The sequence below is a fragment of the Mobula hypostoma genome, chromosome 9, assembly GCF_963921235.1.
Source record: "Mobula hypostoma chromosome 9, sMobHyp1.1, whole genome shotgun sequence".
NCBI classification, from domain to species: domain Eukaryota; kingdom Metazoa; phylum Chordata; class Chondrichthyes; order Myliobatiformes; family Myliobatidae; genus Mobula; species Mobula hypostoma.
The window spans coordinates 62,791,039-62,928,606 of NC_086105.1; the positions used below are offsets into that span (position 1 = coordinate 62,791,039).

Here is a 137,568-nt window from a genome sequence, read left to right on the forward strand (position 1 = left end):
ACAATAGGATGGACAACAACCAATGTGCAAAAGACAACAATCTGCAAATACAAAATGAGAGAAAAAACAAAATAATAATAATAAAATAAACAATAAATATAGAGAAAATGAGTTGTAGAGTCCTTGAAAGTGAGTCTATAGGTTGTGGGAACAGTTCATTGTTGGGATGAGTGAAGTTATCCCTTCTGTCTCAAGAGCCTGATGCTTGCGGGGTAATAACTGTTCCTGAGCCTGGCTAACCTGGTTGTGTGGATCCTGAGGCACCTGTTCCTTCTTCCTGTTGGCAACAGCAAGAAGAGAGCATGATCTGGATGGTGGGGATCCTTGATGGAAGCTGCTTTCCTGCGAAAGTCTTTCATGTAGATGTACTCATTGGTGGGGAGGGCTTTACCCATAATGGGCTGGGCCATATTCACTACTTTTTGTAGGAGGTTCCATTCTTGGGGATTGGTGTTTCCATACCAGGCCCTATACAACCAGTCAGGATGCTCCCTGCCGCATGTATATAGAAGTTTGTTAAAGTTTTAGATGACATGCCAAATCTTCACAAACCTTTAAAACTTCACAATTTTCTAAAGGATTCTCTGAATTATGGGCTGTTCTCAGGGGTACATCCCAAGGCATCCATTGTCCAAGGTCATCGACTTGGTGAAAGTCTGCCCAAAACTTGAGTAACACACACAAAATGCTGGAGGAACTTATTTACAGAGCAGCACCTATGGAAGGGAATAAGCAGTAAACATTTCAGGCTGAGATACTTCATCAGGACTGGTAAGGACAGGGACAGAAGCCAGAATAAGAAGGTGGGGGAAGGAAGGAAGAAGGGGAGATGATAGGTAAAATCTCCTTGCACCCGCCTATCTTCCACCTCACCTATCATCTGCCACCCCCTTCTCCCACCTTCTTATTCTGGCTTAAGACCATAAGGTATACGGGCAGAAATATGCCATTCAGCCCAACAAGTCTGCTCTACCATTCAATTGTGGCCGATTTATTATCCATCTCGGCCCCATTCTCCTGCCTTCTCCCTGTAATCTTTGCCACTCTTACTAATCAAGAACCTATCAGCCTCTGCATAAGTATACCCAATGACCAAGCCTCCACAGCCATCTGCATTAAACAAGCAGCACACCAACTTCTCCTTTCCTTTGGAAAACAGAATAACTAAGCAACAATTGCGAATAAAATAGGAAAAAAATCTGAGGCAGCTTTTGTTATCTTTTGAAGGTGAGAAGGAATAGTACTGATAAACAGATACTTACGGACACAAGGAATACGTTAATCAAATCTTTCCTTAGGAAGTAATGGTTTTTCTAGTCCTCTGAAATAGAGCTTCAGAACTTCTGCAACTGAGTTAATATCATGGTTGACCTGTCCATCTGCCAAAGGATTCTCACTTCATTCAAATGAGCCCTGTGCCTGCTTCCTTTCCAGTCCTGATAAAGAGTCCCAGCCCAAAAATGCCAACTGTTTATTCCTCTTCATACATGCTGTCTGACCTGCTGTGTTCCTCCAGCATTTTGTGAATGTTTTTCAAGATTTTCAGCATCTGCAGAGTCTCTTGCATTTGCCCAAAACTTGTTGTTCTTCCAGCCCAGCAAGATGACCATAAGGGACTGCTGCCGACTGGCTCATTCCAGGCTGCAGGACTACTTGCCAAAGGACACACTGAAGCTTGGTACAGCTAACAGGTCTCTGTGGAGAAGGACTGTAGTCTGAGTTCCTTCCACTAACGCACGTGGAGGTGCTGAGTCTGGTGGGGCGAAAATGAAAAGGTGCATCGATCCAGGGGACCACAAAGGTGGCAATAGTGCATTTTTTAAAAAGTAAGTTAACACAATGAAAATAATGACTATGAATGTAAATGTTTTGCATTATTGCTTTTGCATATAAATTTTATCATGAATAACGTTGACTGTTTATTCCTCTCCAGAGATGTAGCCTGACCTGCTGAGTTCCTCCATCATTTTGTATGTGTTACTTTGGATTTCCAGCATCTGCAAAATCAGCATCTACAGAATTTGGAGAGAGAGGTTGCAGCCAGCAACTTAGGGCTGGAGGAGTTGGCAAAGATGTTACAACAATGTCATGTTCATGTAGCATGTAAATCTCATGTATGCACCATTTTAGTCAAAGTCAAAGTAAATTTATTATCAAAGTCACCATATACTACCTTGAGATTAATTTTCTTGTGGGCATTTATAGTAAAATTTAAAAAATACAATAAGATTTATAAAAAAATTATCTATAAACAATTACTGGCAAACAGTCAAAGTGCAAAAGAAGATAAATTGTGTGATAAGTAAATAATACTGAGAACATATTGTAGAGTCCTTGAAAATGAGTCCATAGCCTGTGGAATCAGCTTAGAGTTGAGATGAGTGAAGTTATCCACAATGGTTCAGGAGCCTGATGGTTGAAGGGTAATAACTTCCTGAACTTGGTGGCAAGGGACCTAAGGCTCCTGTACTTCCTTCCTGATGGCAGCAGCGATAAGAGAGCATGGCCTGGGTAGTGGGGGTCCTTGATGATGGATGCTGCTTTCTTGTAGCAGTGCTCCCTATAGATTTGTTCAATGGTGATGACCGCTTTGTTTGGGATGGACTGGGCTGTGCCCACCACCCTTAGTGTCTCAAGATTATTGGGGGAGGTTCTTATTTAAGCAATCCCCTCCATACCCCCACCTACACTAATTCTTGTGGAGAAAAAAAATTATGCCAATTCACAGTAGGATAGAACACAGAAAATAGGAGCAGAAATAAGCCATTCTGTCCCTGGAGCTAACTTCACCATTCAACAAGATCATGCCTGATCTTGAACTTCACTGTCTGGTCCCCATATTCTTTGGTTTCCCCTGCAGTCTTACCATCGATCTATCTCACCCCTGAATACATTCAGCACTGAGGCTCAGCAGTGGTCTGTGGGTGGGAGAATCATAAGGTTTCACAACGCTCCAAGACCCTTAAGTGGCCAGCCTCTCATCCAGAGTCCAAGCCCCCAAGTTCAAGGTAAAGCACCCTGATGAAGTTGCCTGGTAAAGGAGCTAAGTTTTTTATTGGATGGTACCTGGTGAGAGACAGAGAAGTCTTAAGGATCGAATTTCAGAAACTAGGGTCTCATTTTGCATTATATTACATTATGAATGAACAGCCAGGACTTAGGAGCAGCATCTCTACTGTAGATTGAAAACTAGGAGGGCGAGAACGTCAGTCCTTCAGTAATAAATGCACAATCTTCCCTTCATGCATCTGGAACAGGTGGTATGCCACAAGGATGGATGCACCGTCAATGTGGTCATCTTCAATATAAGATAATGAGAGGCAGAGGGATCTTCTGCCAACAGAGGGGTCTTCCTGCTGACCACAACAGAGAAAAGTCATCGTTGGCATCCTCCTCAGCCACCTCGCAATGATCGAGGAGATCTTCCTGATTACAGTGTAGATTCTGTGAGCAACTCATAATGTAATACAGTATGGACATGATCTTCCCTGCCCAATGACTCCCAGAGGAAACAACAAATAACCTGTTGGAAGTAGAAAAACATCTTTTGGAGTGCAGGAATTGTTGATACTTTGGCTTAAAACCTTGCATCATTATGACACAGAAGGGGGCCATTTGGCTAATCAAGTCTATGCTAACACCTGGCAGTGCCATCCCATCACTCCCACTGGACTTTGTCTGTTTGTCTGTACCCCTGCCACACTTCAGATAGAGAAATGCCAGAAGCTATGCTACTATACATGATCTCAAGATACACTCATTGGCAACTGTGTTAACTAAACCTATACTCTGCTCATTAATGCAAATATCTAATCAGGCAATCATGTGGCTGCAACTTAATGCATGAAAGCATACAGACATGGTCAAGAGGTTCATTTGTTGTTCAGAACAAACATCTGGATGGGGAAGAAATGTGATCTAAGTGACTTGGACCTTGGAATGATTGTTGGTGCCAGACAGGGTGGTTTGAGTATCTCGGAAACACCTGGTCTCATGGGATGTTCACGCACAGCAGTCTCTAGAGTTTTCAGAGAATGGTGTGGGAAGCCAAAACATCCAGTGAATGGCAGTTCTGTGAGCCAGACTGGTTTGAGCTGATAGGTGATAGTAACTCAAATAACCATGTGTTACAACAGTGGTGTGCATCTCTGAATGCACAACATGTCGAACCTTACTATGGCAGCAGACGGCCATCTCTTTGGTATAGGAGGTTTAAATCTCATTGGTAGATCAATAGTTCAAAGAGTTGAAATTGAGATGAAGAGCTAAACATTATTTTTAAGGAAAGGATTTCATGGCTATTTTCAATTACTATGAAGACCATAAGACATAGGAACAGAATTAGGCTATTTGGGCTGTTGAGTCTACTCTGTCATTTCACCATGGCTGACTTATTATTCCTCTCAACCCCAATCTTTCTGCCTTCCTCTGGTAACTCTTATCACCCTGACTAATCAAGAACCAATCAACCTTCACTTTAAATATACACAATGACTTGGCCTCCACAGCTGCCCATGGCAATGAATTACTCTGACTTAAGAATTTCCTCCTTATGACTGCTCTAAATGCAGTCTTGTAGTCTGAGACTGTGCCCTCTGGTCCTAGATTTCCCTACTCCAGGAAACATATTATTCATTGGACTTGGACTCTGAATGATTCTGCAGAAATTTCAGCTCCATCACATCCCTATAATTGAACCCAACGTGATCCTGGCCATAACGACGTTACTTGTCAGTGCTAAACTTACACAGGGCGGTGAAAAGTTGAACGGAATGACGTAAGGTTAGAAGCTCCTCCTTTGACGGATTTTTCTATATCCTGATGTAAGACGTTGCGTCCGCCTCACTTGCCATTATTCTGCCCGTAACCTTGTAGCGGGTTGTGAGAAAGCTCTGCGAGGCATAGGGTACATCGCCGGTACGTGGTTCTGGAGGCTGGCACGGAAATCTACAGGTAGCCTTTTAAGGGCAACTTGGGGTCTGTGGGACCGAGTTAACGCGGGTGCAAGTTAGTATAGTTATGTTTATGGTTCGCTGCAGCAAAATCCTAACTGAATCGATCGGTTCCCCCCCCCCCCACCCCAAGAAACTATTTTCAGTGTGGAATTTAGGAGAGAGAAAGACTGGTTAAGTGGCATATCTAGCAATTTTGGGCTCCGGCTAAGTGGCGTGCCAAGCAAGGTTAATAGGCTCGGGTTCACTGGTGCAGGGCGGTAATGTTAAATATCTCGGTCGGTGTGTACTCCAGAGAGGGCTATTGAGGGAAAAACGAGGACTTTCACAGTATTCTCTCTGTGAAATGGGAAACCTGGTCATTGTTCTCTCTTAAGCGTGGCTTCTACCTGTGTAACATGATCCACTATGAGCCTTGATAGCATCTGCCTTAAGGCCAACTCTATTTTTTGTTAAATCATTCAAAGCATTCTTTACTCTAATGAGTAGAACGATATTTTCCCCCTATGAGCCATCGAATGTGCGGTACGTTGCACTGGCGTCGTGGGAATGATTTAAATTTACATATTTTGCATTTTAATTTGCAAAAAAAAAACTCTGAAAGATAAACTGCATGATTTTTTTTCGAATTTAATTTTCTCTCCACCCACTTTTTTCCTCTGGAAAGACGACATTGAACTGGAGAGGGAACTGAACACGGAAAATTCTGCAGATGCTGGAAATCTAAGCAACAACCCTTCCTGCTGAGTTCCGCCAGCATTTTGTGTGTTCATTGAACTGGAGAAGGTGCAAAATAAAAGAGGATCTGACGATGTTACCGGGACCGGAGGGCTTGGATTGTAAAGAAAGCAGAATAGATAGGACTTTCTGTTTCCTTCCCAGATTATAGGATGCTGGGAGATGGCTTCAGACTTTTAAATATTGATGAGCATAGAAAAGATGAATAGGCCTTTCCCCTGGGCAAGAGTCCAAAATTTGAGGGTACAAATTTAAAGAGAAGAGAAAAAGTTAAACAGGAATCTGGAGGCAAGCTTTTTCTTCACAGTGGATAGTAAGTATATGGAACCAGTTGTTAGAGTGGTGGAGCTGGGTACAGTTATAATCTTTTAAAAAATATTTGGTCAGGTACGTAAATAGGAAATGTTTCAGGCAACATGGGACAAGAACAGATAGACAGCTAGGTCAGCAAGGGCCATTTGTGGAATTCATTGCCACAGATATCTGTTTCCCAAGGTTGAAATGTCTAATACCAAAGAACATGCATTGAAGGGTGGGAGGGGGTAGGTTCAAGGGAAGTGTGAGGGATAAGTTATTTTACTCAGAGTGGTGGATGCCGGAAATGCACTGGCTGGTCTGGTGGTAGAGGCTTTTAAGAGATAAGTCACAGGAAGATGGAGGGATATAGACAGGATGGAGGGATATAGACAGGGTGTAGGGAGGAGGGATTAGTGTTTGGGTGTTTTTTGAATTGCTTTTTAGCTGGTTCAGCACAACATTGTGGGCTGAATGGCCTGCTGCTGTGTGCTGTACTCTTCAGGCCTAGTTATGGGGTATATGTAAAGCGGAGGTTGATAGGTTCTTGATTAGTCAAAGGTTATGGGGAGAAGACAGGAGAATGGTCTTGAGAGGGATAATAAATCAGCCATGATGGAATGGTGGAGCAGACTCAATGGGCCGAATGGCCTAATTCTGCTCCTATGCCTTATTGGCTGAAGGGCCTTTTTCTCTGCTGTATAACACTGATTCTACTGATATAAAATGCAGCTCTAAAATGAAGGTAATTTTTCTCAACAGGAGATTGAAGAGAGATTTAACAATGTTCGGTTTGATGATGCGGACGGGGTAGTGTTTCTAATTGTAGGGTTAAGCCCATGTAAAGGATGCTGACATTAAAATAGTCACCAAGAAATCTGATCAGCAGTTTGAAGGGCTAGTTAACCAAAGAGTGCTGAGAATGTGGAAGTTATTCTCATGGGGAGCAGTTGTGGTCAGGAGAGCACTTGAGGATGTTTGACAAGCAAATGAAGGTGAGGGAAAAACTGGTGGGGTTAGAAGATGAGTGGAGCATAAATGGCAAAGTAAAATTTATTATGTATACGTTACCACTTAACCCATTTTCTTGTAGGCATTTACAGAAAAATAAAGGAAGTATATTGGAATTTATGAAAAATTATACATAAAGATACCCAACAAATGTGCAAAAGAAGACAAATTGGGCAAATAAAAAAAATACTGAGAACTTGAATTGTAAAGATTCCTTAAACATGAGTTTGTAGAATCAGTTCAGAGTTGTGGTGAATGAAGTAATCCATGTTGGTTCAGGAGCCTGATGGCTGTAGGGTAATAACTATCCCTAAACCTGATGCTGGGGGATCCAATGATTCTATACCTCCTATCCAATCAGAATGGACTAGTTGGGCTGAATGGTCTTGCCTGGCCTGTATGTCCCATGATGGAAGTGAATGAATTGTCTTTTGTAGTCACAACTGAAGACTTGAACATTTATTCCTACTTGAGTCCGTGGAATATTGAGTTGTGTTTACAATGTGCAGCAGATGTATCAGTGCTCGTTTGCCACCAAATCGCCTATAGATCAAACTACCTTTGTGATGCAAACATAGATAGAATTATATTTGCAGTTATATTTTGTCTTGTGTGCCATGTGTAATTGTATGTATTGTGGGTGCACCATGGTCCAGAGGAATATTGTTTCATTTGGTTGTACATGTACAGTCAGATGACAACGAATTTAAACTTGAACATTTCAGTGTATGCAAAGTTTTTCAATAGTTTTTTCTCCTTGCTACCTGCTCTTTTGGTCTTCTGTAGAAAGACCAGGAGACTTGTTAGTAGTACCCTGGCACAGTAGTGTAGCAGTTAGTGTGACGCATTGCAACAGCGATCAAACAGAAGATCAGGGTTCAATTCCTGCTGCTGTCTGTAAGGAGTTTGTACGTTTTCCTCATGACTGTGTGATATTTCTCCGAATGCTCTGGTTTATTCCCACATCCCAAAGATGTATGGATTAAGGTTAGTAAGTTGTGGGCATGCTATGTTGGCGCCAGAGGCATGGCAATGTTTCTGGGCTGCCCTCAGCACATCCTCAGACTATTGGTCGTTGATGCAAAACAATGTATTTCACGATGTTTTAAAATACATGTGACAAAGCTAATTTTTTAATGTATCTTTTTGAGCAGTTGCTTGAGTTCAAAAATTTATCAAGATACGTATGTCACTATATACAACCCTGAGATTCATTTTCTTGTGGGATACTCTAAATTATTGGTCGCCAACCAGTCGATCTTTGAGACTTTCCCAGTAGATCCTGAAAAAGAAAATAATACACAAATGCATTATGCCTGATAAACCTTTTGATGCTAAAACAAATTTTACCCCTAGAGCGCTTAAGTGAGTCATATGTAGTAACTTATACTTTGAAAAAGGACCACTCGACAACTTCATATCCAAAGGAACAACTTTTTCTGGGAAGGCAAAACCAATGCGGTGGAGGGGCTTGTTCACACATGTGCAGAAAAGACCGGAAGTAAAACCCCACAACCCCGGGAACAACCTCTGTTTACAAACAGCTTTCCATAGCAGGAATATTGCTATATTACCATCATCCTAATTGGTATTAACTTATCTTTATAATGCTCACATTACAACACCTTTAATCTAAGTTTCATTATTTAATTTTATTTCAACATGAAAAATAAATGGATAAAAATTGATTGTTGCACTCAGTATGATGGCTCGGGCTGAATACTTTCTGCTAATTCCCTGAAATTTGGCTCATAACTACAGACAGCTAGTCTGAGACAGTCTGTGAGGTGTCTGTCAGTAAGACAGCTCCTGTACTTAGATTTAATAATTTTCATGTGTGAAAATGCAATTTCACACAGATAAATTGACCCGAAGTAGGCACTGACTTTTAGTGCACATGTGGTGAGATGAGGAAACTTCTCCCTGCTGACAAGCCCCCAGAAGTCACCGTCCCTTGATCTTGCTTTAAGCTCGATGTCATTTGGCAAATCAATTATTTCCATTTCAGTATCACTTGGCACACCAAATACTTGCTGGAATTTGGCTGCTATCTGTTCTATATCGATTGGCAGAAATGAGTTTGAAATAACTGCAGCAATATCTTTCATGACGTTTAACTCCCCAAAACACCGATCGAACTCTATTGCCAGTTTGTCTAGGTAAGCACAGTACTGCTCAGGGCAAAAAGCATTTTTTTTCCTTGATGGCCTATAACAGTTTCTCCAAGTTGGGGAAAGTGTGTCAGCCTCCTGTTCTTTAAATTTGAAATCCAAACACCGAGCTTGGCCTTAAACACATTTACTGCGTTTAGCATGTGGGGCAGGTGTCGGTCTTTTCCCATGAGCTCGCTGTTAAGTGCATTTAATTTAGCTGCTAGATCTGTCAGAAACTCTAAATCCAGTAGCTACGCATCACCTGACAGTTCCTCGTGCTCCTCGTTTCTTTATCTCAGGCAGCAAGTCAACAAACCATTGCAGCACAGCACCCTCACAAACCTCCTGACGGACTGAATATTCGAATGGACAGTTTCCTTTGTTAGACTGAATGTTGAATCTGCCACGTTTTTCAGGTGTTTTGTATTGGTAAACTGTTACTAAGACACTAGTATAAGTTTCAGGGGTATGCAAGCTAATGACACCACTGTTTTTTGTTTCCCAGTTCTTTTACATTTGGGTAATGTTGGAATTTAAAGGGGGAGAAGTGTTGTAATGTGAGCATTATAAAGATAAGTTAATACCAATTAGGATAATGGTAATATAGCAATACTCCCGCTACGGAAAACTGTTTGTAAACAGAGGTTGTTTCTGGGGTTGTGGGGTTTTACTTCTGGTCTTTTCTGCACATGTGTGTTTAAGCCCCTCTGCCACATTGGTTTTGCTGTCCCAGATAAAGTTATTCCTTTGGACATGAAGTTGTTGAGTGGTCCTTTTTCAAAGTAGAAGTTACTAGAAAAGGTATATTGTAATATTCTTAAAGAAAGACAGCTGTGGCCTGTTTGGTATGCTAGTTAGTGTTTTCTTGGTTGAATTAATTTGAAAGTTTGACAAAAGCATTTTATGTAATTCAAATACAATTAGCCCAAATAAAAGGCCTCAAGTTGGAAGTACAATCTGAGCTGTTTTTTCTCTAATCGATTTAGTAGGTCGATCTTGCTTTTCATTAAGGCTGAAGTAGGGGATCTTGGGCCTAAAAAGGTTAGTGACCACTACTCTAAATCTATAGAATAATAACAATACAGAATCTATGAAAGATCACACCAACTTGGGTGTTAAACCACTGTGCCAAAGGCAACAAAGTGTGCAAATACAAAAAGTAATGGTAATAAATGAGCAATAAATATCAAGAATATGAGATGAAGAGTCATTGGAAAGTGAGTCCATTGGTTGTGGGAACATTTTCAATGATGGGACAAGTGAAGTTATCCTATTTGGTTCAAGAGGCTGATGGTTAATAACTGTTCCTGAACCTGGTGGTGTGAGTCCTGAGGCTCCTGTACCTCCTCCCCAATGACAGCAGGGAGAAGAGAGCTTGACCTGAGTGGTTGGGGTCTTTGATGATGGATGCTATATTCCTGAGACAGTGTTTCATGTAAATGAGCTCAGTGGTGAGGAGGGCTTTACCTGTGATGGACTGTGCTGTACCCATTACATTTTGTAGGATTTTCTGTTCGGGGGAAAACCATTGAAAGGAAAACTGAATTTAATGAGATTAATGATTAGCTTTATTTCTTGCATGTACAAAACATGGTGCAACCCTCTCACTGGGCTTGTTTACAAACTTGGTTTGTTAGCTAACTCTGCTCACAGCCTCACGACTCAGCGATGAGAAGGCAACCTTCCATAAGCAACACACATCTAGGGTCAGTATGATTTGGGTTCAAACATAGTGAATGCTGTGTAAATACTGCCCCATGCAGTGTTTCTGTTCACCAGAAAAATAACAGATTGTACACCAGCACAAAATTACAAAGGAAATATACTTATCAATACTTTAGACAAACAGTTATCAAAAAAAAAGAAAAAGAAGAGTCTATTGCAGTTAAACCAGTACAAGTGTGCACATAAACGTTGGAGCTCATTTCTGGATTAGTTGGGTGTATTGCTTTACTCGTGCATTGAACCCACATTCTGCTTGAAAAACACCAGCCACAGTTTGAACTTTCCACAAAGACCATCTCAAATGAATTGGCTAACTCAAGAGTATTGGCACTTCCTCTTTGGAACCATTCGTCTGCAAAAAGCACTTCTTACAACAAGGTCTCTCCTTCAAGCGACATTCTGCAAGCATCTTCCCTTGTGCTTCGCTCTGCAGCCCCTACCAAAAGGCCCCAAACCAGACTACTGCCCTTCAGAAATCTGATCCTGCCCAGCTCTCCCAAATCTTCCATCGCATTCCACTGGGCAGAAAGTTTCAACATGTATCAAGACAACCCCGATTGGCTGAAACAACATTCCATGTTGTCCAACTTGGGCTCCTTTATCTTTAGCTGAAGCCAAAACACTGTCTTACTAACAGGACACACTACATTTACAGAAAACTGCTAAAATAAAAATACCTCGTAGCATAGCAGTAAAAATCTTAGCCTGGGCATTACAATAATGAAATGTTATTTCTGTCAACAACCAACACAGTCTGAGGATGTGCTGGAGACATTCTACAAGTGCCACCATGCTTCTGGCACCAACATAACATGCCCACAACTTCTAAACCTAACTCCGATGCTTTTATAATGTGGTAGGAAACTGGAGATCCCAGAGGAGACCATAAGAAATGAGAGCAGAATTAGGTCATTTGGCTCATCGAGTCTCCATCATTAGATCATGGCTGATTTATTTTCCTTCTCAACTTCATTCTCCTGCCTTCTCCCCATAACCTTTGATGCCCTTACTAATCAAGAACTTCTGCTTTAAATATACGTATCCCCATTATCATGATATTGGTGGTAGGATGGAGATGCATCTCTGCCAAAAGAAGTGTAAGGTGCTCCTTCCCTCCGCTAGCCTGCAGGTCACCCTTGGGCAAGGTGTGGCACCTGCTTAGCCCCCCGATCAGGGTCACGTGAAACAATGGGAGCATGTGGTGCATATCATAAGTCCTTTTTATGTGACCACTGACACCAAGCAGATGATCTCTGAAGAGTATTGATAATGGTGGGGTGGTCACCCATCTTGTAAAGATGTTGCCCAGAAGAAGGCAATGGCAAACTACTTCTGTAGAAAAATCATGGAAAGGCCATGATTGCCTAAGTCATATGACACAGCACATAATGGTGATGATGATGTTATGTTGATAATGGGGAGAACGTCCAAACTCCTTACAGACGGCAGTGGGAATTCAATCCTGATTTCTGACCACTGGCACTATAAAGTATTAACCACAATGCCACCATGCTGCCCAATGCCAAAGTGTCTTTGGAAGGTGAAGTTTGCAGCTTCAAAGACACCACCAGGAGTATGCTGCTGTCCCAGCAACATGTCTGCTGGATTGCCAGCAGATTGCATGTTGCTCCAGATTCCAGTGTCTGTAGTCTATGGTATCTCCATTTTACTGTCTCCCACTGTGGACTAGAATGGCAAAGGTGAAGGAGTGAAGTCCATGGTCTGGTAGGATGAGCACTAGGAGAAGTTGGTTCAAATTGGGTTGTTTTCTTCTAGAATGTTTAGTGTAGGAAGAGATGTAAAACTTGTAGAGCTGGAAAATGTGGTGAACTGATGCCATTGATAATGAAGGGAGATTAAAGATTAGTTTCGCATGTCACACATACATCAAAACACATTGTGACATTTGTCATTTGCGTCATCACCAACACAGTCCAAGGATTCTGTGATGGCAGCTTGCAAATGTCGCCATGCTTCCGGCACCAACATTGCATGCCCTCAACTTACTAACCCTAACCTGCACATCTTTGGAACGTGGAAGGAAACCAGAGCACCCAGAGGAAACCGATAGGGTCACAGGGAGAACACACAAACTCCTTCCAGACGGTGGTGGGAATCGAACCCTGATCGCGGGTGCTGTAAAACATCACACTAACCATTGCACTACCGTGCCACAGTTAGAGGATTGTACATTAGCTGTGGGAAATTGGGTATAGTTTATAATTGTATGCAAAATTATGGAGAGAACACCCAAAACAAGCCCATTATCAGTGGACTACACTTGAAAGAATCTCGAGTTTACCATTGCTGGTATCTTGCTTTTCTTAGGTGGGGTAGAGCCAGAGGAAAATTTAACCAATATTTTATGCCATTTTCTGAAAGTTCTGGATTGTAATTTTGTTCAGATGTGCTGCTTTGACACCTCTTGTATGAATATTATGGTAAGTTGTTGAGTGTTGCACTTACTGAGTGGTGAATTTTGCAATAACTATTGAGAAAGCAGAGTGACTGGGCAGAAACCAATCCCTACAGAGGAACTTGAATGTTTTCAGATGACGCAATGAAGGAGTGTTTTTGACACAAGATTCTGCAGAGGCTGGATACTTTGAGCAACCCACAAAAATTGCTGGAGGAACTGAGCAAATTGGGCAGCATTTATGGAGGAGAATGAACAGTCAACATTTTGGCTGAGAGACCCTTCCTCAGGACTGGAGAGGAAGGAGGCAGAAGCCAGAATAAAAAGTGGAGGAGGGGAAAGGAATGCAAGCTAGCTGGTGAGACCAAATTGGGGGGGGCGGGGGGGAAGGTGGTGTGAGATGCTGGGAGGTGGTAAGCGGAAGAGGTAAAAGGCTAAAGAAATAGGAAAATGATAAGGGATTAAAGAGGAGGAGTTAGGGAACCAGAGAGAAGTGAGGGGCAGGTCAATGGGGTGGAAAGGCAAAGCAGAGGGTGAAAGTCCAGAATGGGGGAGAAACAAAAAGGTGGAGGTCTGGGTTTTGGGAAAACAAGGGGAAGTGGTTGGGGAGAAATCAATATTCATGCCACCGGGTTAGAGGCTATTATTGAGATACAGCATGGAATAGGCCCCTCCAGCTTTTCGAGTCACACCTCCCAGCAGCCCCACAATTTAACACTGGCCTGATCGTGAGGACAATTTACAATAACCAATTAACCTTCTAGCCTTTGGACTGTGGGAGGAAACTGGAGCACCCGGAGGAAACCCACGAGGTCACGGGGAGAACGTACAAACTCCTTATAGGCAGCTGCGGGTATTGAACCCAGATCACCTGTACTGTAAAGTGGTGTGCTAACCACTACACTACCATATAAGGTGTTGCTCCTCCAATTTGTATTTGGTCTCCTACTGGCCGTAAAGGGGGTTGTGCCCTGACATGTCTGTGTGAGAATGGGAAATGGAATTTCCCATTGTGGCAGATGGTGTGATGAAACTCAACAAAGCTATCCGATCTACATCGTGTCTCACTGATGCAAAGAAGAAGGCACCAGATGCAATAGATGATACTGATAGATTCTCAGGTGAAGTGCCCTGAACAGTGGAGGAGGAGGTGTAGAGGCAGGTGTAACACTTAGTATGGTTGCAGAAGTGTCAGGAAGTGATCAGTGGGGAGAGATGAGTAGGCAAGGGAGCTGTGGAGAGAGTGATCGCTGCAGAAAGTTGGGGCTTGTGGGGGAGGGAAAGATGTGCCTGGTGCTAGGATCCCACTGAAGATGGTAGATGTAGCAGAAAATGATGTGTTTGATGCAGAACTGAGGAATCCTTTTTGCTCTTGTGATGAGGTTGAGAAGGTAGATGTGGGAAATGGAGGGCATATGGATGAGGGCAGTTCAAATAGTGGTGGAAGGAAGCTCCCATTATTCAGGAACAAAGAGGACAGGTGAGATGTTCTGGAATGGGAAGTCTCATTCTGGGAAGAGATATGGTGAAGATGGAGGAATGTAGAGGAGAAGTTCCAGAAACAGACCACAGTGTAGAACGACAGTCTGGGCAATGAACATCAGGAAAAGGGCAACCGGCCCCTTAAACCTTCTGCCATTCAGTAAGATCTGGATGGTCCTGTCTTGACCTTTGCCGCTTCCCCACTCTATGCACATTCTCCAAGACTCCCTTGTAATTTCAATGTGTTACATACCTCAAGGAGATCTTGTGACTTTCTTGTGAGAATGATGTAATGGCCTTTTGGAGGTCACCTGATGTAACTTTCCTGCCGATGTGAGGTCACGTGATGACATGTTCACCATGGGTATAAAAGGGGAGACCCCTGGTGACGCAGTTAGTTTTCCAGCTAGAACATTAGTCAGTGTCTCCGTTCCGTTACGTATTTGTTTTATGACGCAGTTTCATTTTTAAAACAGTGTTACGTTCTATTGTAAGGTACAATAGTGCTGGATTGGCAGTTTACCCATTTCTGCCAGATTTGTTAATACCTTTTCAGTAGTATTGGAGAGTGAAGACTTTATCGAAGTACAGGACCTGAAGGATTAAGAGAAGTTGGTATTGTTCGGCAGTTTAACAAAGGATTGACCTTATTGAGTCTTCGTTGAAGAAGTACTGACCTGTATTGAAGATAACTCCTGCCAAAAGGGGAAGGTAGTTCATGCAGGATTTGCTCGCCAGAGGAAAGATCAGTTGTCTTAAGCTGTTTATTTCCTTCATCGTGAATCCTTTTGGACAGAACCAGCAGGAAAGTCACGTCTATGAAGAAATCCTTCTCCAGAGAAGTCTCTCCCAATTGAATGTATATATCTGTTGGACTTTCGAATTTACCATTTTGAGAACTGTATTTGACTTTACCGCTTTAAGAACTGTTTTCGCATTTAACGCTTTAAGAACCAGTACCGAGTGGTGATTTGTTGAATGGCTGCATAGTGGTTAACTTCCAGTTAAGGTTTTTGTTTGTTTTTTTTTATTGTTTATCCGTGTTTAATAAATGTTTGGTTGTTTTTATATAACCTGACTTGATTGATATTCATTGTTGCCAGTTATGTAACAAATGTCTGTCATTCACTATTTCCGGGAATAATGTATGAGGAGTGCTTGGATCCTCCACTCTTCTACGAGTGGAAACATCTCTCCATGTCCACTTTATGCAAGCCTTTCAGTATTCAGTAAGTTCATCTTTCTGATCTCCATCAAATACAGGCCCAGAGACATTAAATGCTCCTTGTGTTAAGCCTTTCCTTCCTGGGATCATTCCGGTAAAGCTCCCTGAACCCTCTACGGAAAATCCCTCCTTGGAAATGGGCCCTAGATAGTTGATCCCTTCAGAAACACTCTCCTCCTAGTTCTTGATGCTCACGATGCATACTTGTGCCATCCACCCTGTCATGACCCTGAATCTTGTGTTTTGATAAAATCACTTTTTGTTCTTCTGCATGCCAATAGCAACAGGTGAATTTCCAGTCCAGGTTTAGTGTTTGAGATCAGCACTTGTTGCTTTGGAAGTGATTTTATTTTGCTGCCCCCATTTCCATTCTTGCCAGACCACTTCTGCAGACTCTCAAAATAAGTGGTTGCCATAATAATGCTGGTCCCAGCGGCCCCAGAAAACATCAAATGCTGAGGAAAAGGGGGAGGTAATGGAGACTGAAAGACCAGTAACCTGAGCACATTTATCAGTAAAATATTTTGGAAAGTGGTAACAGGCCAGAGTTGTTCAGCACAGTGCAGGCCTCTCGGCCCACCACATCTGTGCTGATTCCTTTGTCTGTCGATGCTAATCACATTTGCATGCATTAGGACCATATCCTTCTATGTCTTACCTATATAAATTTAAAACTGTTAGTTTATTGTCACACTGAGGTACAGTGGAAAAATTTTGGATTTGCATGCCATCGAAGCCAATTGACAGTGTGTTGAGGTAATGTTTGGTTGCCTGTTATATCTAATGACAGAAGAAATCTGTGTAAGAGTTTTTAAAGTGAAAAAGCCTTTGCACTGGGGCAGTTGTTACAGGGAATGTGCAGGCAGGCAATAAGATGTATGAATCAGATTTATCACCGTCTTGTATGCTGTTTTACAGCCATAATGAGGTAGATTGTAGATTGTGAGGCCAGGAGTCCATCTTGCCATACCAGAGTGATGATCAATAGTCTTGTAACAGTGGCATAGAAGCTGTCCCTGTGCCTGGTGGTACGAGCTTTCAGGAGTTTGTTTCTTCTGCCAAATGGGAGGGCAGGAGGGGTATAGTGTAGTAATTTTTACTGATTTTTTCCCCCCTTAGCAAAACATTCCAGATATCAGCCTGTTTTATTTTAGAATGCTTCCTCCCTAAATCTATCTTTAACCCTTCTTCCTCTCACATTAAAACTTGTGTCCTCTTGTTTTTGGTACTGCTGCAGTTCTACACGTTCCATAATGCTTGCAGAGACCACCCAGTAACAAGACATTTTTGCCCACAGAACTGCCACTTACTGGATGTTTTTTTTTGTTTTTCGCACCATTCTCTAAGTTCTAGAGACTGTTGTGCGTGAAAATCCCAGAAGATCAGCAGTTTCTGAGATACTCAAAGCACCCTGTCTGGCACCAACAGTCTTTCCATGGTCCAAGTAACTTGAATCACATTTTATCCCCATTCTGATGTTTGATCTGAACAACAGCTGAACCTCTTGACCATGTCTGCATGCTTTTATGGAATTGAGTTGTTGCCACACAATTGGCTGATTAGATATTTGCATGAATGAGCACGTCTACAGGTGTACCCAATAAAATGGGCCATTGAGTGTATGAATCAAGTCTATCACTGTCTTGTATGACATGAAATTTGTTGATTTGCAACCATAACAAGGTAGATTGTGCGGTCAGGAGCCCATCTTGCCATACTAGAGCAATGATCAATATTCTTACAACAGGAGGATAGGATCTATCCTTGAGCCTGGTAGTACCAGCTTTCAGGATTTTGTATCTTCTGTCCGATGAGAGGGGAGGAGGGGATATAGTGTAATAATTGTCACTAATTTCACCCCCTCTGGCAAAGCATTCCAGATATTAATCCATTTGATATTAAAACACTTCCTCTCAAATCAGTCTTTAAGACTCCTTCCTAGTCCCTCTTGTTTTTGATGCCCCTATTGCAGTAAAAAGAATTTGGCACTCTAACTGTAAGACCATGAAGTATAGGGGCAGAATTAGGCCTTTTGGCCCATCAATTCTGCTCTGTCATTTCATCATGGCTGATCCAATTTTCCTCTCAGCCGCATCTGCTACATTCTCCCCATATCCCTTCATGGACTGACCAATCGAGAATCTATCAATCTCTGCCTTAAATATACGTAAAGACTTGGCCTGCCTCCACAGCCACTTGTGCCAATGGATTCCATAGATCCACCACTCTCTGGCTAAAGAAATTCCTTCTCATCTCCGTGCTAAAAACATGCCCCTCTATTCTGAGGCTGTGTCCTCTGGTCTTAGGCTCTCCCGCCATAGGAAACATCCACTTTTTCAAGACCTTTCACCAGTTGATTAGTTTCAATGAGGTCAGCCCCCATTCTTCTGAATTCCAGTGAATACAGACCCGGAACCATCAGACACTCTTCATATGACGTGCTGGTCAAGCCTGGAATCGTTTTCGGAACCTCCTTTGAACCCTCTCCAGTTTCAGCACATCCATTAACGCTCTCGCTAATCAAGAACCTATCAACCTCTGCTTTAAATATACCCAATGCCTTGACTTCCATCCACACTGTTCGTGGCAATGAATTCCATAGATTTACCACCCTCTGGCTAAAGAGGTTCCTCCTCATCTGTACTAACAGACAAAATGCTGGAGGAACTCAGCGGATGAGGCAGAATCTGTGGAAAGAAATGAAGAGTCGATGCTTCAGGCCAAGACCCTTCATCAGGACTATTGGTTTGTGTGTGTGAATTTCCAGCATCTGTAGGTTCTTTTGTGTTTATGATCCTCCTCAACTCTGTTCTAAAGGGACGTCCTTCTAGTCTGAGGCTGTGCCCTCTAGTCCCGGGCACTCTCACTATAGGAAACATCCTCCCCACATCCACTCCATCTAGTCCTTTCAGAATCAGGTTTACTATCATTGGCATATGTCGTGAGATGTTATTTTGAGGTAGCAGTATATTGCAATACATAATTTAAAAAACTCAATTGCAATAAGAGAAAACACTTAAAAATAAATTGAATAAGTAATGCAAAAAAAGGGGGAAAATTGAGGTAATGTACAAGGGTTTATTGTCCATTCAGAAATCTGATGGTGGTGAGGAAAAGCTCTTTCTAAAATGTTGCATGTCTTCAGGCTCCTGGATGGTACCAATAAGAAGAGTGCATGTCCTGGGTGATGAGGGTCCAGAATGACGGATGCTGCCTTTTTGAGGCATCTTTTGAAGGGGAGGCTAGTGCCCATGATGGAGCTGGTTGAGTTTGTAACTTTCTGCAGCTTTTTCCTATCCTGTGCAGTGGCCCCTCCATTACCAGGTGATGCAACCAGTTAGAATGCTCTATACAGTACATCTGTAGAAATTCGTGAGAGTCTTTATTGACAAAAATTTTTCCTCAAACTCCTAATGAAATATAGCTGCTGTTGTGTCTTCTTTGCAATTGCAGCATGATGTTGGACCCTGGATAGATCTTCAGAGATGTTGACACCAGGAATTTGAAGCTGCTCGCCCTTTCCACCGCTGATCCTTCAATGAGGACTAGTGTGTCTTCCCTCCACTTCCCCTTCCTGAAGTCCACAGTGTCAGTAAGACCAAGGATTAAGTGCAAGGTTGTTGCTAGGCATCCCTCAACCAGCTGATCTATCTCACTCTTGTACACCACCTAGTCGCCATCTGAAATTCTGCCAATAGTTATGTCATTGGCAAAGTTTCAGATGTGTCTAGCCACATTGTTGTGGGTGTGGAGAGAGCAGAGCAGTACGCTAAGCACGCATTCTTTAGGTGCACCAGTGTTGATTGTCAGCGAGGAGGAGATGTTATTTCTGATCTGCAGTGACTGTGGTGCCCTGATGAGGAAGTCAAGGGTCCAGTTGCAGAGGGAGGTACAGAGGCCCAGGGTTTGGAGCTTGCTGATTAGAACTGAGGGTATGATTGTGTTGAATACTGAGCTGTAATCAATAAACAGCAGCCAGGTGTACATATTGCTATTGTCCAGGTGATCCAAGGCCAGGTGGAGGGCCGTTGAGATTGCAAATGCTGTAATCCTATTGTGGCAGTAGGCAAATCGCTGCAGGTCCAGGTCCTTGCTTAGGCAGGAGTCGATTTTGGCCATGACCAACCTCTCAAAGCACTTCCTCACAGTAGATGCGAGTGCAACTGGGCGATAGTTGTTGGAGGCAGCTCACCCTGCTCTTGGGTACTGATATGATTGCTTGCCCTTTTGAAGCAAGTGGACATCTCCGACTGCAGCAGTGAGAGATTGAAGATGCCCTTGAACATTCCCGCCAGTTGGTTGGCACAGGTTTTCAGTGCCCTACCAAGCCCTGAAGCCTTGTGAGAATTCACCTTCAAGAAAGATGTTCAGATATCAGCCTTTGATTCAGGTTACAGGGTCACCAGATGCTGCAGAGATTCACACAGGTGTAATTTTATTCTCATTCAAAGCGTGCATAAAAGGTGTTTAGCTCGTCTATAATGTCAGGACAATATTTGTTAGGTTTCAATGAGACCCTCCCTCATTCTTCTACCTCTAGTGAGGCCATCAAAGCCATAGGCAGCTAGGCAAATGTTTTTCCCAGGGTAGAAATGTCAATTAATAGAAGACGGGCATTTGAGGTGGTGGGGTCGGGATTATTTTTTACACAGCAGTGGATGCCTGAAGTGGACTGCCAGGGTTAGTGCTGGAAGCAGCAATGACAGTGCATGAATCTGGAGGGATATGGATAATTGGCAGGTAGAAGATATTTTATTTAACATTGTACCTTGGGCCAAAGGGCCTATCTGGAGAACTGTTCTATGTTATTCTCAAACTGAGCACATAAGAGGCTGTGAGTAATGTATCTGTGTGGATAGATAATTGTTTAAGAATTTTAATTGGGATCCTATAACAGATGGGGTGCCATAAGCAGGCCTTGTTTTGCAAGCAAATTTATAACTTGGTTGATGTGATAAAGACTTTCTAAGTCACTGAGAACAGGTTGGGGTCTTCATATTTGCACTAAACCTGTCAGTTGATCTAATGTTGTCTGTCTGCGTTTGGCTTAACACCAAGATGAAATGGAGTTTCATAAAAAAATACAACACAGTGCAGGCCCTTTGGCCTGTTGTGCCGACCTTTTAACCTACTCCAAGATCAAACTGCCCCTTCCCTCCCCCATAGCCCTCTTTTTTTTATCCATTTCTTGACTGAGCCGTGGATCTTTCGAATGCTCAGTTCTGGTGCGTCGGCTATGTTGAGCCATTAAATATGTTCAAAGCTGAGACTTCTAGTGGAGTGATTGGGAACTGGTGATTCTGTGGTACAGACAGTAATGTGAAGAACGGAAACAGGATCAGCGCAATCGTAGTGATGCAGCAAGCTCAATGGGCTGAATGGCCTACTCTTCTTCTAAACCTACCTCCCTCCCGAAGTCATTCTTCCTCACTTTCAAGGACATTCTATATCTCAAGTTCTCGGTATTATTTGGATAATTTGTCTCTAGCACGTTGCTTGCTTGTCAGTCTGTGTAATTTTTCATAAATTCTATTGTATTTACTTCCTGTAAATGCCTGTAAGAAAATTAATCTCAAGGTAGTACTTGGTACTTTGATAAACTTTAGTTTGACTTTGACGACTCTACATCGCTGGTTCATCTTCAAGCCTCATCACTGCATGGTACGGAAACTGCACTGCGGCCAACAGGAAGGCTCAACGGTGGGTGGTCAAAACTGGCCAAAGCATCGCTGGCCATCAAGGAAAGGCGCCGGAAGAGAGTCAGTAACATCATGAGGGATCCCAACCACTCTGCTCTTTGACTGTTTATAACATCCACTCCAGGACCACCAGACTTAAAAAAAAAAAAAAAAAACCAGATCCTTTCCCTAAGCAGTAAGGCTGATCAACACGTCCACTCACTAACCCTCCCCTCCAGATCCACAACCACCATATTTTACCTGTCTGAGTCACCTTGTGTACTGACACTCCTGTTCCTAGCATCACTTTATGGACATACAGTCAATCTATGTATATAAGCTATCTCATGTATTTATATTTATCGTATTGTGTATCTTTTTTTTGTACTGCATCAGCTCTGGGGTAACAATTGCGCCACGGTCGTGTGGAGGTTAGCATGATGCTGTTGCAGCTCAGGCTGATCTGGAGTCCTGAGTTCATTTCTGGCGCTGTTCTGAAAGGAGTCTCTGTCATCTTCCCTGTGGAATGCATAGGTTTTCTCCGGGTCCTGGTTTCCATGGTCCAAAGACGTACCAAGTAGGTTAATTGGTCGTTGTAAATTGTGCCATGATTAGGTTGGGGTTAATTGGTTTGTCAGGGGTTGCTGAGGCGGTGTGGCTCGAAGGGCCAAGAAGCTCTACTCCGCGCTGTATCGCTAAGTAAAATAAATGTATACCTATGTACCGGAAATGATGTTAAACAATCTTGAATCAACAAGCAGCCATCTCACCCACTTTCTTTCCATTGACTTTAGCAGCCCATTATACAGCAATCTGATAATTTTAGTATCAGCCTCTTTATACTTTTGCTCTATATTCAGGCTCCTAATTTGGCCACACTCTGTCTAGGACAGACTTTGTGCAGGTTGGCATTGATGGGGAGGAAGAAGCCACTTAGAATAAAATTGTGCGTTTTACTTCGTGAAAAGCAAAGGCAATGTTGGTCTTTGGTGTGGAGCTATTAACACTTTAAAGTAATTAAAACTGTAGGTTCTGGGATAGTGCTGCAAGCACTAGTCAATTCAGACAGCATTTTTGACGAGGGGGTGCCACAGTAGGGTCGTGGTTAGTACAGTGTTCAGAGTTCAATCCTGAGAAAGTTTGCATGTTCTTCCCATGAGCACTTGGGTTTCCGCTTGGTGACACAAGCAAGAGAAAATCTGCTGATGCTGGAAATCCGAGCAACACAGACAAAATGCTGGAGGAACTCAGCAGGCCAGACAGCATCTACGGAAAAACAGTCCTGCCGAAGAGGTTTCAGACAGAGACATCGACTGTACATTTTTCCAAAGTTGCTGCCTGGCCTGCTGAGTCCCTGCAACATTTTGTGTGGGTTTCCTCTGGGTGCTCTGGTTTCCTCCCACAGTGTAAAGACATACTGGTCAGCAGATTAATTGGTCATTATAAATTGTCCTGTTATTAGGCTAGGGTCAAATAGGTGGGTTGCCGGCGGTGTGGCTCGTTGGGCTGTTCTGTGCTGTATAATTAAAAATGTTTCTGATTTCAAGATTTTATTATTACCCTGGAGAGACTGATTGGTATTAAGGTTAGCAGTTTCAGAGAGAGGGGAGGTGAGTTGCCGGTTTTATAAAGCCGATGACCTGGATGGAGCATGTGACCGGAAACACTTTGCCTTCTGTCATTTATCACAGTGCTGTAAATACCTGAAGGGAAGTTGTTTACTGATAACAGTACAGCACAGGACTTTCAAGTCTGCACTGAATGGAAACATTTTGGTAATGAGGCTGCAACACCTTGAGCTACACCACTCTTCTGCCAGAGGATGTAGGCATTGATTTCAGAACCAGCCCTGGGTGCTTGGGATTGACGGCGGGTGTGAATCATGCACAATATACAACTTCATTTGCTGGGCTAGATTGCAGAAGGAAGGCCAATTTCATTAAGAGTTGTCACATGTACTGAGGTATAATGGGGGGAAAGACCTTTTTTGTTTGTGTGCTGTCTATGCAAATTATTTCATTACAACAGTGCATTGAGAGTTTATGAAGCACTAGTGAGGCCTCACTTGGAGTATTGTGAGCAGTTTTGGGCCCTGTCTTAGAAAGGATGTGTTGAAACTGGAGAGGGTTCAAAGAGGTGCACGAAAATGATTCCAGGATTAAGTGGCTTGTCGTATAAAGAGTGTTTGATGACTCTGGGCCAGTATTCACTGGAATTCGGAAGAATGAGGGGACACCTATCGAATAGTGAAAGGCCTTGATGGAGAGGATATTTCCTATGGTGGGATAGTCTAGGACCCAGGGGTCACCGCCTCAGAATAGAGGGGCATCCTTTTACATTGAAGATGAGGAAGTTCTTTAGCTAGAGAGTGGTGAATCTGTGGGATCCTTTGCCACAGGCTGCTATGGAAGTTGAGTATTTATGTCTTTTTAAGGCAGAGGTTGATAGATTTTTTCATTGGTCAGGGCATGAAGGGATACGGGGAGAAGGCAGGAGATTGAGGCTGAGAGCAAAATTGGATCTGCCATGATGGAATGGTGGAGAAGACTGGGTCAAGTGGCCTAATTCTGCTCCTATGTCTTATGGTTATGGTTTTATGAAGTGTGACATAAAGTGTTCCAGTTACAGAGAATATGCAGGCACACAATAAGATGCAAGAATCAGATTTATTATCACCGTCTTACATGACATGACATGAAATTTATTTTGTAACCATAACGAGATAGATTGTGAGGTCAAGAGTCCAACTTATCATACTAGGGAGCTCTTTAATAGTCGTATAATATTGAGATCAAAGCTGTCCTCGAGCTTGCTGATGTGTCCTTTCTGGTGTAGCCCCACCCCCCCCCCGGCCACCCTCAGGGTCGCTCGGCTCGCTGTCATCTAGGGAAACAGCCCTCAGTCCCAGCAAACTGGGTAATTCATTTGTGTGGATGCTGTGTGATGTACCCCACCCCGCCCAAATAGCAGACAATACACCAGATATGATTAAATGATTTACAGTTTATAGATATTACTGGAACTATATAATTAATAGAGAATAAATATAAAAGGAAAATAAAAGGCGCCACACTTATCAAAGTTCAATCTCTTCGTGCACAAAACAGTTGGAGCTCAAGGACCTTCCTCTTCACCCTGCGACCCCCTCGGACCACCTCGACCGGCCGCCTGGGACCACCAACGGTGGTCGACCAAACGCTCCACCCTAGTCCATCTCCGTCCCCTCGTCGAACGCCCTCCTCGGGGTCCGACCCCGTTAGCGGACTCACAGCACCTCGTCCATCCTCTGTCTCGCTCTCCCGCTTTCTCCCCCAAAACCCCGCGCATACAGTATCTTCAAATACACCAAAAACATAACAGCTATCCCAATTGGTTAATAACACATTTCTTATCACACTCTAAACCAAAACAAGCTGCTAGCGCAAACTTTCTCAGCAATTAACACAACAAAGCCGCATTCCCCAAATTAACATAATGAAGATGCCATTTTAATTAGCCTCCGCAGTAACGTAAAAGTCGAAACCCCCTTATACTGGCTTTTTTATTTTCCCCTTGATTTAGGGTGCAAGTGTAGCATAGGAATTGTACCTGATTCCAGCTTTTTTATTTGAAGGAGGAGCATGCAACTAATATTATCTTTTTATTAATTTTGTGATTTAACAGAGTTCAGATTTCCCAGCTATTGTTCATGGGTTTGTTCCCATCTTAGTGTTAGACTTGGCCTGGGAGTTACTAGTCAGAAACAATTAGATAGCTTTTCAGAGAGGCTTGATTCTTTGATTCCACAGAAGTAATTCTCTGTGCATATATGGATCAGCCATGGTTGAGTGGTGGATTGAATTCGATGGGCTGAATGGCCTGGTTCTGTTCATATGCCTTAAGATCTTATTGTCAGGGGTGCAGGTATATATAATGAAGTATTTGCAGCCACCCAGGGTAGAAGGCGCTGTGGGAGAGAACAGTGACGAGGCGGGTGCACTGGAACCTGTGGTGGACTGGGGCTAGCCCCCGCAAGCCAGCTCTCCAGTCAGAACAGCTTTCTGGGGTTTGCTTCCCAGAAGCCATACTCAATTGCCTTCGTCTGCAGCGGACCCGGCGCAAGATGAGGGAATGCTGCGATCTTGTTCTTGCAAAATCGTGGCTTCAGGACAGCATGTGTGGGCCTTCAATCTTCAGGCCATGCCAGTCAGGGATTTGTGCTCAATTTATTTTGTAACTGTTGGTACCATTGTAACTCAGTGTGTCGTGTTTTGCGGCTCCAGAGAAACGTTTCAGTCAGCTGTATACACGTGCGTGGTTGAATTAAACTTGAACTTAAGAGGCTCTTAGATGGAATATATGTGGAATCGAGGGATACCAACCATGTGCAGGCAGTAGGGTTTAGTTCAATTAGCCTTTGTGAGTTTAGTTGGTTCAGTACGAAATCGTCGTCCCTGTGCTGTATTCGGCTTAGTGTTCTATGTTCTCCCTGTGTATATTGGAAGACAGTGACTAAGTGAATTTGAGAGGGAAAGTTAATTGGGCCAAATGCAAAATGTATTTTGACGTTATTAATCTTTTTCTACCTTTGAGAATCAGAAGTGAAGTTTTTGTAAATTTAAGTCTCTAATATTAAGACAAGTGGAAGGATATAATATAAACCCATAGTGCGCATGCGCCGGTCGTGCATACAGCCTGTTACAGCCGTTCCGACCAGTATTCTTACTTTTTTCTTCTTACTTTTAACTTGCGTTATTTTTTGTATTTTTTTCTCACGGTAACACGTTGAAGCTGCACCCTCTCTAACATGCTGGTAGAGAGAGTTTTATTTGGGTTTTTAGCGCTGGAAATAGTTACATTCCGACGCGTCTCATTAGCAGGACAGAAGCATGGTCGCATTGTGTATTCAAGGAACCAGCTGCTTGCGCTTATGCCGGCCGGTTTAGTGAGCAGAGCGGCGGACAACCCTGCTGAAATCTGGAGGAAAACACACAGAGGATGCAGAGGGGGATCACAAAGTCGAGGAAAGAGGACCGGATCGAGACAACAGAAACTTATGGAGAAGAGGAGTTCGGTGGGTAATGAAATGGACGAGTTCACAGTGCTAGCCAGGAGTCAGAGAACATTTTGGGAGTGCAGTGTTATGTGTTTTACTGGAACAGGGCTGCACGAGAACATACCCGATCAAATCTTTTCCATGGACGGCTTCCAGACAGTTCAGACTGACCGGAAGTGCACTGAGAGCGGTAAGCGTAAAGGAGTTGGGTGCTTACTGTTCTGGTTAACAACAGATGGTGCAATCCTGGTCATATTATGATCGAGGAACGTGTTTGTAGACCGGATATTGAACTTTTTGCCGTTGGACTCCGGCCATATTCCACTGAGATACAACACTGGGCGTCACGGGAGGTTGTTCCTGCCTGTGGCCATCGAACTTTGCAGCTCCTCCCATGGAGGGTCAGACACCCTGAGTCAATAGGCTGGTCCTGGACTTATTTCCATCTGGCATAGTTTGCATTTTGTTGTTTGATTGTTGTGGTTTTTGTATTGCTATATTTATGCTCTATTCTTGGTTGGTGCGGCTGTAACGAAACCCAGTTTCCCTCAGGATCAATAAAGTATATCTATCTATATAATTGTAGTCACAGAACATGAAAGTATTATCGGCACCCAATTGCCCACCATTGAGAGTATCTACCATAAATGCTGCCTGGGCAGGGCGAAAAGCATTATCAAGGATGCATCTCACTCTAACCATGGACTTTTTACTCTCCTCCCATCCGGTAGGCGCTCCAGGAGCCTCAGGAGCCGCACCAACAGGCACAGGAAGAGCTTCTTCCCTGAGGCTGTGACCTTGCTGAACCTCTCATCACAGCGCTAAGCAGTATTGCACCCATATTGTACTGTCTCAGTACTTTTATATTTGTGTGCTGTAGCATTTACTTTTTATTCAGTTATTTTGTAAATAACACTATTCTTTTGCTCTTCTGGTCAGATGCTAATTGCATTTCATTGGCTTTGTATCTGTACTCGGCACAATGACAGTAAAGTTGAATCTAATCTAATAGTGTAGTGGGTTGCATAGGAAATGCATTGCAGTATTTCTCATTCAATTAAAACTGAAAATTTATATTTGGGAGGGGAGGAAGGACAGTATTTGACTTGGTTGTGATCAGCCCATGACAACAAGAAATGAGGATGTGTTGGTGCATATTTTTCATTTGCCGATGTGGTGAAGTGACTCATAAGAAAGTTTGCATTTCTAAGATGTAGCCTTGCCTCACTGAATGATTTAGAACGGCTTCTTCCCCTCTGCCATCAGATTTCAGAACGCTGCTTCATTATTCCTGTTTCTGCACTTTTGTTTTGTAATTAATAATGTTTATGAATTGCACTACTGCTGCTGAGAAACAACAAATTTAGCAAACGTCAGTGATAATAAATACGATTCAGAATGTGGTCAGAGATTGCACTGGGTGTAGGGAAAGGAAGGAAGGAAGCTCATCATTGTGACCATAATCACTTTAGTGCACTGGTTAGCACGACACTATTACAGCTTGGGATGTTGGAGTTCCAATTCTGACGCTGTCTGTAAGAGTTTGTACGTTCTCCTTGTGAGCACGGGTTTCCTCAGAGTGCTCTGGTTTCTGCCCAAGTTCCAAAGATATGTCGATTAGTAGGTTAATTGGTCACTGTAAATTGTCCTGTGACTAGGCTAGGGGCAAATAGGTGGGGTGCTGGCCGGTGCAGCCTGTTGGGCTTGGGGGGTCTGTTACGGACTGTATCTCTAAGTAAAATAAAACATTTCCCTCTGATTCTGTGAAGTAAGTGGCTTATTGTTTTCCCTCTGGCGTTTGTTTGAAAAGTGATTTGAGCAGGAACTCAATGTGTTCGTCTTTTTGTATCTTCCCTCGCAGGCTTGCTAAGGAGGCAAACTTCACAATCTGCTGGCAATGAATGAAGCCAATGAAACACAGGGGGCCTATGACTATGACCTGATCGTCATTGGAGGAGGCTCTGGGGGACTAGCAGCTTCAAAGGTAAGGCTAGAGGTCAGAGGTTACATCAGGGGTTCCAACCTTTTTAATGCCATGGGAACCTACCATTAACCGAGGGGTCTGTGGAACATATGGAGAGGTTTCTTAGGGGCAGGTATGAGGTCTCAATGCACAGGAATATCTTCCGATTCAGGAGGGCCTACAAGAAAGGAAAGAATCTGCAGGCAAACTTTATAACACAGTATTTTTGCAGTTAAATCCAACAGAAATGCAACGTTTAAGCAAAGTGCTAAGAATTCTTGAGTTGTTATTTATTCTTGCATCAGGCCAGTGTTATTCCTCGTGCCAGAGTACAGAGTCTCACTCCGTCTGAGCACTCTGAACCTCAACAGCATGAATATAAGATTTCTCAAATGCTGCATCATTTTTTCTAGATCCATGATTCTATCAAATGTACATCAAAACACACAGTGAAGTGTGCCATTTGCATTAACAACCAACACAACCCAAGGATGTGCTGGGGGAAGACTGCAATTATCACCACCCATTCAGGTGCCAACATAGCCTGCCCACAGAGCAACCCAAGCAGCTACAACAACCAAGCCCCTTTCCAACCCACCCACTCACTCGTGCACACACACAGACAGGCCTCCAACCACAGGGCAGGCTGACTCCAGGGTCCTTGGGCTCAGACTCTCAGATCTCAGGTCTCCAACCTCCAGCCCCTAGCCCAGACTCTCAGGCATCAGGCACCGGACTTGCAGACATGTCAACCCAGGGTCTTTGGATTTTTGGGCTCCACCTGTCTGCTGACCCAACGTAACCACGAAACGCTCTGACCACCGGCTCCTACCCCAACTCTTTATTTAATGCCCTTAGCCTAACTGCTCCCTCATCCCTATCCCTAAACCCTGACCTGATCCTGCATTGTACCCAAAGAAATCCCTATGAACTTTTTTTTAAAAAAAAAGGCAACTATGTCTGAGCCACAAGCTTGACAGACTTCACAGCTCAGTGCCATCTTGACCTGGAACAATCTCCTGATCCACCTGACTTCCATCACTCTATCTCTTCACCGGCGGTGAAAAAGGCGAATGGCATGCTGGCATTTATAGCGAGAGGATTCGAGTACAGGAGCAGGGAGGTACTACTGCAGTTGTACAAGGCCTTGGTGAGACCACACCTGGAGTATTGTGTGCAGTTTTGGTCCCTTAATCTGAGGAAAGACATCCTTGCCATAGAGGGAGTACAAAGAAAGTTCACCAGATTGATTCCTGGGATGGCAGGACTTTCATATGAAGAAAGACTGGATGAACTAGGCTTGTACTCGTTGGAATTTAGAAGATTGAGGGGGGATCTGATTGAAACGTATAAAATCCTAAAGGGATTGGACAGCCTAGATGCAGGAAGATTGTTCCCAATGTTGGGGAAGTCCAGAACGAGGGGTCACAGTTTGAGGATAAAGGGGAAGCCTTTTAGGACTGAGATTAGGAAAAACTTCTTCACACAGAGAGTGGTGAATCTGTGGAATTCTCTGCCACAGGAAACAGTTGAGGCCAGTTCATTGGCTATATTTAAGAGGGAGTTAGATATGGCCCTTGTGGCTAAAGGGATCAGGGGGTATGGAGGGAAGGCTGGGGCGGGGTTCTGAGTTGGATGATCAGCCATGATCATACTGAATGGCGGTGCAGGCTCGAAGGGCCGAATGGCCTACTCCTGCACCTATTTTCTATGTTTCTATGTTTCACCCTCTCCGTCCTCTCCATCTTCTCTTCACCCACACACTCCTCCCAGTGCTTTTGGGTCAGAGCCATGGGGAGGGTCAGCAGAATGGAGTAATTTCCAAGTTCTTTCCTTGAACAGCTTCATCCATATTCTTCCAAGGCAGGGGCTCCCAAGCTTTTTATGCCATGGACCCTTACTATAAACCAAGGAGTCTGTGGACGCTAGGTTGGGAACCCCTGTTCCATGGTGTTTTTTAAAATGTAGTTTGGCTTTTTGTTGTCAACTTTAATACCCTGTGTAGCTCAGGTTCACATTCTTTTTAAGAAGCATGTGTGACTTTTCGTGTCATGTTAAAAACAGTGGAAGTTGCTTCATTGATTTGTGTTTGAAGAATCAGGTATAGCAACGTTCCAATAATCCAGCACACAGGGAGTTCAGTGTTGCCAGACCAGGAACCCACTTGGGGAAAAACCTAAATCTACTTCAGGCTCTATTTCCCTCAACTTGCACAACTGTTCTGTTTTTCTGGAGTAGCGTACACAAAACACAAAATGCTGGAGGAACTCGGCAGTCAGGCAGCATCTATGGAAAGGAATAAACAGTCGATGTTTCAGGTCCTGAAGAATGGTCTTGGCCTAAAACATTGACTGTTTATTCCTGTAATGTAATGCTGCTGAAGGTACATTTTATATGCTGAGTGTGTTTTTCCAAGGCAATGAACTTGACAATAGCCAATGATGGCAATCTGAGGGCTTTGGTTCCTCTTTCAATGGAGTTTGAAGTGCAAGTTGATCTCAGAGACGAGGGTTCAAGTCATTGAGTCTGTTTTTTTTCCATTGACGCAGAGAGAGTGTTATGTTGTTAAGGGGATAGTGAACTTGGGAATATTGTGCTCCAGTGTGGAGTAGTTTGAGTAGTGAGGGAGCAGAGGTAATTATCGAAACACTGCCTAATTTTTTTTTCTCCCTGGATTATCACTGAAGTCAAGTTGTCTGTCCATGTCATCTTGCTGTGCGTACAAAGATTCCAAGTTTACAAAAGGCATTTTATTAGATACAAACCACTTTGGATATTGAGAACTAATTATATGAAAACACTCCTGTACATTAAAAGTATGGAAAGATTTTTAAAAAGTACTTTTTATACACTGCAACAATTCACTCAGGGAGTACGGGGGAAGCATTTTAGTTCTGGCGTCAGTTTTGCCAGTGAGATTCTGTCTGATAGGTGACCTAACTTCCATATACCTCGCCCCTACACCCACACCTCTTCTCACACCTTTTGCTTAACTTTCTCGATTTAAAACACCCAACTGGCCTCGCATCGATTGCTATTTCATAGTTGTGCTGCACCAGAGTTGGCCCTTCGGCCCAGTGCATCCATGCTAGGCAAGGTGCCACCTGACCTAGTGCCGTTTACCTGCATTTGGCCTGTACCCCTTTGAACCTTTGTCATCCACGTACCTGTCCAATTGTCTTCTGAGTGCTTTGTACTTGAATCCACATCATCCACTTCCTCTGGCAGCTTGTTATGCATAAGCATTGCCCTTGGTATGGGGAAGGGTGGAGGGAAGTGGTCTCTTGGGTCCCTTTTAAATAACCCTCTTGCATTAAACTCATACCATCAAGTTTTGGACTTCTCTACACTGGGGGGAAAAGGCTGCGACCATTCACCTTAACTATGCCCCTCACGATTTTATAAACCTGTTGGGTTTGTGGAAGAGATGTTGGGTACCTACCAGCTTTGTTTAGAAGGTCCTCTTGGTGAAGTCTGGCCCTAGGTTTAAGAGGAATCTTCTAAAAGGGTCTCCAGCCAGCAGACGCTGACTCTGTAGGAGAATTACTGAGAACTTTGAAGGTGAGGTTATTTTTAGTTTCCCACATAAGTCTGGCCTGAAGTTGCATTAGATGCAGTTCCAAAAAAAAATGCTGATTCACTACAAAGCAGCCAGTCATCTGGTAAGGGGAAGAGTTATACAGCATTGAAACAGACTCTCCAGCCCATCTTGTTCTTGCGATCAGTCCCATTTTCCTGCAGTTGGCCCATAACCCTGTAAATCTTTCCTGTTTAAATGTCTTTCAAACATTGAAATTGCACCCTCCTTTGGCATTGGTGCTGTTGTACCTAGCTGACTTGAAATCATCCCCAGATTACAGCAACCACCAGTGAGGAGGGCTTTTCACATTACTTTAGGTTTGATTTAAAGGTTAACTCTATTTGTCATGCGTGTTGAGGTATTCATACATACAGTGAGGTGTGTCACTTGCATCAATGACCAACAACCTACAGACTCACTTCCAAGGTCTCCACAACTCGTGTTCTCAGTATTATTATTTTTTGCATTTGAACAGTTTCAGTCTTTGTGTCTTTTTTTTGTTGATTTTATGTGTTTCTTTGTTCTACTGTGAATGCCTGTAAGAGAATGAATTTCAGAGTGGTATACGGTGACATATGCATACTTTGATAATACATTTACTTCGAACAGTCCAAGGATGTGCTGGACTGTCCCACAAGTGTCGCCATGCCTCCAGCACCAACGTAGCATGCCCACAACTTACTAACCTGGAACTGCACAACTTTGGATTGTGGACGAAACCCATGCAGTGACGGAGAGACCGTACACACTCTCCACCGATAGTGGTGGGAATTGAACCCCGATCTGTCCTAAAACAAAACCACAGCGATATACTGGAGGGTTTGAGACATGGGGAGAGACCAGATGGGCTGCGACTATTATTGTCCCTGGTGTTTAGGATACCTGAAGTTTATGGGAACTTGTGGGGCATAAAATAGCTCTCTTGTGTGAATACAAACCCTTCATTGCCTCAGAGTTTTTGTGAAACTAAAGTCGCAAGTTCATTATTACGAAACAAACATACATTTGGATGACAGGCCGAGAGGGAGGATGGAAGTTATGGGTAAATGATTTTATATTCTTATTTGACTGCAGAATAAACTGCTCACAAGAGTAACAATGATTTGTATACACAACTTTCATTTAGCTCTTTAACTGTAGGACTGAGTGTGTGTGTGATGAAAGGAGCTTGTTTTGCTGTTGTTTTGTTGCTTTGTGTTCTTCTGAGCAAGGTGAGTACAGTATGCTGGTGCCAGATTGGTAACACTTGCGGGCTACCTCAGCACATCCTTGGCTTATGGTGATTGTTAACACAAACAACGCGTTTCACTGTATGTTTCCATACACCTGATTTAAAAATCTGAATCTGTCTTTCTCCCCAGGGTAAGGGAGTCCAGTGCCAGAAAGCGTGTGTTTGCAGAGAAAGGTGGGGAACCTGAGGGGCAATTTTTTTTCCACACAGACTTGTTAACGATCAAACCGAGTGCCAAACGCAACAATATTTGCTTCATGTGTCTGAAAGAGGGATTTCCTTTTGGTATTTAGCAACTTCTCATTGACCTCTCTCTCTCTTTCCTCCCCTCCCCCCCCCCCATTACTTCACAGGAAGCAGCCTCATATGGGAAGAAAGTGCTCGTTTTGGATTACGTCACACCCACACCTCGCGGAACTATATGGGGTAAACTTTTAAAATTTGCCCAATTAAACAGTACATTCCAATTTTTTTAATGTCTGGCTGGTTTTTCCATCTTTCACATTTTACATAAGTTTTGCAGGCCATTTAACTAATTACTTCCCTCCTGTAGGAATTGTTAGATGCTAAAAGATGACAAGTCAGTCTGGTTCTTCTCGAATACTGGAGATCTTGAGCAACACACACAAAATGCTGGAGGAACTCAGCAGGTCAGGCAGCATCTATGGTGGGAATAAACAGTCGAAATTTCAGGCCAAGACCCTTCATCAGATCCTGAAGAAGAGTCTGGACCCGAAATGTCGACTGTGCGTTTCCCTCCGTAGAGGCTGCTTCACCCAAGTTCCTTCAGCCTGACTCTTCCACCATCTTGCCATCGACTGATTAATATCGGTGAACGGTTGATTTATGTATAGTGATTAACTGAATGCAGATCACTTGGTAAGGCAAACCCGGGTCCAAAATTTGCTTCTACCTGCTTCGATTCTTTCCATTTGAATAAATCGATATTGGTGCTTTTGATCTCTCACTGAGAAGCTGGTTCCGTGTATTGGGACTGGAATTTGTTTATTGTTGTCATGCGAACAGAGGTAGAGTGGGAAAAACTTGCCTTGCATACTGTTCATGCAGATCAAATCATTACACTGTGCATTGAGATAAAACAAGGTATAACAATGCAGAATAAAGTGTGACAGTTGTAGAGAACTGATGATAAGAAGGAAGATTAGAACAAGGCACGAGATATTGACAACTTTGTCATTGTCATCTTGTGCAAGACCTGTGTCTGTTTCTCTCCCCACCCCTTTGTCTTTTTCTTTGTTGTTTTTGATCCCTCGATTAACGAGGGGTCCAGCGGAGGTTTATAAGAATGATCGTGAGGATGAAAGGGTTAATGTATGAGGAGCATTTGATGGCTCTGGGCCCGTACCCAGTGGAGTTTAGAACAAGGAGGTGGAGGGGGATCTCATTGAAACCTGCTGAATATTGAAAGGCCTAGATGGAGTGGAAGTGCAGAAGACATTTCCAATTCTGGGAGAGTCGAGGACCACAGGGCACAGTCTCACAATAGAAGGAGGTCCCTTTACAACAGAGATAAGGAGGAATTTCTCTGGCCGGAGGATGCTGAATCTGAAGAACAGGGGTTAGTAAGTGGTGACTCTTGTGGGTTGCAATCCTTGCTGATTTGATTTTATGCAAACAATGCATTTCACTATGTTTTCGATGTACGTGTGACAAATAAAACTAATCTTTCTCTTTATCCTTGAATTTCTTTAGCCAGAGGGTGGTGAATCTGTAGAAATCATTGCCATAGATGTCTGAGAAGCCAAGTTATTGGGTATATTTAAAGCGAAGATTGATAGCTTTTTGATTAGTCTGGGTGTCAAAGGTTACGGAGAGAAGGCAAGAGAATGGGTTTGAGAGAGAGAGAGAGAGAGAAAATAATCAGTTATGATTGAATGGCTGAGCAGATTCAATGAGCTGACTGGCCTAATTCCTTCTAGACTTACGTTGGCATTGGGAAGATGGTCACCAAATGCCATAAAGCCATAGTTATTTATGAGTTCTTATTCCAACCAGAATAATTTGAATTAATTTTGATATTTCCCAGCTTACCTGAGAGTATAGCTTATTTATCTTGTGGGGAGGGGCAGGAAATCTCATTGGCAGTGAAGGTGGTAAATGTGGTAGAAATGCTTGGGGAGATGGGTGGAGTCTCTGGAGGGGGTGTTTAATACATAACCCATTACTATTTCACTCTGATCTCTTTATTGTTACCTGGAATGATTAGGTCTTGGAGGGACGTGTGTCAACGTAGGCTGCATCCCAAAGAAGCTGATGCACCAAGCAGCACTTCTACATCAGAGTCTCGAGGATGCCAGGAAATTTGGCTGGACATTTGAGGAGAAAGGTTTGTGAATTCAATGCAGCGGCACAGTCCTTGCTAGAGTTGTCCATCCAGCTTCATGACCAAGATTACCTCCTTCCACTTCCAGAATATCCCTGCTCTTAAAACCTGAAGTTTAGTTCTGTCTGGACCAACCTCTTGCTGTTGTCCCTCTCGTGTGAACGTGGACATTCAATGCTCTGATGTTATTGTCAGTAATTCATACCAAGTGCAGTTCACCCTTCACCTCTCTCTAGTCTTGGCTGCTAGACAGTAGTGATTTCCAGTCTTGATTTCATTGTGTTTCCCAAAGCCTCTGTGGCTGCCTTCATTTAATGGTAACTCGATGCTCGTCCTTCACAGATCTATGTATCTTGATTCATAGGAATTTCATGTGTCCTATATTGAATTGTTCCCAAGTTTTAAAACTTCCCGAAGTAATCTCTGTTTCATTTGCATGGAAAAGTACAGGCCCTTCAGCCCACAGTATTGTGCTAACTTTTTAACCTACTCCAAGATCAATCTAATCCTTCACTTCTACATAGCCCTCCATTTTTCTTTTATCAGAGTGGCTATCTGAGTCTTTTACATGTCCCTAATGCATCTGTCTCTATCGCCACGACTGGCAGCATGTTCTGTTTTCTTTTAAAGTCTATATCTACCCCTGACCACTCCTATTCTTCAATCAACTTAAAATTATGCCCTTTCATTAGCTGCTTCCACCTCGGGGAAAAATGCTCAATAAATCCATAATAGAATAATAACCATAACAGAATCAAATGAAAGACTGCTTGGGCATTCAACCAGTGTGCAAAAGACAACAAACTATGCAAATACAAAAAGAAGAAATAGTAATAAATAAATAAGCAATAAATATCGAGAACATGAAATGAAGAGTCCTTGAGGGTGAGCCCATATGTTGTGGGAACATTTCAGTGATGGCACAAATGAAGTTATCCCCTGTGGTCAGAAGCCTGATAGTTGAGGGCTAATAACTGTTCCTGAATCTTGTGTGAGTCCTGAGGCTCCTGGACCTCCTCACTGATGACAGCTGCATGAAGAGAGCAAGGCCTGGGTAGTGGGGATCCCTGACAATGGATGCTGCTTTCCTGCATCAAAACTCCATGCAGATGTGTTCAATGGTGGGGGAGGGCTTTACCCATAATGGACTGGGCCATATTTACTACTTTTTGTAGGATTTTCCATTCAAGGGCATTGGTGTTTGCATACCAGGCTGTGTTGCAGCCAGTCAATATACTCCCCACCACACATCTGTTGAAGTTTGTCAAAGTTTTAGATGTCATGCTGAATCTTTGCAAACTCCTAAGGAAGTAGAGGTACTGTTGTGCGTTCTTGGTAATTGCACTTTGAAATGGTAACCCCAAGGATTTAAAGGCATTCTCTACCTCTGATGAGGACTGGTTTATAGACCGCTGGTTTCCTCCTCCTGAAGTCAATAATCAGCTCCTTGATCTTGTTGACATTGAGTAAGAGGTTATTGTTGTGGCACCACTTAGCCAGATTTTCAGTCTCCCTCCTAGATACTGATTGATCACCACCTCTGATGTGGTGACACCAAGCGTGGACTAACCCGAGTTTTATAGAGCTACAGCATTACCTTGTGACTCTTGAACTCAATACCCTGACTAATGAAGGCCATCACACCATACGGCTTCTTAACCACATTATCAACTTGTGTGGTAGGTTTTTAGGGATCTACGGACGCGAACCCCAAAATCCCCCTGTTCCTCCACACTGCTAGAATCCTGCATTAACCCTGTATTCTGCCTTCAAACTCAACTTTCCAAAGTGAACCCTGAGCTGGTATAGAATGGAAGCTTTAGAGATGCTGCAGAGGAGAATTACCAGGAAGCTGCCTGGGTCAGAGGGAATGTCTTATGAGGATTGGCTGAGCGAGCTTTGGAGCAAGGGAGGATGAGAGGTGATTTGATAAGGGCACAGATCGAGTGGGCAGCCAGAGACTCTTTCCCAGGGCAAAAATGGCAAATACGAGGAGGCATAACTTTAAGGTGTTTGGAGGAAAGTATAGGGGAGAGGGAATGTCAGCGGTAAGTTTTTTTACACGTGGGTGCGTGGAACGTGCTGCAGAGGCAGATACACTGGGGACATCTATGAGTCTAAGGTAGGCATATGGATGAAAGAAAAACAGGCTATGTAGTCTGAATGGCCTAATTCTGCTCCTAAGACTTATGGAACAGTTAGATTGCTCTTGGAATATGTTAAAAAGTATTAAAGTAGTTGCCACCTTGTACAGATGAATTTCATGACTAAATAGGATTCCATCTACCAAATAACTTTTCTTTTCTCTGCAGTCCACCATGACTGGGCAACTCTGAGAGAAGCGATTCAGAATTACATAGGCTCTCTAAACTGGGGCTACAGAATTTCCTTGAGGGAGAATGCTGTTACATACGCAAATGCTTATGGAGAATTTGTGGGACCTCACAAGATCAAGGTAATGGCTCCACCAACAAGTTGCATCAGGCACAAAGGAAATTGGCCGGACATTTGGATATGAGCACTGTCTCAAACACATCAACTTTCTCCACATTAGGCATCTCACGTGTGTCATTATCAATGGTTTATTACTGCTTTTAGCATTTCTCAAACGTGGTGAGCTCCATGTTCTTACCTGCTTACGGGATGTGCATGCTTTTAGCAATTTTGGCATGTTGTAGATACTTAGTTGTCCCCTGGATCAGAAGATAGGAGTACAAGCTGGCAGGTAATAGGTGAGGCAAGGTGAGGGGGAAAGTGAGTAATTGGTGGAGGCGGCGGGGTGAATGAAGTGAGAATCTGGGAGGTGACAAGTGGAAAAGATAAAGGGTTGCAGAAAAAGGAATCTGATAGGAGAGGAGGGTGGACCATGAGGAAAAGGGGAAGGTGGAAGGGCACCAGAGGGAGGTGATGGGCAGGTGAGGAGAAGAGGAGGTTTAAGAGGGAAGCCTGAGTGGGATATGAAAAAAAGAGGGAAGGGGAGGAGGCGAAATTATCAGAATATTATCTAGGCTGACACTTGGCAGTGCAGAATGTAGCCTACAATAATAATGATGCCACTTTTCAGTTGAAGTTTTTAATTGAAAGCTTCTCTACCATCCAGTAGAAATTCCAACAATACCAATTTTAAAAGAGCAGGTTGAAAGAACAGTCACTCAACGTCACAATTGAGTTATCTAAGCATTATATTGTTGTTTCCGGGACCTTGCTATGCATGCCATCGCAGTGTAGAAGATGTAACAACTAGTGATTGCATTTCAAACATGGCTCTAGTGGTGAAGTGAATTGGGGTGTCAAAAAAGGTTCTTTGGCAGAATCTCCAGAGTTGAATTAGTCTTCATCAATCATATTCCTCTTTGTTTTCAGGCAAAAGATAAGAAAGGAAAAGAAACATTTTACACTGCTGAGACCTTTATCCTAGCCACGGGCGAGAGACCTCGGTACCTGGGTGCTGAGGGTGATAAGGAATATTGCATCACCAGGTACTCATTAGATTTTATTTTGTTCCGAGTATTGGGAGATTTCTTCTGAGATTGGGAGCCAAGAAGAATGTTTGGGGATTCTCCACATACTTCCAAAAAACCCAGTTCATCTTCAAAATGAGTGTGTGGTGTTGACATAGATTGTTTGGTGTGGGAAGATTGTGGCTGAGCGTGGAAGTAGTCCCCCACTCCAACAAAAGCCTTTGATATCAGAAGGAGCCCAGGATGTATCCCGGGCAAAGCGATTAAAGTAAAACATGGCTAGAAATATTTGAGTCTGCTGGTATCTGTGGAATGGACTGTCTTGTCAGCGTTCACATTGCAGATCAACAGCCTTGCAGGGGCTGGAGAGTAATGAGTGTTTGATGGCTGTAGGCACGTAGTCGCTGGCGGCTAGAAGAACTAGGAGGGATCTCATTGAAACCTAGTGAATGTTGAAAGGCGTTGATGGACTGGATGAGGAGAGAATGTTTCCTTCAGTGGGGAAGTCTAGAACTGAAGATTACAGCCTCATAGTATAAGGACATCCCTTTAGAGCAGATATGAGGAGGAATTTCTTTAGCCAGAGGGTGGTGAGTCTGTGAAATTCTTGCCACATGTAACTCTAGAGGCCAAATCATTGGGTATATTTAAAGAGGAGGTTTATAGGCTCTTGGTTAGTAAGAGCATCAAAGGTAATGGGGAGAAAGCAGGAGAATGGGGTTGAGAGGGATAATAAATCAGGCATGATTGAATATTTGACTCTGGGCCAAATGCTCCTATGTTTTATTGGGGGGAGGAGGGTAGAAGTATTTTGTTTTGCTTCATGGAATTCTGACCTAACCTTGGATCCAGTCGATAACTGGTTTAATTCGCACATGTAGAACACTATTGGGCTGGTGGACATGATTTTAAAGGCCGTACGCTCCCAGACAGATATGGTGCCCATTATCTTCCCATTCTGCCTCTTGAATATTTTGAACAAATGCTTCCAAATCAGCAAAACATTTATGGCCCCAGTTGTCGTCTTAACACTAAGAATGGTTCAGAAATTTGATCCATAATACCATTTCCAAAAATGTGTTGTGACTAAAATCTTTTAAGATTTAGCAAAACTGATCCACTCCATATCATCTTCAAGCCCTTTGCGAGCTGATAGGATCTAATTATTGCAGCTTCCCACTTTTCTGCACTTTGTAGTTACACCATACCTCCCCTTCAAGTCAGGACTGGGAGAGAGAAATGCTTTGCTTCTTAGTGATTGGGGGGGGGTGTCCAATGGGTGGGTGAAAGACAATTCCTCTCCTAGGGTAAAATAAGGGGGTAATTAGGATAAACTTTGTGCAAGTTGTGTAGGGTGATACAGTAGTGTAGTGCTTAGCATGCTGCTGTATGGCTCCAGTAAACTAGAATTGAGTTGAATATCACTGATACAGTACGCTGTGTAAGTCTTAGGCATGTACTATGGCCTGGGTGCACTGTACTGCTGCCACAGAAAACAAATTTCATGACATGTGAGTAATGATGAACCTGATTCTGATATGGGTCTCTATTGTGGACTGAGAGTGGGAGAGGGGAGGGAGCGGGGAAGCACCAGGGAGACATTCTGTAATGATCAATAGATCAAATGACCTTGCATGGTGTCTCTCGGAAACCCCCCACCCCGGCACTCCTTCTCTGCCAACTGTCCCAAACCCCTCCCACTGCGCTCCACCCTTGCCATTCCTAAGATCCTTTGCTCCCGCTGCCAGATTTACAAACTTTCTGTCTGCTCCACGTTGGCAAATGCAGTGCTGTGCAAAAATCTTAGGCTCCCTAGCTATACACGTGCCTAAGACTTTCACCCAGTACTGTACATGTTGTAAAATTTGCTTTGTGGCAGCAGTGTAGTGCAGTAGATTTAAAAAATCTATAAATTACAATAAGAACAATATTTAAAAATTTAATTAAATAATGCAAAATGAGCACAAAAATAGTGAGATAGTGTTTGTGAGTTCATTGTCCATTCGGAAATCTGATGGCAGGGGGGATGAAACTGTTCTTGAGGTGTTGAGTGTGTGTCTTCTGGTTCCCGTACATCCTCCCTGAAGGTGGTAATGAGAAGAAGGAATGTCCTGGGTGATGGGGGCCCCTCATGATGGATGTTGCTTTTTGTCCTCAGTGCTGGAGAGGCCAGTACTCATGATGGAGCTGACCAAGTTCACAACTTTCTGCATCTTTTTCCAATTCTGGATGCTGATGCAGCCAGTTAGAATGCTCTCCACGGTACATCTGTTGAAATTTGCTGAACTCTTTGGTGACATACTAAATCGCCCCAAGCTTGTAACGAAATATAGCTGCTAACGTGCCTTCTTCAGAGTAACAGTTTGCATGGACAAGATGTGCCAAAGGGCCTGTTTGCATGCTGTAGTGATGTATGACAAATCCCATTTGTGACTGCACTTCATATATAGCAGGCGGTAAAGCACTATTATTTTTTTGAGGTTTTTGAAGAATGCTGTTCAAGAGCAAGGCATGTAACCTGAAGTTTAATATTTTCTTCCTGATTGTAGCGATGACCTGTTCTCTTTACCCTACTGTCCTGGAAAGACTCTAGTGGTCGGAGCTTCCTACGTCGCACTGGAGTGTGCGGGGTTTCTCGCGGGACTTGGGCTGGATGTGACGGTGATGGTTCGCTCCATCCTGCTGCGCGGATTTGATCAGCAGATGGCAGATCTGATTGGGGACTACATGGAGTCCCATGAAATCAAATTCATTCGTCAGTTTGTACCATTTAAGGTGAGTATTACTCTGCGGGATGGGTGTATGGGCTTCTAGAGCATCAAGTCATTGTATCTCCATGTTTCAAAAAAGAAATGAGCCCTGTTACCCCAATTCATCCATAGTGACCATGCCACATACTTGATCTAGTCCCAGCAACACTCACAAACACGCTGGAGGAACTCAGCAGGTCGGGCAGCATCCGTGGAAACAATCAGTTAATGTTTCGGGCTGGAACCCTTCGTCAGGACTGTAGAGGGAGGGGGCAGGGGCCCTATAAGGAAGGTGGGGGGAGGGTGGGAAGGAGAAGGCTGGTAGGTTCCAGGTGAAAAATCAGTAAGGGGAAAGATAAAGGGGTGGGGGAGAGAAAGCAGGGAGGTGATAGGCGGGAAAGGAGAAGAAGGAATAGGGGAAAACACAATGGGTAGTAGAAGGAGGCGGAACCATGAGGGAGGTGATAGGGAACTGGGGGAGGGGGTAGAGTGAAATAGGGATAGGGAAGGATGATCTAGTCCCAATTGCCTGGGTCTGGCCATATCCCTTCAACCTTTCCTATTCATGTACCTGTCCTAATGTCTTTTCAATGTTGTAATAGTACCCTCCTTTAGCACTTCCTCTGGCAGCTCATTCCATACACACATCACATCTAGTGGTGCTTGGGGAGAACTTGCCCTGCAGGTCTCCTTTAAATCTTTCTCCTTTCGCCTTGTACCTTCTCGTTTTTGACTCTCCTACCCCGAGTGGCGGCGGGGTGGAGATGCGTTTCCAAAAAAGGTGTAAGGTGCTCCTTCCCTCTGCTAGCCTGCAGGTCACCCTTGGGCAAGGTGTAGCATCTGCTTAAACCGCCCCTCCCCCCCCATCCCGATCAGGGTCATGCAAAGCCATGGGAACAGGTGGTGGATGGTCATCTGAGCAGCTGGTGCATATCTCAAGTCTTGGTTATGTGACCACTGACGCCAGGCAGACAATCTCTGAAGTAGTGTTGATAATAGCTGGGGTCACCCATCTTGTAAAGACACTGCCCAGAAGAAGGCAATGGCAAAACACTTCCGTAGAAAAAATTACTCTGAATAATTATGGTCGCGAGACTACGATCACCTACGTCATACAACAGAGCACATAATGATGATGGTGACCCTGGGAAGAAGACTGCCCATTAACCTTGTGCCTCTCATGGTTTTATATTCATCTATAAAGTGACCTCTCGGCCTCCTCCACTGCAGAGAAAACAGACCCTCCAGTCCTGGTTCTGTGCTCAATACTTCAGGGGTAGGTTTCTGACACAAACGGCCTTTGCAAGTTTTAATGAAGATTAGCCTCGTTTGTCAAGTTTTACATTGAAACATAGAATGGAATGCATCGTTTGCATCAACAACCAACACAGTCAGGGTACATGCTGGGGGCAGCCCGCAAGCATTGTCATACTTCCAGCACCAACATAGCACACCCACAACATACTCACCCTAGCTATATGCGGCTTTGGACTGTGGGAGGAAATGGAAGCACCTGGAGGAAACCCATGCAGTCGGTGGGGGCGGGGGGGGGGGGAGTACAAACTCCTTACAGACAGCAGTGGGAATTGAACCCAGCTCGCTGGAGCTGTGAAGTGATACACTACCTGTTACGCTGCTCTACCTGGACCCATTCCTGTACTGTAGTGTTCAGTGACTCTATAACTTGCGCAGGTTTTGTGCAGGGGGTGGGCAACGGGATACGCAGTAGAGAACTGACTGGCATTCCTTCACCCCAACTGTGTAGGACACCCCGAGGTGCCGGCAACTTGTTCCACACTCGCATCACCCTCTTGAGTGAAGTAGTTGCCCCCCCCCCCCAGATTCTCCTTAAATATTTCACCTTTCACCCTTAACCTGTGACCTCTAGTTCTAGTCTCACCCAACCTGGGGGGAAAACACCTGCATGCATTCACCCTATCTATACCCCTCGTAATTATGTTTATCTCTATAAAGTCTCCCCTCATTCTCCTGCACTCCAGGGAATAAAGTCCCGGGTTGTTCACCCTCTCCCTGTAACCCAGCTCCTCAGGTCCTTCAGCTTGGTGCAGTCTGCTGGAGACTGTACCAGAACCTAACGACCAGCAAAATGACTGCAACTCCTCTTGCGGTATAACAGTATTCGTTGAACTAATACTTCTCTCCTCTGTTTATAGATTGAAGAACTTGAAGCAGGGACACCAGGGAAGTTGAAAGTAACTGCTCGATCTACAGTCAACTCGGAAACCATTGAAGGGGAATATAACACTGTAGGTGACAAAGAGTGTAGACCCAGTCAGACCTGTGCTGGGGGGTGGGGGGGCAGTTTAAGGATATGTGCTTGGCTGTGAGCCTTTTTACCTGTTAAAATGACATGAAAGGAGTTGCTGCTAGAGTGTTAACAGGAATAGACTGTACACCTCGTTTACCTGCTATGTTGTTAAGTCAAAGCAAAATTTATTATCAAGTTATATACACATCTTGAGGTTCATTTTCTTGCAAGCATTTACAAGAAAATAACGAAATGCAGTGGAATTTACAAAGAAAATTATACATAAAGGCTGATTAATGACCAATATGCAAAAGTAGATAAATTGTGCAAATAAATAAAACACTGAGAACACGAAGAGTCCTTGAAAGTGACTCAGTTGGGAGTTTGTAGTGAGTTATCCCTGCTGGTTCAGGAGCCTGATGGCTATAGGATAATGACTTTCCTGAACCCGGTGGTGTGAGGCTCTTGTACCTCCTGCTCAAGGTGAAGAACTTTGCAGACAACAAGTCACTGGAAAATGTTGCTTATTAAGGAACGCTCTGAGAAAGCTTGTTTTGTTTTCACAGGTATTGCTGGCGGTCGGGAGGGACGCCTGCACCAAAAATATCGGCTTGGACAAAGTGGGAGTAAAAGTCAATGAAAAGTAAGCAAATGGTGTCGCTTTACTGCAAGCAGCAAAAAGCCTGTGTGTAAATCAAATGATGCAGCAAATTCTGTTGGGCAGCATCTATAGTGAAGGTGTACTCTGTTGCTTTATCAGCTTAGCTTGTTTTTAATAACCTTACAAACTTGCTTATCTTTTAATTCAGTTCCCCTTTCTACTTTGCCATGTTAATGGTCACATTTACTGGAATATCTTTCTCCAGCACAGCCCCATTCTCAGCCGGCCCACCCAGACAGCTAAAGGAAGGAATGTAGAAATACAAGGTGGCATTCAACCTCTCCTGACCTTTGCTTAGGGTTAAAGCTCCTTTTTACATCTGGGCTCCAAATCCTAAATGCTTGCTATCAGTCTTTCTTGTTCCAATTGACTATCTGATCCACTTCTACAGCTTCTTGGGACAATTCCAGCTTCTGACAGCATGAACATTGATTTCTCTAACTTCTTCTCCCCTCCCCCTTCCACATTCTTGCTCAACTCTTGCCCCTTCATATTAAACCTGATTCTGATTCTTTTCACTTGCCCATCACCACTCTCTGGTGTCCTTCCTTCCTCCTTCCCTTTCTCCCATGGTCCACTCTCCTCTCCTATCAGATTCCTTCTTCAGCTCTTTAGGATCTCCACCTGTCACCTCCCAGCTTCTCACTTCTTCTCCCCACCCCCCCCCATTCCCCACCCTCCCCCCTCACCTGGTCTCACCTGCCAGCTTGTACTCCTTCCTCTTTCCCCCCTCCCACCTTCTTATTCGGGCTTAGCCCTCTTCCTTTCCAGTCTCGATAAAGGGTCTCGGCCTAAAGCATCAACTGTTTATCACCCTCTGTAAATACTGCGTGGCCTGCTGAGTTCCTCCAGCATTTTGTGTGCTGCTTCAGATTTCCAATCTAATCTTTCTTTGCTCCCCCATTCCTATCACCTCAAAGGAAAGTAAAATGTGATAACCTGTAATTTGATGATTAGACTTCCTGTTTACAAGGTAGGAGTATAAGAGGATGTGGATAATGGCACTGGTTTATTATTGTTGCATGCACCAAGATGGTGGGGAGAAACTCTGTGTGTGCCATCCAGTCAGATCATGTCTTGCAGGATGCAGAACATCGGGTTGCTGTTAGAAAGAATGAACAGATAAAGTACAAGGGCTGATTGGCATTGGGAGATCCAGAATTCAACTTCGGCCTGTGATGAGTCTGATCAAGAGTTTGCTCAGAGCTGGGTAGAAATTGTCCTTCAGCTTTGTGATGCACACTCTCGAGCTTCTGCATGATGAAAGAATCACGAGAGTGATTGACTTGGGTGAGCGGGGCCCTTGGATGCCTTCACAATGCAGTGGGGAGTGCAGTCAGAGTTACGGGAGGGGAGGCTGGGGCTATTTTAAAACTGGGAGCAAGAAGAGAGGCTTCCAGTGATCACCAGTGTTCCAAACTGCTTTAAATTCAGTGAAAAGCTTTTGATGCATTGTCACTGATCTAGGAAATGAAGGAGTCAAGTTGTGCTCAGTATGATGAGCAAATGATAAGATAAATATTGATTTTTAATTTTACATTTAAACTCCATGCATTTTGGGTCATTTTATGACCAGCCAAGAAGTATTTCCTTTAGCATACCCATTAAAAAAATTTGTAAACGTGTAACTAAAAGTTCAAAATGAATTTATTATCAAAGTACATATACGTCACCATATACAACCCTGAGATTCATTTTCTTGCAGACATACTCAATAAAACCCATAATACAATGATAACCATAACGGAATCGGTGAGAGACTGTACAGACCTGAGCATTCAACCAGTGTGCAAAAAACAACAAACCGTGCAACTACAAAAAGGAAGGAATAATAATAAATATAGAAACAATAGATATTGAGAACATGGTGACCCTTGAAGAGTCCTCGGACGTGAGTCCGTAGATTGTGGGAGCGTTTCAGTGACGGGGCAAGTGAAGTTATCCCCTTTGGTTTAAGAGCCAGATGGTTGAGGGGTACTAACTGTTCCTGTACCTGGTGGTGTGGGTTCTGAGATTCCTGTACATCCTTCCTGATGGCAGCAGTGAGAAGAGAGCACGACCCTGGGGGGTGGGGGTCCCTGATGATCGATGCTGCTTTCCTCTGTTACAGCGTTTCAGGTAGATGTGCTCAATGGTGGGGAAGGCTTTAGCCATGATTGACTGGGCCATATCCAGTACTTTTTGTAGGATTTTCTGTTCAAGGGCATTGATATTTCCAAACCAGGCTGTGGGGGAGTCAATCACCACACTCTCCACTGTACATCTGTAGACGTTTGTCAAAACTCCCAAGGAGGTAGAAGCACTGCTCTGCTTTCTTCATAATTGCACTTGCATGCTAGGCCCAGGACAGGTTCTCTGAGGTTATAACTCTGAGGAATAATAGCACTGATGAAGTGTCACTGCTGGAGCCCAAGTTGAAGCTTAAAAGCTGCTGCATCTAAGTTACTGGAGTCCTTGTCCTAGCTCAATACAAAGGTCCAAATTTACACAAATCGCAGTCACACTTTCATTCCATCCTGGTGGCCATCCCTTTCAATTCAACGTCCCATTATCTTTTTTAATTTGAAGGAGACTTTCTTCAAGCCAAATGCTTTGCCTAGTGTGAGTGTGTACATTCTTTTGTGGATAAGCAGCATTTAGTGATAATTGCTGTGTGCACATCTTGTGAAGTTTCTCCTCGAGCTGGCCAATTTTGTTATATTCAACAAGATTGTGTTGATGATGCAACAGCTGGGTGGGGCTGTCAAATTCACTAACAAAACCAGTGAGCACTCACTCCACTTGAAGATTTTCATAGCAGTATTGACCTTGCAGTAACTTGTGGAATTTGGCCATTTTGGGCACCTTGTCTAAGAGGGGATGTGCTGGCATTGGGGATTCAGAGGAGGTTCACGAGAATGGAAGTGTTAACATATGAGGAGAGCTTAGCTCTGGGCCTGTACTTGCTTAAGTTTAGAACAATGAGGAGGGATCTTGTTGCAACCAACTGAGTATTGAAAGGACTAAATAGAGGAAACATAGAGAGGATGTGTCCAATAGTGGGGGTGTTTAGGACCAGAGGGTACAGCATCAGATTAGAAGAACAGAGATGAGGAGGAATTTCTTTAGCCAGATGATGGTGAATCTAAGGAATTAATTGAGACTTCCGGTAGAGCTCATGGAGTGAAGTCGTGCTCTTGACTCGCTCCATTACCTCTGAGTTTTTTTTTCCTATGATCGGCTATATTTAACTAACCATTAAGGCATCGACTTTTACAATAATCTGAAACAAATTGGGCTTTTTGATATTCGGATGCTTTTAAGGTCTGCTATGTCCAAGAACGGAAAAAATGGGAAAGACGGCAAACTTCCGGTTAGACGGAAAGGTACCGATCTCCCTCCGACTGAACCACCGTTGACTCTGAAAGCTATATCGGATCTAATTCAAGGGGAAATTTCAACCTCTATAACGGAGCTGATTCGTGCGGAAATTTCAATTAATTTCCAGAAAATTGCGGATTCAATCGATAAAATGCAAACATCTCTCACGGAACATCAGTTAGCTATATCTAATCTTCAAAAATCCACGCAACAAAATGAACTCAAGATGGAGAAAATTGAAGAAACAATTACTTCAATGAAGAAAAAACTGGACGTTCTGACTTTTAAAAACTCTGACTTAGAATCTAGAATGCGACGGCAGAATCTTCGAATGATTGGTGTTTGTGAAGCTGTTGAATCTGACAACCCTATAAAGTTTTTTTTCTCAACTTTTAAAAGATGCATTTCCTACCGTATTTCCTGACCAACCACCGTTATTGGATCGGGCTCACAGAGTTCCACCATATTCGTCTAAGTTAGATAAACCTCGACATGTCATTTTACGTTTTCATTACTTTCAAGACAAGGAGAAACTGCTTCGATTTGTTCGATCTAAAGGTTATATTGATTTTTTGGATCTTCAGTTCCTATTCGTGGAGGACTTCAGCAAACAGATTCGGGATCAACGGGTTCGTTACAGATCTGTGATGTCGGAACTCCACAAGATGGATTTAAAACCAGCGCTGCTTTACCCAGCGCGTTTAAGGATTCGTACACCTGACGGAGCCCTTCGTTTTTATGAATCTCCATCGGATGCCCAGAGTTATCTGGATCAATTTTCACCTTCAACATCTTAATCGTAATTTTTAATTATCTCCGTTTGATCGGAGGTTGTGAATCTGTCGGGTTTAATTTTTGGTTGCTTTATGTGGGCAGAAAACTTTATTTTTGATTAATTAATATGGTTGCCAAACTTTCTTTCTAACTGCGTCATTCCTTTCTTTTTCCTTGGGGATTCTGGGTGGTTATTCCCTCAGCATCATTTTGTGTATTTCCTTTGAGGCCTTAAATTTCGTAGTCTTTAAATGTACTTTTTTCTGTAGGTTTCCCTAACTAGTTTATATTAATAATTTTGTTTCTTTTTTTTTGGTTATCATAGAGTCTGTGGTCTGTTACGGTTTTCTTTATATTTTCTGGCTTTTTCTCTGTTTTATATCGTGTTTGTCTTAACTGTTCTACTTTTTTTATTCTTTTACTGTTTATAACTAGCTGATCTTTTTTATATTTACACTTTTTTTAGTGAGCGTCTATCGGAAGTCATGGGGGTAGTTTTAGTGCTTGCTTCTTTCTGGCAGGTCTGCTTTAGATTTAGCCTTGAGGTCATGGGGTGGGGGTGGTGGGAGGGGCTTCACGTTTTAGTTTTTTTCTTCTTGGGCTATTTACATTACTGAAGCATTGGTTGCGTTCTCCTTCCCGTTATCTCTGGTTTGTTCTGTTCCCTTTCCCGGTTCGTGGGTCAAACCTATTGTCAATCTTCTTTTTTGCGGGTTGACTTTAGGATTTATGGAGTCTATTATTAATTTTGTCTCCTGGAATACTAATGGTCTTAATCATCCTATTAAAAGGAAAAAAGTTTTTAAAGTATTCCGGAGACTTAAAGCACATGTTCTATTTTTACAAGAGACCCATGTGTGGAGGGGGGACAGACTATGTTTTTTTAAATCCTGGAAGGGACAACAGTTTCATTCGAATTCTAACGCTAAGATTCGAGGCGTCTCTATTTTTATAGACTCCTCAGTTACTTTTGTACAACATGATATTATCTCTGATCGGAATGGTAGATTTCTACTGGTTAGTGGTCTACTATTCAATAAAAAGGTAGTTTTGGTTAACGTTTATGCTCCCAATATGGACTGTCTGGAATTTTATAAATTATTATTTAATCGGTTCCTGAATTTGAATGAGTTTTCATTGATCTGGGGCAGAGATCTTAATACTTGCTTATCTCCAGTTTTGGACCGTTCGGCTCCTTTACGGACCTTACCCAATAAATCTGCAACTTTGATTAACTCATTCCTCTCTGATTTTGGCATTTTTTGCATCCTCAGGAAAAAGATTTTTCTTTTTTTTCACATGTTCACCATTCCTATTCAAGAATTGATTATTTTTTTATTGACTCTCGGCTTATCTCTTCAGTGATTAAATGTGATTATGACTCTATAACCATTTCGGATCATGCTCCACTTAAGCTTTCTATTAAAATTCAGGCCAATACACAAAATAATAGACAATGGCGTTTTAATTTGTTGCTGCTTCAGGACTCGGATTTTGTTAACTTTATGAATGAACAGATTGATCTCTTTTTTACAATCAACTACACAGAGGATATTTCTGTGAACATTCTTTGGGATACTTTTAAAGCTTGTATTCGTGGTCAGATTATCTCGTATTCTGCTTTGAGGAAGAAGTTGAAGCAGGAGGAGTTGGTAATTGTGGACAAGATTAAGGAAATTGATAAGAAATATGTTACAGCTCCCTCTGAGGAGTTGTATAAACAAAGAACTGAACTTCAAATGGAACACAGTTTATTACTTTCATCTTCGATTGTAAACCAATTAAAGAAAACAGGAAGTGAATTTTATGTACACAGTGACAAAGTTGGTAAACTGTTGGCTAACCAACTGAAGTCTAATTATACTAAATCTCAAATTAATCAGATTTATAATCAAAATGATCGACTGATATTTGATCATGCGGAGATCGATCAAACCTTCTTTGATTTTTATTCTTCCTTATATCAATCTGAGTCTTTACGAGACTCTAAATATATGAATGACTTTTTAGATAACCTAGATTTCCCTGAGATTTCACAGGATATGTCTTCTATGCTTGATACTCCCATTACTACTGATGAGATTAAGAATGTTATTTCCTCTATGAACCTGGGGAAAGCTCCTGGCCCTGATGGGTTTACCGTGGAATTTTATAAGTTTTTTGCACCTTCATTAATCCCTTGGTTCAGTAGGGTTTTGGAGGCTTCATTAAAATTTGGTAAACTTCCTGAATCCTTTTATAGAGCGTCAATCTCTCTAATATTAAAGAAGGATAAAGATCCTGCTCAATGTGCATCTTATAGACCAATATCTTTATTAAATGTTGATTCTAAATTTTTTTCTAAATTATTAGCAAACAGATTAGAAAAAGTACTCCCTTTTATTATTTCAGAAGACCAAACGGGTTTTATTAAAGGTCGTTTCTCTTTCTATAACATTCACACACTGTTAAATATTGTTTATACCCCCTCACAAAATGTTCCTGAGTGTGTTATCTCTTTAGATGCTGAAAAAGCTTTTGATAGAGTAGAATGGCCGTACTTATTTAAGATGCTTGAAATGTTTAATTTTAGCTCGAAATTTATATCCTGGATTAAACTGTTATATCATTTTCCTATGGCCTCGGTCCGTCCTAACTCTTTAAGCTCACCTTTTTTCCCTCTTTTTCGAGGTACTCAACAAGGTTGTCCTCTTAGTCCTTTATTATTTGATATTGCATTAGAACCTCTTGAAATTGCCGTTCGAGAATCTCCACATATTATTGGGATAACTCGGGGCTTAAAGTCCCATAAAATATCACTCTATGCTGATGACTTAGTTTTATATATTTCTAATCCTCAAAAATCTATCCCTGCTGCTTTAGATTTATTAGCACAATTTAGTCTTTTTTCAGGTTATAAATTAAATGTTAGTAAGAGTGAACTTTTTCCGATTAATAAACAACTTCCCTTGTATCATAACTTTCCATTTAAATTGATCAATAATTATTTCTCATATCTTGGGATTAAAATTACTTGTAAATACAAAGATTTATTTAAGACTAATTTTTTACCTTTAATTGATCATATTACTCAACTTTCATCTAAATGGTTTCCATTATATTTAACTTTGATTGGTCGTATTAATGCAGTTAAGATGTTTATTCTGCCAAAATTTATATATATATTTCAGGCATTACCGATTTTTGTTCCAAAATCTTTTTTTTGATAAAGTTGACTCTAAAATTTCTTCATTTATTTGGCAAAATGAAAACCCGAGATTGGGTAAAATACATTTACAGAAAGCCAAGCGAGATGGAGGTCTAGCGTTACCTAACTTTAGATTCTATTATTGGGCTATTAATATTCGACATATGAAATTCTGGTTACTTGACCGGGATATACTATCTATTCCTAAATGGGTAGTATTGGAATTACAATCTGTTCAGGGTTATACACTTGGCTCTATTTTAGGTTCCTCTCTTCCTTTTGATTTGAAACGCCTCAAACTGGTCTCTAACCCGATCGTTAAATATACCTTACGTATTTGGTTTCAATTCAGAAAATTTTTTGATCTCAACCAATTTGTGCTAGCGATTCCTATTTTAGGTAACATATTTTTTCCTCCCTCTTTCACGGATCGTGCGTTTCAAATTTGGAAGACTAAGGGTATTTCACGGTTTTTGGATTTATTTTTAGATGGTTCCCTTATGTCTTTTGAACAATTATCTAATAAATATAATTTACCAAGAATACATTTTTTTAGATATTTACAAGTTAGAAATTTCCTAAGTACTATACTTTCTTCCTTTCCAATGCTCCCTCCTACATATATTTTAGATTCGATAATTAACCTTAATCCATGTCAGAAAGGTGCAACGGCTATTATTTATAATATTATTATGAAACTTAGGAAAGCTCCATTTGATAAGATTAGGTCAGATTGGGAACAAGAATTGGATTCTATTATTTCCGTGGATGACTGGGGGCAGATTTACAATTAGTCAATACTTCCTCTATCTGTGCTAAACATTCCCTAATTCAATTTAAAGTTGTTTATAGAGCACATATGTCCAAAGATAAATTAGCTCGTTTTTATTCTCATATTAATCCTTTTTGTGATAGATGTCCGGGGCAGATAGCCTCTTTAACTCATATGTTTTGGTCTTGTCCTACTCTGGAAACTTTTTGGAGAGACATTTTTAATATTATCTCAAAGGTATTGAATGTAGATATCGCTCCTCATCCTATTACTGCTATCTTTGGATTACCTAAAATTTCCAGTAATCTTTCCCCTTCAGCCCGTAGAATGATTGCATTTCTTTCTTTAATAGCGAAAAGATGTATCTTACAACATTGGAAAGAGCCTAATGCTCCAACTACCTTTTTTTGGTTTTCCCAGACGATATTATGCTTAAATTTGGAGAAAATTAGAAGTAATCTTTATGATTCCTCACTTAAATTTGAACAGACCTGGAGATCTTTTATTCAATATTTTCATTTAATGTAATTTTTTTTCTCTTTTGTTCCATATTTATATTCCCTTCTTGCCTTTTTTTAAACTGTTTTTAATGGAGGTCGGGATTTGAGGACGTGATTTTAAGTTCTTTAACTCTACCTGTTTCCAAGTTAGCCCATTGCTTTACTTTTAGTTTAGTTGCACAGTGGGTTTTTTTGGGTTTTTTTTTTCCTTTTCTCTATTGATATATATAAAAATTAGTATACTATTATTTTACCATATTATTTTATGTTTAAATTGCACTGTTTGTATCAATTTTTTCTTCTGTATTAATATCTCCTGTAATTTCTAACAGTGTATTAGTGCCTTTATGGTTTACCCTTTGTATACTTATTCAATAAAAAGATTTAAAAAGAAAGGAATTAATTGCCACAGACAGCTGTGGAGGCCAAATTATAGTGTATTTAAAATGGAGGTTGATAGATTTGTGGTTAGTAAGGGTGTCAAAGGTTATGGAGAGAAGGCAGGAGAATGGGGTTGAGAGGGGAAATGAATGATGGAGTGACGGAACAGCCTCGATGCTCCCATGTCATGTGATCTATCTTCAGCTGCGCTTCATAGCCAATGCACTGAGTAGGAGAGGTCACTGCGCTAAGACGTGAGCCACTTACTGTGCAACATGTTTATTGCAAGTATCTTAAGAAGCAATTTTTTTTTTCAGGTCTGGCCGGATTCCTGTCAATGACGTTGAGCAAACAAATGTACCGTACATTTATGCCATTGGTGACATTTTGGATGGGAAGTTGCAGCTTACCCCAGTGGCCATTCAGGCTGGTCGCTTGCTAGCCAAGAGGCTCTATGGAGGATCTACTCTCAAGGTATAAATCTATAGTTTAATTACTAGCTTCCTTCCTTTGGGTGCACGAAAAAAAAAATTTCTGCCCAAAATTCTTCAGTTTAAATAACTTGGGAGTGAATGAGGAATCCATAGGTGCCCTTTTGGGTATGTAACAGCACTGTGAACTGGTTTCCTGCAATGTCTTTAGGGCCTGGTGCACCATCTTGCTGTTATTAGTATTGTGTGGCTCATCTGGCTTGAATCCGAAAGCTGTTAACCACACCGCTAAGAGCATGCTTGTGTCATACCCATCACAAACCTGGGAGCTGCCTGCATGTCTTTCAGTGATTGACTTGATTTGGAAGTAAGGTCAATGATGGACTTTAGATACAATGAAGCCAACTGGACTTTTGGTGACTATGGTATCTAATTCCCTGTTGCTAGTTGACGAGGGAAGGGTTAATTCTACTGAGAAATTTCTACAAAGCTTCCACTGTACACACTTGATTTGCATACACCACATATTTGACACATGCATTTAATATGGTCAAAGTAACAGTGCTTAAATAACTTGGTTGAGATGTTAATCTGATTAAAAGTTTCATTGATAACTGCAAAAATCAGCAAGGAATGCTCTTAAGTCTCTCTGGTTTGTTCGATCAGTATCTCACTGGTGGGATCTTCCTGTGCAGATTGTGGCCAGGTTTAACACATCACTTGAACCGTTCCTCTGTACTTGTGTGTGGTGGGGGGGGGGGGGTGAAAAATGCCGTGAAATGCAAGACCTGGAATCCTAACTGCTCATTTTTGTTTTAAAAGTGATCTTGGCTTTAGTGCTTTTAGCTATTTGGATTGTAGGTTTGGCGTTGTCTCAGGAAATTTACTACATTGTCCTTTTGGGGTTTTCCTTTGAAGCCTGCCTCCTCAGCAAAGCTTTCTTTTAGAAATACTTCACGAGCTGAGTGTCACTTTTAGCGCTATGTACATGTGGTTATTTGAGTTACTGTCGCCTTCCTGTCAGCTTGAACCAGTCAGGCCATTCACCTCTGACCTCTCTCATTAACAAAGCATTTTTGCTCACAGAACTGCCAGTCACAGGATGGTTTTTTTGCACCAATCTCTGTAAACTCTAGAGACTGTTGTGTGTGACAATCCCATGAGGTCTGCACATTCTGAGATACTGAAACCACCCCATAAGGCACCAACAATCATTCCATGGTCAAAGTCACTTAGATCACATTTCTTCCCCCATTCTGATGTCTGGTCTGAACAACAACTGAACCTCTTGACCGTGTGTGCAGTGAATTGCTGTCACGTGATTGGCTGATAGATATTTGCATTAATGTGCGGGTGTACCTAATAAAGTGGTACGTGCAGCTTTTGTTTGTTTAACAGAATTTTGAATTGCACTTAAAACCTAACCTGCGTGTTTTGGAGTTGATGTATTTTATTTTTGATCATCACACCCTACAGTGTGACTACGTGAACGTGCCCACAACTGTCTTCACTCCTCTGGAATATGGAGCCTGCGGCTTTTCAGAAGCAGCAGCTATGGAAAAGTTTGGGGAGGAGAATGTGGAGGTGAGTCAAGGTTGTGAAATTTCAATTAGCTGTGCGTGAGAACTCTTCTCGGGGGATTGTCACGTGGTTGTGGTGGAGGGGCTTGAGACGCTGACAGTAATGCTGTCTGGAGCTCGGCTCCTGGTAGGGTCACCCATGGCGGTAAGGCCAAGGGAGGGGTTCCAGACGGAGTGAGCTAACCAAGACTTTAGTGGTGGAGCTGGCGGAAGTTGACGACACATCACAACAGCAGTGATGGTGAAGAAAGACTGCAGCAGTAAAGTCACCTTGCACTCGTTGCCACCGTGGTGTCGATCTGTCCAGAGCCGTGTGGTGGGTGCCTGTGCATCTCCCTTCTCCTGTTAAAGTCACATACACAGGTGTTCTCTGCTGAGGTGATCTGTCCTAACATCCCCGATGAGGTCCTGTGGTGGCCCACATAGACAACCCCTTAGGAGAACATCATACTCAATTCCAGTGATCACACCACTGTCAGACTCTAATTACTCCGACATTAGTGGGTCATTGGTTAATTTCAGAGGCCAGTTAAGAATTGACATATTTTTGCATCTGGAGGTGCATAAAATGTGATGGGAAAAGATGTTGGATTTATTTCCATGGTACACTGTAGAAATGAATATTTGGTCTTTCGTGTTGGTCTGAATTTCATGGTCGTTATTACTACAACTGATTTTTTTAGTTCTCTGGCTAAGAAAGTAGAATCTATCTAAAACCGAATGCATTGTCTACACACATCCTCAACAGCAGGGTTCAGCTCCTGTGAATTGTTTGTAACTCAGACAGTCAGAGATGTGGCCGTGAACAGTCTTACCACATTGATGAATATACCTCCAGCTCCACAACAACTGACAAATCCATTGATCTGGTCTCCCAAATGCTGGGTTTGTATACCAGTCAGGTATCTGTAAGCTGGGGAGGACCTGCATTACTATGGCAACAAACTAGCCATTGTTATCATTGCAGTTGTTGCTTCTCATGCAGTTCCATCATTGTGATCTTTGTGCATTTTTTAGGTCTATCATAGTTACTTCTGGCCACTGGAATGGACAGTCCCATCAAGAGATAACAACAAGTGTTATGCTAAGATTGTTTGCAACAAACAAGATCAGGTATGTATTTTTGAAATGTTTAAAATTGACTTCCAAACAGCAAATGGTCCTTGATAAACACATATTTCTGCATATGCTGGAAATCCAAATTAACACACACAAAATGCTGGAGAAACTCAGCAGGTCAGGCAGCATCTATGGAAAGGAATAAGGAATCAACATTTCGGGCCAAGATCCTTCATTTAGAAAAAAAAATATTAGTAGACATTTGTCCCAGTGACTGAGAAAGGGGAGAGAGGTGTCAGAAATGGACCAAGTGAATTTAAGGGCAGGGTGGAAGTTGGAGGCAAAGTTGATGAAATTGAGGAGCTCAGCACGGGTGAATGAAGCAGCACCAATGCAGTCAGTAATGTAGCGCAGAAAGAGTTGGGGAACATTAGCAGTGAAGGCTTGGAACATGGACTGTTAGCAGTGAAAGCACAGGTATAACTAGGGCCCATGGCTACACGGTGGGTTTGGAGAGAGCGGCAGGAGCTGAAATAGAAACTGTTCACTGTGAGGACCAGTTCTGCCAGACAGAGGAGGGTGGTGGTGATCTGATTAACTTGGGGTTGTTACCACTGAATTAAGGGTTGTATCACAAAGTGCGTAACCCAGGAAACTCCCAGGTTTTGATTTAAAAAGGGGGGGGCGGCGTGGCAGCGTAGTGGTTAACGTAATGCTTTACAGCGTCAGCGATGGGGGGGAGGGGGGTGTTCAATTCCCACCACTGCCTACAGAGAGTGTGTACATTCTCCTGGGTTTTCTCTGTGAGCTCTATCACCAACCCTGGCAGTGGCTTCCACACACCCACCACCTTCTGTATCTAAAAAGAGGTTCCTTCTGACATCTTCCCGATACTTTCCTTTAAAATTATGCCTTCTTATATTGGTCATTTCCACCCTTGGAATAAGTCTCAGGCTGTCCATTCAATTTCTGCCTCTTATCATTTCATACATCTCTCTCAAGTCACCTCTCGTCCTCATTAAAACTTCAGCTTCTTTAACCTATCCTGATAGGACATGTCCTCTAATCCATGCAGCATCCAGGTAAATCTCCTCTGCACCCTCTCTAATGTTTCCACATCCTTCCTGTAATGAAGTGACCAGAACTGTCATCACTTCTCATCCCCCACTCCAAAGAGAAAAGCCCTAATGTAAATTAATGTAAAAATGCAATATTGTCTCTTTTGGTTTTTGATCATTGCTTTTTTAAATCTTTGGGTTTGGCTGATGTGTGAGAGTGACAGATTGTAATAAAAATCATCGGGGAATTCCTAAATCAACAACATTGACTGCAGGATATATGGTCCACATTGACCTACAGCTGGAAATTGTCTTACATTGTAAAGCCACTGGGTATTGGCCTGAGTAATAGGACTATAGCACAATGTTTTAAATGGTGGAGAGGGAGGTTAACGTTTTGTGGCTCTGTAATGGCTGAAGGTAAGATTGCTATGCAAGTTAAATAAACACCTTTTCTTTTTCAGAAGAGGGTAATTGGTTTCCACGTTCTGGGCCCGAATGCCGGAGAGATCACCCAGGGATTTGGCGCAGCAATGAAATGTGGAATGACTAAGGAGCAGCTGAACAGCACAATAGGGATTCATCCAGTCTGCGCTGAGGTAGCACACGTTAAATGTAATCTTCATGCAGGGGTTTAATGTACTTTTATACAGCCCCATGACCAATAAAGCAACCTGGACTACAGTGTAGTACAGTTAACCAGCGTGGTTAATAGTTAAATGCCCTAAGGCAGTTCACAGGAGGTTTCAAGCAAAAGTTTTTTGCTGAAGAGGTGTGGGTTGTGAAAGGGCCCAAAAATTCAAGTTTATTGTCATTTAACTGTATACAGCTAAATGAAACAATGTTCCTCTGGACCAAGGTGCAAAACACAGTACAGAGAGCATGTAAAGATTTAAAAAAAGATTCTGTAGGTGTACGAGTTGGCGTAAAGTGATGTATACTAGGCCGAAGTCTTAGGCACCCTAGGTTTTTATTTAAATTTTGTTTTACCGTAATAGAGTTGCAGTAATACCTGTGCTACCATGGGGCCCTGTTATTACAACGCAGAACTATTCTAGCAGTGACAATAACTTAATGGGTAGAATTTTCATCTGTCTTGTGTCCAGTGTTTAATAGACAACTGATGATTAATGGAATTATAATGCTCAAAGGATGGGTAAAAGTTGTCCCAAGTTATCCAGCATATCCTTGGGTGTGTTGGCTGTTAACGCAAATGATGCGTTTCACTACATTTTGATCTGAAATAAGGTGGTGGTGGCTAAACCCCATGTTTCTTCAAACAAGATGGACCAAACCCTGAATCAATGCCAGTTTGGAGCGCCGCTCGTCTCTGAGAATAATTTTCCCCACGATGTGTCCTCCCCATATTGTCATCGGCTTTACCATCCACTACATGAGATACAGTTTAGTGGCCTGTGGGAGGCTACCAGAGGAAATTATGAGATCACAGTGAGTAAGCTCAACCCAAGCTGCACCAGATGGTGAGATTGAACCAGGGTTGTTGGAACTGTGAGGTATTAACTGAATCACTGTGTTGCCTGGAATGGGCTGGCTATTATAATTCAAATGACTGCAAAAGGGAGCAGCTTTCTAAATCTGAAGAGTAACACTTGATATCTGCCATCTGAGGTTTGCCATGTGATGGTTACTAACTGGTTTAAACCTGAATATTTATTCCCATCTGAGTAAGCAAATGTGCAGATGCTGTTTTGAGTACATTCTTAATGATTCAGTTAACAAATTTGTATCTTGGCCACTTGAAATTGGATTTGTGCTGTGAAGTAGATCATGGTAGAAATTGTTTCAGCTCAGTATCTATGTTGGATCAATTTATTTAATCCTTTTGTAAGGAGTTTTACTTTGAAGAGCCTTTTTGATGTCTGACCAAAAAGAAACTGAAAAAGCTTTATTTTGCTTTTATCGACTATTTCCTTTTCTGAAGATCAGCTGCAAAAATAACCTATTCAAGCAATGTAGAAAATTCTGGTTGATGGTATCTTGTTAAAGGTTGTGAGATGAAGGGAGGGAGTTGGTGTCATAAAAATTTGAGGGAAACATCTAAAATAAACAACTCACTGGATTCACACAACTTTGCTGGTGCCTGTAAATTTTGCCTTTGTGTGACAATAACAATTTGTAAGTTAACAGCATTACGAGTATTAGTCTTGCTGTATCGGCTTGAATGCGGCTTCTGTTGCAGGTGTAGATGCAAGTTAGATATTTCTTTGCTTTGTATCAATGGCATAGTATTGTAAACTTGGTGATAATGTGGCACATTAGTTAAACAGTCAAGTTTGCATGTACTAGCAGTGTGACCTTGTCATAACCAATGTGTCACAAGACATTATTGCACTTCTGTTTGTCTTTAAGTTCCCCAAAGTAGCATAGACTAAAATGAGTAATCCTGAAACCAGAGTAGTTGGCAAAATTAATTGTAACTGCCTTCCAAATGTCCACGCTCCCGTTCTAGGATATTTGGTATCTACTAACACTTCAGAGAAGCCCAGTACCAAAGTCATCCCCTTCTAAAGAATTAGTTTTAAAATTAACTTTGTGGAGTTTCCAGGATGTAGTTAATCAGAAGCTGTGTAAATATGAGGGAGAAAAGATCAGTCAGTTACCCTGATGGAACTGGTGAAAGAGTGGCAGGATGTCAGGTTCAGATTTATTTATCACATGTACGTTGAAACGTTGCAGCAAAATGCATCCTTTGCATTAACAACCAGTGCAAGCTAAGGATGTGACGGGGTCAGCCTGTAAGGGGTGCCAACGTAGTATGCCCACAATGCTCGGCAAAACAACAGCAAAACATGCCCTGTCCTCCTAAATACCCACCCACCGTCATGCAGACACAGTCCTCCGACCCCAGGACAGGCTGCTTTCAGCTTCCAGTAGATTCTTGTATTCACAGACTTTGAGCTTCCCAGTGGTTGGGTTGAGTGACTTAGCTGTATGTTGGTCTGATCTATAATCTTCATTGGGAGGGCATCTCAAGTTCTTTTTGTTTCCCAATTAAAAATGGGACAGTTTTTTCTATTTTGCTTTATTAATCACTTGCAATATTTTTTGTTTTTTTTCAGGTGTTTACCACACTATCGATCACTAAAGAGTCGGGTGCAAATGCCCAGATGTCAGGCTGCTGAGGTTAAGCCCTGCTGTTGCCACAGTTGTTGTGTCGGTTCACTTCATCCCCAGCTAACACTGTCCAGTCTGAAACCTTCATTTTTGAGACACCGTCCCACGCCAACCCCTCGAAGGACTGGTGTTCACAGCCACCGCTAACACTGAAGGTTCCCTGACAGTGCGAGATGATGTTGATACCGTCAACAGCCAGTGCAATGGCAGGGCTGCTGCTCGCCTCTCGAAGCAAGCTGATGCATTGCAGAGCATCGCCCCGATGCTATCATGAAGTCGCGGCCTGGAACCCGTTTCAAGTGGAAGGCTGCGGCGGAAAACTGCAAGCACGGTTTGGCAACTCTCAGCGATTCTGGGCATGGTCTTCCAATACCATTCCAACACAGACCAAAATTTGAAGCAGGAAAACTCGTGTATTGTATTGTCTGCTGTTTGTGCGTATTCCTTTTTCGAATAATGGGATTTACTTTTTTTTTAAATCATCCTGCACATTTCAAAAATTCATTGAATTTTTGTATGAATATTTTATTATTGGGCATAATATATTTTCTCCAGTTCTGTGTTCAGAATAATGGGAGTGCATTTGGTATTTACCTCAGCTTGATCTAGTGCCAGTTTTATCTTCTCCCCCCTCCCTAATAAACAGTTAATGTGTGAAGCAAAGACGCTGTACTGATTATCACTTACTGCACACTGCAGTCAAGGCTTAATTAATCCCCAGTATTAGAAGTTCATAGATATTAATTTTGTGCACCATTTCCTAATGTTAAAAGGCACTGTCCCTCAAACATTCTTGTGATCACTGTAACCTCTGAAAACCCTGCAGTATCTTTTGCATATCACTCTCCAACGTAGAAAGAGGCCCTAATGTGACCTCCGCTGGCTTCTAGGGCACGTTGGTGATCCCCTTTTGAAGGTAGCCACAGTGCGGGTGAGTCACTCTGGGGTTTGCACCTGCTGGAGTTGGTCCATATCTAAGCTAAAGTTGTGGCAAGTCTACAGTGTCACACTGCCCAGAGTCCAGGGCACAAATGCCTCGTGTGAATGTAGTGTCAGGTCTGATTTAAAAATTCCTGTGTAAATGTAAAGCTGTTTTGTTTCATGGCTGCTTCTGTAACGTCAGCTGTACCTTAGGGTGCTGGCTTTTTAATAAAGTCCCGACAAGGCCGAGCCACTTTGTACCAATGTATCCTTTTGTACTCAGAGCCTGGGAATAGTTTCTTTGCAGAATATCCTGCCTGAAGATTTTTAGGAAAGTTATTTCAATGGAAAGCCTTGTTTGGATAATAAATGTGGTGATACACTGTACCTCACAGATCTTTCTGTTAATGGTTATTACACTTGGTGCTCAAAGCATGACGGTTCCCAATGTGATGTCCAACCTTCCCAGAAGTACACAGATCTTGTAACCCCTGTGGCAGAGTGGGGTTGGAGCACTGTAACATGTGAACCGCCGATGACTACAACTCCCAGAGGCACCATTCAGGAGGTTAAAGGATTATTACTCTTTTTTTTCAAAGACTGGTGACTAATGTACCAGTGACACAATTGTCCATCATGGTTAAGATTTGAACTTCATTGGCATTGGTTCTAAAATGAATGTAATTGACTTTGTAGAAAATTAAAACAGTTTTTGCTTGAAGAATTTGTGTTTGCTTTCATTGTATATCTTAAGTTCTACAAGTAGCACATCAGGAAGCTTCTTGGAATATGTTACAAAACTGAATTGTCCTCTTTTTAGTGTTGAGTTTGTTATCAGAATCGGGTTTATTATTGATATCATGAAAATCATTGTTTTGTGGTAGCAGTACAGTGAAATACATGAAATATACTATAAATTGCAATAAGAAATATATAAGAATTCAGTAAGTAGTGCAAAAATAGTGAGGTAATGTTAATGGGTTCAACGTCCATCCAGAAATCTGAAAGTGGAGGGGAAGAAACAGTTCCTGAAATGTTGACGTGTGTCGTAATGCTCCTGTACTGCCTCTCTGGTAGTAAAGAGAAGAGGACACGTCCTGCGTGATGTGTCCTTTATGATGGACGCCGCCCTTTTCAGGCATCGCCTTTTGAAGGTGTCCTCAGTGCTGGGGAGGCAAATACCTGTGATGGAGCTGGCTGAGTTTTCAGCCTTCCCTGGTCCTGATGATTGGCCCCTCCAAAGCAGATGGTAATGCTCTCCTTGGTAGATCTGTAAATATAATCAGTGATACTCCGGTAACCTGGTATTCTGAACTGTTGGATGTTGCTCATGGTGTTCCAGGTACTGACAAATATTGTGTGTCGTGCAAGTGCCCCGAGGACAGTACTGTGCAAAAGTTTTAGGCACATATACAATGCCTATAACAAGTATTCACCCCCCCCCACCCCCCAGAAGTTTTCCCGCTTTATTGTGTTACAACATTGAATCACAGTGGATTTAATCTGGCTTTTTTTTTTGACACTGATCAATACCTTAATGTCAAAGTGAAAACAGATCTCAATAAAGTGATCCAAATTGATTACAAATGTGAAACACAAAATAATTGATTGCATCGGTATTCACTCCCTTCGAGTCAGTATTTAGTAGACGCACCTTTGGCAGCCTTGAGTCTGTGTGGATAGGTCTCTATCAGCTTTGCACATTTGGACACTGCAATTTTTCCCCATTCTTCTTTACAAAACTGCTCAAGCTCTGTCAGATTGCATGGGGATCGTCAGTGAACATCCCTTTCCAAGTCCAGCCGTACATTCTCAATTGGTTTGAGGTCTGGACTCTGATTTGGTCACTCCAGGACATTAACTTTGTTGTTCTTTAGCCATTTCTGTGAAGCTTTGGCTTTATGCTTGGGGTCATTGTCTTGCTGGAAAACAAATCTTCTCCCAAGTCACAGTTCTCTTGTTACTACATCAGGTTTTCCTCCAGGATTTCCCTGTATTCATTTTACCCTCTGTCTTCACAAAGTTTCCAGGGCCTGCTGCAGTGAAGCATCCCCACAGCATGATGCAGCCACCACTATGCTTCACAATGAGGATGGTGTGTTTGTGATTTGCAGTGTTTGCCTTATTCTAAACATAACGTTTAATCTGATGGCCAACAGGCTCAATTTTGGTTTCGAGTCTAAGCGTGGCTTCATCTTGACAGTAGAGGAGGGCAGGATCTCCCAGTGGCCACACATTTTAATTCCACATCCCATTCCCATTCTGATATGTCTACCCACGGCCTCTTCTGCTGTCAAAGATGAAGCCAGGTTGGAGGAACAACACCTTATATTCTGTCTGGGTAGCCTCCAGCCTGATGGCATGAACATCGACTTCTCTAACTTCCGTTAATGCTCCAACTCCCCCTCGTACTCCATCTGTTATTTATTTATTTATTTATTATTTTTCTCTCTCTTTATTCTCCCTCTGTCCCTCTCACTATACTCCTTGCCCATCCTCTGGGCTTCCCCCCGCCCCCTTTTTTTCTCCCTAGGCCTCCCGTCCCATGATCCTGTCCCTTCTCCAGCCTCGTATCCCTTCTGCCGATCAACTTTCCAGATCTTAGCTCCATCCCTCCCCCTCCTGTCTTCTATCATTTTGGATCTCCCCCTCCCCCTTTCACTTTCAAATCCCTTACTCACTCTTCCTTCAGTTAGTCCTGACGAAGGGTCTCGGCCTGAAACGTCGACTGTACCTCTTCCAAGAGATGCTGCCTGGCCTGCTGCGTTCACCAGCAACTTTTTTTTTGTGTGTTGCTTATATAGATAACTATCCATTTTAGCTACTGAAACAATTTTGAAGAAGGCACACCAGTGGCTATATTTCATTAGGAGTTTGAAGAGATTCGGTCTGTCACCAAAGACTAGCAAATTTCTACAGATGTACCATGGGGTGTCCAGGGAGGGGTAGCACCTCTGGTGAAAGGGCTTGTCTTGTCCAATCTGGGGCAGTTCACTCAACTTTGGTTCCCATCGGACACTCAGCTCTCACTTGCAGCTCCAAGTAACTGTTTTTGTGTGACAGTAGCCACACCCTGGTACACTGCTTCTCCCGGTGGGTAAAATGAGGGGAGGGTAGCTGGTGGGTCCAGTACCCTGGTGAGATAGCATACAAAGCCAACTCCAGTGAGATCCAGTGGGCAGGAAGGCAGTTCTGCAACACTCGTAGAGAATGAAGGGCACAAATTAAGCCATGGCCATCTGCTGCAACCATGGAAGACCCCAGATTTGACACTTGTTTGTACCACTGGACCCGGACTTCTGAGGTCAGGAGAGTGGAACTACCCCAGTGCAGTGGCTTTTCCACTTTCAAATCTCTCCCCCACAGGTTTCCTGTCATCGTTGGGTACAATGGACAATTACCAACATGGAAAACCTTCTGAGTGGTTGTATCACCGTCTGGTGTGGAAGGGCGGGATGGATAAAGCTGCAGAGGGTTGTAAATGCAGCCAGCTCCACCGGGGGCAGTAGTTCCCCACTGTCGAGGACATTTTCGAAAGCTGGTGCCTCAGTAAGGCAGCAGCCATCATAAAGGACGCCCAGCATCCAGGACCTACCCTCTCCGCATCATCAGCCTCAGGAAGGAGGTACAGGAGCCTGAAGACACACACTAAGCATTTTGGGAACAGCTTCTTTTTCTCCACCTTCAGCTTTCTAAATGGACAATGAACCAACATGTGAACACTAATATTTTGCTCCTTTTTTGCGCTATTATTTAATTTAATTTTTAGTATATATTTCTGGTTGTAATTTATGGCATTTTTATGTATTGCACTGTACTGCCACTGCAAACAACAAAACCACTGACTAAAATATTATTCAAACCTGATTCCTGATTCTGAGTTTAAAGCATTTCTAAATAATTGTCATCATTCAGAGGCTGAGTAGAAAATATGCAGATGCAGCCAATATGAATATTTAGCAGCACACATTAATAAACAAGATATCCGCTCTGGAAGCGTGTCTGTGCTGCAAGAATTACTGAGACAAAGTGCCTTAGATTTGAATATTAATGAGTCATGATTGTATGAATAAAATCATATGGCCATGGATACTTAAATTGCTTGCTATATAATTAAATAAACCCTAATTGGGGGGAGAAAGCGTTTTAATTTGATATATGCATTGCATATTTCATTAACTGTTGAAGCTGAACTTATTAAAATATTTTGTGAAATTAACCTGTCTCAGCACTAGAAATAAACAGATATGCAAATATTGTTAGGTAACTGTGCTGAGATGCATCTCATTTATTTATTGTATTTTCTTTCTTTGCATTGAAAATTCAGATTGAAGCTTTGAAAACTGCCATTCTCTGATCAAAACAGTGCCCAGTGTTATTGAGTCTGGCTAAGCAAAGACTGCCAAATTTTCAAGCTACGGAAGAGTCTTGCCCTCTAAATTGGCTGCAGCCTTCCTGATCTTATTACTTCCTGCTCTCTCTCAATGTAAAGTTGTACCAAGCAAGTGAGTATTGTTCAAGTCTGACCACCGGGAGGCAGCACTGCTCTATTCTGACCACCGGGAGGCAGCACTGTTCAATTCTGACCACCGGGAGGCAGCACTGCTCTATTCTGACCACCGTGAGGCAGCACTGTTCAATTCTGACCACCGGGAGGCAGCACTGCTCTATTCTGACCACCGTGAGGCAGCACTGTTCAATTCTGAACACCGGGAGGCAGCACTGTTCAATTCTGACCACCGGGAGGCAGCACTGCTCTATTCTAACCACTGGGAGGAAGCACTGCTCTATTCTGACCACAGTGGGGGCAACACTGCTCAATTCTGACCACCAGGAGGCAGCACTGTTCAATTCTGACCACCAGGAGGCAGCACTGCTCTACACTGACCACTGCAGGGGCAACACTGTTCAATTCTGACCATTGGGAGGCAGCACTGCTCTATTCTGACCACCAGGAGGCAGCACTGCTCTATTCTGACCACTGTGAGGGCAACACTGTTCAATCCTGACCACTGGGAGGCAGCACTGCTCTACTCTGACCACTGGGAGGCAGCACTGCTCTATTCTGACCACCAGGAGGCAGCACTGTTCAATTCTGACCACCAGGAGGCAGGCACTGTTCAATTCTGACCACCAGGAGGCAGCACTGCTCTACTCTGACCACTGTGGGGGCAACACTGTTCAATTCTGACCATTGGGAGGCAGCACTGTTCAATTCTGACCACCAGGAGGCAGTACTGTTCAAGTCTGACCACTGAGGGGCAACACTGTTCAATTCTGACCACTGTGGGGCATCACTGCTCTATTCTGACCACTGTGGGGGCAACACTGTTCAATTCTGACCACCAGGAGGAAACACTGCTCTATTCTGACCACTGTGGAGGCAACACTTCAATTCTGACAATTGGGAGGCAGCACTGCTCTACTCTGACCACTGGGTGGCAACACTATTAAGGTCTGACTACTGGGAGGCTGCACTACTTAATTCAAACCACCGAGGGGCAGCACCGCTCCATTCCCACCACCGTGGGGCAGCACCGCTCCATTCCCACCACCGAGGGGCAGCACCGCTCCATTCCGACCACCGAGGGGCAGCACCGCTCCATTCCCACCACCGTGGGGCAGCACCGCTCCATTCCTACCACCGTGGGGCAGCACCACTCCATTCCCACCACCGAGGGGCAGCACTGCTCCATTCCCACCACCGAGGGGCAGCACCAATCCATTCCTGCCACCGAGGGGCAGCACCGCTCCATTCCCACCACTGTGGGGCAGCAATGCTCCATTCCCACCACTGAGGGGCAGCACTGCTCCATTCCCACCACCAAGGGGCAGCACCAATCCATTCCTGCCACCGAGGGGCAGCACCGCTCCATTCCCACCACCGTGGGGCAGCAATGCTCCATTCCCACCACTGTGAGGCACCGCTCCATTCCAACTGTAGTGAAGCAACACTGCACACAAAATGCTGGAGGAACTCAGCAGGCCAGACAGCACCTATGGAAAAGAGTACAGTTGATGTTTCGGGCTGAAACTCTTTGGCAGGACTGGAGAAGAAAAGCTGAGGAGTAGATTTAAAAGGTGGGGTTAGGGGAGAGAGAAACAACAGGCGATAGGTGTGAAACCGGGAGGAGGAGGAGGGATGAAGTGAAGTAAAGAGCTGGGAAGTCGATTAGTTAAAGAGATACAGGGCTAGAGAGGGGGAGTCGGATAGGAAAGGATAGAAGGCCAAGAAAGAAAAGGGGGAAGGAACACAAGAGGGATGTGATAGGCAGGCAAGGAGATAAGATGAGAAAGGGAAAAGGGGATGGGAAATCGTGTAGGAGAGGCGGGTGGTGTCATTACCGGAAGTTAGAGAAGTCGATGTTCATGCCATCAGGTTGGAGGCTACCCAGACAGAATATAAGGTGTTGTTCCTCCAACCTGAGTGAGGCCTCATCGCGACAGCAGAGGAAATCATGGATCGACATATCGGAATGGGAATGGGAAGTGGAATTTAAATAGTTGGCCACTGGGAGATCCCTCTTCTTCTGGCAGAGAGAGAGCGTAGGTGCTCGGCGAAGCAGTCTCTCAATCTACGTTGATCTCACTGATATACAGGAGGCCACACCGGGAGCACCAAACACAGTAGACGACCCCAACAGACTCACGGGTGAAGTGTCAGTTCAACTGGAAGGATCATTTGGGGCCCTGAATGGTAGTGAGGGAGGAGGTGCAGGAGCAGATGTAGCACCTGTTCCACTTACAAGGATAGGTGCTAGTAGGGAGATCAGTGGGGAAGGATGAATGGACAAAGAAGGATCTTCCTGGAGATGCAGAGAATTAGGTGCTGGACATGAAGGCTGGTGGGGAGGTAGGTGAGGGCAAGAGGAACCTTATCCCTGGTGGGGTGGTAGGAGGATGGGGTGAGAGCAGACGTGCGTGAAATGGAAGAGATGCGGTTGAGGACAGCGTTGATGGTGGAGGAAGGGAAGCCCCTTTCTTTGATGAAGGAGGACATCTCCTTCGTTCTGGAATGAAAAGCCTCATCCTGAGAGCAAATGCAGTGGAGACGGAGGAACTGAGAGAAGGGGATGGCATTTTTACAAGTAACAGGGTGGGAAGAGGGATAGTCCAGGTAGCAATGAGAGTCCGTTGGTTTGTAATAGACATTGGTGGATAATCTGTCTCCAGAGATAGAGACAGAAAGATCTAGAAAGGGGAGGGAGGTGTTGGAAATAGACCAGGTAAACTTGAGGGCAGGGTGGCAGTTGGAGGCAAAGTAGATGAAGTCGATGAGTTCTGCATGGGTGCAGGAAGCAGCACCAATGCAGTCATCAACGTGGCATAGGAAAAGTGCGGGACAGACACCAGTGTAGGCTTGGAACACAGACTGTTCCACAAAGCTGGCAAATAGGCAGGCAAAACTGGGACCCATGTGAGTGCCCATGGCTACCCCTTTTATCTGAAGGAAGTGGGAGGAGCCAAAGGAGAAATTATTTAGAGTGAGGACAAGTTCTGCTAGGCAGAGGAGAGTGGTGGTGGAGGGGAACTGGTTGGGTCTGGTGTCCAGAAAGAAATGGGGAGCTTTGAGGCCTTCTTGGCAGGGGTGAAGGTGTATAGGGACTGGACATCTATAGCAAAAATAATATGATGGGGGCCAGGGAACCTGAAACCCTTGAAAAGATCAAGAGTGTGTGAGGTGTCACAGATGTAGGTGGGAAGGAACTGAACTTGGGGGAGTAAATCAGAGTTGAGGTATGCAGATATAAGTTCAGAGGGGCAGGAACAAGCAGAAACAAAGGGACTACCTGGACAAGTGGGTTTGTGGATCTTGGGTAGGAGGTAAAAACAGGAGGTGTAGGGTGAGGGAACTATGAGGTTGGTGGCAGTGAATGGAAGATCCTCAGAGTTAATAAAGTTGGTGATGTTGTGGGAGACAATGACCTGGTGTTCCTTATTGGGGTCCTGTTCGAGGGGTAAATAAGAGAAGGTGTCTGAGAGTTAGAGCTGAGCCTTGGCAATGTGGAGGTCAGTATGCCAGACTACTACAGCAACCCCTTAGCTGCGGGTTTGATGCTGAGGATGGGATTGGTGCAGAGGGAGTGGAGAGCCAAGTGTTCAGAAGGAGTGAAGTTGGAATTGGAGAGAGGAGTGTTGAAGTCTAGATGGTTGATGTCCCATTGGCAGGTGGCAATGAAAAGGTTCAGAGCTGGTAGAAGACCAGGGTGGGGTGACCTTTCTTCCATGGCCTTCTGTCCTCTTCTATCAGATTCCCCCTTCTCCAGCCCTGTATCTCTTTCACCAATCAACTTCCCAGTTCTTTACGTCATCCCTCCCCCTCCTGCTTTCACCTATCACCTCCCCCACTTTTAATCTACTCCTCAGCTTTTTTTGTTCAGTCCTGCCGAAGGGTTTCGGCCCAAAACGTCGACTGTACTCTGCCACAGATGCTGCCTGGCCTGCTGAGTTCCTCCAGTATTTTCTGTGTGATGCTTAGATTTCCAGCATCTACAGATTTTCCGTTGTTTGTGAGTGGAGCAGCGCTGATCAATTCTGACCACCATGAGGCAGCGCTGATCAATTCTGATCACCGTGAGGCAGCACTGATCAATTCCGACCACCGTGAAGCAGTCCTGATCAATTCTGACAACCGTGAAGCAGCGCTGATCAATTCCGACCACTGTGAAGCAGCGCTGATCAATTCCGACCACCGTGAGGCAGTGCTGATCAATTCCCACCATCGTGAAGCAGCACTGATCAATTCCGACCACCGTGAGGCAGCACTGATCAATTCTCACCATCGCAAGGCAGCGCTGATCAATTCTCACCACCATGAGGCAGCACTGATCAATTCTCACCATTGTGAAGCAGCACTGATCAATTCCGACCTCCGTGAGGCAGCACTGATCAATTCTCACCATTGTGAAGCAGCACTGATCAATTCCGACCTCCGTGAGGCAGCACTGATCAATTCCTCTTGTTCTTGCTCAACATTCTGTGAAACATGCTCTTCACATTATGTCTTATAATTGGTTTTTACTCACAACAATCGGCTTTCCTCCGCAAAGTAATAACTGGAATTAGTTTATCATTGTCACATGTACCAAGATACAGTGAAATGTTTCTCTTGCGTACTGTTCATACAGATCAGATCATTAAACGGTGCAAGGTAAAACAATAACAATGCAGAATAGAGTGTAACAACTACAGAGGAAGTGCAGTGCAGGTGGATAATGAGGTACAAGGCCATAAAGGAGTAGATTGTGAGGTCAAGAGTCTATCCTATCGTACAAGGGAACCATTCTTAATACTGATGATATAGTGAGATGTTGTCTGTTTTCTTGCCCAGTGTTTATCTCTCAATTGACATAATGCTAAAAGATGATCTAGTGTCTGTGGAAGCTTGCTTTGTGCAAACTGAGGGTGGCGTGGTTGTACAGCAGTTAGTGTAATGCTAATGCAACTCTAGAGGCCCAGGTTCAAGTCCGGCACCATCTGTAAGGAAATTGCATGTTCCCTCTGTGACCAGGTGGGTTTCTGCTGGGTCTCTGGATCCCTCCCACTTTCCAAATGCCTTCGGGTTAGTAGGTCACATGGGTGTAATTGGGTGGCATGGGCTCGTTGGGATGGAGGGGTCTGTTACCTGCTGTATCCCTAAATCGGGTGGCAGGGTGGAGATACGTCTCTACCAAAAGAGGTGTGAGGTGCTCCTTCCCTCTGCTAGCCTGCAGGTCACCCTTGGGCAAGGTGTAGCACCTGCTTGGCCCCTGATCGGGGTCATGTGAAGCAGATGGTGGATGTCGTATTAGTAGCTGCTACTTATCACAAGTCCTGGTTATGTGATCACTGATGCCAAGCAGACAATCTCTGAAGAGTATTGATAACGGCTGGGGTCAATGAAGAAGGCAATGGAAAACCAATTCTGTAGAAAATTTTGCCAAGAACAATTATGGTCATCATGATCGCCCATGTCCTAATGACATGGCACAAAGTGATGATGTTGATATATTTCTAAATAAATAGTACAAATCAAACTAAGAGTATGATATGTATACATTTCTTGTTACCGAGACAAGTCAGGCAAATTCAGATTTTTATTTAATGATGAGATTAATCACGCTGATTCAGACACATCTCTGGATCAAAGCCTAAGAATTTTCATCCTATTGCTAACCCGCAGTGTGACCATGCTCATTAATTCAATCAGTGTTGGCTCATTTTTGCCTGAATCAAAGTTGCTGTTTCTCTTGATGTGCAGCATTTAATTTGTGCTGTTGGATGCTGTGGTACAGAGGTTTTTCTGAGGTCAAGAACGAGGCATAAAACTTACTGCTAGCAATTTTATTAAGTGTTACCTGAATGAAGACCGAATAAAGAAAGACAAAGGAAAAAGTTGTGGTGGTTGGCCCATACCCAGACTGGAGTGAACCAAAAATTCCAGTGATAACAATTACCCTATAAAATAGCCCGATTCAAGTGGTGTGACACTGCGGCAGAAAACTAAGAAGCTTCTAGAAAAATACAGGGGCAACTGTACAATAATTACTGGAAAATTCACTGAACAATTACATGTATATCGATGATTATATAAAAATACAAGCAAGCATAGGAAAGTTAAACTACAAGAAAACCAACAATTCTACAATCCAACAATGCCAAAAGAAGCAGCCCTTTCAATGCCCACAAACTTATTGATGCCTTGTGTTACACTGACTTTGTGGTTGTGGGGAATTTATAGTTCTTTATTCACGTGAGTTGGGGAAAGCTATTGGAATTTCATTCTGTGCACACATCGAGGGCTCCTTTTAATGGAGCAGGAAAGTCTTCACTTACAGGAGATGGCAAGTCATTCTGTAATAAAACTTTCAGGCAAATTTGACACTTGTGTTCTCCTTGAGTACAGTAGACACATTTTCCTTGATAGTAAATAAGAGACATCAGTAAGGGCTTCATCTTACCACAAAGATCAGAACTCAACACCAAAGGTCACACTCATAAAACCTTATAGCAGAGCAAGAGGCCATTTGACCCTTTGAGTCCATGCTGGCAATAAAACAAGCTACTTTGTCTATTTCAACAACACGGCCCTTCACTTGTACATTTCAGAAACAGAATCGGAATGAGGTTTATTATTACTGACATATTGTTATGAAATGTGTTGTGATGGCAGTACCATGCAATAGATAAAAATAACAATTTTGCTTGCATCATACACTGGGGTGCTCTCTACAGTTACCTGATGAGGTATGCTACGTAACTGGCAACAATGAATATCAATCGAGACAGGTTATATAAAAACAATCAAACATTTATTAAACACAGATAAACAATTAAAAAACAAATGAAAACCCTAACCGGAAGTTAACCGCTATGCAGCTGTTCAACAAATCATCACTCAGTACTGATTCTTAAAGCGACAAATGTGAAAACAGTTCTTAAAGCAGTAAATTCAAACACAGTTCTTCGAATGGTAAATTTTAAAGTCCAAGAGATTTATACAGTCAATTAGGAGAGACTTTCATGAAGTAACAAATTCCTCGAAGACACAACGTCACTGCCACTCCCAGTCGGATCCTGCCTTTCCCACAGTATTCACGGCGACAGAGATAAAACAGTTTTAAAGGCACTGACCTTCCTCCATAGAATAATCTTGCACAGCGTTCCTGCCACTTTTAGCAGAGGCTATCTCATGCAGCTCACTCTTTCTTGAATGAACTCAGTAATGGTCGATCCTTTCCAAACCTGTCTTCACTCTCCAATGTTACTGAAAAGATACATTAAAAAACCAGGTCAAACTGCTGGCTCAGACTTCTGTACCTTACATTAGGAAATAAAACTCAGTTTAAAATCAAAACTGCATCATAATGCAAATACACAGCAGAGCGGAGCATCTCATTGTCGTTCTAACTGGAAAACTAACTGCGTCATCAGAGGTCTTCCCTTTTATACCCGTGGTGAACATGTCCTCACGTGACCTCACATCGACGGGAAAACTACATCAGGTGACCTCCAAAAGACCATTACATCATTCTCACAAAAAAAATCACAGATCTCCTTGAGGTATGTAACAAGTAACCGTAGCCTCTGGCCAAGAGCAGATGTAGTCAGGTAGTGCTCAACCTTCATCGAGTGTTTTCACCCTTAACCACTGCACTCTCCAGCTGGCGGGTCAGCAGTGGTGGCCAAGTCACTGCCCATCTGCTCCTGATTTCCAGCTCAGCTCCTCTCGCCTGCTCCGTATCCAGCAAGATCTGCTTCCTCCCCTATCCTGCGAGCTGCTTGGTTCTTGATCTTTACATCGAGGCCCAGCGCAGACAGCAACCCTCCATGCCAACCTTGCCAGGAACCCTCTACAGCCAATCTCCATGGGGAAAAGCCACGTCTGCCATCCTTTGTCCCTGCACTCCTGGGCTAAGGACTGGTATTTCAGAGCCTGCCTCTCGTGAGCCTCCTCACCTCCCTCCTCCCATGGTGCTGTGAGGAAGTATGTGAGGAGGGTCAAGAGAGGGAGGCTCGGACATACCAGTCCTTAGCCCAGAATATATAAAATTTGTGCAAGAAAAGAGATTAAGATTGTGAGGTAGAGTTCATGCGTTTATGAACTGTTCCAAAAACTGATAGCGAAGGAGAAGAAGCTGTTTTTCAAACACTGAGTGTGTGCAGACTAAGCCTTTCACTGCACATTGGCCGTTGAAAGCTTTTTAACCCACAGAACCATTACAATCCAGGATTTTCTGCCTATGACAATGGAAAGGGAATCTATCAGAATCACTGACGTATGTCATGAAATTTGGTATTTTGCAGCAGCAGTGCATAAAACAATATGATAACTTACAGTAAGAAATATAAAAAATTAGTTTGAGCAAATAGTGAGGTCATGTCCATTTGGAAATCGGATGGCGGAGGAGAAGAAGCTGTGTTGCTGAAATACTGAGTGTAGGTCCTCAGGCTCCAATGCCTCCTCCCCAATGGTAGTAATGAGAAGAGGGCACGTCCTGGATGTGAGGGTCCTTCATATTGAATGCTGCTTCCCTGAGGCATCACTTTTGAAGATGTCCTCGATGGCGGGGAGGGTAATCATAAACACAGGAGATTCTGCAGGTGCTGGAAATCCAGAGCAACATACACAAAATGCTAGAGGAACTCAGCAGGTCAGGCAGCATCTATGGAGGGGAATAAAGAGTCAATGTTTCAGGCTGAGACCCTTCATCAGGATGGTTAGGAGAACAGTGCCCGTGATGGAGCTGGCTGAGTTCACAATCCTCTGCAGCTTTTCCCAGTCCAGTGCATTGGCGTTTCCACACCAGACGGTGATGCAACCAGTCAGAATGCTCGTCACCCTACCTCTGTCGACAGAACGCCCTCCGCCCTACCTCTGTCGACAGAACGCCCTCCACCCTACCTCTGTCGACAGAACGCTCTCCACCCTACCTCTGTCGACAGAACGCTCGTCACCCTACCTCTGTCGACAGAACGCTCTCCACCCTACCTCTGTCGACAGAACGCTCGTCACCCTACCTCTGTCGACAGAACGCCCTCCACCCTACCTCTGTCGACAGAACGCCCTCCACCCTACCTCTGTCGACAGAACGCTCTCCACCCTACCTCTGTCGACAGAACGCTCGTCACCCTACCTCTGTCGACAGAACGCTCTCCACCCTACCTCTGTCGACAGAACGCCCTCCACCCTACCTCTGTCGACAGAACGCTCGTCACCCTACCTCTGTCGACAGAACGCCCTCCACCCTACCTCTGTCGACAGAACGCTCGTCACCCTACCTCTGTCGACAGAACGCTCGTCACCCTACCTCTGTCGACAGAACGCTCTCCACCCTACCTCTGTCGACAGAACGCCCTCCACCCTACCTCTGTCGACAGAACGCTCGTCACCCTACCTCTGTCGACAGAACGCTCGTCACCCTACCTCTGTCGACAGAACGCCCTCCACCCTACCTCTGTCGACAGAACGCTCGTCACCCTACCTCTGTCGACAGAACGCTCGTCACCATACCTCTGTCGACAGAACGCTCGTCACCCTACCTCTGTCGACAGAACGCCCTCCACCCTACCTCTGTCGACAGAACGCCCTCCACCCTACCTCTGTCGACAGAACGCTCGTCACCCTACCTCTGTCGACAGAACGCTCGTCACCATACCTCTGTCGACAGAACGCCCTCCACCCTACCTCTGTCGACAGAACGCCCTCCACCCTACCTCTGTCGACAGAACGCTCGTCACCCTACCTCTGTCGACAGAACGCTCTCCACCCTACCTCTGTCGACAGAACGCTCGTCACCCTACCTCTGTCGACAGAACGCCCTCCACCCTACCTCTGTCGACAGAACGCTCGTCACCCTACCTCTGTCGACAGAACGCTCGTCACCATACCTCTGTCGACAGAACGCCCTCCACCCTACCTCTGTCGACAGAACGCTCGTCACCATACCTCTGTCGACAGAACGCTCGTCACCCTACCTCTGTCGACAGAACGCTCTCCACCCTACCTCTGTCGACAGAACGCTCGTCACCCTACCTCTGTCGACAGAACGCCCTCCACCCTACCTCTGTCGACAGAACGCTCGTCACCCTACCTCTGTCGACAGAACGCCCTCCACCCTACCTCTGTCGACAGAACGCTCGTCACCCTACCTCTGTCGACAGAACGCCCTCCACCCTACCTCTGTCGACAGAACGCTCGTCACCCTACCTCTGTCGACAGAACGCTCGTCACCCTACCTCTGTCGACAGAACGCTCTCCACCCTACCTCTGTCGACAGAACGCTCGTCACCCTACCTCTGTCGACAGAACGCTCTCCACCCTACCTCTGTCGACAGAACGCTCGTCACCCTACCTCTGTCGACAGAACGCCCTCCACCCTACCTCTGTCGACAGAACGCCCTCCACCCTACCTCTGTCGACAGAACGCTCGTCACCCTACCTCTGTCGACAGAACGCCCTCCACCCTACCTCTGTCGACAGAACGCTCTCCACCCTACCTCTGTCGACAGAACGCCCTCCACCCTACCTCTGTCGACAGAACGCCCTCCACCCTACCTCTGTCGACAGAACGCTCGTCACCCTACCTCTGTCGACAGAACGCTCTCCACCCTACCTCTGTCGACAGAACGCTCGTCACCCTACCTCTGTCGACAGAACGCTCGTCACCATACCTCTGTCGACAGAACGCTCGTCACCCTACCTCTGTCGACAGAACGCCCTCCACCCTACCTCTGTCGACAGAACGCTCGTCACCATACCTCTGTCGACAGAACGCCCTCCACCCTACCTCTGTCGACAGAACGCTCGTCACCCTACCTCTGTCGACAGAACGCTCGTCACCCTACCTCTGTCGACAGAACGCTCGTCACCCTACCTCTGTCGACAGAACGCCCTCCACCCTACCTCTGTCGACAGAACGCTCGTCACCCTACCTCTGTCGACAGAACGCTCTCCACCCTACCTCTGTCGACAGAACGCTCGTCACCCTACCTCTGTCGACAGAACGCTCTCCACCCTACCTCTGTCGACAGAACGCTCGTCACCATACCTCTGTCGACAGAACGCTCTCCACCCTACCTCTGTCGACAGAACGCTCGTCACCCTACCTCTGTCGACAGAACGCCCTCCACCCTACCTCTGTCGACAGAACGCTCGTCACCATACCTCCGTCGACAGAACGCCCTCCACCCTACCTCTGTCGACAGAACGCTCGTCACCATACCTCTGTCGACAGAACGCTCTCCACCCTACCTCTGTCGACAGAACGCTCGTCACCCTACCTCTGTCGACAGAACGCTCGTCACCATACCTCTGTCGACAGAACGCTCTCCACCCTACCTCTGTCGACAGAACGCTCGTCACCATACCTCTGTCGACAGAACGCTCTCCACCCTACCTCTGTCGACAGAACGCTCGTCACCCTACCTCTGTCGACAGAACGCTCTCCACCCTACCTCTGTCGACAGAACGCTCTCCACCCTACCTCTGTCGACAGAACGCTCGTCACCCTACCTCTGTCGACAGAACGCCCTCCACCCTACCTCTGTCGACAGAACGCCCTCCACCCTACCTCTGTCGACAGAACGCTCGTCACCCTACCTCTGTCGACAGAACGCTCGTCACCCTACCTCTGTCGACAGAACGCCCTCCACCCTACCTCTGTCGACAGAACGCCCTCCACCCTACCTCTGTCGTCAGAACGCTCGTCACCCTACCTCTGTCGACAGAACGCTCTCGTCACCCTACCTCTGTCGACAGAACGCTCGTCACCCTACCTCTGTCGACAGAACGCTCTCCACCCTACCTCTGTCGACAGAACGCTCTCCACCCTACCTCTGTCGACAGAACGCTCGTCACCATACCTCTGTCGACAGAACGCCCTCCACCCTACCTCTGTCGACAGAACGCTCTCCACCCTACCTCTGTCGACAGAACGCCCTCCACCCTACCTCTGTCGACAGAACGCTCGTCACCCTACCTCTGTCGACAGAACGCTCGTCACCCTACCTCTGTCGACAGAACGCCCTCCACCCTACCTCTGTCGACAGAACGCCCTCCACCCTACCTCTGTCGACAGAACGCTCGTCACCATACCTCTGTCGACAGAACGCCCTCCACCCTACCTCTGTCGACAGAACGCTCGTCCCACCTCTACCTCTGTCGACAGAACGCTCGTCACCCTACCTCTGTCGACAGAACGCCCTCCACCCTACCTCTGTCGACAGAACGCTCGTCACCCTACCTCTGTCGACAGAACGCCCTCCACCCTACCTCTGTCGACAGAACGCTCGTCACCATACCTCTGTCGACAGAACGCCCTCCACCCTACCTCTGTCGACAGAACGCTCGTCACCATACCTCTGTCGACAGAACGCTCGTCACCATACCTCTGTCGACAGAACGCTCTCCACCCTACCTCTGTCGACAGAACGCTCTCCACCCTACCTCTGTCGACAGAACGCTCGTCACCCATACCTCTGTCGACAGAACGCTCTCCACCCTACCTCTGTCGACAGAACGCTCGTCACCCTACCTCTGTCGACAGAACGCCCTCCACCCTACCTCTGTCGACAGAACGCTCGTCACCCTACCTCTGTCGACAGAACGCTCGTCACCATACCTCTGTCGACAGAACGCCCTCGTCACCTACCTCTGTCGACAGAACGCCCTCCACCCTACCTCTGTCGACAGAACGCTCGTCACCATACCTCTGTCGACAGAACGCCCTCCACCCTACCTCTGTCGACAGAACGCTCGTCACCCTACCTCTGTCGACAGAACGCCCTCCACCCTACCTCTGTCGACAGAACGCTCGTCACCCTACCTCTGTCGACAGAACGCCCTCCACCCTACCTCTGTCGACAGAACGCCCTCCACCCTACCTCTGTCGACAGAACGCTCTCCACCCTACCTCTGTCGACAGAACGCTCTCCACCCTACCTCTGTCGACAGAACGCTCTCCACCCTACCTCTGTCGACAGAACGCTCGTCACCCTACCTCTGTCGACAGAACGCTCGTCACCATACCTCTGTCGACAGAACGCCCTCCACCCTACCTCTGTCGACAGAACGCTCGTCACCCTACCTCTGTCGACAGAACGCTCTCCACCCTACCTCTGTCGACAGAACGCCCTCCACCCTACCTCTGTCGACAGAACGCTCGTCACCCTACCTCTGTCGACAGAACGCTCGTCACCCTACCTCTGTCGACAGAACGCTCGTCACCCTACCTCTGTCGACAGAACGCTCTCCACCCTACCTCTGTCGACAGAACGCTCGTCACCCTACCTCTGTCGACAGAACGCCCTCCACCCTACCTCTGTCGACAGAACGCTCTCCACCCTACCTCTGTCGACAGAACGCCCTCCACCCTACCTCTGTCGACAGAACGCCCTCCACCCTACCTCTGTCGACAGAACGCTCGTCACCCTACCTCTGTCGACAGAACGCCCTCCACCCTACCTCTGTCGACAGAACGCTCGTCACCCTACCTCTGTCGACAGAACGCCCTCCACCCTACCTCTGTCGACAGAACGCCCTCCACCCTACCTCTGTCGACAGAACGCCCTCCACCCTACCTCTGTCGACAGAACGCTCGTCACCCTACCTCTGTCGACAGAACGCTCTCCACCCTACCTCTGTCGACAGAACGCTCGTCACCCTACCTCTGTCGACAGAACGCCCTCCACCCTACCTCTGTCGACAGAACGCCCTCCACCCTACCTCTGTCGACAGAACGCCCTCCACCCTACCTCTGTCGACAGAACGCTCGTCACCATACCTCTGTCGACAGAACGCCCTCCACCCTACCTCTGTCGACAGAACGCTCGTCACCATACCTCTGTCGACAGAACGCTCTCCACCCTACCTCTGTCGACAGAACGCTCGTCACCATACCTCTGTCGACAGAACGCCCTCCACCCTACCTCTGTCGACAGAACGCCCTCCACCCTACCTCTGTCGACAGAACGCCCTCCACCCTACCTCTGTCGACAGAACGCCCTCCACCCTACCTCTGTCGACAGAACGCTCTCCACCCTACCTCTGTCGACAGAACGCTCGTCACCCTACCTCTGTCGACAGAACGCTCGTCACCCTACCTCTGTCGACAGAACGCTCTCCACCCTACCTCTGTCGACAGAACGCTCGTCACCCTACCTCTGTCGACAGAACGCTCTCCACCCTACCTCTGTCGACAGAACGCTCGTCACCCTACCTCTGTCGACAGAACGCTCGTCACCCTACCTCTGTCGACAGAACGCTCTCCACCCTACCTCTGTCGACAGAACGCTCTCCACCCTACCTCTGTCGACAGAACGCTCTCCACCCTACCTCTGTCGACAGAACGCTCGTCACCCTACCTCTGTCGACAGAACGCCCTCCACCCTACCTCTGTCGACAGAACGCTCGTCACCCTACCTCTGTCGACAGAACGCCCTCCACCCTACCTCTGTCGACAGAACGCTCGTCACCCTACCTCTGTCGACAGAACGCCCTCCACCCTACCTCTGTCGACAGAACGCTCGTCACCATACCTCTGTCGACAGAACGCCCTCCACCCTACCTCTGTCGACAGAACGCCCTCCACCCTACCTCTGTCGACAGAACGCTCGTCACCCTACCTCTGTCGACAGAACGCTCGTCACCCTACCTCTGTCGACAGAACGCTCGTCACCCTACCTCTGTCGACAGAACGCTCTCCACCCTACCTCTGTCGACAGAACGCCCTCCACCCTACCTCTGTCGACAGAACGCTCGTCACCCTACCTCTGTCGACAGAACGCTCTCCACCCTACCTCTGTCGACAGAACGCTCGTCACCCTACCTCTGTCGACAGAACGCTCGTCACCCTACCTCTGTCGACAGAACGCCCTCCACCCTACCTCTGTCGACAGAACGCTCTCCACCCTACCTCTGTCGACAGAACGCTCGTCACCCTACCTCTGTCGACAGAACGCCCTCCACCCTACCTCTGTCGACAGAACGCCCTCCACCCTACCTCTGTCGACAGAACGCCCTCCACCCTACCTCTGTCGACAGAACGCTCGTCACCCTACCTCTGTCGACAGAACGCTCGTCACCCTACCTCTGTCGACAGAACGCCCTCCACCCTACCTCTGTCGACAGAACGCTCGTCACCCTACCTCTGTCGACAGAACGCCCTCCACCCTACCTCTGTCGACAGAACGCTCGTCACCCTACCTCTGTCGACAGAACGCCCTCCACCCTACCTCTGTCGACAGAACGCTCGTCACCATACCTCTGTCGACAGAACGCTCTCCACCCTACCTCTGTCGACAGAACGCTCGTCACCCTACCTCTGTCGACAGAACGCCCTCCACCCTACCTCTGTCGACAGAACGCTCGTCACCATACCTCTGTCGACAGAACGCCCTCCACCCTACCTCTGTCGACAGAACGCTCGTCACCCTACCTCTGTCGACAGAACGCTCTCCACCCTACCTCTGTCGACAGAACGCTCGTCACCCTACCTCTGTCGACAGAACGCTCTCCACCCTACCTCTGTCGACAGAACGCTCGTCACCCTACCTCTGTCGACAGAACGCCCTCCACCCTACCTCTGTCGACAGAACGCCCTCCACCCTACCTCTGTCGACAGAACGCTCTCCACCCTACCTCTGTCGACAGAACGCTCGTCACCCTACCTCTGTCGACAGAACGCCCTCCACCCTACCTCTGTCGACAGAACGCCCTCCACCCTACCTCTGTCGACAGAACGCTCGTCACCCTACCTCTGTCGACAGAACGCCCTCCACCCTACCTCTGTCGACAGAACGCTCGTCACCCTACCTCTGTCGACAGAACGCCCTCCACCCTACCTCTGTCGACAGAACGCCCTCCACCCTACCTCTGTCGACAGAACGCTCGTCACCATACCTCTGTCGACAGAACGCCCTCCACCCTACCTCTGTCGACAGAACGCTCTCCACCCTACCTCTGTCGACAGAACGCTCGTCACCATACCTCTGTCGACAGAACGCCCTCCACCCTACCTCTGTCGACAGAACGCCCTCCACCCTACCTCTGTCGACAGAACGCCCTCCACCCTACCTCTGTCGACAGAACGCTCGTCACCCTACCTCTGTCGACAGAACGCTCGTCACCCTACCTCTGTCGACAGAACGCCCTCCACCCTACCTCTGTCGACAGAACGCCCTCCACCCTACCTCTGTCGACAGAACGCTCGTCAGCCTACCTCTGTCGACAGAACGCCCTCCACCCTACCTCTGTCGACAGAACGCTCGTCACCCTACCTCTGTCGACAGAACGCCCTCCACCCTACCTCTGTCGACAGAACGCTCGTCACCATACCTCCGTCGACAGAACGCCCTCCACCCTACCTCTGTCGTTAGAACGCTCGTCACCATACCTCTGTCGACAGAACGCTCTCCACCCTACCTCTGTCGACAGAACGCCCTCCACCCTACCTCTGTCGACAGAACGCTCGTCACTCTACCTCTGTCGACAGAACGCTCGTCACCATACCTCCGTCGACAGAACGCCCTCCACCCTACCTCTGTCGACAGAACGCTCGTCACCCTACCTCTGTCGACAGAACGCTCGTCACCATACCTCCGTCGACAGAACGCCCTCCACCCTACCTCTGTCGACAGAACGCTCTCCACCATACCTCTGTCGACAGAACGCTCGTCACCCTACCTCTGTCGACAGAACGCTCTCCACCCTACCTCTGTCGTCAGAACGCTCGTCACCTACCTCTGTCGACAGAACGCCCTCCACCCTACCTCTGTCGACAGAACGCTCTCCACCATACCTCTGTCGACAGAACGCCCTCCACCCTACCTCTGTCGTCAGAACGCTCGTCACCATACCTCTGTCGACAGAACGCTCGTCACCCTACCTCTGTCGACAGAACGCCCTCCACCCTACCTCTGTCGACAGAACGCTCGTCACCATACCTCCGTCGACAGAACGCCCTCCACCCTACCTCTGTCGACAGAACGCTCGTCACCCTACCTCAGTCGACAGAACGCCCTCCACCCTACCTCTGTCGACAGAACGCTCGTCACCCTACCTCTGTCGTCAGAACGCTCTCCACCCTACCTCTGTCGACAGAACGCTCGTCACCCTACCTCTGTCGACAGAACGCTCGTCACCATACCTCTGTCACAGAACGCCCTCCACCCTACCTCTGTCGACAGAACGCTCGTCACCATACCTCTGTCGTCAGAACGCTCGTCACCCTACCTCTGTCGACAGAACGCTCGTCACCCTCCTGTCGCAGAACGCTCGTCACCTACCTCTGTCGACAGAACGCTCTCCACCATACCTCTGTCGACAGAACGCTCGTCACCATACCTCTGTCGACAGAACGCTCGTCACCCTACCTCTGTCGACAGAACGCTCTCCACCCTACCTCTGTCGACAGAACGCTCTCCACCCTACCTCTGTCGACAGAACGCTCTCACCCTACCTCTGTCGACAGAACGCTCGTCACCCTACCTCTGTCGACAGAACGCCCTCCACCCTACCTCTGTCGACAGAACGCCCTCCACCCTACCTCTGTCGACAGAACGCTCGTCACCATACCTCTGTCGACAGAACGCTCTCCACCCTACCTCTGTCACAGAACGCTCTCACCCTACCTCTGTCGACAGAACGCTCGTCACCTACCTCTGTCGACAGAACGCCCTCCACCCTACCTCTGTCGACAGAACGCTCGTCACCCTACCTCGTCGACAGAACGCCCTCCACCCTACCTCTGTCGACAGAACGCTCGTCACCTACCTCTGTCGACAGAACGCCCTCCACCCTACCTCTGTCGACAGAACGCCCTCCACCCTACCTCTGTCGACAGAACGCTCGTCACCCTACCTCTGTCGACAGAACGCTCTCACCCTACCTCTGTCGACAGAACGCTCGTCACCCTACCTCTGTCGACAGAACGCCCTCCACCCTACCTCTGTCGACAGAACGCCCTCCACCCTACCTCTGTCGACAGAACGCCCTCCACCCTACCTCAGTCGACAGAATGCTCTCCACCCTACCTCTGTCGACAGAACGCCCTCCACCCTACCTCTGTCGACAGAACGCTCGTCACCCTACCTCTGTCGACAGAACGCTCGTCACCATACCTCTGTCGACAGAACGCTCTCCACCCTAGCTCTGTCGACAGAACGCTCGTCACCCTACCTCTGTCGACAGAACGCCCTCCACTGTACCTCTGTCGACAGAACGCCCTCCACCCTTCCTCTGTCGACAGAACGCCGTCACCATACCTCTGTCGACAGAACGCTCGTCACCCTACCTCTGTCGACAGAACGCTCTCCACCCTACCTCTGTCGACAGAACGCCCTCCACCCTACCTCTGTCGTCAGAATGCTCTCCGCCCTACCTCTGTCGTCAGAATGCTCTCCGCCCTACCTCTGTCGTCAGAACGCTCGTCACCATACCTCTGTCGACAGAACGCTCGTCACCCTACCTCTGTCGACAGAACGCTCGTCACCATACCTCTGTCGACAGAACGCTCGTCACCCTACCTCTGTCGACAGAACGCTCGTCACCCTACCTCTGTCGACAGAACGCCCTCCACCCTACCTCTGTCGACAGAACGCTCGTCACCATACCTCCGTCGACAGAACGCTCGTCACCATACCTCTGTCGACAGAACGCTCGTCACCATACCTCTGTCTAGAGAACGCCCTCCACCCTACCTCTGTCGACAGAACGCCCTCCACCCTACCTCAGTCGACAGAACGCCCTCCACCCTAGCTCTGTCGTCAGAACGCTCGTCACCATACCTCTGTCGACAGAACGCCCTCCACCCTACCTCTGTCGACAGAACGTCCTCCACCCTACCTCTGTCGACCCACCCTACCTCTGTCGACAGAACGCCTCACCCTACCTCTGTCGACAGAACGCTCGTCACCCTACCTCTGTCGACAGAACGCTCTCCACCCTACCTCTGTCGACAGAACGCCCTCCACCCTACCTCTGTCGACAGAACGCTCTCCACCCTACCTCTGTCGACAGAACGCTCGTCACCCTACCTCTGTCGACAGAACGCTCGTCACCCTACCTCTGTCGACAGAACGCCCTCCACCCTACCTCTGTCGACAGAACGCCCTCCACCCTACCTCTGTCGACAGAACGCTCGTCACCCTACCTCTGTCGACAGAACGCCCTCCACCCTACCTCTGTCGACAGAACGCTCGTCACCATACCTCTGTCGACAGAACGCCCTCCACCCTACCTCTGTCGTCAGAACGCTCGTCACCCTACCTCTGTCGACAGAACGCTCTCCACCCTACCTCTGTCGACAGAACGCTCGTCACCATACCTCCGTCGACAGAACGCCCTCCACCCTACCTCTGTCGACAGAACGCCCTCCACCCTACCTCTGTCGACAGAACGCTCGTCACCATACCTCTGTCGACAGAACGCCCTCCACCCTACCTCTGTCGACAGAACGCTCGTCACCATACCTCCGTCGACAGAACGCCCTCCACCCTACCTCTGTCGACAGAACGCTCGTCACCATACCTCCGTCGACAGAACGCCCTCCACCCTACCTCTGTCGACAGAACGCTCGTCACCATACCTCTGTGGACAGAACGCCCTCCACCCTACCTCTGTCGACAGAACGCTCGTCACCATACCTCCGTCGACAGAACGCCCTCCACCCTACCTCTGTCGACAGAACGCTCTCCACCCTACCTCTGTCGACAGAACGCTCGTCACCATACCTCTGTCGACAGAACGCTCTCCACCCTACCTCTGTCGACAGAACGCTCGTCACCATACCTCCGTCGACAGAACGCCCTCCACCCTACCTCTGTCGACAGAACGCCTCCACCCTACCTCTGTCGACAGAACGCTCGTCCCACCCTACCTCTGTCGACAGAACGCTCGTCACCATACCTCTGTCGACAGAACGCTCTGTCCACACCATACCTCTGTCGACAGAACGCTCTCCACCTACCTCTGTCGACAGAACGCCTCCACCCTACCTCTGTCGACAGAACGCTCTCCACCCTACCTCTGTCGACAGAACGCTCGTCACCATACCTCTGTCGACAGAACGCTCTCCACCCTACCTCTGTCGACAGAACGCTCGTCACCATACCTCTGTCGACAGAACGCTCTCCACCCTACCTCTGTCGACAGAACGCCCTCCACCCTACCTCTGTCGACAGAACGCTCTCCACCATACCTCTGTCGACAGAACGCTCGTCACCATACCTCTGTCGACAGAACGCTCGTCACCATACCTCTGTCGACAGAACGCCCTCCACCCTACCTCTGTCGACAGAACGCTCGTCACCATACCTCCGTCGACAGAACGCCCTCCACCCTACCTCTGTCGACAGAACGCTCTCCACCCTACCTCTGTCGACAGAACGCTCGTCACCATACCTCTGTCGACAGAACGCTCTCCACCCTACCTCTGTCGACAGAACGCTCGTCACCATACCTCCGTCGACAGAACGCCCTCCACCCTACCTCTGTCGACAGAACGCCCTCCACCCTACCTCTGTCGACAGAACGCTCGTCACCATACCTCTGTCGACAGAACGCTCTCCACCCTACCTCTGTCGACAGAACGCTCGTCACCATACCTCTGTCGACAGAACGCTCTCCACCCTACCTCTGTCGACAGAACGCCCTCCACCCTACCTCTGTCGACAGAACGCCCTCCACCCTACCTCTGTCGACAGAACGCTCGTCACCATACCTCCGTCGACAGAACGCCCTCCACCCTACCTCTGTCGACAGAACGCTCGTCACCATACCTCTGTCGACAGAACGCCCTCCACCCTACCTCTGTCGACAGAACGCTCGTCACCATACCTCTGTGGACAGAACGCTCGTCACCATACCTCTGTGGACAGAACGCCCTCCACCCTACCTCTGTCGACAGAACGCCCTCCACCCTACCTCTGTCGACAGAACGCTCGTCACCATACCTCTGTCGACAGAACGCTCGTCACCATACCTCTGTCGACAGAACACCCTCCACCCTACCTCTGTCGTCAGAACGCTCGTCACCATACCTCTGTCGACAGAACGCCCTCCACCCTACCTCTGTCGTCAGAACGCTCGTCACCCTACCTCTGTCGACAGAACGCTCGTCACCATACCTCCGTCGACAGAACGCCCTCCACCCTACCTCTGTCGACAGAACGCCCTCCACCCTACCTCTGTCGACAGAACGCTCTCCACCCTACCTCTGTCGACAGAACGCTCGTCACCCTACCTCTGTCGACAGAACGTCCTCCACCCTACCTCCGTCGACAGAACGCCCTCCACCCTACCTCTGTCGAGAGAACGCTCGTCACCATACCTCTGTCGACAGAACGCTCGTCACCATACCTCCGTCGACAGAACGCTCGTCACCCTACCTCTGTCGACAGAACGTCCTCCACCCTACCTCTGTCGACAGAACGCCCTCCACCCTACCTCTGTCGACAGAACGCTCGTCACCCTACCTCTGTCGACAGAACGCCCTCCACCCTACCTCTGTCGACAGAACGCTCGTCACCATACCTCTGTCGACAGAACGCCCTCCACCCTACCTCTGTCGTCAGAACGCTCGTCACCATACCTCCGTCGACAGAACGCCCTCCACCCTACCTCTGTCGACAGAACGCTCGTCACCATACCTCTGTCGACAGAACGCTCGTCACCCTACCTCTGTCGACAGAACGCTCTCCACCCTACCTCTGTCGACAGAACGCTCTCCACCCTACCTCTGTCGACAGAACGCTCGTCACCATACCTCTGTCGACAGAACGCTCGTCACCCTACCTCTGTCGACAGAACGCCCTCCACCCTACCTCTGTCGACAGAACGCCCTCCACCCTACCTCTGTCGACAGAACGCTCTCCACCCTACCTCTGTCGACAGAACGCTCGTCACCCTACCTCTGTCGACAGAACGCCCTCCACCCTACCTCTGTCGACAGAACGCCCTCCACCCTACCTCTGTCGACAGAACGCTCGTCACCATACCTCCGTCGACAGAACGCCCTCCACCCTACCTCTGTCGTCAGAACGCTCGTCACCATACCTCTGTCGACAGAACGCTCTCCACCCTACCTCTGTCGACAGAACGCTCGTCACCATACCTCTGTCGACAGAACGCCCTCCACCCTACCTCTGTCGACAGAACGCCCTCCACCCTACCTCTGTCGACAGAACGCTCTCCACCCTACCTCTGTCGACAGAACGCTCGTCACCATACCTCTGTCGACAGAACGCCCTCCACCCTACCTCTGTCGACAGAACGCCCTCCACCCTACCTCTGTCGACAGAACGCTCGTCAGCCTACCTCTGTCGACAGAACGCCCTCCACCCTACCTCTGTCGACAGAACGCTCGTCACCCTACCTCTGTCGACAGAACGCCCTCCACCCTACCTCTGTCGACAGAACGCCCTCCACCCTACCTCTGTCGACAGAACGCTCGTCAGCCTACCTCTGTCGACAGAACGCCCTCCACCCTACCTCTGTCGACAGAACGCTCGTCACCCTACCGCTGTCGACAGAACGCCCTCCACCCTACCTCTGTCGACAGAACGCTCGTCACCATACCTCCGTCGACAGAACGCCCTCCACCCTACCTCTGTCGTTAGAACGCTCGTCACCATACCTCTGTCGACAGAACGCTCGTCACCCTACCTCTGTCGACAGAACGCTCGTCACCATACCTCTGTCGACAGAACGCTCGTCACCCTACCTCTGTCGACAGAACGCCCTCCACCCTACCTCTGTCGACAGAACGCCCTCCACCCTACCTCTGTCGACAGAACGCTCTCCACCCTACCTCTGTCGACAGAACGCTCGTCACCCTACCTCTGTCGACAGAACGCCCTCCACCCTACCTCTGTCGACAGAACGCCCTCCACCCTACCTCTGTCGACAGAACGCTCGTCACCATACCTCCGTCGACAGAACGCCCTCCACCCTACCTCTGTCGTCAGAACGCTCGTCACCATACCTCTGTCGACAGAACGCCCTCCACCCTACCTCTGTCGACAGAACGCTCTCCACCATACCTCTGTCGACAGAACGCCCTCCACCCTACCTCTGTCGACAGAACGCCCTCCACCCTACCTCTGTCGACAGAACGCTCGTCACCATACCTCTGTCGACAGAACGCCCTCCACCCTACCTCTGTCGACAGAACGCTCGTCACCATACCTCCATCGACAGAACGCCCTCCACCCTACCTCTGTCGACAGAACGCTCGTCACCATACCTCCGTCGACAGAACGCCCTCCACCCTACCTCTGTCGACAGAACGCTCGTCACCATACCTCTGTGGACAGAACGCCCTCCACCCTACCTCTGTCGACAGAACGCTCGTCACCATACCTCTGTCGACAGAACGCTCTCCACCATACCTCTGTCGACAGAACGCTCTCCACCCTACCTCTGTCGACAGAACGCTCGTCACCATACCTCCGTCGACAGAACGCCCTCCACCCTACCTCTGTCGACAGAACGCTCTCCACCCTACCTCTGTCGACAGAACGCCCTCCACCCTACCTCTGTCGACAGAACGCCCTCCACCCTACCTCTGTCGACAGAACGCTCGTCACCATACCTCTGTCGACAGAACGCTCTCCACCCTACCTCTGTCGACAGAACGCTCGTCACCATACCTCCGTCGACAGAACGCCCTCCACCCTACCTCTGTCGACAGAACGCCCTCCACCCTACCTCTGTCGACAGAACGCTCGTCACCATACCTCTGTCGACAGAACGCTCTCCACCCTACCTCTGTCGACAGAACGCTCGTCACCATACCTCTGTCGACAGAACGCTCTCCACCATACCTCTGTCGACAGAACGCTCTCCACCCTACCTCTGTCGACAGAACGCTCTCCACCCTACCTCTGTCGACAGAACGCTCGTCACCATACCTCTGTCGACAGAACGCTCTCCACCCTACCTCTGTCGACAGAACGCTCGTCACCATACCTCTGTCGACAGAACGCTCTCCACCCTACCTCTGTCGACAGAACGCTCGTCACCCTACCTCTGTCGACAGAACGCTCTCCACCCTACCTCTGTCGACAGAACGCTCGTCACCATACCTCTGTCGACAGAACGCTCTCCACCCTACCTCTGTCGACAGAACGCTCGTCACCATACCTCCGTCGACAGAACGCCCTCCACCCTACCTCTGTCGACAGAACGCCCTCCACCCTACCTCTGTCGACTGAACGCCCTCCACCCTACCTCTGTCGACAGAACGCTCGTCACCATACCTCCGTCGACAGAACGCCCTCCACCCTACCTCTGTCGACAGAACGCTCGTCACCATACCTCTGTCGACAGAACGCCCTCCACCCTACCTCTGTCGACAGAACGCTCGTCACCATACCTCTGTGGACAGAACGCTCGTCACCATACCTCTGTGGACAGAACGCCCTCCACCCTACCTCTGTCGACAGAACGCCCTCCACCCTACCTCTGTCGACAGAACGCTCGTCACCATACCTCTGTCGACAGAACGCTCGTCACCATACCTCTGTCGACAGAACGCCCTCCACCCTACCTCTGTCGTCAGAACGCTCGTCACCATACCTCTGTCGACAGAACGCCCTCCACCCTACCTCTGTCGTCAGAACGCTCGTCACCCTACCTCTGTCGACAGAACGCTCGTCACCATACCTCCGTCGACAGAACGCCCTCCACCCTACCTCTGTCGACAGAACGCCCTCCACCCTACCTCTGTCGACAGAACGCTCTCCACCCTACCTCTGTCGACAGAACGCTCGTCACCCTACCTCTGTCGACAGAACGTCCTCCACCCTACCTCCGTCGACAGAACTCCCTCCACCCTACCTCTGTCGACAGAACGCTCGTCACCATACCTCTGTCGACAGAACGCTCGTCACCATACCTCCGTCGACAGAACGCTCGTCACCCTACCTCTGTCGACAGAACGTCCTCCACCCTACCTCTGTCGACAGAACGCCCTCCACCCTACCTCTGTCGACAGAACGCTCGTCACCCTACCTCTGTCGACAGAACGCCCTCCACCCTACCTCTGTCGACAGAACGCTCGTCACCATACCTCTGTCGACAGAACGCCCTCCACCCTACCTCTGTCGTCAGAACGCTCGTCACCATACCTCCGTCGACAGAACGCCCTCCACCCTACCTCTGTCGACAGAACGCTCGTCACCATACCTCTGTCGACAGAACGCTCGTCACCCTACCTCTGTCGACAGAACGCTCTCCACCCTACCTCTGTCGACAGAACGCTCGTCACCCTACCTCTGTCGACAGAACGCTCGTCACCATACCTCTGTCGACAGAACGCTCGTCACCCTACCTCTGTCGACAGAACGCCCTCCACCCTACCTCTGTCGACAGAACGCCCTCCACCCTACCTCTGTCGACAGAACGCTCTCCACCCTACCTCTGTCGACAGAACGCTCGTCACCCTACCTCTGTCGACAGAACGCCCTCCACCCTACCTCTGTCGACAGAACGCCCTCCACCCTACCTCTGTCGACAGAACGCTCGTCACCATACCTCCGTCGACAGAACGCCCTCCACCCTACCTCTGTCGTCAGAACGCTCGTCACCATACCTCTGTCGACAGAACGCTCTCCACCCTACCTCTGTCGACAGAACGCTCGTCACCATACCTCTGTCGACAGAACGCCCTCCACCCTACCTCTGTCGACAGAACGCCCTCCACCCTACCTCTGTCGACAGAACGCTCTCCACCCTACCTCTGTCGACAGAACGCTCGTCACCATACCTCTGTCGACAGAACGCCCTCCACCCTACCTCTGTCGACAGAACGCCCTCCACCCTACCTCTGTCGACAGAACGCCCTCCACCCTACCTCTGTCGACAGAACGCTCGTCAGCCTACCTCTGTCGACAGAACGCCCTCCACCCTACCTCTGTCGACAGAACGCTCGTCACCCTACCTCTGTCGACAGAACGCCCTCCACCCTACCTCTGTCGACAGAACGCCCTCCACCCTACCTCTGTCGACAGAACGCTCGTCAGCCTACCTCTGTCGACAGAACGCCCTCCACCCTACCTCTGTCGACAGAACGCTCGTCACCCTACCTCTGTCGACAGAACGCCCTCCACCCTACCTCTGTCGACAGAACGCTCGTCACCATACCTCCGTCGACAGAACGCCCTCCACCCTACCTCTGTCGTTAGAACGCTCGTCACCATACCTCTGTCGTCAGAACGCTCTCCACCCTACCTCTGTCGACAGAACGCCCTCCACCGTACCTCTGTCGACAGAACGCTCGTCACTCTACCTCTGTCGACAGAACGCTCGTCACCATACCTCCGTCGACAGAACGCCCTCCACCCTACCTCTGTCGACAGAACGCTCGTCACCCTACCTCTGTCGACAGAACGCTCGTCACCATACCTCCGTCGACAGAACGCCCTCCACCCTACCTCTGTCGACAGAACGCTCTCCACCATACCTCTGTCGACAGAACGCTCGTCACCCTACCTCTGTCGACAGAACGCTCTCCACCCTACCTCTGTCGTCAGAACGCTCGTCACCATACCTCTGTCGACAGAACGCCCTCCACCCTACCTCTGTCGACAGAACGCTCTCCACCATACCTCTGTCGACAGAACGCCCTCCACCCTACCTCTGTCGTCAGAACGCTCGTCACCATACCTCTGTCGACAGAACGCTCGTCACCCTACCTCTGTCGACAGAACGCCCTCCACCCTACCTCTGTCGACAGAACGCTCGTCACCATACCTCCGTCGACAGAACGCCCTCCACCCTACCTCTGTCGACAGAACGCTCGTCACCCTACCTCAGTCGACAGAACGCCCTCCACCCTACCTCTGTCGACAGAACGCTCGTCACCCTACCTCTGTCGTCAGAACGCTCTCCACCCTACCTCTGTCGACAGAACGCTCGTCACCCTACCTCTGTCGACAGAACGCTCGTCACCATACCTCTGTCAACAGAACGCCCTCCACCCTACCTCTGTCGACAGAACGCTCGTCACCATACCTCTGTCGTCAGAACGCTCGTCACCCTACCTCTGTCGACAGAACGCTCGTCACCCTGCCTGAGTCGTCAGAACGCTCGTCACCCTACCTCTGTCGACAGAACGCTCTCCACCATACCTCTGTCGACAGAACGCTCGTCACCATACCTCTGTCGACAGAACGCTCGTCACCCTACCTCTGTCGACAGAACGCTCTCCACCCTACCTCTGTCGACAGAACGCTCTCCACCCTACCTCTGTCGACAGAACGCTCTCTACCCTACCTCTGTCGACAGAACGCTCGTCACCCTACCTCTGTCGACAGAACGCCCTCCACCCTACCTCTGTCGACAGAACGCCCTCCAACCTACCTCTGTCGACAGAACGCTCGTCACCATACCTCTGTCGACAGAACGCTCTCCACCCTACCTCTGTCTACAGAACGCTCTCTACCCTACCTCTGTCGACAGAACGCTCGTCACCCTACCTCTGTCGACAGAACGCCCTCCACTGTACCTCTGTCGACAGAACGCTCGTCACCCTACCTCGGTCGACAGAACGCCCTCCACCCTACCTCTGTCGACAGAACGCTCGTCACCATACCTCTGTCGACAGAACGCCCTCCACCCTACCTGTGTCGACAGAACGCCCTCCACCCTACCTCTGTCGACAGAACGCTCGTCACCCTACCTCTGTCGACAGAACGCTCATCACCATACCTCTGTCGACAGAACGCTCGTCACCCTACCTCTGTCGACAGAACGCCCTCCACCCTACCTCTGTCGACAGAACGCCCTCCACCCTACCTCTGTCGACAGAACGCCCTCCACCCTACCTCAGTCGACAGAATGCTCTCCACCCTACCTCTGTCGACAGAACGCCCTCCACCCTACCTCTGTCGACAGAACGCTCGTCACCCTACCTCTGTCGACAGAACGCTCGTCACCTACCTCTGTCGACAGAACGCTCGTCACCCTACCTCTGTCGACAGAACGCTCGTCACCATACCTCTGTCGACAGAACGCTCTCCACCCTAGCTCTGTCGACAGAACGCTCGTCACCCTACCTCTGTCGACAGAACGCCCTCCACTGTACCTCTGTCGACAGAACGCCCTCCACCCTTCCTCTGTCGACAGAACGCTCGTCACCATACCTCTGTCGACAGAACGCTCTCCACCCTACCTCTGTCTACAGAACGCTCGTCACCATACCTCTGTCGACAGAACGCCCTCCACCCTACCTCTGTCGACAGAACGCTCGTCACCCTACCTCTGTCGACAGAACGCTCTCCACCCTACCTCTGTCGACAGAACGCCCTCCACCCTACCTCTGTCGTCAGAATGCTCTCCGCCCTACCTCTGTCGTCAGAATGCTCTCCGCCCTACCTCTGTCGTCAGAACGCTCGTCACCATACCTCTGTCGACAGAACGCTCGTCACCCTACCTCTGTCGACAGAACGCTCGTCACCATACCTCTGTCGACAGAACGCTCGTCACCCTACCTCTGTCGACAGAACGCTCGTCACCTTACCTCTGTCGACAGAACGCCCTCCACCCTACCTCTGTCGACAGAACGCTCGTCACCATACCTCCGTCGACAGAACGCTCGTCACCATACCTCTGTCGACAGAACGCTCGTCACCATACCTCTGTCAAGAGAACGCCCTCCACCCTACCTCTGTCGACAGAACGCCCTCCACCCTACCTCAGTCGACAGAACGCCCTCCACCCTAGCTCTGTCGTCAGAACGCTCGTCACCATACCTCTGTCGACAGAACGCCCTCCACCCTACCTCTGTCGACAGAACGTCCTCCACCCTACCTCTGTCGACAGAACGCCCTTCACCCTACCTCTGTCGACAGAACGCTCGTCACCCTACCTCTGTCGACAGAACGCTCTCCACCCTACCTCTGTCGACAGAACGCCCTCCACCCTACCTCAGTCGACAGAATGCTCTCCACCCTAGCTCTGTCGTCAGAACGCTCTCCACCCTACCTCTGTCGACAGAACGCCCTCCACCCTACCTCTGTCGTCAGAACGCTCTCCACCCTACCTCTGTCGTCAGAACGCCCTCCACCCTACCTCTGTCGACAGAACGCTCTCCACTCTACCTCAGTCGACAGAACGCTCGTCACCCTACCTCTGTCGACAGAATGCTCGTCACCCTACCTCTGTCGACAGAACGCTCTCCACCCTACCTCTGTCGACAGAACGCCCTCCACCCTACCTCTGTCGACAGAACGCTCTCCACCCTACCTCTGTCGACAGAACGCCCTCCACCCTACCTCTGTCGACAGAAGGCTCGTCACCCTACCTCTGTCGACAGAAGGCTCGTCACCCTACCTCTGTCGACAGAACACCCTCCACCCTACCTCTGTCGTCAGAATGCTCTGCACCCTACCTCTGTCGACAGAACGCTCTCCACCCTACCTCTGTCATCAGAACGCTCTCCACCCTACCTCTGTCAACAGAACGCTCTCCACCCTACCTCAGTCAACAGAACGCTCTCTACCCTACCTCAGTCGTCAGAACGCTCTCTCCCCTACCTCAGTCGTCAGAACGCTCTCTACCCTACCTCTGTCGACAGAACGCTCTCCACCCTACCTCTGTCGACAGAACGCTCTCCACCCTACCTCTGTCGTCAGAACGCTCTCCACCCTACCTCAGTCGTCAGAACGCTCTCCACCCTACCTCTGTCGACAGAACGCTCTCCACCCTACCTCTGTCATCAGAACGCTCTCCACCCTACCTCTGTCGACAGAACGCTCTCCACCCTACCTCGTCAACAGAACGCTCTCCACCCTACCTCTGTCGACAGAACGCTCTCCACCCTACCTCTGTCATCAGAACGCTCTCCACCCTACCTCTGTCAACAGAACGCTCTCCACCCTACCTCTGTCATCAGAACGCTCTCCACCCTACCTCTGTCAACAGAACGCTCGTCACCCTACCTCTGTCATCAGAACGCTCTCCACCCTACCTCTGTCAACAGAACGCTCTCCACCCTACCTCAGTCAACAGAACGCTCTCTACCCTACCTCTGTCGACAGAACGCTCTCTACCCTACCTCAGTCGTCAGAACGCTCTCTACCATACCTCAGTCGTCAGAACGCTCTCCACTCTACCTCTGTCGACAGTCTGTACACCATGTGCTCATCCAGCGCCTCCTAAATCGCATGATCATTGGATAGCGATAGATTTTTAAATCTTAGTGTGTTGCCAGACACCTTAGGAATATGGGCACTGAACACCCTAGCTTTAGATTCTTTCTGTGTCCCTTGTTTAGGACAGGGTGCTGACAGAGTTCAAGTTCAGTTTGTTGTAATTCAACTGTATACATGTATACAGCCAAATGAAGCAAAATGGCATCAGGGACAAGGGTGCTCAACACAGGACCTAAAACTCACACTCAAAACATAAAGTATCATTAGCACAAATAAATTAATAAATATATTCCAGAAGATTGACATTCAGCATAAGGTGCACTTACAACATAAATTAAAAAGTAAACAGTATAACGCTACTGGCACTTCATACCTGTTGAGGTCTGGATGGTGTCAGGGACTTTAGCAGTCTTACAGTCTGGGGGAAGAAGCTGTTTCTCATCCCAACAGTCCTTTCCCAATCCTAAGGAACCTACTGCCTGTTGGAGACGGTGGGATATATGGGAGGAAGCCTTGACAATGCTAAGGGCCCTGCACACGCAGCATTCCTGAGAAGTAGCAGAGATGTGTGTAAGAGAGACCCTCATGACCCTCTCAGTAGTCCTCGCAGTCCTTCGTAGGGACCTGCAGTCAGCTGTCTTGCAATTTCCAAACCAGGTGGTGAAGCAGCTGGTCAGGACACTCTCGATGATGCTCCTGTAAAAATTGTTTAGAATAGGAGGGGGCAGGAGCTTCCCTCACCTCTGTCTCCTTAGGAAGTGGAGATGCTGCTGTGCTTTCTTGATCAAAGAGGTGGTGTTGCAGGATCAGAGGACCAGATGACATTACAATGCCCACAGCTTCTAAGTAGCAATTGGAATGCTATCCATCACAGTGTGTACGGACCAGAGGACCAAGCATATAGTATGTATGGACCAGAGGACCAAGTGTACATTATGTACAGACCAGAGGACCAAGCGTACATTATGTACGGACCAGAGGATCAAGCATATAGTATGTACGGACCAGAGGACCAAGTATACATTAGGTACGGACCAGAGGACCAAGCGTACATTATGTACGGACCAGAGGACCAAGCATTCATTAGGTACGGACCAGAGGACCAAGCGTACATTAGGTATGGACCAGAGAACCAAGGAAACCTCCCGAGAGGGGGGAGAAGATGGCGGTGCAACGACAGCACGCGCGGCCACTTTGGTGATGATATCTGTTATCTGTCAAGTAGGGGACCGTGCACAATTCCTGATTTGATGGAGATGGACGTGAGAGTACGGAGGAACATCTGGAAAATTTCTGAAATGCCCACTTTGCTGCCGCTGCTACTGTGTGGTAACCGGAATCTCCGGAGCTAAAGGCCTCAAAATCCTCGGCTTTGCTTGTTTCAGCGGCCAGGAAGAGGTCGAAGGCGCTCGGCAGAGGATGGCACTCAGGAGGCTGTATCGGAAGGCTGGTCGGAAGCTCGGAGTTTTCGGACGGATGGACTCAGTGTCGGTTGTGGTCAGGCGCTTTCAAGGTATCGGCAAGTTGACGGTGCCTGGAGGTTTATGGCAGGGAGTTTCTCCCTTTTGCCGTCTGCTATCGGGGACTCGGGAGTCCATCGACTCGGGACTTAGACTGTTTTTTTTACTGTGCCCATGGTCTGTTCTTTATCAAATTATGGTATTGCTTTACACTGCTGTAACTATATGTTATAATTATGTGATTCTGTCAGTGTTAGTCTTTGGTCTGTCCTGTTTTCTGTGATATCACCCCAGAGAAACATTGCATCATTTCTTAATGCATGTATGCATTTCTAAATGACAATAAAAGAGGACTGAGTGTTCTCATAATTTAATCTAATCTAATGTAGTATGTATGGACCAGAGGACCAAGTATACAATATTTCCCAAGCAGAAAACCATATGAACTATCCCAATATAGATTTTGTCCTCCCAAATGCAAATAAATTATGTCCCTCAGAATCCCTTACAATAACTTTCCTACCAGTGATAGAGGGCTCTGTACTCTGTAGCTCCCTGGCTTACCCCTGCTGCCATTCTTAAATAAAAGCATATTATCTACCCTTCATTGTGTGTTGTTAACAAAGGAACAAAAATCTCTGCTAAATATCCCAGTAATTTCCTCTCTTGTTCTTAGGATACAACTGGCCAGGCCCTGAGAATGTAGCCAGCTTTTTGCATTTCAAGATCTCCAACTCCTCTTCACGTCAAATCCTCCAGTCTAGTCCTTCCCCTGGACTCATCAGATTCCATGTTCCTCTCCGTGGAAAAATGGACAAGAAATTTTTATATAGGACCTCCCCCATTTCCTGTTGTTCCCTGCAGAGATCACCACAATGATCTCTGGTTACACTGATTACCCAGTTTGGCACAGTAGCGTAGTGCTTTACAGAACCACGCTGTAAGATAGGGGTTCAATTCCCACCACGGTCTGTGAGGAGTTTGTACGTTCTCCCTGCGACCGCGTATGTTTCCTCTGGATGCTCTGGCCTCCTCCCACATTCCAGAGATGTATGGTTGCATCGGAAATGTGGCGACACTTGTGGTTGCTCAGCGCAATCCTCGCTGATTTGATTTGACGCATTTCACCGTATATTATGTCTTTCTGGTAACAAATTTTCGCTTACTGCTACTGAACTAATACAAAGCACAGTAGCACAGACTAAATGCTGGAGGAACTCAGCAGGTCAGGCAGCATCTATGGAAATAAACAAACAGTTGACGTTTCAGGCTGAGACCCTTCAGCAGGACTGGAAAGGTAGAGGGAAGACATAAGAATGAAAAGGTAGGGGAAGGGAAGGAGGATAGATGGTAGGTGATAAGTGAAACCAGGTGGATGGGAAAGGTAAAGGGCTGGAGAGGGAGGAACCTGATAGGAGAAGAGAGTGGACCATTGGAGAAAGGGAAGGAAGAGGGGATCCAGGGGGAGGTGATAGGCAGGTGAGAAGAGGTAAGAGACCAGAGTGGGGAATAGAAGAAGAGGTAAGGGAGAGGGAATTTTTTTACTGGAAGGAGAAATGGATATTCATGCCATCAGGTTGGAGGCTACAAAGACGGTGTTGACCCTCCACCCTGAGGGTGGCCGCATCTTGGCATAAGAGGAGGCCATGGACCTACATGATGGAACAGGAATAGGAATCGGAATTAAGGTGCAGAGGGTGGTGGGTATGTGGAGCAAGCTGCCAGAGGAAATGGTTGAAGCCGCTACAATAACATTCAAAGGACACTTCGACAGGCAGATGGAAAGGTTTCAAGGGAAAATGAACCAAACCCAGGCACACTGGATTAGCTAGGTTGTGCACCTTGGTCGGCATGTACCTGATGGGCTGAATAGCCTGTTTCTGTTCTATAGGACTACATGACTCTACTGTATTTGCCAAGACACTGCTGAACATGAGGGTCACAGACCAAGGTCTCTCCTATGGGTGGCCGCTTAGTTGTTAATGGAAAGATATATGGACACTTTCTCCTGGCAATATTTGCAGACCCCGAGAAAGTCACTCAGTTACTTTTAGAAAACATATTAGTGCATAATCCAGTGATTCCATTTTCCTCGCTTCCAGTCCATTTAGAACATAGAACACTACAGCACAGGACAGGACCTTCGGCCCACAATATTGTGCTGACCTTTTAACCCACTCTAAGATTAATCTAACCCTTCTGTCCTGCACCATCCTCCGTCCTTCTATCATCCACATTCCTAACTAAGAGTCTCTGAAATGTTTCTAACTGCTACCAATGCTTCTCCCACCGCCTCTGGCAGGGCATTTAATACACCCACCACTCTCTTGTGTATAGAATCTACCTCTTCCTCCAATCACTTTAAAATTATGACCATTGCTACCCTTGGAAAAGGGCACTGGCTGTTCACTCCTTCTATGGCTTCTATCATCTGATACACCTCAAACAAGTTACGTCTCATCCTTCTTTCACTCCAAAGAGGAAAGCCCCAGCTCACTCAACCTTTCCTCATAAGACACGCTCTCTAATCCAGGCAGCATCCTGGAAAATCTCCTTTGCACCCTCTCTAAACCTAGTTATAACTGCATTATTTATTTATTTGTGAAAGTTAGTTGCAATTTTGCTGTTAACTTTCCATTACGTCAACCACCCACCCTGCAAATTGCCTTGCCAAACACTCCTTTCTGGAAAACACTATAGGGCTTTTAAAATGGAAACTTCACACCGCCTTAAAAGTTTCTTCCCCAAGGCAGATAATCTGATCAACCATTCTTGTTAGCACCACCCGCCCTCTATCTATAACCCCATCACTGCACTGTAAATACTTGAAACCACTTTTTATAATAAGGCATAAGACCATGAGCAGAATAAGGCCATTTGGCCCATCGAGTCTGCTCCACCTTTTCATCGTGGTTGATTTTCACAACAGTCTCTGGAGCAGAGGTTCCAAACCTTTTTTATGCTATGGACCCTTACCATTGACTGAGAGGACTAAGGAGCCCAGGTTGGAAATCCCTGCTCTAGAGTTTACAGAGAATCTTGTTTACATTATAATTATTGCTGGTATTGATGTACTTATGCACAATTTATTCCATACCTGTACTTTCACCTCGAACTTTATATAATTCTTTATAGTTGTTGAATGTCGCTGTTTTTTTAATGCACATCATGCCCTGACCACACCCCTTGGCAATTCCCTAATACATGTAAATGTGTACAGCAAATAAAGTTGATCCTAGATCCTAAGCTTTGGAAAACCACTTCACTTTCTGTAAAATGGTCAGAAACTAAACCTCCTCATGTGGATAGCCAGAGGCTTTTCCCCAGGACTGAAATGGCTAACATGAGGGGGCATAGCTTGGAAGTAGGTACAAGGGGGATGTCAGCGCTAAGTCTTTCGCACAGAGAGTGGTGGGCGCGTGGAATGCACTGCCAGTGAAGGTGGTAGAGGCAGATACAATAGGGTCTTTTAAGAGACTCTTAAGTAGGTACATGGAGCATAGCAAAACAGAGGGCTGTGCAGTAGGGAAATTCTAGGCAGCTTCTAGAGTAGGTTACATGGTTAGCACAACATTGTGGGCTGAAGGGCCTGTAATGTGCTGTAGATGTCTATGATTATAAACATCCTGAGTTTGTGAAAGATGTATTAAGTCAAAGTCAAAAGAAATTTATTATTCAAGTACATATATGATACCATATACAACCCTGAGATTCATTTTCTTGTGGGCATACAAAGAAACACATCATCAATGAAAAACTGTACGCATACAAAAACAAACAACCAAGATGCAAGTAAAGACAAACTGTACAAATACAAACAGAAAAACAAATAATAATCATAATAGATAAAAATAATAACTATTGAGAACATGACTTGTAGAGTTCCTGAAGGTGAGTCCGTTCTGAGTATGACATGGAGTTGCGGTTACTCGTGTTGGTTCAAGAGCCTGATGGTGAAGGGGTAGTAACAGTTTCTGAACCTGGTGGTGTGGGACCTGAGCCAAATGGCAGCAGTGAGAAGAGAGCATGGCCTGGATGGGTGGGGGTCTCTGTGACGATGGATGTTGCTGCTGTATTATAAATGCGAACTCTGCCTTTCTGGAAAAAAGGGCTGAATTGAGCAGTGATACCGGATGTCCAGCAGCTCCAAGGATAATCTGAAAGTCATTTGTCTCAAGCAAAAGAAAGACCAGTCAGACATTAGCATCTGGGCCTGCTTGGATGAAACAAGCATCGTCACCCAATTACACCTACAGTATGTGGCTAATTAACCAAGATACCTGGAGGAAACGCTTGCCGTAGCAGAGAGAATGTACACCCTCCTTCAGACAGCGGCAGAACTGAACCTGGGTCGCTGATACTGTAATAGCGTTACACTAATCGTTATGTATGTGATCAGATTTGTGTATGTGAATCAGTGATGTCCGTGTGATAGTGTTTGAATTTTTGTCTGTGTATTATGCTTAAAGACACACACTCAATAACTTAGGAACAGCTTCTTCCCCTCTGCGGTCAGATATCTGAACAGACCATAAACCCATGGACCCTATTTCACTATTGCTGTTCACACTATTTAGTAACTTTTATGGTCATCTACAGTAATATTTTATAACTGAGCACTGTACTGTCACTACAAAACAACAAATTTCACAACGTACACTCAATAGCCACTTTATTAGGTACACCTGTACACCTGCTCGTTAATGCTAATATCTAATCAGCCAATCATACGGCAGCAACACAGTGTTGAAAAGCATGGAGACATGGCAAAGAGGTTCAGTTATTGTTCAGACTAAACATCAGAATGGGGAAGAAATAGGATCTAAGTGACTTTGACCACGAAGAGATGTGATGTAAGTGATTTTGACCATGAAGAAATGTGATGTAAGTGACTTTGACCATGGAGAAATGTGGTGTAAGTAACTTTGATAGTGGAATGTTTGTTGGTGCCAGATGGGGTGGTTTGAGTATCTCAAAAACTGCTGATCTCTTGAAATATGCTCCAGGACCTGATGGAATTTATCCCAGGTTATTGAAGGAGGCAAGAGACGAGATTGCTGGTGCTTTGACCAGTATCTTTATGTCCTGTCTAGGCACAGGTGAAGTCCCAGAGGGCTAGCAAGTGGCTAATGTTGTACCTCTATTTAAGAAATGAACTGGGGAAAATCGTGGGACCTATAGACCAGTGAATCTCAGGTCAGTTGTAGGGAAATTGCTGGAGAAAATTCTCAGAGATAGGATATATGATCATTTGGAAACCCCTGTCCTAGTTAGGGAGAGCCAGCATGGCTTTGTGCAGGGCAGGTCATGTCCTATTAATTTGAGTTTTTTGACAAGGTGATGAGAGAGATTGATAAAGGTAGAGCAGTGGATATTGTCTACATGGATATTAGTAAGGTGCTGACAAGCTCCCTTATGGGAGTCTAATCCAGAATATTAAGGTGTATGAAATTTATGGGAAATTGGCTGTTTGAATTCAGATCTGGCTTGTGTATAAAAGATGGAGGTAATAGCTCAAGAAATTTATTCAAACTGGACCATAAGACCATAACATGTAGGAGCAGAATTAGACTATTTGGCCTGTGTGTTTGCTCCACCATTCAATCATGGCTGATCCTTTTTCCTCTCCTCAGCCTTTTCCCGGTAACCTTTGATTCCATGTCCAATCAAGAACCTAACAAACTCTGCCTTAAATAAACCCAATGACCTGTCCTCCACAGCTACATGTGATAATAAACTCCACAAATTCACCACCCTTTGGCTAAAGAAGTTACTCCACAATCTCTGTTATAAATGGACACCCCCTATCTTCAGGCTTAATCCTTCTTGTCCTAGAATCCTCCACCACGGGAAACATTCTTTCCACATCTACTCTGTCTAGGCCTTTCAACATTCGAAAGGTTTCAATGAGATCCCCCCTTGACCTTCTAAATTTCAGCAAGTACAGACCCAGAGCCATCAAACGTTCCTTGTATGATAACTCTTACATTCCCCTAACTATCCTTGTGAACCTTCTCCAATGCCAGCATATCTTTTCTTAGATGAGGAGCTCAAAACTGATCATAATATTCAAGGTGAGGCCTCACCAGTGCCTTATACAGCCTCAGCATCACATCCCTACCCTTGTATTCTAGATCTCTTGAAATGAATGCTAACATTTATTTCCCTTCCTCGCCACTGACTCAACCTGCAAGTTAATCTTTAGGGTGTTCTGCTCAAGGACTCCCAAGTCTCTTTGCATCTCAGATTTTTGGATATTTTCCCCCATTTAGAAAACAGTCTGCACATTTATTTCTACTACCAAAGTGCATGACCATGCATTTTCCAACATGGTATTTCATTTGCCATGCCCTTGCCCATTGCCCATTTTCCTAATCTGTTTAAGTCCTTCTGCAGCCTACCTGTTCCCACAATATTACCTGCCCCTCCACCAATCTTCGTATCATCTGCAAACTTAGCAACAAAGCCATCTATCCCATCATCTAAATCATTTATATGCAGCATAAAAGGAAGTGGTCCCAACACCACCCCTGCGGAACACCACTAGACACTGGTAGCCAACCAGAAAAGGATCTCTTATTCCCACTTGCTGCCTCCTACCAATCAGCCAACATTCTAACCATGCCAGTAACTTTCCTGTAATGTAATGGGCTCTTAACTTGGTAGGAGCCTCATGTGTGACACCTTGTCAAAGACCTTCTGAAAATCCAAATATACAACAACCACTGCATTCCCTTTATCTAACCTACGTGTGATCTCCTCAAAGAATTCCAACAGATTTGTCAGGCAAGATTTTCCCTCAAGGAAACCATGCTGACTTTGTCCTATATTGTCCTGCGTCACCAAGTACTCCATAACCTCATCCTTAACAATTGTCTCCTACCTCTTCCCGACCACTGAGGTCAGGCTAACTGGTCTATAATTTCCTTTCTGTTTGTCTTCCTCCTTTCTTAAAGAGTGGAGTGACATCTGCAATTTTCAAGTCCTCTGGCACCATGCCATAGTCCAACGATTTTTGAAAGATCATTACTAATGCCTCCACAATCTCTACCGCTACCTCTTTCAGTAACCTAGGGTGCAGTTCATCTGGTCTGGGTGACTTATGTACCCTTAGGTCTTTCAGCTTTTTGAGCTCTTTCTCCCCTGTAATAGTAACTGCACTCACTTCTCTTCCCTCACACCCTTCAACATCTGGCACACTGCTAGTGTCTTCCACAGTGAAGACTGATGCAAAATACTCATTTAGTTCATCTGCCATCTCCTTAGCCCCTGTTATTATTTCTCCAGTCTCATTTTTTAGCAGTCCTATATCCACTCTCATTTCTCTTTCATTTTTTTACATACTTGAAAAAGCCTTTACTATTCACTTTGATATTGTTTGCTAGCTTGCTGTCATATTTCATCTTTTCCCTCCTAATGATTCTTTTAGTTGTTCTCTGTAGGATTTTAAAAACTTTTCAATCCTCTGCCTTCCCACTAATTTTTGCTTTGTTGCATGCCCTCTCTTTTGCTTTTACATTAGCTTTGACATGCCTCATCAGCCATGGTTGTACTATTTTGCTATTTGAGTATTTCTTTGTTTTTGGAATACGTCTATCCTGCACCTTCCTCATTTTTCCCAGAAACTCAGGCCATTTCTGCTCTGCTGACACCCCTGCCATCATCTCCTTCCAATTTACTTTGGCCAACTCCTCTCCCATACCACTGTAATTTCCTTTACTCCACTGAAATACTGCTATGTCAGACTTTACTTTTTCACTATCAAATTTCAAACTGAACTCAATCATATTGTGATCACTGCTTCCTAAGGATTCTTTTACCTTAAGCTCCCCAATCACCTCTGGTTCATTACATACCACCCAATCCAGTATAACTGATCCCCTAGTAGGCTTAACAAAAATCTGTTCTAAAAAGCCATCTCGTAGGCATTCAACAAACTCACTCTCTTGGGGACCTGCATGTTGAAATCTCCCACGACTATTATAACATTGTCCCTTTGACACACCTTTTCTGTTTCCCATTGTAATCTGTGCTCCACATCCCTGCTACTGTTGGGAGGCCTGTATATAACTGACATCAGGGTCCTTTCACCCTTGAAGTTTCTTAACTCAACCCATAAGGATTCAACATCTTCTGATCCTATGTCACATCTTTCTACTGATTTGATGCCATTCTTTACCAGCAGAGACATGCCACCCCTCTGCCTACCTGCCTATCCCTCTGATATAATGTGTAACCTTGGACATTCAGCTCCCAACTACAACCACCCTTCAGCCGTGATTCAGTGATGGCCACAACATCGTACCTGATGATCTGTAATAGCGCAACAAGATCATCCACCTTATTTCTTATACTCTATGCATTGAGATATAACACTTTGAGTACTGTATTTGCTACCCTTTTTGATTATACATCCCTAAAGCACTAATACTCACCCTGCTGGCTGAAGTTTTGTCCTTAGATCTGCCTGGCCTTCCTGACAGTCTGACTGCATGCTTTTTTACCATCCATCCTGGAGTGAGTCCCCTCACTCCAGTTCCCACCCCCTGCTAAATTAGTTTAAACCCTCCCCAACAGCTCTAACAAACCTGCCCACGAGAATATTGGTTCCCCTCAGGTTCAGGTGCAACCCATCATTTTTGAACAGGTCATACCTCCCCCAGAAGAGATCCCAATGATCCAAGAACCTGAAGCCATGCCTCTTGCACCAGCTTCTCAGGTGAGAGAGGGAAATGGGAATGGGGAATAGTGAAGGAGAGGGGTGGGGGGCAATTACCAGAAGTTAGAGAAATCAATGTTTATGCCTTCTGGTTGGAGCCTATCCAGATAGAATAGAAGATGTTGTTCCTCCAACCCGAGTGTGTCCTCATTGGGGCAGTAGAGGAGGCCATGGACTGACATGTCGGAATGGAAATGGGAAGTAGAATTAAAATGGGTGTCTACCAGGAGATCACACTTTTTCTGGTGGACTAAGCATAGGTGCTCAGCAAAGCAGTCTCCCAAACTACATTGGGTCTCACCGATATACAGGAGCCCACACCAGGAGCACTGGACATAGTATGTGACCCCAACAGGCTTACAGCTGGAGGTCTGTAATTAGTGATGTTCTGCAGGGATCTGTGCTGGGACCTCTGCTGGTTGTGATATATATGTGACCTGGATAAAAATGTAGATGGGTGGGTTAGTAAATTTGCGGTTGATACCAAGATTGGAGGAGTTGTGGAAAGTGTAGAGATCGGCAAAGAATACAGCGTGATATAGATCAATTGCAGAAATGGAGTTTAACCCAGATAATGAGAGGTGTTGCACGTTGGTAGGGCAAATGCAAGGAGACAGTACACTGACAGGGCATGATCTTAACAGTGTTGCTGAGCAGAGAGACCTTTGAGTCCAAGTTCATAGTTCCATGAAAGTGGATGCACGCTTCGATAAGCTAGTTAAGAAGGCTAATGCAATGTTTGCATTTATTGGTTGAAGCACTGAGTTCAGAAGACAAGAGGTTATGTTGCAACTTAATAAAACTCTGGTTAGGCCACATTTGGAGTATTGCATACAGATCTGGTCACCCCACTGTAGGAAGGATAATGAGCCTTTGAAGAGGGCGCAGAAGAGTTTTACTAGGATGCTACCTGGTTTAGAGGGAGTGTACTATCATGAGAGGATGGACAAACTTTGGTTGTTTTCTCAGGAGCGGTGGAGGCCAAGGGGAGATCTGATAGAGGTTTACAAGTTTATGAGAGGCACAGATAGAGTGGACAGGGATTATCTGTTTCCCAGTGTAGAAATGTCTAGTACCAGAGGGCATGCATTGAAGGTGAGAGGGGGTAAGTTCAAAGAGGATGTGACGAGTGAGTTTTTTACTCAGAGTGGTGGATGCCTGGTCTGGTGGTAGAGGCAAATACACTACAGGCTTTTAGGAGACGTTTGGATAGGCACATGAAAACGAGGAAGATGGACATAATGTAGGTAGGAGGGATTTGCTTTTGGGTTTTTTTGATTTACTTTTTAGCTGGTTCAGCACAACAGTGTGGGCTGAAGGGCCTGTGCTGTTCTATGTTCTATGTCCTACGACTGCACGGGTTTCCTCTGGGTGTTCCAGTTTCCTTCCACCTTGTAAAGACATACAGGTTAGGATTAGTATGTTTTGGGCAAGTTATGTTGGTGCTGAAAGCGTGGTGACACTTGTGGGCAGAAGGAATAGAGGCATAGACTATTTTCTAAGCAGAGAGTGAATTCAGAAATTGGAGGTGCAAAGGGACATGGGAGTCCTCATGCAGGATTCCCAAAAGGTTAACTTGCAGGTTGAGTCAGTAGTACAAAAGGAAAATGTAATGTTGGCATTCAGAGGACTGCAATATAAAAGCAAGGATGTAATGCTGAGGCTGTATAAGGGCATTGGTCAGACTGCATTTATAGTACTGTGAGCAGTTTTGAGAACCATGTCTCAGAAAGGATGTGCTGGCATTGGAGAAGTTCCAGAGGAGGTTCAGGAGAATGAAAGGGTTAATGTATGAGGACCGTTTGATGGCCCTGGCTTGTTCTCGCTGTAGTTTAGAAGAATGAGGAGAGATCTCATTGAAACCTATCGAATACTGAGATGCCTAGACAGAGTGGATGCAGAGAGGATGTTTCTATTAGAAGGAAAGTCTAGGATCTGAGGACACAGCCCAGAATAAAGGGATGCCCCTTTAAAACTGAGATGAAGAAGAATTTCTTCAGCCAGAGGATGTTGAATCTGTGGAATTCTTTGCCACAAGGGGTAGTGGAGGTTCATAGGGGGCATTTAAGGCAGAGATTGATAGGTTCTTGATTAGTAAAGGGGTTGAGGATTACGGGAAGAAGGCGCGAGAATGGGACTGAGGAAAGAAAAACCAGCTATGATTGAATGGTGCAGCAAACGTGAAGGGCAACTGGCCTAATTCTGCTCCTATATCTTATGGTCTAATACAAGCTTATGTGAAGGGTTTCCTTTTTTACTTGGTAATGTTCCTTCGTTTTCCCATTAGGATGGAAACTACTGTCCTCGAACAGTAACAGAGTCAGGGTGAAGGCTAGAGGGCTGAGAATCAGGAGAATTACAGGGGAAAGCTTTGCCAAACTGGATCACTGCCTGCACTGCAGTTCACAGAAAATGAATGTAGCATGCTTTAGACCTTTTCTTTTTAATCAACACAACTCGCAGGAGACAGAAAGAAAATCACATGCTCCTCATTATATAAGACTGACCCGTTCATTGTTTGAAGCCTTATGCTGATTGTGAATGTGATGTTTGTTAGAATCAGGAAGAGGTACACGACACCAGCTGCTGACTTTAACCAGACTAGAGAGCTTGATCCAGTGATGAGATCATAAGACCATATGCCATAGGAGCAGTGTGTGGCCATTCAGCCCATCAAGTCTGCTCTGCCATTTGATCATGGCTGATTTATTTTCCCTCTCAACCCCATTCAAAGCATATTTGTTATCAAAGTATGTACGCAGAATACAACTGAGGAGGAGGAGAAGATGGCAGTGCGACGGCAGCGCGCATGGCCTCTCTGGTGATGAATAGGGGACCGTGCACAATTCTGATTTGATGGAGACAGACGTGAGAGTACAGAGGAACATCTGGAAAACTTCTGAAACGCCTGCTTTGCTGCCACTGCTACTGTGTGGTAACCGGAATCTCCGGAGCAGAAGGCCCCGAAACCCTCGGCTTTGCTTGTTTCAGTGGCCGGGGCGAGGTCGAAGGCGCTCGGCAGAGGATGGCGCTTGGGAGGCTGTATCGGAAGGGCTGGTCGGAGGCTCGAAGTTTTCGTATGGACGGACTCAGTGTCGGCTGTGGTCGGCTGCTTCCAATGCATCCAAGTTGACGGTGCCTGGAGGTTTATGGCAGGGAGTTTCTCCCTTTTGCCACCTGCTATCGGGGACTCAGGAGTCGATCGACTCAGGGACTTTTGAAACTTTTTTTACTGTGCCCATGGTTTGTTCTTCATCAAATTATGGTATTGCTTTGCACTGCTGTAACTATATATTATAATTATGTGGTTCTGTCAGTGTTAGTCTTTGGTTTGTCCTGTTTTCTGTGATATCACTCCGGAGAAACATTGTATCATTTCTTAATGCATGTATGCATTTCTAAATGACAATAAAAGAGGACTGAGTGTTCTCATAATCTAATCTAATCTGTCCTCCTGCAGGCAGCCCCGAAACAAAGAAACACCATAGAATCTGTTCAAGAAGCAACAAACACCCACACGCGAACCTATTGTGCAAGTGACAAAGAGTAAGTGAACAAGACAGAATTTCAAACATCAAGCCAGGAATCTAGTAGTATTCAGTTCAGTGCTGCGTCACTAGCCAGTGCAGGATGCAGGGCCATTCTGCACAGAAGCCCCCTGTCTTCTCCTCATAATCTTCGATGCCCTTACTAATCAAGAACCTATCAACCTCTGCTTTAAACATACCCAATAACATGGCCTTCACAGCCATCTGTAGCAATGAATTTCACAGATTCACCACCCTCTGGTCCTGGACTATTGGAAAGAAACTCTCCGTGTCCACTAGGTCTTACAATGGTCTTGTCTTGTGCCTACTTTTATGTTTCCATGTAAAACATCCAAATCCAACATTAATTCTTGTTTTATTTTTGACTTGTTATCTATCATCGCTAAGCTCAAAGACCTGGCCCTTGATACAGCTCTGTGTATCTGGATCCTCGGTTTCTTCACTTGTAGACTCCAGTCAGTTCAGATTGGCAACAACACCTCTTCCACAATTTCCATCAGCACAGGTGAACCACAAGGTTGTGTGCTTAGCTTCCTGCTCTACCTGCATTATACTTTTGACTGTGGGGCTAAGTACTGCTCCAATGCCATATCTATGTTTGCTGATGAATCAGCGTACAGGAGGGAGATTGAAAATCTGGTTGAGTGGCACCACAACAACCTCTCACCCAACACCAGCAAAACCAAAGAGGAGATTATCATCTACAGAAGGAAGAAGCTGGAAATTCGTATGCCATTCCTCATTAGGAGATCACGGATGGAGAGTACCAACAGCTTTAAATTCATTGTCTCTTGGTACCAGCACATAAGAGCCATCACAAAGAAGGCAGAACAACACTTCTACTTTCTTTGAAGTTTGCATAGATTTGTCATGTCACCAAATACTTTGACAACTTTCTATAGAAGCAAAGTGGAAAATTTCATTTTTTGTCAACTATTACCTTGTATAGAAATGACAAAGCCCAGGAACAGAAAAGGCGACAGAAAATGGTGAATACAGCCCAATCCTTCACAAGCAAAACCCTCTCCCCCCACCCCTCCCCACTGAGCATTTATATGGAGCACTGCCACAAGAAAGCAGCATCCATCATCAAAGGCCCTACCATCTAGGTCATGTTCACTCCTGGCTGCTCCCATTGGACAGGAGCTACAGGAGCCTTAGGTTCCACATCACCAGGTTCAGAAACAATTACTCTACAACCATCAGGCTCCTGAACTGGCATGGATAACTTCACAAATGACTCTAAACTGATTCTACGACCTACAGACACTCTTTACAACTCATTTCTCAGTATTATTTTTTTATTTACACAATTTGTCTTCTTTTGCGCATTGGTTGTTTTTAGTCAGTCTTTTTTATGTATAGCTTTTTCGTAAGTTCTATTGTATTTTCATATTTTATTGTAAATGGCTGCATGAAGATGAATCTTTGAACTTTGATATTATGGTACTTTGAACTTTGATTTATACCTGATCGCAGATGCTTGTACACTTGCAATATCCGTCACTATCACTAGATGGCGCCCTGCCTGCAGTTTATAAATCAGGGGAGACTACTGTACTGTGTCTCTGTGATCAGACAATGAGTTTTAGAACATAACAAGTATGCACTACTTAAGTTGGTACATTATATTGCTAAATTTAAAGGCATCCGTTAGTCTTGCGAGACCATGGATCTGCGCCTGGAAAGTCTTCACTCTCCAGGGCGCAGGCCTGGGTAAGGTTGTATGGAAGACCAGTAGTTGCCCATGCTGCAAGTCTCCCCTCTCCACAACACCAACTTTGTCCAAGGGAAGGGCATTAGGACCCATACAGCTTGGCACCAGTGTTGTTGCAGAGCAATGTATGATTAAGTGCCTTGCTCAAGGACACAACACGTTCCCTCGGCTGGGGCTCGAAATCACAACCTTCAGGTTGCTAGTCCAATGCCTTAACCACTTGGCCATGTGCCCACTATTATATTGCTAGAAATATAAAAATGTGAAGATGGTGGAGTCAGATACAATTAATACTTTTTTCTAAACAGGTCTTTAAAAAGGCAGGGTCTAGAAAGATGCAGAGACAGAAGAGAGTGCAGGACGCTGGAATCTGGAGCAATGCGCAGGAGGCTTGAGGAACTCAGCAGGTCAGGCAGCACCTATGAAGGGGAATGGATTGTTGCCACACACACAGAATGCTGGAGGAACTCAGCAGGCCAGGCAGCATCTATGGAAAAGAGTAAACGATCGATGTTTTGGGCCGAGACCCTTCATCAGGACTCTTGTTAACTGTCCATTTCCCTTCTATAGATCAGCACACACAAAATACTGGAGCAACTCAGCAATGATTTCCCCTGCATAGATGCTGCTTGACCTGCTGTGTTCTGTTGAAGGAGATGGACCTGGGGCAGGCAAATAGGATTAGTGTAGACGGGCAAAGAGGTTGTCATGGATCCATTGGGCTGAAGGACCCATATTCGTGCTGTAGAACTCTAAATCTGGCAGGGTTTTCAAAAGGTTTGACAGGATCAAGAACACTGTTAATCTAGCAAAATGCCTCAGAGTGCTTCTTGATAGTCAGGCTTGTATGAAAATGATACTCAGTAACAGAAGAAGAATGGAGGACAGGTGATCAAATACTTGATCCCGGGGACGAAGGGTTAATGTACGAAGAATGTTTTATGGCTCCAGGCCCGTACTTGCCTTTGTTTCAAAAAATTAGGGGATGTTATTGATCACCCCCGCCCTCCATGAGTACAGAGCCATAAAACGCTCCTCATACTTTAACCGTTTATTCCCATGATAATTCCTGTGAACCCCCTCTGGACACTCTCCAATGCCAGTAGGTGCCTTCATAGATAAGGGGTCCTAAACTGTAGATACAGTATATGGGCTGTGTCTATTACTCCCAGTGATTTTTCTTTACATTCCTGCACATTTGAACTGCTCTCACAGAGCACAATGTAACCAGTCGGGACACTTTCAACTGTACATCTGTAGAAGTTTGTTAACGAACTCCGTGACATAGGTTATCCCCTTAAACTTCTAAGAAAGTGCAGACACGAGAGGGCTTCCTTTGTGCTCAAAAACATAAGGTGCATCATTTTCCCTCAACAGGTTGAACAAGTCTGCTGTTTATTCAACCAAGGATGGGGGTGTTTAGTTTTTCTAGAACGGAGGTGGATGTACAACTCAGCCCATGATGTACCAAGAGGCTGATCAGCTTCCTCCTGTTACTATGAAACAAGCTCACAAAATAAAACAGCCACCATTTTCAACATTATAATATTTGCAAGTGGTTTGGAATAATTTTCCATTTACTACAAAGATAAATCAGCCAAGTTTTAAATAATAATTCCCCTGTGCTGTGTTTAACTGACTAAATGAAAGCAAACATTATTTTTAACCAACTGCCAAAACATTTCCGATCGCCCAACATTAGTCTCGATGTGTTCTGAGTAACTTCTACCTACATAACAGGAAGAGGTGTCCATTGCAAACCAGAACACACCCCATAAACACAAGAGATTCTGCAGATGCTGGAAATCTTGAGCAACACACAAAGTGCTGACGGAACTCAGCAAATTGGGCAGCATCTATGGAGAGGATTAAACAGCTAAAGTTTTGGGCCCAGATGCATCATCAGGACTCGAAAGGACCACACCAAAGAGTGTGTAAAGGTTGCTCCAGGAACCCCAGGCAGCTGGGGTCTTGAATTCTTCACATCAACATATACAACAGAAGCAAAGACTTTAGTCCACTTGCCACTCTTGCTGTACTCAATGTTTAAACCAGGGATACAGGGTTTATCTGCACAGTAATAAATTTGGAAATGAACAAATTAATTTTTCTCTCCATTTCTGGGCACTTTTGCCCATCTGCCTTTGCCCTTGGGCTGAGAGCTTGCTCAGCCATTTAAGAGTTAACTACATTGGTGGGTCTGGAGTTGCATAAAGGCTAGACCAAATATAGACAGCAGATTTCTATAGCATCAAATGTGCCTTTAACAAGGAAGTAGTCACATTAGTAATGACCAGATCTTTTTACTTACTGATTATAATCTCCATTTAATTCTGCAGCTGCTGTGGTTGGATTTGAACTCTCAATTATGGATTGTTCAAAATTCAAATAAATTTATAATCAAAATATGAATATGTCAGCATATATGATCTTGAGATTCATTTTCTTGCAGGCATTCACAGTAGAACAGAGAAATACAATAGAATCAATGAAAAACTACACAAAGACTAACAACCAAACTGCAAAAGACAAACTGTGCAAATAGAAAGAAACACAAATAGTAATAATCAATTGATCAATAAATAAATAATGCTGAGAACATGAGTTGTCAAGTCCTTGAAAGTGAGTTCATAGGTTGTGGAATCAGTTCAGAGTTGAGGTGAGTGAAGTTATTGACACCAGTTCAGGAGCCTGATGGTTGTAGGATAATAACTGTCCCTGAACTTGGTGCTGTGAGACCTAAGGCTCCTGCACCTCTTTCCTGATGGTAACGAAGGCAAGAGAGCCTGGCCTGGATGGTGGGGGCCCTCGATGACTGATGCTGCTTTTTTTGTGGCAGTGCTCCTTTCAGATGTGCTCAATGCTGGGGAGGGCTTCTCCTACGTTGGCCCAAGTCTCTGGGTATTTAACTACTGCGATGGTGGTCTGTTACTGTGACTAACTCATCTTGTGGCCAGCTGCATTGTTGGCTACTGCACCCCCACCTCTCTCCCCCCAACACATGCATCGCTTCAATTCCACTGTCATCCAACCATGGCTCAGTCTGAATGCAGCCGAAACCAGTAGCGCTGCTCAAACAGAATTGTTTAATTCCGCTGATCTGCTCCCAAAGGTAAACAGGCAGACTTGTTGAGGCGGGCTGTGTAAGTGATGAAGGTAGTGTGGGCCCTCATTTTGCACTGTCTACATATGTGACCTTACTGTGTTCACCCCTCTTTACATCGGCGGCACAGCTATACAAACTGCGAGTGGAACTTGCACAACCTCTCATGGTCCCAGAACAATTCTACGCAATCAGGAAAGCTCACTAACTCTCTGAGGAGGCTGAAGAGAGCTGGACTGTGCACACCTATACGCACATCGTTCTACAGATGCACAGTAGAGAGCACCCTGACAAGCTGCGTCACTGCAGCGTACAGGAGGGCTCTACAACAGGTCGTCAAAATGCCCAAAGCATCACTGGCACCAGCCTAACCACCATCAAGGACATATGTACAGAAAAGGGCCTAAATTATCATGAAGGATCCTACCCACCTGCTCATGGACTGTTTGTCCCACTCCAATCAGGAGGAGGCTATGTAGCATCCATGCCAGGACTACCAGACTCAAAAACAGTTAACTTCCCCCAAGCAGTAAGCCTGATCATCATCTCCACCTTGTAACCCTGTAACCCACCCCTCCACATCCCAAACACCACTACTTTATTATTTCCTGTCAGAGTCACCTTATGTATTCTGGTACTCCTGCACCTAGCGCCACTTTACATCAGTCAGTTGATGTAAATTAGTTATATTATGTATTTATATTTAATGTGTTTTTTAAAATTATTGTGTTTTTTATCTAATTGTGTGCTGCATCAGATGCGGATTAACAGTTATTTAATTCTCCTTTACACTTGCATACTGGAATTGCTTTAAACAACCTTGAATTTTGAATTGTGTTTTATATCAATGTCACTTCATCACTTTCTCACATGTTAATTCAATTTTTATCCCCAAATTAATTTGTTGCTTGTCGTTTATAGCGGATGAATGATTGCTTCTCATCTGTGCATTTTGAGACATTTGGAATAAATTACAGTTTGCTTTCGTGGATGTGTATGGGTAAAAGTAGATGTGCGTGTGAGCATGAATGAGTGTGAGTGTGTAGGCTGTGTGTAAGTGGATATCATGGTGTGTGTGTGTGTGGATATATCAGAAGACAGAAAATGAAAGTCATCCTGTGCAAAGAACAAAATCATGGCTCCATTAGACTGGCAAAGTCTCTCTCCCCACTTTCTTACTTACAGCTGAATTGTGATATTTCCCACTGGATCAAATTTTTGCAAAATTAGTCCTTGGGAAGTTGGCATCAGGGTCAAGGTTGGCATTTCCTGAGTACCTGTGGAGTTAGATCATCCGCCAGGCCGCAGTGGTTTGATGTAACAAAATGGTTACTTGAGAGACCTGTATCTGCTGGTTTTGAGTCTCAGGTGGACCAGCTTTCAGCCCTTGAAGGGACACAAGTGACCAGATGGATCTCATGATAATCTAATAGCCCATGGCAGGGTTTATTCTTCCACTTGTTTTATGTCCAGAGCTTATAAACAGAATTTAGATTCTCAAAATACATTGCCAGATTTTGAGATAGAGAGTCATAGAATCAGAGAGAAGTACAGAACAGAAACAGGCCCTTCGGCCCATCTAGTCCATGTTGAACCATTTAAACTGCCTCCTCCCATCGACCTGCACCAGGACCATAGCCCTCCATACCCCTACCATCCCTGTACCTATCCAAATTCCTCATAAACATTGAAATCGAGCTCGCATACACCACTTGTGCTGGCAGCTCGTTCCACTCTCTCACAACCCTCTGAGTGAAGAAGCTTCCCCTCATGTTCTCTTAAACTTCTCACCTTTCACCCTTAACCCATGACCTCTGGTTGTAGTTCCACCCAATCTTAGTGGAAAAAGCTTGCTTGCAATTACCCTATCAATACCCCTCATAATTTTGTATGCCTCTATCAAATCTCCTCTCAATATTCCACATTCCAAGGAATAAAGTCTTAACCCAGTCAATCTTTCCATATAACTCAGGACCTCTAGTCCCAACAGATCTTGATCTTGATCTTGGAGAAGTGGGCAAAAATGCCTGAGATTACTGATCCAGGCATTTAAACAACCACACTGTCCTGACAGTCCTGATGAAGGGTCTCGGCCTGAAATGTTGACTCTTTACACCTCTCCATAGATGCTGCCTGACCTGCTGAGTTCCTTGAGCATTTTGTAGCTGTTACTCTGAATTTTCAGCACCTTCAGAATCTCTTGTGTTTACTTAAACAAAATGTTTAGATTCAGATTCAAATTGGGATTTATTTATCATATGTACGAACATCAAAACATTCAGTGAGATGTGTTGTTTGCGTCAACAACCAACACACCGAAGGATGAGCTGGGGGCAGCCCGCAAGTGTCCCACACATCCTAGCACCAACACAGCATGCCCCGCATGTTCAGCAGAACACAAGCAACACCAATAAAAACAACAGAACACAACGAAACAACAGCAGCAAAACAATCCCCATCTCCACCCACCCTCACACACAGGGACAGGCCGCCTCTGGGCCCTGGCCTCTCAGACTCACAGACATCAGGCTTCCAACTTGAATTTTGCCGACCTCTGGGTGTCATCCCAGGACTTGCCAATCACGAGTTTGACCTTTGGGCTTCGACGTCTAGACTCATACTGACCTCTGACCCCAGTGATTGTGCCCTCGTGACTCCTCAGGCCACTACCTCCGGATTCACTTTTCAATATTTTAAGGTTTAGGTGTAGAGATAACTAGCCAGAGATATAAATATATTGTAAATTATATATTAGCAGGTGCTTGGCTCGGCCTCAGTTGGATCCTTTGTATAATTAGATCATCTGCTTGTTTTGGATGGATCAGATTCTGTTAAGACAATCGTGTGAAATGGATAGTCAGGGAATTTAATATTTCATAGAGCTGGATCTTCTGGGACACTGACGATCTGATTAAACTTTAATGTGCTGCTGAAAGTACGCTGACGCTTGAAATTAACTTTATTTTATACTTTGGTTGCAATTTGATGCATGTGCAAAGGAGACGAGTGTGGATCGCAGGAGGTGTTGCTGTACACACATGTACCTACAGGACCCATTCTTTAAATCTGCCTCTTGTATAAACACACGTACAAACACCAACACGTGTAAACATGTACCTACAGGACCCATTCTTTAAATCTGCCTCTTGTATAAACACACGTACAAACACCAACACGTGTAAACATGTACCTACAGGACCCATTCTTTAAATCTGCCTCTTGTATAAACACACATACAAACACCAACACGTGTAAACATGTACCTACAGGACCCATTCTTTAAATCTGCCTCTTGTATAAACACACATACAAACACCAACACGTGTAAACATGTACCTACAGGACCCATTCTTTATGTATGCCTCTTGTATAAACAAACACATGATACAAACACCAACACGTGTAAACATGTACCCACAGGACCCATTCTTTATGTATGCCTCTTGTATAAACAAACACACGATACAAACACCAACACGTGTAAACATATACCTACAGGACCCATTCTTTAAATCTGCCTCTTGTATAAACACACGTACAAACACCAACACGTGTAAACATGTACCCACAGGACCCATTCTTTATGTATGCCTCTTGTATAAACACACATACAAACACCAACATGTGTAAACATATACCTACAGGACCCATTCTTTAAATCTGCCTCTTGTATAAACACACATACAAACACCAACATGTGTAAACATGTACCTACAGGACCCATTCTTTATGTATGCCTCTTGTATAAACACACATACAAACACCAACATGTGTAAACATGTACCTACAGGATCCATTCTTTATGTATGCCTCTTGTATAAACAAACACACATACAAACACCAACACGTGTAAACATGTACCTACAGGATCCATTCTTTATGTATGCCTCTTGTATAAACAAACACACGATACAAACACCAACACGTGTAAACATGTACCCTCAGTTTCTCTTGTATAAACACACATACAAACACCAACATGTGTAAACATGTACCTACAGGACCCATTCTTTATGTATGCCTCTTGTATAAACACACATACAAACACCAACATGTGTAAACATGTACCTACAGGATCCATTCTTTATGTATGCCTCTTGTATAAACAAACACACATACAAACACCAACACGTGTAAACATGTACCTACAGGATCCATTCTTTATGTATGCCTCTTGTATAAACAAACACACGATACAAACACCAACACGTGTAAACATGTACCCTCAGTTTCTCTTGTTCAAATACACACACACACTCACTCACTCTACAAATGCAAATGAACACACACATATTTTCATTTTCAACACAAAACACACCATAATCTACAAGCATGAGCAATCTAAGTTTTCTGTTATTTCATATTTTGAATATATATAATATATAGGTTGAATAAGTATTCTTGTTCTTTAAATAATTCATTACAGGTCATATGTACAAATACATGAATTGCATACGTCATCACACTACCATGTGATACGTGTTTGCCTTGCTTAACCTCAAAGACTCACATGTCTTCCTTTGAATTAGTTTAATGTTTTGAAGTTACAATGCATAACATTTTCACATCTATTCATCTGCAAGCATGCAGATGCAGACGCACACAAATGCATGCAGTGTGCACACCCACAATCTTACACATGCAAACACACACACATTTACACATGTGTAAACACAAATAGACTATAATCCATAAACATGAATATTCTGACTTTTCAGATGTCTATACATCTGCTAAAATACAGACACAATATTCTGCATGGTGGTTCATTTCGTAATGGAATCTAGATGTTGTTTTAAATGCAGGGAGAGGTAGCGATGCACAATACAAAGAACGCGCTGGGGAAGAAAAAGGAAGGTACGTGGACTGACAGATTCAGAAAGAGAAATGAAAAAGCTAAACAAAGGGAGAGAGGAGGAGAAATGCACACAGGAAAAAATGTATCATTGTTAATCATCAGGGAAAGACATAAATGGTGGGCTAGGTTTAGAGTGAAATACACAAGAAAATACACAGGGATGTGTTATATTAAAAAAAGGCAGTAAGAGAGGGGGAGGTATGAATTGCATTATAGCCACTGAGAGAGTGAAAGCAATATCAGCTGTAATGCAGAGAAAGTAACAAAGGAGGTGTGGATACTGATTAACACACAGACAGAGAGAGGGATACTGACACAAATAGGAGAGAGAGCAAGGACACAAGTGGTCAGTAGTACAGGAGTGACAGCATGAGTTTAAGTGCGGTTCTGGGGCTGACGTACCCCATTCTGGCTCCTTGTTTATTTATTTATTGAGATACAGCCTGGAATAGGCTCTTCCAGCCCTTCATGCCGCACCACCCCCACAATCTCCCAATTTAATTCTCGCCCAATTACAGGACAACTTACAATGACCAATTAACCTACCAAATGGTAGGTGCTTGGATTGTGGGAGGAGACCAGAGCACCTGGAGTCACAGGGAGAAAGTACGAAGTCCTTCGAGGCAGCGGCAGGAACTGAACCCATGTCGCTGGTACCATAAAGCGTTGTGCTAACCACTACACTACCGTGCTGTCCAAAAGTACCATTTACTACCCTGAGGTTCATTTTCTTGCAGGCATTCACAGGAAAATAAAGATAATCAATAGAAGTTATAAAAAACTATAAATAAACAAAAACAAACAATGTGCAAAAGAAAAATCACGCAAATAAAATAAAACTAATCACTACTGAGAGCAAGAGTTGTAGAGTCCTTGAAAGTGAGTCTGTAATCTGTGGAATCAGTTCAGAATTCAGCTGAGTGAAGTTATCCACATTGGTTCAGGAGCCTGATAGTTGAAGGGTAATAACTGCACCTGAGGTTCCTTAAGGTTGTTATAGCTGGGGATAGTAATAGGAATAAGCTCCCACTACCTATTAAATACTCCCAATGGTGTCCACCTCAAATAGCCTCTGACAATTAAGTACACCCTCTGGTCTTCACATTTGGCTTAGCTATTAAGCCTGGTGGGACTGTTTCTACTGACAGGGGAAGGGGCAAAGGTGGGTTATTGGTGCCTTAAAACCAGTCACCGGGCAGTTGGGGCTCGTCAGCCGTGGTTGGCAGCTCATCTAGGAGAAGGAAAACTCTGATCTCAAACCTCCAGTCTTGCAGTTAGACCTACTGATGGGTAAGGCTTCGGGAGTAAACCCCAAGGGAAAAATCCAAAGCCCATCACTGATTGCCTTTAAGAAAAGGTGGTTAAACCACCTTGAATTGTTTGTTAACTTTTTAAATTATTTGCATAACTTGCCCATTTTTGCACATTGGATGTTCATTCCTTCTTTGGTTTTTCCTGGATTCTATTGTACTTCTTTGTTTTCCTGTGGGTGCCTGTAAGAAAATGAATCTCAAGGTTGCATATGCTATACATATTTTGATAATAAATTTACCCGGAACTTTGTAGTCCTTCTGGTGAAGGGGCTTTCACAACACTAATGAAAGGCTGATGATACTTTTCCCAGGTCAGGACAGAGTTGACTTGGATGGAATGTGTAGGGCATGCTGTTCTCACTTGCCTGCTCCTCTTGGTGGAAGAGGTCACAGGTGTGAACGTTGCTGTTGCTGGCACATGTTGAAACCAAGCTGCTCAAACAATGAAAAAGATAAAGATGAAGATAAGATAAAGACCTCTCGTTTCATCTGGGCAGCCTCCAACCCTTCAGCATGAACACTGATGTCTCTGTCTTCCAGTATCTTCTTCTCCTTCCCCTTCTCTCCTTTTCCATTCCCCATTCTGGCTCCCCCTCGCCCTTCCTCTCCTCACCTGCCCTTCACCTCCCTTTGATGCCCCTTCTCCTCCTCACAAGGTCCACTCTCCTCTCCTATCAGATTCCTCTTTCTTCAGCCCTTCACCTCTTCCACCTATCATATCCCAGCTTCTCACTTCATTTGCCCCCCCCCACCCAAGCACCTCCCCCCTTACCTCACAACACGCTGGAGGAACTCAGCAGGTCAGGCAGCATCCGTGGAAAAGATTGGTCGACGTTTCGGGCCGGAACCCTTCATCAGGGCTGAAGAGGGAAGGGGCAGAGGCCCTATAAAGAAGGTGGGGGGAGGGTGAGAAGGAGAAGGCTGGTAGGTTCCAGGTGAAAAACCAGTAAAGGGAAAGATAAAGGGGTAGGGGAAGGGAGGGAGGTGACAGGCAGGAAAGGTGAAGAAAGAATAGGGGAAAACACAATGGGTAGTAGAAGGAGGCGGGACCATGAGGGAGGTGGTAGGCAGCTGGGGGAGGGGGCAGAGTGACATAGGGATAGGGGAAGGGAGGGGGAGGGAATTACTGTAAGTTGGAGAATTTTATGTTCATACCAAGGGGCTGGAGACTACCTAGACGGTATATGAGGTGTTGCTCCTCCAACCTGAGTTTAGCCTCATCCTGGCAGTAGAGGAGATCATGTATGGACATACCCGAATGGGAATGTGAAGCAGAGTTGAAGTGGGTGGCAACCGGAGATGCTGTCTGTTTGGTGGACGGAGCGGAGCTGCTCGACGAAGCGGTCCCCCAATCTGCGTCGGGTTTCACTGATGTAGAGGAGGCCGCACTGGGAGCACCGGATGCAATAGATGACCCCAACAGACTCACAAGTGAAGTGTTGCCTCACTTGGAAGGACTGCTTGGGGCCCTGAATGGTGGCAAGAGAGGAGGTGTAGGGACAGGTGTAGCACTTACGCTTACAGGGTTAAGTGCCGGGTGGGAGATCCGTGTGGATGGACGTGTGGATAAGGGAGTCGTGGAGGGACCGATCCCTGCGGAAAGTGGAGAGGGGTGGAGAAGGAAAGATGTGCTTAGTGGTGGGGTCCTGTTGAAGGTGGCAGAAGCTGCGGAGGATAATGTGTTGGATCCGGAGGCTAGTGGGGTGATAGGCGAGGACAAGGGGAACTCTGTCCCTGTTGTGGTTGCGGGAGGATGTGGTGAGGGCCGAAGTGCGGGAAATGGAGGAGATGCGGGCGAGGGCATCATTGATGACAGCAGAAGGGAAACCACGATCCTTAAAGAAAGAGGACATTTGAGATGTCCTGGAATGGGAAACCTCATCCTCAGAGCAGATGCGGCAGAGACGGAGGAACTGGGAGTAGGGAATGACAGGCTGAAGACCCATCCGCCTCTGACTCTGACCCCGACTGGAACTACGGCCTCCCAGACATGGACACCAGCCCCCGGCGGGCCATAGATTCACTCGCCTCTGTGAGTCAGACGACTCCACAACATGTGCACTTCAGGGACTCTGACCTCAGCTCTGGGGCCCTGCAGGCTACAGGCTCCGCCACCCCCAGCTCCGGATCCAGCTCGGACCGAGGTCCCGACCCTCTCCAGACTGGGATCGTTCTTACTGCCACTGGGTCCTACCGCCCGTCTGATTCCCCCACTACCCTCTTTCCTCCCTGCAACTCCCAACCTTCCCTCTACCCCTCATCACCTCTCCATTCCTCTGATCCCTCATCCTCCCCTACCCCCGTTCTCCCTGAACATCCCAACCCCCCCTCCACAAATCTGATGGCAGAGGAGAAGAAGCCGTTCCTAAAACACTGAGTGCATGCAAAGCTAAGTTTTTCACCGTAACCATAATCAACAATTCCAGTTCCAATCTCATTTCTGTCTGGCACTGTGAGCAATCATTCAGGTGATGGTCTCATTGCAAGTGTTGAATTTAGGCGCTGTTACAGCTCGGGGTGTGGAAGTTCGGAGTTCAATTTCCGGCGTCATTTGCAAGGAGATTGTACGTCCTCCCCGTGGAATGCGTGGGTTTTCCTTGGGTGCTCTGGTTTCCTCCCACAGTCCAAAGTCGTATGGGGTAGGTTAATTGATCTTTGTAAATTGTTCTGTGAGTAGGTTAGGGTTAAATCGGGTTGCGAGTGGCGTGGTTGAAGGGCCTACTTCGCAATGGATTGCTAAAGTAAACAAACAAACAAACAAGACGTCATCCAGACGACTCCACAACATGCGCACTTCAGGGAGTGTTATGTAAACGTAGATTGTTTCCTACACATATGAGAATAATGGCACACGCTGATGTACATACGGTCAGGCCAAAGCAACATACTGAAGACATTCTAATGTTTATACTGCTCTTATCATATTTACATAGAACTTAGAACAGTACAGCACAGTACAGATCCTCCAGCACACAATGTTGTGCCAAACCTTTAACCTACTCGAAGATCAATCTAACCCACACTAACCTCTATTTTTCTTTCATCCATGTGCCTAAGAGTCTCCTAAATGTCCCAAATGTTTCTGCCTCTAACACGTGTTGTATATTGAATATTTCAATAATATTTGAGTAATCTTGTAAATATGTTGTTGATTAAGCATTCTTTGTTTAAATTATCTATTATGGGTTATATGTAAAAATAAGTGAATTGGATACATCATGATGTCACCACGTGATAGATGTGTATCTCGCTTAAAAGTAAATACGCAGTTAAATTCTCATTTTGGACTCCCATCTTTTTCTTCAAATTAATTTTATGTTTTAAGTTACAAACATAACAATGGTGATGAGCTATTTTTAAAACGAACCTGAGATGAGTACTTACCCTTTAAAGCGTGGTGAGACGTTTGAGTTTTTAAAAAAAGCAGCAAAGCACGTGTTCTTCGGGGGGGGGAGACACAATCGAGTTTAAAAAGTGGCAGAAAATGCAAGAATTCATGTGTTCATAAACAGTGAGTACCTGGTGATAATAATCATTAAAAGAGAAAGTGGAAATGGCTGGCTACATCAGAAAGATTGACGCATTTGATTTCACAACAGATAACTGGATTTTGTATACTGAGCAAATTGAGCTGTATTTTGAAGCCAATGAGAAGCGACTACCCGTTTTACTGAATGCATACTCTCATTTTGGACTTCTGTCTTTTTCTTCAAATGAATTTTATGTTTTGAAGTTACAAAATGTAACACCCTGGCAATGTGTTCCAACCGCGCACCATTCTCTCTGTAAAAAACCTATCTCTGACATTCTTCCTGTACTTTCCTCCAAACACTTTAAAGTTATGCCCCCTCATATTAGTCATTTCTGCTCTGGAAAGTGAAGTCTTTAGCCATCCACTATACTTATGCCTCTTATCTTATACACTTCTGTCAAGACATCTCTCATCCTCCTTTGCTCCAAAGAGAAAAGCCTGAGCTCACTCAACCTTTCCTAATAAGACACGCTCTCTAATCCATGCAGCATCCCGGCAAATCTCCTATGCACTCTAAGAATTTCTTCAGAATACTTAAATCAAAATGCAATGATTATTTTGAAGAATTATTTTGAAGATGCAGGTGTTCCTGTGTCTGCTGTTTATTATCTAATACAGTGATTCCCAACCACTGGGCTGCGGACTGGTACCAGGCCGCAAAGCATATGTTACCGGGCTGCGAGGAAACGATATGAGTCAACTGCACCTTTCCTCATTCCCCGTCACGCCCACTGTTGAACTTGAACGTACGCGAGGTCATCAGTCGGTCATTAACCTGCAACTTACGATGAGTAAAAAACAAACGTCGCTTGAGAGTTTCTTTGGAAGAGATGGTAGGAGACATAAAAGGTCTAACGATGATGATAACGCAGAGACAGATGAGGCCGAGACTGCAAAAAAAAAGAACACTTCCTTCAACAGAAAATACGACGAGTCGTACATAAAATATGGCTTTATTGTGACCGGTGACTCGCACGCTCCAAACCCCCTGTGTGTGATATGTGGAGACGAGCTGTCTAATGAGGCAATGAAGCCTTCAAAACTGCTTCGGCGCCTTGAGTCCAAGCACCCTGCACTTAAAGGCAAACCCGTTGAGTTTTTTGAGCGGAAAAAACGTGAGCAAGCAGAACAGAAACAAGTGCTGAGAGCCACCACCTCCACAAATTCTGCTGCTCTGAGAGCATCGTACTTAGTGGCTAGCCATATTGCTAAGGCTAAGAAGCCTTTCACTGTTGGTGAAGAATTGATTCTGCCTGCTGCCAAGGACATGTGCCGTGAACTGTTGGGAGAAGCTGCAGCTGACAAGATGGCACAGGTGTCTCTTTCAGCTACCACAGTTTCAAGGAGAATCGATGACATAGCGGAGGACATCGAAGCCCAGCTGTTGGAATGGCTTAATGAGTCTGGTTTCACTACCTGAGTCAAAGAGGTTGCTCCTGAATGCCAGTCTACACACTGTGTCCCACACAGGGAAGTGTTGGCTAGCCGAAAAATGTCACCTGATCTTAAAAGCGTATTGAGTGACGTTGTTGAAGTTATCAATCACATCAAAGCAAAAGCCCTTAACTCACGTCCGTTTGCGCAGCTTTGCGAGGAAATGGATGCAGAGCACAAACGCATTCTCTTACACACTGAAGTCAGGTGGCTATCAAAGGGCAGAGCCCTGGCCAGGGTTTTTGAGTTAAGACAGCAGCTACAGAGATTTCTTTCAAGAAAAAAGTCACACTGGCGGCTGACTTCAGTGACGAGGAGTGGATAGCAAAACTCGCTTATCTGTGTGACATCTTCAACCTGCTCCATGAACTCAATTTGTTACTTCGAGGGAGAATGAGAACCGTCTTCAAGTTGGCAGATAAAGTGTCTGCTTTCGCAGCCAAACTGGAACTGTGGGGACGGCGAGTGGACAGGGGCATATTTGACATATTCCGAACATTAGCTGGGAACTTGGGAGAGACTGAGGCTCACAGCAGGTGCGTGAACACCTATCTTCGCTGTTGACAGAATTCGAGCGTTACTTCCCAACCGCAAATGACCCAAGACGTGCAAAGGAATGGGTCCGTGACCCATTTGTGAATGTCCCCGTGAATCATCCATGTCAGTGCAGGAAGAAGATCAACTCCTCGACCTTGCAAATGACGGTGGGCTGAAAAGTATGTTTGGCATAACATCTCTGCGGGCATTCTGGATAAAAGTCAAGGCTGAATATCCTAAGATAGCCATGAAAGCTTCCATTTCCAACATCATATCTCTGTGAAGTGGAGTTTTCTGCAATGAATGCAATGAAAACTAAATTGCAGAATAGACTGGACATAAGGAACCCCCTTATGACTTATAATTGACTTGTCACTATATTCATGCGAGGAAAATTTGCACTGTGTGTTTAAAATTAAATTTGTTAGATAAACCCTTTCAGAAACGAAATTAAGTGTATTAGCCACGATAAGTGATTTGTAGTTGACTTATCACCTATACTCCGGTTGTGATTAACACCCTCCACCCCGCCCCCCGCCGGTCGGCTGGTCCGCAAGAATATTGTCAATATTAAACCGGTCCGCGGTGCAATAAAGGTTGGGGACCTCTGCTCTAATATGCAGCTCTCCCACTGTACTCGGGACAGCAGCATGTTGTTAGTGGCACTGGTGTGGGGCAGTGGTTACATAAATCCAGTTGTTAAATCTCCTGAAGGGTATCAGTGAATTTTTTCACAGAGCAATGTGACATTTTTTTTGTTGTTATCAGTCTTACATTCCCTAAAAATGCAATTAAAGGGAATGGAATTTAAACTCACATTTTCTGAATCTGGCTCCCTGGACTACATTTTATCCTGTTGTATATAAACATGGATTACAGAGCTGAAGATTGAGTACACGAGGAAGAAGCATCAGCCAGACCTCATAAGAGGATCAGAGGTGGAGAGGGTCAGTAACTTTAAATTCCTTGGCGTTAACATATCAGAGGATCTGGGACCAGCATGTAAGTGCCCTCAGAAAGAAGGCAAAACAGCACCTCTACTTTCTTACAAGTTTGCTGGATTTGGCATGTCACCAAAAACTTTGACAAACTTCTATTGATGCACAGTGGAGAGAATCCTAATTGGTTGCACCATAGCTTGGTATGGAAACTCTAGTGCCCAGGAATGCAGAAGACTACAGAAAGTGGTGGATACAGCAGAGTCCATTACAGGCAAAGCCCTCCCCACCACTAAGTAGGTCTACACAGAGCGCTGCAAAAAGAAAGCAGCAACCCTCATCAATAACCCCCATCACTTCTCACTGCTACCATTAGGAAGGAGGTACAGGAGCCTTAGGTACCACAACACCAGGTTCAGGACCAATTATTACACTACAACCATCAGGACCCTGAACTAACATGGATAACTTCACTCACCACAAACTCTGAACTGATTCTATGACCTACAGACTCATTTCTAAGGATTCTTTACAACTCATGCTCTTAGTATTTTTTTATTTGTACAGTTTGACTTCTGCACATTTGTTGTCTGTCAGTCTTTGTCTATGCATGATATTTTGTAGGTTCTATTGTATTTCTTTTAAGTTCCTGTAAATACCTGCAGGAAAACGTATCGCAATGCAGTATATGGTAATATATTTGGATTTGAGAATAATCTTTCTTTGAACTTTGAACACATAATGCATCAATGAAACATTAGCACAGTGAAGTCCTGGAGTGGAAGTTGAACACACACTGATCTTGGGTTCCAGGTGTGAGATAAGGAGTCTAATAACTGTGTGGGTCCACAACCGAATTGAACCTGGGTCATTGGGACTGTAAGCTTTAACAACCATGCCACTCTGTCACCCTCTTTAATGGAGATCAGGTCAATGAATTTTAGTTATTTGCTGGAGTTTGATATCAAAATGTCTCTATTACAGTCTAACATCGATGGCTGGGTAATTGGTTCAGGGACCTGGTTTCAAATCCCACCAAGGTCGCTGCTGAGTTTAACTCTGAAGAAATGAATTATAGAGCTAATATCATTAATCATTGAATTCTTACTGAAGCCAGAAGACCTCAAGGCACTGGATTTCCTATCATCCATCACCACTCCTTGTGTAATAATTTTTAGTATATCTTTCACACAAGAAAATTACACAGAGAAAATTTGCAAGGGTGTTATCATCTTTGCTGGAATCACCATTGTAGACTGAGACCTTTGGGTGTGAATTGCCCATAGCACTTCAGAATGCATAGCACGGCAGTAAAGACAGTAATCCTACCTTTGCCTCATCTCCAGCATGTTCTGCAGTGTCATGGGATAGAATCACCAGATGTAAAAAAGACTCTTGATTCTTTACCAACTCACTCATGACTGTAATATAGGAGATGCTGTTGGAATTCAGCAGGTCATGCAGCATCTTTGGAAGGGAAATATATGGTCATCATCTAGACCTGAAATGTTGACTGTCCATTCCCCTCCGCAGATGCAGCCTGACTTGCTGAGTTTCACCAGCATCATCTATGTGTTGCTCCAGATTCCCGCACCTGCAGTCTCTCTCTCTATTGTCCTGGTTGTAACACGACAAACTTGTTGATAATGCAATTTAGTGTTGGCGTGTGGCCAAGTGGTTAAGGCATCGGTCTAGTGATCTGAAGGTCGCTAGTTCGAGCCTCAGCTGAGGCAATGTGTCGTGTCCTTGAGCAAGGTACTTAACCACACATTGCTCTGTGACGACACTGGTGCCAAGCTGTATCGGCCCTAGTGCACTTCCCTTGGACAACATCGGTGGTGTGGAGATGGGGGACTTGCAGCATGGGCAACTGCTGGTCTTCCATACAACCTTGCCCAGACCTGCGTCCTGGAAACCTTCCAAGGCGCAATTCCATGGTCTCACGAGACTCACAGATGCCTATCTAATGCAATCTTCCAGTCTTGATTGCATCAACCAGCATCAAACCCAGTCATGAGATGAAGTGATGCTGAGTATATAGAATATAGATGTGGAATCGATATGGGTAGAGCTGCGTAACACTAAGGGGCAGAAGACGCTGGTGGGAGTTGTGTACAGGCCACCTAACAGTAGTAGTGAGGTCGGAGATGGTATTAAACAGGAAATTAGAAATGTGTGCAATAAAGGAACAGCAGTTATAATGGGTGACTTCAATCTACATGTAGATTGGGTGAACCAAATTGGTAAAGGTGCTGAGGAAGAGGATTTCTTGGAATGTATGCGGGATGGTTTTTTGAACCAACATGTCAAGGAACCAACTAGAGAGCAGGCTATTCTGGACTGGGTTTTGAGCAATGAGGAAGGGTTTATTAGCAATCTTGTGGTGAGAGGCCCCTTGGGTAAGAGTGACCATAATATGGTGGAATTCTTCAAGATGGAGAGTGACATAGTTAATTCAGAAGCAAGGGTTCTGAACTTAAAGAGGGGTAACTTTGAAGGTATGAGACGTGAATTAGCTAAGATAGACTGGCAAATGACACTTAGAGGATTGATGGTGGATATGCAATGGCAAGCATTTAAAGGTTGCATGGATGAACTACAACAATTGTTCATCCCAGTTTGGCAAAAGAATAAATCAAGGAAGGTAGTGCACCCGTGGCTGACAAGAGAAATTAGGGATAGTATCAATTCCAAAGAAGAAGCATACAAATTAGCCAGAGAAAGTGGCTCACCTGAGGACTGGGAGAAATTCAGAGTTCAGCAGAGGAGGACAAAGGGCTTAATTAGGAAGGGGAAAAAAGATTATGAGAGAAAACTGGCAGGGAACATAAAAACTGACTGTAAAAGTTTTTATAGATATGTAAAAAGGAAAAGACTGGTAATGACAAATGTAGGTCCCCTACAGACAGAAACAGGTGAATTGATTATGGGGAGCAAGGACATGGCAGACCAATTGAATAATTACTTTGGTTCTGCCTTCACTAAGGAGGACATAAATAATCTTCCAGAAATAGTAGGGGACAGAGGGTCCAGTGAGATGGAGGAACTGAGCGAAATACATGTTAGTAGGGAAGTGGTGTTAGGTAAATTGAAGGGATTGAAGGCAGATAAATCCCCAGGGCCAGATGGTCTGCATCCCAGAGTGCTTAAGGAAGTAGCCCAAGAAATAGTGGATGCATTAGTGATAATTTTTCAAAACTAGTTAGATTCTGGACTAGTTCCTGAGGATTGGAGGGTGGCTAATGTAACCCCACTTTTTAAAAAAGGAGGGAGAGAGAAACCGGGGAATTATAGACCGGTTAGCCTAACGTCGATGGTGGGGAAACTGCTGGAGTCAGTTATCAAAGATGTGATAACAGCACATTTGGAAAGCGGTGAAATCATCGGACAAAGTCGGCATGGATTTGTGAAAGGAAAATCATGTCTGACGAATCTCATAGAATTTTTTGAGGATGTAACTAGTAGAGTGGATAGGGGAGAACCAGTGGATGTGATATATTTGGATTTTCAAAAGGCTTTTGACAAGGTCCCACACAGGAGATTAGTGTGCAAACTTAAAGCACACGGTATTGGGGGTAAGGTATTGATGTGGATGGAGAATTGGTTGGCAGACAGGAAGCAAAGAGTGGGAATAAACGGGACCTTTTCAGAATGGCAGGCGGTGACTAGTGGGGCACCGCAAGGCTCAGTGCTGGGACCCCAGTTGTTTACAATATATATTAATGACTTGGATGAGGGAATTAAATGCAGCATCTCCAAGTTTGCAGATGACACGAAGCTGGGTGGCAGTGTTAGCTGTGAGGAGGATGCTAAGAGGATGCAGAGTGACTTGGATAGGTTGGGTGAGTGGGCAAATTCATGGCAGATGCAATTTAATGTGGATAAATGTGAAGTTATCCACTTTGGTGGCAAAAATAGGAAAACAGATTATTATCTGAATGGTGGCCGATTAGGTAAAGGGGAGATGCAACGAGACCTGGGTGTCATTATACACCAGTCATTGAAAGTGGGCATGCAGGTACAGCAGGCGGTGAAAAAGGCAAATGGTATGCTGGCATTTATAGCGAGAGGATTCGAGTACAGGAGCAGGGAGGTACTACTGCAGTTGTACAAGGCCTTGGTGAGACCACACCTGGAGTATTGTGTGCAGTTTTGGTCTCCTAATCTGAGGAAAGACATTCTTGCCATAGAGGGAGTACAAAGAAGGTTCACCAGATTGATTCCTGGGATGGCAGGACTTTCATATGAAGAAAGACTGGATGAACTGGGCTTGTACTCGTTGGAATTTAGAAGATTGAGGGGGGATCTGATTGAAACGTATAAAATCCTAAAGGGATTGGACAGGCTAGATGCAGGAAGATTGTTCCCGATGTTGGGGAAGTCCAGAACAAGGGGTCACAGTTTGAGGATAAAGGGGAAGCCTTTTAGGACCGAGATTAGGAAAAACTTCTTCACACAGAGAGTGGTGAATCTGTGGAATTCTCTGCCACGGGAAACAGTTGAGGCCAGTTCATTGGCTATATTTAAGAGGGAGTTAGATATGGCCCCTGTGGCTACGGGGATCAGGGGGTATGGAGGGAAGGCTGGGGCGGGGTTTTGAGTTGGATGATCAGCCATGATCATAATAAATGGCGGTGCAGGCTCGAAGGGCCGAATGGCCTACTCCTGCACCTATTTTCTATGTTTCTATGTTTCTAGTACAGGCCCTTTGGCCTGACTTTTTAACTTTCTCCAAGATCAATTTAACACTTTCCCCTTGAGTAGTTGGGAGGCTTGGGAACTTGAGGACAAAAGTCAGAAGCCTCCACTTAAATGTGTCACCCTGCCCATCCATAATGCCTCAAATGACTCAGACATTGTATCACAAAATTTTGTTTTCCTTATAATTACAAGCAGGCTTTCTCCACTGAGGTTGGGTGAGGCTCGAACTAGAGGTCATAGGTTAAGGGTGAAAGGTGAAATATCTAGGAGGAACACAAGAAAGATCTTCTTCACTCACAGGGCGGAGTGAGTGCAAAACAAGCTGCTGGTGGAAATGGTTGATGTGGGTTTGATTGTAATATTTAAGAGAAATTTGGTTAAGTACATGGATGGGAGGGAATTGGAGGGCTATTTTCCAGGTACAGGTTGATGGGTCTAGGTGGGATAATGGTTCAGCATGGTCTAAATGGGCCAAAGGGCCTGTTATGTCCTGTAGTGCTCTATGAGTATTATCTCCAAAATGGCAAAAGGCCTTCGACCGGAAGCATTCATATTTTTCCCTTTCCAGATTCTGCCTGACCTGCCGAGTATTTTATTTGCTGACATTCCGACAGGCACCTGAATGGGTAAAGCAGATCAGACTATGAGGGAAAACGGGATTACTGTTCTTGGGTAAAATGGTTGGTATGGAGGTGGTGGCTGAAGTCAGCTCTATGACTCTATGGTTACAGGGATGAGGGAGAGTGAAAGGTCGGGGCAGTAAATGAAGGGTCAAGAGCAGAAGCTGGTGTTTGGACTCCAGGTCCCGGCACTCCACGGTCAAAGGTTACAGATCCCCAGGGTCGGAGGTCTGTGCAAGTCCAGAAGAGTAGGCTTGAAAATCGAAGTCCTGTGATTGGCGAGTCCTGAGGTCATCTCCCTGAGGTTGGCAAAGTCTGCAGGGTGAAGCTGAAGGTGAAAGTCCAGGGGTATTGGCCTGAAGGTTGAAGACTGAAGTCAGTAGAGGCCTGAAGGTCGAAACCCCTGGGTCAGCTTGTTTGGAGTTTGGAGGCCTGAAGCCAGCCAGTCTGCAAATCCGGGGCCAAGCACTGGAGTCAGCCTGTCGTGTGTGTGTGTGTGTGTGTGTGTGTGTGTGTGTGTGTGAGAGAGAGAGAGAGAGAGAGAGAGAGAGACACTGACACTGACTTGTTCAGCTGTCGTTGTCATGTCGTTGTTCTTGTTGCCTGTGTTCTGTTGAACGTTGTGGACATGCTATTTTGGTGCCGGAATGGTGGCTTGTGGGCTGCCCGCAGCTCATCCCTAGGCTGTGTTGCTTGTTAAAGCAAATGACACATTTCTCTGTATGTTTCAATTTACACGTGATAAGGAAATCTGAATCTGAACTTGCCTGATACGGAGGCTTGAATAAGTAGAAGAAAAACTGAGTTAACATGATGTAGAAACATAGAAAATAGAACTGTATAGCACAAGAACAGGACCTTGTCTGTGCCAAGCATTTTGCCAATTTTTCTAATCCCATCTGTTGGCACATGGTCTATATCCCTCTATCATGAGCCTGTCTAAATGGCTCTTAGCACCTGCATCTGCCATTTTCCTCAGTAGCGTGCTCCAGACACCAGGCACATTCTGTGTAAAAAAAAAACACCTCACTAACTTCAGATGTTCTCCCTTTCACCGTAAGGGATGCCCTTTAGTGTATGTTTTAAGGATCAACTTTATTTGCTCTATTCGTACATTCACATGTATTAGGAATTTGCTGCGAGGTGTTGTCATGACATGCAATTAAAACAACATTCAATAATTATAAAGAATAATATAAAAATAAAGATAGAGATTAAAGGACAGATATGGAATAAAATGTGCATAACTACCAGCATGTACTTACAATGTAAACAGCATTATTAAAAGTGGTTTAAAGTATTTGCAGAGCAGTGATGGGGGTAATAGATAGAGGGGGTGGGGGCTAACTAAAATAGTTGATCAGATTAACTACCTGTGGGAAGAATCCTTTAAGATGGCACGACACTTCTGTTTTAATAGCCTTAAAGCATTTTCCAGGAGGGAGATCTTGGGAAAAAAAGCAGTTTGTTGGGTGGGTAGTGTCCACAATGATTTTTCCTCCCCACTTCTTTGTCCTGGACACATTCAAGTCCTGCGGTGATGGTATACTTCCACTTGGGGGAAAAGAACTCTATTTATCTTAATTATTCCTCTCATCAGTTTATATCTTTCTCCGATGATCCAAGTTTGTCCAACCTCTCCTTATAGCTAATACTCTCTAAGCCGGGCAGCATCTTGGTGTACCTCTGCAAAATCCCCACATCAATGATGCAACTACAAATGTGTACAAGATTCCAAACCAACACTTTATACAGCTGCTAGAAATGAAAGCAAGCACCATAGAGTCTCAGCCCAACACGTTGACTCTTTATTCCTCTCCATAGATGCTGCCTGACCCACTGAATTCCTCCAGCAGTTTGTGTGTGTTGTTCTGGATTTCCAGCATCTGCAGAATCTTTTGTATTTAGTCATAGTCATACTTTATTGATCCCGGGGGAAATTGGTTTTCGTTACAGTTGCACCATAAATAATAAATAGTAATAAAACCATATATAGTTAAATAGTAATATGTAAATTATGCCAGTAAATTATGAAATAAGTCCAGGACCAGCCTATTGGCTCAGGGTGTCTGACCCTCCAAGGGAGGAGTTGTAAAGTTTGATGGCCACAGGCAGGAATGACTTCCTATGATGCTCTGATGCTGTGTTGCATCTTGGTGGAATGAGTCTCTGGCTGAATGTACTCCTGTGCCCACCCAGTACTTATGTAGTGGATGGGAGACATTGTCCAAGATGGCATGCAACTTAGACAGCATCCTCTTTTCAGACACCACCGTGAGAGAGTCCAGTTCCATCCCCACAACATCACTGGCCTTACGAATGAGTTTGTTGATTCTGTTGGTGTCTGCTACCCTCAGCCTGCTGCCCCAGCACACAACAGCAAACATGATAGCACTGGCCACCATAGACTCGTAGAACATCCTCAGCATCGTCCGGCAGATGTTAAAGGACCTCAGTCTCCTCAGGAAATAGAGACGGCTCTGACCCTTCTTGTAGACAGCCTCAGTGTTCTTTGACCAGTCCAATTTATTGTCAATTCGTATCCCCAGGTATTTGTAATCCTCCACCATGTCCACACTGACCCCCTGGATGGAAACAGGGGTCACCGGTACCTTAGCTCTCCTCAGGTCTACCACCAGCTCCTTAGCCTTTTTCACATTAAGCTGCAGATAATTCTGCTCACACCATGTGACAAAGTTTCCTACCGTAGCCCTGTACTCAGCCTCATCTCCCTTGCCGATGCATTCAACTATGGCAGAGTCATCCGAAAACATTTAAGCATTCAGTATCTTTTTTTTTTAAACCACCCTATCCATTTGTGTTGTCACTCTCAGGAAGTTGTGGACTTTCACCCTAAGAGCTCCATGTACATTAATACTCCTAAGGGCCCTGCCATTTACTGCGTACTGTCCTCTTGTATTTGATCTCCCTAAGTGTAACACTTCAACTTCTCCAATCAAACTTCCTTTGCCATTTCTCTGACCAGATCACCAATTGGTCAACAACTCAGAAAGAGCTTCTTCCCCATCAGAGTTCTGAATGGTCCATGAAATGAGGAACACAACCTTGTTATCCAACATCTTTTTTCAGTATTTATTTAGTTTTGTAATTAATGGTAATTTTACGTACTTACTAATGTATTGCCGTTGTAAAACAAGTGTTCGCATCATCTCACTCAGTGGTGATAAATCTGACTCAGCACAGAAATAGGTCCTTCACCCATCAAGTCTGTGCTGACTGTTATTCTGCCAAATCCCATTAACCAGCACCTGGACCAAAGCACTCCATACTCTTCTCATCCATGTGCCTATCCAAATTTATCTTAAATGTTGCAATCCAACCTTCATCCACAGGCAGCCCATTCCACACACACACCATCCTCTGAGTGAAGAAATTCCCCTTAAACATTTCACCTTTCACCCTTAACCTATGACCTTTAGCTTTAGAATCAGCCAACCTCAGTGGAAAAAGAGTGCTTGCATTTAGACCAATGTGCCAAAAGCTCTCCTTACAACCCTGTCTACTTGTGACATCACTTCCAAGGAATTCTGGACCTGTATTCCCAGATCCCTCTATTCTATCGCACTCCTCATTGCTCTACCTTTGACTACTTGAGTCCTACCCTAGTTTCTCTTCCCAAAGTGCAACACTTCACACTTGTCTGCATTAAACTTCAGCTGTGGATTCTAATTGGTATTTGCTGTGTCCTTTGACAACCTTGTTCACTGTCTGCAACTCCACCAATTTTCATGTAAGATTTACTCATCAAACCACCTACATTTTTACACAGATCAGAATCAGGTTTAATATCACTGGAGAATGTCATGTAATTTGTTAACTTAGCAGCAGCAGCAGTACAATGCAATACATGATAATATAGAAATATAAATAAATGAATTGTAGTAAATACATATATACACATATATAAAAATAGTTGAATTAAAAATAGTGCAAAAACAGAAATTTTTAATGAAGTGAGGTAGTGTTCATGGGTTCAATGTCCATTTAGGAATCAGATGGCAGAGGGGAAGAAGCTGTTCCTGAATCGCTGAGTGTGTGCCTTCAGGCTTCAGTACCTCCTTCCTGATGGTAACAATGAGAAGAGGGCACGTCCTGGGTGCTGGGGGTCCTTAATGATGGACGCTGCCTTTCTGAGGCACCGCTCCTTGAAGATATTTTGGATATTACAGAGTCCTGCTGAAGCGTCTCAGCCGAAATGTCAACTATACTCTTCTCCACAGATGCTGCCTGGCCTGCTGAGTTCCTCCAGCATTTTGTGTGTGTTGCTTACAACTTTCTGTAGCTTCTTTTGATCCTGTGCAGTAGACCA

The 137,568-nt window shown here is 45.8% G+C and overlaps 1 protein-coding gene across 1 annotated transcript; it reads left to right on the forward strand.

Annotated features, from left to right (window-relative positions):
• Positions 1 to 4,812: 4,812 nt before the first annotated feature.
• LOC134351768 (thioredoxin reductase 1, cytoplasmic-like) lies at positions 4,813 to 62,852 on the forward strand. The gene is made up of 14 exons (XM_063058406.1): positions 4,813 to 4,953; positions 28,571 to 28,693; positions 33,837 to 33,909; positions 35,711 to 35,830; positions 38,140 to 38,282; positions 39,191 to 39,306; positions 41,838 to 42,063; positions 44,213 to 44,305; positions 44,874 to 44,950; positions 54,260 to 54,416; positions 55,850 to 55,957; positions 56,971 to 57,066; positions 58,535 to 58,669; positions 61,151 to 62,852. Exons 2-14 carry the CDS (start codon positions 28,607 to 28,609, stop codon positions 61,211 to 61,213), a joined length of 1,494 nt encoding a protein of 497 aa, XP_062914476.1. The 5' UTR covers positions 4,813 to 4,953; positions 28,571 to 28,606; the 3' UTR covers positions 61,214 to 62,852.
• Positions 62,853 to 137,568: the final 74,716 nt, after the last annotated feature.

Bases quoted from the DNA above. Each gene is read 5' to 3' on its own strand.
- LOC134351768 (XM_063058406.1), top strand. From the start codon at position 28,607: ATGAATGAAGCCAATGAAACACAGGGGGCCTATGACTATGACCTGATC. The intron at 35,831-38,139 runs GTTTGTGAATTC...TTTTCTCTGCAG, and splicing joins CTGGACATTTGAGGAGAAAG to TCCACCATGACTGGGCAACT. The intron at 44,951-54,259 runs GTAAGCAAATGG...TTTTTTTTTCAG, and splicing joins GGAGTAAAAGTCAATGAAAA to GTCTGGCCGGATTCCTGTCA.